The sequence below is a fragment of the Simochromis diagramma genome, unplaced genomic scaffold (genome assembly GCF_900408965.1).
Source record: "Simochromis diagramma unplaced genomic scaffold, fSimDia1.1 OVJJ01000746.1, whole genome shotgun sequence".
Taxonomy (NCBI): Eukaryota; Metazoa; Chordata; class Actinopteri; order Cichliformes; family Cichlidae; genus Simochromis; species Simochromis diagramma.
In genome coordinates, this window is record NW_024386757.1 from 4,215,612 (window position 1) to 4,359,790 (window position 144,179).

General features: G+C 40.8%; 3 protein-coding genes and 1 long non-coding RNA gene across 18 annotated transcripts; all 4 read right to left on the bottom strand.

Annotated features, from left to right (window-relative positions):
- Nucleotides 1-7,121: 7,121 nt before the first annotated feature.
- Nucleotides 7,122-71,812, bottom strand: ptchd4 (patched domain containing 4). The gene is made up of 3 exons (XM_040028417.1): nt 70,683-71,812; nt 48,038-48,533; nt 7,122-11,447 (listed from the first exon to the last, which is right to left on the bottom strand). The coding sequence occupies exons 1-3, from the start codon at nt 71,280-71,282 to the stop codon at nt 9,766-9,768; spliced, it is 2,778 nt and encodes a 925-aa protein (XP_039884351.1). The 5' UTR covers nt 71,283-71,812; the 3' UTR covers nt 7,122-9,765.
- Nucleotides 71,813-77,293: 5,481 nt separating this feature from the next.
- LOC120731423 lies at nt 77,294-82,933 on the bottom strand. The gene is made up of 2 exons (XM_040028419.1): nt 82,741-82,933; nt 77,294-82,594 (listed from the first exon to the last, which is right to left on the bottom strand). Exon 2 carries the CDS (start codon nt 79,755-79,757, stop codon nt 77,601-77,603), a length of 2,157 nt encoding a protein of 718 aa, XP_039884353.1. The 5' UTR covers nt 79,758-82,594; nt 82,741-82,933; the 3' UTR covers nt 77,294-77,600.
- A 25,824-nt stretch (nt 82,934-108,757) lies between these two features.
- Nucleotides 108,758-131,412, bottom strand: LOC120731494. Its single transcript, XR_005695374.1, has 3 exons — nt 131,311-131,412; nt 124,825-124,830; nt 108,758-108,771 (listed from the first exon to the last, which is right to left on the bottom strand). It is a non-coding gene; the product is annotated as an uncharacterized LOC120731494 (long non-coding RNA).
- On the bottom strand, nt 110,173-120,292 carry LOC120731440. 15 transcript variants are annotated; one of them, XM_040028487.1, is made up of 7 exons: nt 117,972-120,292; nt 116,749-116,812; nt 114,010-114,090; nt 112,765-113,792; nt 112,052-112,207; nt 111,163-111,255; nt 110,173-110,676 (listed from the first exon to the last, which is right to left on the bottom strand). In XM_040028487.1, the coding sequence occupies exons 4-7, from the start codon at nt 113,782-113,784 to the stop codon at nt 110,485-110,487; spliced, it is 1,461 nt and encodes a 486-aa protein (XP_039884421.1). In that variant the 5' UTR covers nt 113,785-113,792; nt 114,010-114,090; nt 116,749-116,812; nt 117,972-120,292; the 3' UTR covers nt 110,173-110,484. The 15 variants fall into 14 exon arrangements, 7 of the variants coding, with proteins under 7 accessions (XP_039884421.1, XP_039884406.1, XP_039884437.1 ...); XM_040028472.1 differs by having other exon boundaries at nt 114,010-115,236; XM_040028503.1 differs by lacking the exon at nt 114,010-114,090 and adding an exon at nt 116,635-116,669 and having other exon boundaries at nt 112,765-112,896.
- Nucleotides 131,413-144,179: the final 12,767 nt, after the last annotated feature.

The window sequence follows — 144,179 nt, forward strand, 5'->3', positions numbered from 1 at the left end:
CTTTTTCTGCTGCCGGGAAGGTTTGTGTTATTTCACATCTGAGAGGTAAGCTGCATTTAAGTCACACAAGTCACGGAAAACACGCAAGCTGATAATGTACATAGTTTAATGCTTACTGGGTAACGTGTTCAAAGAACATTTACTTCTATCAGAGACTCAAAACATGGGTGCAAAGGTCACTGAGACTCCTTTCTAAATGTCCTAGGCAAAATTTTAGATTCATTTGGTTCAGCTCAAAACTCTGTATATAGCAGACCTCCAAATTTACCTACCAGCCACTCCAACAACCGGTCTATCAAAACTAAGTCAGCCAGATTTTTGAAAGCAGATATTTCCTTTGTAATTCCCTCTTTCATGCTAAAGAGTAACCAAGCAAAACAAGTTTTTAAACAGAAACACAGTTATTTTATCCAAACACCTTGCCTATAGCACCTGATTCATAATGTGTGCTGCTTTTTTAGAGTGGCCCTATTATGCTTTATCTTTATTTTTCTGTCACATGCGCATTAAAGACATGGTCAGTGTGAGAATACCAGCCTGAACCAAAAACCCAGACTTATCTAAATACTCTAAATCTAAATGCTGTCAAACAGAGATGATTTGTTCACATGGTCATCTGAGACATGAGGACAGAAGCCCTACAGAATCAGAATCAGAATCAGAAAGGGGTTTATTGCCAAATGTTGAGCAGGTTAACAACATTAGGAAATTGCTGCGGTGCTTCAGTGCAAACATAGTGTCATAAAGATATAAAAATAAGAATAAGAACATACATGTGTTTCAAAACTCCAATCAGATTAAGGTAAGTAATTAAGTTATCTTGTACAGAGGATGAACTGAGGACAGATTATAGCATAAAATACATAATTATTTTGAACTGTGAATTGTGCAAATCTATTCTAGCAGAGCTCAAGAGTAAAAACCAAGGCCAAAATTTTCCCCCCAAAACTCTTTGGGATTGCAGTCATCATGGAGGGTTAAAACAGCTTTGACTTCCACTGTTGGTGTGTGTCAGCAGCGCCAAAGACCAGGTTCCATAGGCACTAATGCTCGGGTAACATAACAGGACGTTTCAAGGAGCATTCATTTATGTTTAAAAAAAACCCCACAAAAAACCTCACAGTCTTTTTATACAAGAGAAACACTTTTATCAGTCTGTCAGTTGTTAACAACTTTGCACAGTGATAGTCACAAACTGCAGCCAACCCCAAACACACCAAAACACTAATTCATTTCACAGTGCAGTCACTTATTCCAGCAGACTTTCTGTCTCTGTTGTGTCAGACATATATTCATCTATAGGAGAAAGGAGAGAGTGAAGGGACACACTACACAGCAAACAGTGGTGTTAACAGGATTACTGATAATGTTTTTTCTTTGTATATTTGGAGTGTATAGGGACAACAGCATGTATAAAACCTAATGAATGAATTAATCATTGACGCGACTGGTCAGCAGCATGGCTGAAGATATTATATTAATGATGACACAGATACATACAGAGGAAGACTGGTGGTGGTGTTAAAAGAAGACACACAGGAGGAGAGTGTGAGAAAGTGCAAAAGAGAGAGGGAGAAGAGGAGGTGAGAAAGAGAGGAGGTGGGGTGAAAGTGGAAGCGGGAGAAGGTGTGGAGAGGAGAGGAAGCAGGAATAATCCGTAGGAGAATCACGACAGGATTAAAACTAGGTGTGAGCCAAAAATAACCCCAGCCAAGGCAGCTTGGTGCAACAACGCTGCAATGGAGCACAACACGACAGCAGCCACTCCTACTGCCAGCCTCTGTCAGCTCAGGAAGTAAAATGGGAGGGGATTACAAAATGCTACTGTGATGTTGCCGTATACAGTAAAAACCCCAGTATCAATTGACATAAGGCCTAGATTTTCTCTTCAGCCTGTATATAACAGACATTTAGAAGAAAAACTGTCCCTCTAACTGAAGCCTCACGTCCCAATGCAAAAAAAAAAAGTAATTTAATGAGCCTTAAAAGGGCACTCCAGCAGTTTGATATATCGAGGTCAATAAGTAGTATTCTGCTGCCTTTGACATATCTTTGCAAAGATCCAACCTATTTTTGGTAGAATTTGTGACATAACCACCTGTGAGGTCTAAGTCATCATCAATGACAGCTCTAACTGTCTTACTTAATGTAATACTTAATGACTTAGTATAAATAACTTTTGATGAACTAATTATTACATTCTTTGTCTTCTGACTGCCAAGACTGGCTTAGGGTTACCACTGATGACTAACTTAGACATCACAGTGTTAACAAATTACTATTCAATCTACTGAAAGATGTTAATGAATTGAGGTTTCCTGGGGTCCTATACCCTCAGTGGCTCCAGTGGTGGTTAGGTCCACAGAGCAAAATAAACAAGAAAATTCTGCTACTAGATTCATCAGGCAGCAACACAATGGTGTTTTGCTAATATGAGCATGACAGCACGTGAACAGTGGTAATGGCTGATTGTCTAAAGCTATCTAACCATCTAGTGTGGAGTTTGAGAGATGATAATACACATATGTACTGAAACATTTGTTGATCACCTAAAGTCATTAATATAGTTTTACTGGAAATGATATGAGTCCTATGACTGAAGACCTGGTGGCATGATCCTTTGATGACCGGTGCTAGAGAACCACTCACGTCAGTAGGGTACATCCTTTATGGAACTGGACTGCTTCAACACAACATTAGTAATCTATTCAATAGCTAAGGTATTTCTGTTTGGCCCAAAGTGGTGCTTCAAATCACTGAATGAAAAGATAATTCCTTGCAGCTCTTTGATAGTTTAACTACCCTTGATTTTGTATCAAGGGACCGAGTACAGCCAATAAAGAGAAGAACCATTCAATTATAGAAAAGTTAATCTAAAACACAAAAATTGTGGGAAGTACGAAGGAACAGAGAGCCTGCACAAAACACGGAGAACATGAATAAAAAATCCCAGGTTGGCCAATGGGTTTGAATCCTAAACCTTCTTGCTTCACCACCATGTCACTGAAGTAAAACCCCAATCTAATTCTGAGATAAAATTAATAAATTATTTAGTGTCATGCCATCTGAGAGTGAACATAAAGTTTTTGGTTGCAAGTTCAGAGATTTAAGTCACCTGAGTGCTTTGTCCCAGCATAACTTTTCTCCTTTCGATGAAATGGAACACTATTTATGTGACTATTCTGACGCCTTGTTGTAATACCATTTTCTTCTCAGGAAAGAGTACTTACAAAGATCTGTGTTTGCAAGATAGAATCAGTTTCCTCTGAAGCAAGCAAAATCTGCATTTGTCACCGCAGGCAGGAACTTTTGAAGCTCTGTGAGTAAACTAAGCCGGTAAGTCTCATTACACCAGCAAAGCACTCAAAGGGAACATTTTTCAAAGCACTGCAATCACCCTGGATTCATATAACATTTCCCTTCACCGGAAACCTTCCCATCATTCCTGCTGCTCAAATCTTCTCAAATTCAAATAAGAGCTTACCTCCTGTTTTGCCTGCATCCGTTTTTTTTCTCTACCTCTTCCTCCCTCAAACATTTTCCTCATTCCTGCTTCTGCTCTTTTCCTCCCTTGATTTCTTTCTCTGTTGCTGCAGTCAAATGAAGTTAAATCTTCCAGCTGCTTGGCAAGAGGCATAAATTAGCAAAAGAGAATTAAAGCTCTGCCAACACCTAGCAAGGCAACAAGAAAAACAAGCAACATAAAGCTAGAGCTTGTAACTTCCTGGTCTTTTTTAAGGAATGCACCCAAAATGTAAAGCCATGCAGAGCTGTACACTGATCTAATATCTGGGTGATGTTAGCATTTACATAAAATAGAAAATGTTTAGCAGTGACTCCAGGTGGTGGCAAGGGGATTGTGCCCATTCTTACAGCCTTTTTGGGCACAAACGTGTATTTTTGTCTCTTACTTTGATTGTTATATGTCCAATGTATGAAAGGTCAATAAGAACGAAAAGCACTTTAAAATCTACTTGACAGCATTGTCATCTCATCACAGTGTATCTTTACTACACCTGGTTCTAAAGATGTATGAAATGCAGTCACAATCTAAGAAAAATACTCCACATTAACAATATCAACATCTGCACTTGAATATTGAAAAATATATGTAAGGCAATGACACCCCCTATGTAAAAAGCACAGATTTACATCACTAACAGGCGCTTAACAACACTTAAAAGAGAACACCACCCAGTTTAAGAAAAAACATCATACTCTGATAGCATAAATTGAAAGCCATCACTGATGATAAGGAAACCATGATATTGTTATGTTACCTCACATACTATGCGTATTTCTAAAGCCAAATAACACATTCTTCTTCTTACAAATTAGTCAAGCTAATGTTTCCTGATCAAAGCTTTCTGTATAGCTGAAGTTACCAGTTTAATAACTTGAAAAATTGTTCATAAGATACTTTTTTAGCTTTTAGCTTTTAGTTTTTACATTTATTCTGTTATTGTAACTCACAGAGTTGTGTTTAAGCAGTTAGTTTGTTACTGCAAGTCTTACACAGTAGTTTAATGTAGATCTAGCTGCACACAAAAAAATCTAAAATAGTCTTTGATTTGAAGAAGATCTGATTCTGCTAACATCATGACTGCATAGCCCACATCAATCTAAAGAATATATGCCTTCTTAATCTAAGTGGTGTCATCTTTTAAGACACAGTAGGCTTAGACTTTGGTAAAAACTAACCAGAATCCTCTGCTTACACATTTATATTAACTCTAACAATCAGCCAAATGTATGCATTATTCTACTCAATATTGGTTCTTGTTCTAGACATTTTAAGCAAGTTATACACCCTCAGCTGACAGCACTGTATGGATATGGACAGAGAAACAGTAGCAAAAAATAGCTTTCTGATAGAGAGAGAGAGAGAGAGAGAGAGAGAGAGATACTTCACGAAAAGAAACTTAAGGGGCCCCAATTTACCCAAATAACCTCACTTTCATTTGATTTCCTGCAAAATGTTGAAGTTTAACATAAAATATGAAACTTGTAATTACCAGGTTTGATGAACGGGGCCAACAACACCCTATTCTTGTGACTTAGTTACTTGACGTACAAGATCAATGACTTGCAGTAAAATTAGAATTTTTTTCCTCTGAGGCTGTGGTTGAAACAGATTTGCCATGTAGATTATTCAGCAAGCAAAGTGGTGATTGCATAATTTTATTGCCTTGTATTGTGGAAATATTGTGCTGTCCCTGGTTATAGAAACTGAAAATGTGCTGGTGCATGGTCAAGGGATTCCATGAGACTTACAGTAGACTCATCTACCTGCCTAAATACTGACTCTTAAAATAATCAAAGATTTTTGTCAAATACTTTTTTCTTTTTGAATTGCTTTTGTGCATCATACTCCTCTAACATAAAGTGTTTGAGGTTAATTTGTCATATTGATATTTTCCTGTAATGTCACAGTATCACGTAAATGACAACATGGACAAAAGCACACATATAGCACAAGCTTATAGAAAAGCACTGATGCGAATATTAGAAAATACACAACACTCCTGCATTTTAAATAATATTACAAATGAATTATATATGCACAGGCACATGTGCTCAGATCAAAACGTGAATAAACACATAGTGTGCACTACCTTTTAAGAGCATATCCTGTGTGAGTTTATTAATAAGAGACCAAGACTAGCAAAGTTCTGTATCTTTTCTAATCAAACTCAATGCAAACCAAAATTATAAAAAGTAATCCATATATTGTATCCAAGCACTAATTCATTTATTTCTTCTGTGCCACTGAGCGCCACCAATGTCCAGAAACTATCAACAACTTGAATGAGCCACACAATAACCCTTTGAGGTTCAAGCCATCATCAACTTGTCCTCCAAGCCTGGGAGTTAGGGAACAAGCTAATATTTGAATCAGACAGTTTTTAGTTTGTTGTTGTTCCTTTGATAGCCAAGTTTGAGAGAACAATTTTTTGAAATAACAACAATGGCATTCTGATAGTATAGATTTAGGGTGATCACTGATGATGGCTTAGACTTCAGAATGCTGACCTTCTACATCCACAAAGCTGTTGACAATCTGTTTACAAGTAAGATTATACCTAGGTTCACATCTACCCCTTAAATGGAATATTTCAAGACCCTATCTTGGGCATATAGAGCTCTCATACCAGAATAAGGGAATTTATTTGAACTGTAACATCAACTAAAATGGAACCTAACCCCAAGTGGTCAGCCTGTGACCCATTTATGATTAGGGCTGGGGTTGGCTTTTTTTTTTCCATCTAGCATATATTTAATTTATATATATATTTTAAATTTTGTCTATTCAGCATTTTGCTAAAACAAAACCCAAACCCAGCCCTAAATATTTACAGGTCATTATTTTGCATTTCGTAAATGGGGCTGTATATATGAGAATGTGCCCAGATAGTGTAAGAACATCAGTTCTTACTTGACTGTTGCTTTGGGGTTTTCAAAGGATTTTTTACATTATCAAAATAACGCAGGGCTCCTCTCAGGTTTCCTTCTTCAAAAACGAAACTATTAAGATACAGCATTCAACTGGAAAGACTCTACATGTTGTCATAGAAGATTCATTTCTATTTATGTTTTAGTATCCCTTTTGAGCAGACTTTAGCTGAAACAGATGGCACTAGGTATTAAAGTCATTACAAAAAAGCCAAAAAGCGTTGAATGTGGATATGATGCAAACAACAGCTCGTCAGGCAGTGATGGCAGGTTCCATACAGTAAGAGGACACTAATATTTAGGACCAAAGTTCCAGAAGAGTTAAGCTAGATATTTATATTTTTGCTGCTAAGCTTGACTTGTCATATAGCAAACTATAATAGATGTTCATCACAACATTATTCCCAATATTCTGTAAATTTCTAATCTAGGTTTTCTGTTCAAAGTAATCATTACAAAGCTTGATAGATTGTTCAGAAGACTGACAAAGGGCTGTTTAAGGTTCGATTTCCTTAAATGTGAGTACCAAGTAAAGATTATAATGGAGTCAAGACACATAAACAATAACTGGTGGCCACAGTTTCCCATATAAAAACGTGAATCATCAACATTGACACTGCAGTTTGCAAGAAATACGATCTAGTATACTGGTAACATTCCACTGTTTATTACTGGCCTACTGTGTTCAACATTTTTTCCCCTTTTTTGTTTTTATTTTTGTTTTTTTTGCTTTTTTAAGAAAATTTGTCATTAAAAATCTTTCTATAGTATATTTGTTTTCTTAGAAAATATAGAAAAGAGTAATTTACAGCTATATTACACAAATATCCTCTGGCTTTTGTTTTGAAACAAGTATGACACATTTTGTTCTTTTGCAGCACATGGTGTTACAGAGTATGCATCCAAACAACAAACATAAGTCACTACAGTGTAGCAAAATAATAGAAAAAAGAAAACTACATAGTCTTCATAGAGAGAAATTAAATACATGCATACATACAATACAGTGCCATGCAAACACAGTCCAGTCTGGGAAGTAAATTGTTTAGGATTTGCATTTCTTTCCCATTTCACTTGCATTTCTGTCAACGTTTCATGCCTTCTTGCTATACATACACACCATGGCTTTTACATAAGACTGCAGCTGCTGCAGCAAGTAGCTTGTATAAAACTCATCATTTCTTAGTAGGGCCTGGTTGATGAAAGTGAAACTACACCAATTTTCAAATAGCAGAAACTTTAAATAATCCATTCATGGTAAAGTAATACAGGCTGAAGTCTCCTTTCCACAATTGTCTATCATTCGTTCACTGATTTACACATTAAGTCATTTTAATAGTGTTTTTGAGAACGAGCCATTCATCACACAGATGTATGCACTCATTTTGCGAACATATGCACATATTTCACACTGACATTTGGTCCAAATGAACATTCTTACCTCCCCACCCCCAAGCTGCCCGATTATTTTCCCTGTGTGAGTCACTTTTTTGATGGCAGCACAAAGGGATGAAACAGCAGTGTCCCCTCAATGACAGCCCTGTAAGAAGCAGCTCGTCCCCTAAGAAGGTATTGGCCTTTAATCAGCCACATCTGCTCACATATGGGGTCTCTCTATCACATGCCACCAGCTAAGACCTGCCTGCTAGAGGTCAGAGTGTGATTGGTATCTTTGAGGGCAGCTGACCTTGGGTGTGTTTGTTTTGGGGCTGCAACAGAGATCCTTATCGGGCCTTGGCACACGTAGATAATTCTGTTTACCTTCTGGGGGAGACGGGAGCCATTTTTGCACTTCAAAAAGTGAATTTTGAAAAGGGTATTTGCAGAGGACAACTCAAGTTTTTGATGGAATTTTATTTTGAAGGATTAGATCCAAATGCACTGATACTATATTGACAAGACCAGCTTCAACCATGCAGGTGGCAGTAATGGTCTTCACCCTCACTTTTACAGTGTTGTTGTCACTTCCCATGCTAACTGTTGCCCACTATTTTCTGTAACCTTGATGGAATAACTCATTAACGATTTCTTTAACTTGACCTCTGAATAACTCTTGCTTTCCTGATTTCTGTTTTCCTACTTGTGCAACAACAGCTAGATTCCTTTGTCTTCTTTTCACACTGACACTATACTTTACAGCCTGTGCTATAATTCACATCACAACCTGGGCAACATCAACCAGCAATCCTTTAAATAAGCTCAAATAACTTGTGACTTCATGTAAATGTTCAATCTTGCCAAGACTTTTGTTCTGTACACTGTTTGGCACCACCGCTGTACTGACTCATATTCAGACCTTCCAATTTCAGTAACAGTAAGCTTTTGGGGACAGTCACACACTTTTTTTTGGGAACATTTTCTGGTAGGAAGTTCGACGTTTCAAGCCACGGAAACACTTTTTACTTTTGGTTTTGCTGCTTGGGTTCAAAAGCAGTTTAGGATTTAGTTAAGTCATACTCTAAGAATCAGGCTTACTGCCTTCTCAAAGACTCCTGCACGACTGTCACTTATCACTTCCTCTTCATATGCTGCAGCCCACTGCAGTTCCTTCTGCTGTTGCCTAAGACCTGATACAACCTCTGAATTAAAGCAGAAATATTTGCTTCCCGCTTATATAAACCTTGACAGTTCTAATCACACACTGCAATGTGCAAGATAATTCTTCATAATGGACACAGTGTATGCCATCTGCCCAGTTCAGCTGTTCGGTTATTTATAATGATACAGAAAAGCATGCAGTGTGCTTTCAGCCCACTGTTTCTCTCTTTCCACACAATTTGGCTTTGTTTCTTTTCACCTTTATCAAGGTGTGAGGAGTAATGTGTGTGCACAGTCATTGTTTGCACAGTTTTAATTTGTACACTCTTTATCGCTCTTGCTGCTTTTGCCAACTTGTTTGAATGTCCTTGGCTTAATAGACTGCTATGATCCTCACTCACTTTGAGAAGAGGGCTGCAGGAGACAAACACATAATTACTAATATTTAAATGGAATAACATACTGTGTGTTCAAGATTTACTTACAGATTGAGCAAGCATGTGTTCTGCTAACTAACTTGTTTCTATATACCAAAGAGTTGGAAAAGAGCCTTAGAACCATGACTGTGTTGCAGTTTGTGCAAATGAGATACACTGTCCAGACTGAAGGACTACACGACTGACCAGTAGGGCTGCACTCGATTCTGGCCAGCTTAGCTGCTATTGGCTAGGAGTGATGACCTCTCACTCCTCAGGGGTAATGTCATATTCCCCTGCACCTCAAGAGGTACCTCAGCATCCAGCACTACTATTGACTGCTATCCTTACAAACTGTTCAGACATTTGTCACGTGATCCGGATTCTCCCTGACTTCAATGCACTCGATCTCCTCCCTTTCCCTTTCCCTTTCTCTTTCCCGCTCCCTCTCCCTCTCCCGCTCTTTCCGCTTGGCCCGTTTCTTTTTCTTGTGCCTCTTTTTGGACGGCGGGAAGAAGGTCAGGAAGACAGGCAAAATGACAAAGCAGTGCAGCACAGTGCAGCCCGCGGTGAGGAGGGAGCACTTGAACAGTGTGTAGGTCAGATTGGAAGGCACAAACACCAGGGGCATGATCCCAATCACAAAGCAAGATGTGTTCTGCAGGATGGCAGCCCCGTGCTCCTCCAGTGCCAACTTGATGCACTGCGTCCTAGTGTGCTCGGTGGCCAGCACAAAAGTGTACAGGTGTGGTGCACAGTGATCCATGGCGAAGTTGAGGGTATAAATAAGGCACAGGATTGAGATGCTGTCCATGCCGACATTCCAGAGAGTCATCAAACCCAAGACACCCAGCTCCACGGATGTAACTGTGAGGATGAGCCAAAAGTTTCCCAATGGGTTGATGACCAGGAAGAAAGTGAGGATGAGGATGGTGAGTACGCTGAAGCCTGAGGTCAGAATGGGGGAGATGACAGAGGAGCTATACCGGTCCATGAACACAAACGTTGGATTGAAGGCAATGAATTTGATGCTGTTGATCAGCATCAAGGGCCGAAGCTTTTCCAAAAGCTCCACCACCTCCTCACGTTTCTTCTCAGTGGTTCGCGCTACCAAGTACATCCTTGAAGCAATGATGTCATATTCGTCAGTCTCGCTGTTCTTGGAAAATATGATGTCCTCTGTGAAGTGCTGGTACTCTGGGCTACGCAAGAAGGAACCTTTAAGGATGGTGATGAAGTCGTTCTTAGTTGACGCACTCACATTCACTACCCGCAAGTAGTGGAAAAAGTTGTCCATCCAGGAGATCTTGTTGAAACCGTGACTCAAAGTCTTCAAGTGCTCCTGCACTGTGGAGTTCCAGTACTCAATGGGTTCATAAATATAAAATCCAATCACTGGACTGTAGTTACTAAAGTACTTCTGCTGAGTTAGAGCGTACGAAACACTTGGAGAGTTACTCGCCAACAGGTTCACAATATTTGATCCATCACTAATTTGTAAACATCCCATGAATGAGAAAGAAGCATAAATAAGATAGAGAATGACCACAAATGGTTTGACATAGGTGTTGGTAATCCATTCTGTGTAGTGCTCTCGCAGAAAGTGTTGGATGAAGTGATTCTGGTATGGTACACTGTCATGGTGTGTGGACAGGTCGTGGCCATCACTCATCATGGTTTTAAACCATGTGGGCTGGCGGTCCAGGTACTCCACTGAGGGGATTTTACAGCAGAAAACACTGTGGTAGCGGTTCTGCTCAAGCTGTCCAGCAAACACCAGGCAGGAGCCATAGAAAGAGAAAACATAGAAGTAGTTGACCAGGATGGCCACACACATGCTCTGGCAGAAGATTTTCACTGACTCGATGTTAGTAAAAGGGCTAGCTCCCATGCCAAACGTTATGATGTAGAGTGAACTGGTCATAGTGTAGCACACCATCACGTCGGCAAACGCGTCTGCAACTCGCTCCTTGAAGGGGAGGTTTTCCCTGGTTCTCCTCCAGCCCGCCAAGAGCTCAAACACCCCTTTGGTTCCATGACCTAGAAGCAAGAAAGAGAAATGTGTAAATTCTAATATGTACATGCTACCAAAGCAGGATACGACTACTCTACTTGCATTATATAAAGATTTTATAAGTACCGTTTTTTTTTTTTTTTTTTACCTCTAAGCAATGTGGTTAATGGTGTAATTTGTGTGATTAGACCGAATTGAAAAACAACAAACCCACAATAAAAATTTAATTTGAAGAACTAAAAATATTGCAGAAATAATACATACACAGAAATGATTACATCAGTTTATTTATTTATCTGTGTTTCTGTGAAACCTTGACAGCAAGTAAGATTTGTGACAGATTAAGAGCTTTTGAAAGTATTCATTAATATTTTTCATTCAAGTTCTGTTTGATGTGAACCAAAGAATAATCCAAACAAGGTGACCTTGAAAATTCTCACAATGTACTGGTACTTCTAGCATGGGACTTGTTGAATGTTCACGTATGTGTTTTTTCCCAACAACCACCAATGCAAAATCCAACTTCATAGATAAAAAGATAAACAACAAAAGACAGTTATCGCAATCATTGTTAATTTTTGCACACACAAAAGCTATATATGGAAGCATCTGCTTTGGATGTAATGACTTGACAGAATATTCACAAAGCTTTTATTTAAACATTTTCAGACACTAAACCGGGGGTCTAGGATGGAAGGACTTTAAATCTTTAAATATGCAATGAGGTACTTGGAACCTGGTTATATACACATGCATTGGACAGACGTCTGCAGTTGTCATCATTTTTCTGTATTTCTTCCTTAAAAATGTCAGTGTTTGAAAAAGCCAAATAAGAGCAATTAACAATAATCCCTAAACTCAGTATTAAAATAATGTACAGGCGTCAGCCTTCGAATAGATGAACCTATGGTATCAATTTGAAAACTCTGTGTTGCCCCCTTTTTCGAAAACCTCAAACTCAATATTTTTAGTAGTACTATTGTATCAATTTCAAAATTCTACGTCACCTCATTCTGAAATTACGTAGGATTACATACACAAACTTGGGTGTCCACGCCGCCCTCGTGAAAGAGAGAGAGAGACCATGATTAATAGTACACTCTTATTTTTTTATTAGTGAGCCAAACTGCTGAGAAGTCTCACCATGACATTCCATCTCTCTTCATTTATGAGATAGAGTTTTACACCATCCTCTTTACCACGCATCACTAAACAGCATCCACATATGTCTGCAGCAGGCCCATTCATGTGAGTCAAATCTGTGGGATTTTCACCAGGCAAAAATACAGCCATGAATGCACAACCTTCAAAGGCATGAGAAAAGCCACAGTGCAAAACCTCCCACGCTGGAACACCCGCCCACCCACGCACGCTGTTCATTTATTTGTAAGATGCTGGAGCTGGAATGCTACAAGCAAATGTGTTATGAATTTCTGAACATGAGAATCAACTTAGTGTTTTTCCAGCATGAAAATATCTCAGCATACTGCATTTAGCCTATTCGTACATTTCTGTGCCAACATTGGCATTAAAATGTCCCTCTCACATGTAGCAGGTGGATATAGAAGTAAGAAAAATTGCCACCCTTGACAGCATTATACATTTTCCCTTGTTTGACACACTGGAAAAATAAAAGTTAATTAACTATAAAGGATTAGTCCTATGTAATGAGTTGGCTAGATGGCTCTTCCTGCTTTTAGTATTATTAAGCCGTACAGCAAGTCAATTAGTTAGTGTCAGCTGGTTTAGAGGTGGAGAGAGAGAGAGCAAATTTACTCCCTTTGTTTTTACAGCATTAAACTGAGGGGGTCCACATGCGTTACCCCTCACCAGTTACCAAATAGGATGTTAAGTACTGTGTCATTTTCTAGACATGATTGGAAAAGCTCTGGGATTCATTACGGTGACTGATTGCTGGCAGGTGGAAGTGGATAAAAATAATGAGCCCATCTGGTAAAGCGTCCCTGGTTAGTAGCAGTACTAACATCGAAAGAGAACGTTTCTAACCAAGATATTTTCATGACTGCACAAATTTGCATTTTTGTTTTGAACAATCTTTGCTGGTGGATCATTTTATTTTATCAGAAAAAAAAGCAGAGAACAAAACTGTCATATGAGTAAGAGAGAGAGAAAATATGTAGAATGCACTGTAAGTACCTAACAGTAAATTTACTCTTATTTAAAATCAGGGATCCATATCTTCAGCTTTATTTGACAGATACAGTGAAGAGAGGATAGGAAAGCAGGGGCAGACATGCAGCAAAGGGCCGCGGGTCGGACTACGAACCCAGGCCGGCCACTCTCGGCCATATGGCATGTGGTCGCATGCTCAACGCACTGAGCTGAACTGGTGCCCCAGACCTTCCTTTTAATACTGTGTATATCTAGAATCATCTGTTCAATCTAATGTCAATTCCAATGTACATTAGACAAATATGATTAAACCTTTATTTCCAAATCAGCACAACAAGACAAAATCCATCTACAGTTTACGAGTAAACAACAATAGCATCAACACCAAAAATCTTGGTTTCAGTCCCATATTTTATCTCATGCTAAACCAACATGGTCAAACACCAGCAGCTGTCTGCTTAAAATAACAGTCTAAAAAGCATGTGGTGTTCTGATGTAGTGCACACTGGTAAGACTCTTCAAACAGTTCAGATTTAAGGAGCATTAAGACAGTAAGTTTGGCAGTGTTATGATCAAGGCTGCTTTCTAATAAGAGTATAATTCATTTTATCACTGACAAACACTTGGGAGGCTTCACACCTGTCTCTGTGAAAATGCCTTTGTCTTTGAAAGCTTGTGCCGCTCCAATGTGAGAAGAATCCCAATTAGAAGGTAGAAATGATGTAGCAGAGTGCATGGAAAGATCAAAAACAGTGACATGCTCGCTGAGGTAATGGGTGTTCACAGCCATGTCAAACCAAGTCAGACGCTTCATGTGGCGTGAACAGGGATGTACTGGTTTCACCTGAAAACTGTCCAGTCCATTGAAATCGTACGTCTCCAAGCGTATCAATTCTTCTCATAAATGTTCTGATAACAGTAGCACAGCACAAAACTATGATGTCAAACTCATGACATTTGACTTTGAACATCTGGGTCGAATGCAAGCCTTTTATCTACTCTTTTTCTACACTGACTTTATCTCAGAGGTGATAAAACAGTTGCATTGATGAATACCTCCGAAGACCTGCATTTTAACACAACGGAAATTGATCAGGATTTATTGAGGAACTTGTAAAACTCCTAGCAGCTACTGGCTTAGCAGAGACTTGTAATGGGTTGACGCCTTTGAAAAAAAGTATTTTTCTGACTCACGTTTTCTTCAGCCGTTTACACAGACACCATAATTTCACGTGACAAATTTGCAGCACTTATTTTCTCGATTTTCCTGATTTTACAAGCAAATAAACAGGTGTGACCAATCAGACACCCTTCATTTGGCAACAAGTGCACTCATAGCTCAATACTTTACTGAATATACAATGATATGGAAACAATAAAACAATCCTGTTTGTACCTCAGACACACCACTAAACGCTGCTCAGGGTCAATCCTTTCTCTGCCTCTTCAGATGTGGTCCCAACTCTGCCAACAAGAGCTCAAACTGCCCAACTGACAAAAAAAAGGAGCTGTAGCTGCTTTTAGAGATATTTAAATATCTCTAAAAGCAGCTACAGCTCCTTTTTTCCCGTAGTTTATGTTTTGAGAATATATTTTCGCAAAATACTTCTGATGTGTATATATTTTACACGACAAGTTTTCATTTGAAAAATTCAAAAATGTCATTTTTTCTGCCGTGTGCTCAGTGTGTAAAGGCCTTTAGAGTTAAAGTTGTTTTTTGTTATAGCCACATGCTAGCAAGACTCATTTACAAAGTAAAAGATGCTACATTTCAAATCTGTTTTTTTGCATGCATGTGTCCTGTTGCTTCTTTTGGTTTGTTTCTGAAAGTAAAACTACAATAAAGGGGGAAAACTGTATTTTAATGGTTCTTTAATTGTGAGTCCTCTGTAACTACGACTCGTCACCATGTCAAACCATATTATGCCTCCATTCCCTCAATAAATTCTATCTATTCCAAAATTTTCCCATTTGCTTTCTCAAAAACATCAGTTTAGAGTTTGGACCTAAGTGGTCATCACCACTCATGACTTAGACTTAGACCTCAGAGAGTTAAAAACAAAAACAAAACAAAGCAAAAAAGTCTTGAGGATCAGTGGGGAAAAAAATAATTAATCTAACTGATTTGCATGAAGCAATATTCACACTATCACTACATTACCTTTTGCTTCTCTCTCTTTTTGTTTAGGGTTTGGAGGTATAGCTATAGGATTGGGTTAGTCATTACTCATTCCAATTTCAAGAACAACAAGCCCATGTCTTCGGACTGTGAGAGAAAATCCAAGATGCCATTCAGAAAACTTCCCCAGCCAGCCACTGTTTTCAAACTCCAAACTTTCTTTTTTGTGGTTAGAGATTTTCTATGAGCAGGCAGCGGGGGGAATTTATTCAATGATTGTAGAAGCAAGAGGGAGAATAGCACGTGGCTGGAAGCATGACTGTCGCTCAATGCTAATCATCTTTGAAGGAAACTGACAATTCTCTCACTGTCTCGATGGTGAATTATGCAAAATTGAATGTCCAAATTTTAATGTGTGCATCCCTGCTAATACAAAGGGATGACAAAGGCTGATTGGTGAGAGGTAACACATCAGCAGAGGAACTCTGACGGCCCGGTACCAAACGACTCACGGACCGGTATCGGTCCATGTCCCGGGGGTGGGGGACCGCTGCTCTACACAATAACACTGTGACTCCCATCTTTTTAGAGCTATGACTGCAAGTCTGCAGAAAAGACCACACTCTCATTTGCTGTTTGCTCTCGCCATCTTCACCCACACACAAACACACCTACACACAGACGCACTACAGAACAAGCACGCCAAATAGAAATGGCAAAAAAAGTGACTCTGGCTTTTTTCATCTCCCTCTTTTCTCAGAGTCTGCAGGTGGTTTAACATACATTTGGTAACTACAGTGAGGAACTTCAGTACTTGGTTCTTATGCAGTATCTGAACAGCTAAGTATACTGACTGAAGGTGGAGAATAACAGCTTCTTAGAACCAATTTCAACCAGCAAAGGCAATTAACTTTCAGAGTTCTAAATGATTATAGGTGGTAACTCTAACCCCAACTGTTCCCTATACAACCCTATATTATGAAATAGAGCATAATGGACGTCTTTGGAAAAAAATTTGAATTTTTTTTTAGTCAGTTAGCACAGCGGTCCCCAACCTTTTTTGCGCCACGAACCGGTTTATGCCTGACAATATTTTCACGGACCGGCCTTTAAGGTGTCGCGGATAAATACAACAAAATAAAACTAGTACCGGTACCGAAAAAAAGAAGATTTATTCATAACACATGTGAAAAGACCCAGGAAAACTGAGTTAACGATAAAAACGATAACAAAATAACGCTGAAAACCGATAAAAACCCTGAAAACCATACATTTCACACCTGAGCCTCAACTCTCGCGGCCCGGTACCAAACGACTCACAGACCGGTACCGGTCCGAGGCCCGGGGGTTGGGGACCGCTGAGTTAGCATGATTATTTTCCTGTTCCTAATTGGAATGACTTGGAAAAACAGTGTATCAAAATCTAAATTTAAATATTTGGATTGCCTGGGGTTAGATTAAAGGAAGGGATGGTCACTGATGACAACTTAGACCTTTGGGATAGTGGGGTTACCAAGGAGGTTAATCCTAGATCCCTTTAGTTTATATCTACCTAGATGCAATTTTTTTTTATGGGGAAACAGACAGCAACAAGAAGCACTCATAAAGGCACCCCACTCAGGCAGTTTTAAAGGAATAGTATTGTGTTTTGTATATATTCATTTTGTTTTCTTAGATTTCAAATATGACATGATGTGTGGACGCAAACTATAATCTAATATTTAGAATCCTCCATATACCAATATAATTATCTAAATGGCAGCAGAATTTTAATCATAGTTTTTAAAATAGCACATTTTATGAAAATGTGACCTTATGTGACCTTAAAGAAAAGGTCAGCAGTTTAAAGAAAATGTCCATCCATCTATCTATTCTCTTCCGCTTAACCTTATCAGGGTCGTGGGAGGGCCAGAGCCTATCCCAGCTACCACTGGGCGAAAGGCATGGTACATCCTGGACAGATCACCAGTCCATCGCAGGGCTAACACGGACAACCATTCCACATTTATCATTCCCTATTAGTCTATATGATGTCAATACAAACACTGGTAGTAAGTTTGAAAATTCCTCTATATAGTATTGTCACTTTGACCTTCAGATCAACCTGTTGACCTTGAAGGAGAGGTCAAGAGTGAAATCATATTTTAATTCTTCACACAATACTTTCTATATGATCACAGTACACACCAAACTTGTAAGAATCACAGTTTCTAAGTTATAAGGCTTTATGTTGATTCTATAAAAAATAATTAAGTTGACCTTGAAGATCTTGGTGGATATAAACCAAAATTTAATGAATGATTAAAATACTACAGTCCACACTCCTATAAAGTGTTATCATAATTCATTGTGTTCATAGACAGAAAACATGACATGCATACACGAACGCAAATCCTACAAAAAACATAATTCCCTTGGCCGGCATAACTCAAGGTGGGTGTGTATTTGTCCTCAGTCATTGCACAGATGTACTGGTGTGCAGTACCTGCAATATTTTCTAATGTCTAGTCTGGGTGCTCAATTTAAAAGAGAAGCATGTAATATTGTAGATTTTTGATTCTGAGCACTAGTGTGACATTCAGGTCACTAAAGCATTGCAGTCTTCTTTTGTTTCAATTAAGGCAAATCACGAAAATCAGGTCATAATCTTATTTTTTGTAGAACCAAAAGAGGTCAGGCAAGCTTTTATCTGCTGTAAGCTGGTACTTACACTCATGACCTTCCTGTCTCTAGCACTGGCTGTTTCGTTCTGGTCACAATTACTAATTTGTGATGTGATCATCTTTAATAATTTGTTTTGACAACAGTGATCAACTTTTGCACTGAGACAGCAGCTTCAACACATCTATACACCCTCTGAACACTTGCATGTACTCACCTTTTACCTGTCTGTCTAATGTGGTACAGCCTGTGCTGCCTGCCAACCACTACAGCAGTTAGTCAGGAATCAGAGAGGGATAAAGAGAGGGCAACAGATGAGAAGCTGTAGCTCAGAATAAAAGGATGAAGAGGCGAGTGGTGTTGTATCTCAAGCCTCTCCCAGGCTCCAGGTACAATCCTTAATGGATTGTAAGAGGGCAGTTTGTCACCAGCTGTCCAACAGGCTATTTTCTGCTGAAAAGGGAGGCGTAAGGGTAAAAAATAACAGTCCTATTGTCCCACAGTCTGACCATTGGTCTCCTATAATGAAGGTCTCGGCTGCATTTGCCCTCTCCTCCTCTGGCCCATACCAAAAAGCTACCGAGTAATTACACCAAATTACTGCTCTAAAACTTCTGGGGCACACACACTTCCAAAACATATCCATCACATACTGAGAGAGCATGCCAGCTGCTCCCGCCCACCGTGGATTCTCCCAATCAGGATGACTGTTAAACGTACTGGCTTATCACGCAGGTGGAGATGACAGAGGAGCCAATATCACAAGGAGGAGGTCTCAGACAAGAAAAGTGACCCAAACTCAATAAAAACAGATGAGCGGAATGAAAGTGAGGACGAACACTGGGGAACCCAGGGGCAATCTTCACATCCAAATCAATATCTAGGTGATGACAATACCGATAAACATCACTTTGCTTTTTTTGCAAGCAACAGGTAAATTTCTCCCAAGTTTAACCTCTATAGTACCTGCTTGGCTAATTGCAACTGGTTGCCCATGCTGTGTTTTACTTAGATGTGAGCTCAACCCTGTTCAAATGATAAAAGTGAAAATATTCCTGGAGCGTTCTGCAAATCTTTGATGTGGTCAAAAAAAAAAAAATCCTGTAAATGCTTATTGTTGGGTGGCATCTTAGGGCTTTAAGAACAACAAAACCAAAAACACAAAAACACTCGAAATAGGTACACGCAGTAAACTGTTATGATGTGGGAATGCTGGACTGCATCTGCCGGGGATGCAATAAGGAGACACGAATAACACTTTTGGATTGGCTACTTTCAAACCTCACGCCCCCAAATACACATGTATTTCACCACCCTGAGCCATGTTTTCCTCTAAAAAATAAGCAGTTTCTGTGAAATTGCGAAAGTTTTCCTGAACAATTATTTGGTTTCAAATGCAAGCCAGTCGCATTTGATTCCATCCACTCATTTTTTTTTTCCCACTTATCCAGTTCATGGTCAGTAGGATGCTGTAACCTAGTGTTTCCTAAGCACTGTGCCGCGGCACCCCCAATGATCAGCTGTGCCGTGGAAGATTATCTGGTTCCACCTGATTAGTACTCTAAGCTATCAACGTGAGTAATGAGAAGAACAATTACATTCTTTTCCACTAGAGGGCAGTACAACTACCCGCTCTAATTAAATGGGTTGCCAACTGGCAGTAAAACAGAAGAAGACGAAGAATTTACATAATAGTCATGCTGTGAGACAAGGCAGCACGTAATAGCAATAGATAAATATCTGAAAAGAACAAGCAGTCAGTGTGATTTGCGTCCTGGAGAAAATTCTGACCCAGATAAAGGCCCTAGCATGAGTAGTGGTGAGAAGAAAGGTAAAAAGGTATACTGGGGACAAACCGAACAAACCTATGCCTGGTGCACAGGGGGAAATTATCAATATGCTTTTTGTGACATTTTTGTTTGGTGGTATTTTTCAAATGTGAAAATCGGTGCTCCAAAAGTTTGGCAAACAGTGCTATAACATATCCCAGCACTTATCAAGGTGAGATGCAGGGTACATTGTATGGGGTTTTTCTTATATTTGTACCTATATTTCCAATCCTGTAGTGTATAATTGGGACACAACATTACCATCTTTATTCAACTCTCTCATTTGTGTGACTGTGAATAGTGAGGACGGTTGGGGGTTGAGAGCCACGTTTAAAGATACAAGTCAATAAGCAGGTGTGTTTAAAGGTAGGGGGTAATCCATTTTTAATGCAATATTCAGCAGGAAGTGGAGTCTCGAAAGGACCCCGCGTAACTGTTCTAAATATAGCATCAAAGAGCCGTAAGATTGTTGATCTATTAAAAATGCACAGAGGGAAAAAAGTCTAATTTTTTCACATCAAAGATGAGCGAGTGATAGGATTTGTTTTGTCTTATGTTATTTTAGGAATGGTACTCAAACATGTGTTTCTGACAAATAATCACTTCAGACATTTTCAGAAACATTAAAGCACTTTCTTCAATTTATGAATCCCAAAAGTTCATTTTCACTTCGCCAGATTAACAATTCAGCACAACACCAACAAAAACATACACTCGCTGTGATTACATCACAAACCTTTCTGAAAGAGTCAATGTGAAGCAAAATTCAAAGGATTTCTTCTTGCAAGCAGTGACTACATCACTCAGACTGGTTATAATGATATACAGTCACCTCATTAAATTTTTTAGAATCTAATAACAATCCAACAGCACAGTCGTCTTCTTAGGAAAACATGCTGACATCAGGCAAGTGGTGATCAATCTAGGGTTAGGGCTTTACAGAATTTTTACCTGGTGTAACACTGAAATGACAACGACTTCCAACCCTGGATGAGACTTTTTTTTTTACCCGACTGTATTTATTTTCATGCAAACACAACATAAAAGAAATGGTCAGATGCAGATATTCATGCACATAGATGCAAGGAGCTCACTCACACACAGTGAAGTGCCTATTCTCATTGGCTTCAACAAATACAGGCTGTCAAACACATATACATATAAAATATACATGCACAGATACATTTTGCAGCAGTCAAGCAGCAGGAACACACTGAGAAGGAGAGGGCTTTGAAAATGCAAAAGACCAAATTTGCCATTTCACACCTCAGGGCAGCTCAGGAGGATGTGTTTAAAGCAGTGCCATACTCCTACTATGATTTCAGCACACTGATTGTCCTGAACTGTAGTAACGTAGCTATTTAAACACTTAGTGTATACCCCCCTAATTTCTACATAACAGGAAAACGAGGTGAGAAACTGTGTAAACTTTCTCATTACACAGGACAGTGTCATTCTAAGTTAAGAATGGGCTGGGTATTTTTAAAATACAGCTTCATATTTTTTATTTATTTTATTATTTCTATATTAAGGCCTGTCAATGTTCAAGGATTAAGTCTCTGCCATATTTGTAATGTCATAAACTTGAACAAGTCAATTTACATTGGCTTGGCTTTACCTAATGGCAGAGTCTGACTGATTTTTTGGTCCATCGCAGCAGGGACCAGGGCTGGACTGGGACAAAAAATCAGCCCGGGCATTTTGACTAGAGACCGGCCAACCAGGTATTATAGGAAAAACCATAAAGCCTTTGAATGAAAACAAACGTCGTTGTGACAGTGATGTACACTGTCTTGTTGGTACATATGTATCAATCTAATAAACTTAAACCTACACCATCCTCCCTATTCTGGTATTCTAAACAGTACTTAGCCGAAACCCAAAGACTGCTTGGTTGAGTTAACTTCCTGAACTATCTACAACATATGGTGGAAACCTGAAATTAAGACAGAGAAGACTAGAGGTGAGACATGATCATTACTGAATATTAAAAATAATAAATGACAGCTTTAGTGGTATTTTCATAAACTAAATAAAAAATTTGCTCCACTTTCCCTGTTAATGCCCTAGCAAATGTGTAGCAAAGTTTTGCCAGGGGGCAACACTTTGCTAGACTCACCCCTGCACAGTTACCAGCTGTCAGCTACATAGAAAAGGATCCTGGTGTTATTTGTCTCTCATAAACAGTTCATAGCTTTCCTTCAACTCATTCACGTCACCTAAAAGGTAAACCTGTTTCTCCATCACCTGTTCAGCTCTGATGATTCAGTAGGGACATCTCCTGGTTTCATCTTCATGTTTCCCTCTCACCAGATAACCAAACCGATATCATGACCAGCAGCTTTTACGGCTGTGGCTCCAACAAACATCAGCTGATACTAGAAAGTAATATTAAATAAATTCTAACAACAGCTTATCAAGTTTAAAGGCGCTTCTGCTGTTTAACGCGACCTCCGCTAGTTTCCTCTTTCTGGCGCAAAGCGGGAGATAAACAAGCAAGAGAGACGGGACTTGCGGCAGAAACGGCGATCAGCTGATCATTGATCAGTTTCATGATTGAAGTAGCAGCAGGAGAGGGAGGGGGGAGAATGAGAGAAGAGGCAGCTGGCAGCATAAAGACACAGAATAAATCCAGCTTTTTGTCTTTTTTTTTTATTGTAGCTGAAGTACGGGACAAATCGCGTTTATTTTCAGCTCAATACCAAATGCATAATATTAACTCTGAATACCAGAGGATTCCGTTTTTTACGGGACGGTAGGCAACTCTACTAACTAACCATATGAATAAAATAAAGTTCACCAGTAACATCATAGCACCCGCCCAACTGTATAGAAACTCCGTCATGCTAGCTAGTACACAGTACGAGTTATTGTAACTGACTGTAAAAAGTTGGCCGGGTGAGTGCTGGGTTTTCCATCACTGGGCAGAGTCACCACACCCCTCGTTTGTGGCACCTGTGTGTAATTTGCTGGGAGGCTCTTAAGACCAGCGTTCTCAAACATTCCTCGCCGGAACGTCAGCTAACCCACGTTAGTGAGAGTCATAGCTCGGTAAACCGTGTTTTGCTGTTTTTGTTTCGCTAACCCTGTCTACTTACTTACCTCTGCAGCTTCACAGTGGATTGGATCTTGCTGCCTGTAACCACTCAACTCCCCGTCACTGGCCTGCTACTATTCTCGGCGCTATTCACCTGCCTGCCTCCCTGCCCTACACTTCACAGTGAGTGTACACGAACTGGTTTTAGCCTCTAGTGATGGGATTTCCGGCTCTTTTTAGAGATCCGGCTCTTTCGGTTCGGCTCACTAAAAAGAGCCGGCTCTTTCGGCTCCGAACCGGCTCTTCGGGTTGTTTTGTTGCTATAATTAATTTATATTAACAATAATATAAAATTATGCACAAAAGGAATTACTAACGTAAAAAAAGTGGTTTTATATATAAATATATGCCGTGGCCCCTAGAGACAAAGCACGTACAAACTCCAAAAAGCACGTACAAACTCCAAAACACATTTCTAGCATGAACTGAACTTCCAAAGCAGAGCTACCAGATCACTTAAATTACACAATTGAAAGCATGTGTGTATTGTTTGTGTATTTATACACAGGCACTCATATATATTCAAATTATTTAAAAAAATGTTCATTTACCTGTTATTACCACACACGAAATCTGGTCGTTGGTACTTGCTGGCTTGTGTAGCCACTAGGTAACAAAAGCTCAACACTGCGCCCAGCATCCTGGAGCACTTCTGTTGTCTTTTGTACGTGTTTTGAGTTTTTACGTGCTTCGGAGTTTGTACGTGTTTTTACGTGTTTTGGAGTTTGTAGGTGCTTCAGAGTTCGTACGTGATTTGAAGTTTGTATGTGCTTTGTCTCTAGGGGCCACCGTAAATATACTTTTATTTATTCACTCCACATAAAATGTAATAAATAAATCATATAATACAAAAATCAACTATTCACATTTCAACTTTTAACTATTTAAATTTTCAGCTTTTTCCTTTTACAAATTTAAAGTGAAACAACACAAAACACTGCAAACCACAACACAATTAAATATAAATTAAAATATGAAAACAAAAAGAACATGCACATTCTGTCATATGGACCTGCATGAATAAACTTTCTGAATCCTTTATCATCTGCAACTGAAAATAGTTGTGGATGATTACTATACCTTTCTAATGTGACGTTGTTGCAGTGTTGCCAACTCCTCAGTAAGGAAAATCGCTATTGGTTGTCCTAAAAGTCGCTAAATGACGTCATCGCCTAATTTGCATAATTGGTCATGCTAATCTAATTGTAACCTATGTTGTTGGAGAGAGAAATAACATCGTGGAAGAGACATAAAGTGAGTAAAAAACGTCCTAAATGCATTTAGAGTTTATTTAGAACTACAAATTAAATTTCTTTTAACAATTATTGTTTTTTTTAATGTCACAATTCCAACCCTGCTCCTTTACCCGGGCTTGGACCGGCAAAAGTGACCCGAATTAGGCACTCTGGTGGAGTTACTTTGTGTGTGTGTGTTTATAAGTAGTTGTAAACCTTGTGATCCACAAAACAGCATAAGAGTAAAAGAAGAACTGACTGCGTTACGGCACCCGCTGCTTGTTGAGAGTAAAAGCGATACGCGCTTTCACGTCTTTTTTTAGCGACTTTTTTTCTAAAAAAAAAAAGTCGCTAAGGGGTCTGAAAACTCGCTAAATATAATGACAAAGTCGCTAAGTTGGCAACACTGCGTTGTTGTCCCTGGCTCTCTTTCTCTCCCTCTGGCTCTGTTCCTGTGCTACTGAGTGTAACTACCGCCCCTCCCCCCTCTGCCCAGCGTAAAGCACAAGGCTGCGTGCTGAGTGAAGCAGAAAAAAAGTGCGAGAGAGAGAGAGGCTGAGAGAAAGAAAAAAAAAAAAAAAAACACGTGACGACTTGCGATAAGGAGCCGGCTCGCGTCGTTCACGTCAAAGAGCCGGCTCTAAGAGCCATTTCGTTCGCGAACAACCCATCACTATTAGCCTCACTCGGGACACTAATCCCCTCCTAGCCTCACCGTCAACTCAGACAAGTAAGACTATGTATTTTGTTGCCACCACTTCTTGGACTGCTGTGTGGGGCGCACATTGACTCTACACTCCTTTCATTACAGTGACTCAGAGAAACCCTGTGACCCTGTACCTTGTATGCCTGCTCCGGAAAATCCCAAATAACATGCCCAGCCCGATAAAGAGACTATTTCCTTTTGGCTTTGCTGCTGCACACGCAGTGTGATTCCTGTTTATTTGGTTAAACAATTATTTTGGAGATGGTCTAGCCAAGACTTGTTTACTTTCTCAGCATTCCTGGTAAAAGCTTATCTGCTAGCCCTTGCTAATCACAGTGTGTTTGTAGCTTCTTAGTACCATAATCAGAAAACTTTATGTTAGTAGGTAGCCAATGTTCAGAGGTTTGTTTTCCCTCTCGCACTTCACGATTAACATTTTGGTTTCTTGTGCCATTTTTGAGTGCCAAATAAATTGTTAGTTTGCACTATACCTCCGTGTGGTGTCTGCATTTGAGTCCGCTTACCTGTGTCTGGCCGCCCGGTCGTGACATTAGCACAACGAAAATAAACTCCACCTAAACTTGGTTTATATCTGACCCAGAGACTGCAGGTCATAACTTCTTACCTGAAGCTCATTTCACCTGACATTCGGACCGGCGGCCGCCTTGGGTCTCTCCACCTCCGCCTCCCCTTTCCCCCATCCACCTGCTGGCCTCCACCACTTGCTAATTTTACTGAATCTGTGAAAGCTCCACCATAGCCACTACCAAACAATTGTGTTATTTTTACACGTCTGCCAGCATCTGTCCAATCCACCACCTTTCACGAAAAAAAGACAACGACAACAAAACATCGGCCCATTTAAAACGAAAAATTACCATCGGCCCACCGGGCAAATGCCCGGTATGCCCAATGGCCAGTCCAGCTATGGGAGGGACTGCAATAAAAATTAGTTTTAGTGAAATATACAACTGTCAGTGCCTTTGAAGATTCTCAGTAAGATACTAACATGCAAAATAGGTTAACTTGTTGTGGCAAATTCACTGAGGCCAGGAAAATGGACCAGACATCAATTATAGAAACAATAGTGTTTATATGAGACTTCAAAAAAGGGGTGTACAACACAAAAAAAATGACCGACATCAAAGCAAGATTTATAACGGCTTCCTACAAGATTTTTTTTTTCCCCTACACTGTAAACCCGAATAAGTTGCCAGAACTCAAAAAAATTGAGGCAATCGATTGCCTCAATTTTTTTGAGTTGATCAACTCAAAAGTCAAATTTTTCCAGAACATAAAAGTTTGGATTACATGGTACTTGTATCTTTTGAGAACGGTCAACTCAAATATTTGCAGTTAATATGACTTAAAGTTTCAAGTTTACAAATTCAAAGGAATAAGTTCACAGAACTTATAAAAAATAAGCACACAACCACAACATTTTTATGTTAACAAAACTCAAATGTTTATTAGTTTGTGTTGTCATTATTTTAAGTACACGTTAGTCAAATATGTTGACTACTTGATACTTAAAAACATGTGACCCAAAACTTAAAATTTTTGAGGCAATTGATTGCCTCAATTACACTGAGTATCGGTAACTTAATATGCAAAAGTCATAAACATCTACCATTGAACAGTATCTTGCCTGCTCCCTTTTAGCACATTATGTTGAAATAAAATACATTAAAAAAAAAAATTAAACAAATTAAAAATAATTAACAAAAACATTTATAAATTAAAATAAGTAGACCAAAAATTGTTTAGTCAGGAAAACTGTCAGAGTAATGAAAAATAATGCCAAATAATAATAAATAATATCAAAATGTGCTTTTGGCTCTCTGGCTAATATCTGAATAAGGCAACAGGGCAGCAATTTGAGTGAATTACAATGCTATTTGTTTTACATTAACCAGTATCAAACAGTGAAATTTAGGTCATCTTGCGCAGCCCACAATGTTTTAGAAATAGTATTACGAAAAACATTAAAACATTAGTGTTCCTTTGCATTATGTTAATGAGAACAAAGGCACGTTGTATAGTTTGGACCTATTGGCTGAACACCTGTAGTGTAATGCAATAACGTTTTGAGGCATTATTTAGATAAAAGGAGAGAACTTTGAACTAGCCTTGTCATGGTCCTGGGCCATGTTGGCCCAGTATTCTTAGTTTTCTTGTATGTTTGTATTTTGTTCCCTATTTAGGCCATGTTTCCTGAGTTGCCCTGTTGTGTTGTTCCCTAAGTGTTTTCCCTTCGTGGCTTTTACCCCCTGTGTGCCCCTCTGTGTATCTGTGAGCCCTCGTCTCTCCTTATGTTTTATTCCATGTTTCCCCTGCCCGTTATGTCTAAGTTCTCCCCGTGCTCTCTCTCCCCCCTGTGTGCCCTCTGTGTATTTATGAGCCCTCGTCTCCCTTTGTGGTTGTTCCATGTTTCCCCAGCCCGTTATGTCTGTGTTTTCCCCGTGCTCTCTCTCCTCCTGTCTGAACCTCTGTACTTCCTGTTTGACTCTGCCCGTCTCCCGTCAGTGTTATGTTCACCCCGCCCTGTCTCATTATGGTTATCTGTGTCAGCTGTGTTCCCCGTGTGTTCCCACTTTCCTCGTTAACCCTCTGTGTATTTCTGTCTGCGTCTCCCTCTGTTCGGCGTCGCGTTCTCCCTCTTTGCTGTGTGGATTCCCTGTGTCTCCCTACGAGTGTTAGTTTATTGATTCCCAGTTTAGTTGAGTTCTGTATTTCCTATGTTCTGCCTGTCAGCAATAAAGCTGCTTTTGAGTTCATCCCCGTGTTTGTGAATCTTGCGATTGGGTCCTCCTCCCGCCTGCCACGCAGCGATCCATGACAGAAGAACGCGACCACGACATGGACCCAGCGATTCACAACCCCTCCGCTGACCTCCGGGAGGATCTGATTTACACAGTGGAGTATCACTGTCAGGAGTGGGTGGCGCTGCCCGAGGGTGAGTACCGGGAGACCGTAGCCGTCCGTCTACAGCGGATGGTGTCCAGACTCCCGTGGCTATTCGGCGCGCTCCGCCCCCACATCCAGGACTTCCTCGTCTCTACTGTAGGCGTCCTCCCGGAGCAGTCGCTCCTGTACGAAGAGCCGGAGGATGTTCAGCCCGGCCTGCTGACGGATTCGCGGCCCGGCTCGTCTCCTCCCCCTTCCCGGAGAAAACGGCGTCCCCGCTGTCGCCGTTCCCGAGCAGCGGAGCAGTTTTCACCCCTGGGAGAGAGTGACCGTGTGTCACACTCTCAGCCCGAGCCTTCGGATCCCGGACTCCATAACTCATGCACAATCGTGAGTGGCGCTGTTTTTTTGACACCGGACTTGGATAATTCTGTTCCCTTTTTTTTTGGACTCCAGGGACACTATACAGCGAGGCACCTCCGTGCCCGATCATTCACCGGGTGCTCTCGCTGGTAACTCCTGTGTTTTTGAGCCCTCTGATTCAGGAAACGCTCGCAGCGTTTCCTTTGGTTTAGCGGATATGACGGTGTCACCCGTGGAGGTAACTGAACCTAAGACCGTTATTTCTCACCAGACTCATCTACACACTGCTACTAGCATTGTAGCCCCGCAGAACTGTGTTACTCTGCCCTTGGACTCTAAGGTTTCCCGGTCAGAGTTCAGCCATACACCGGTAGCATCATTAGCTCTAGATATAACGGTGCATGCTGAGGAGCACAAACCATCAGAGACTATGTGTTCTGTAGCTGACGCTACCTCTAGTAACTGCTTCATGTTCCAGCCTGTTTTGTCTTTAGACATTGATATTTCGCAGCCATTTCCTCAATCAACCATTGCTCTCTCAGCTCCTCAAAGAGTTACCGAGAATGAGACCTGGGTAGCTGAGAAAGCCAACTTAACGTCTGCTCCTAGCGTTCTGCCTGAGCCAGGTGACACAGAGGCTATTAGCCATTCCTCTACTATGAACAGTTTAACCTTTAACCCAGCTCTTGTATCTGTGACTCCCAGTGTTGCTCCTTTAGTTTCTCAGGTTGTGGTTTTTTCTGTGCCTCAACTCGAAAGTGTTAACTCGGACGTTACCTGTGCAACCTCACCTTTTCCCATGCCTGCTAAGGTCAAGAACCGCAAGGTTTCATCTGCTATAGACAGACTAGCAAAAGATTTCGGTTTGAGCTCTACCGAGCTGTTTGCACAGGTTCACTTTTCTGTTCCCCGGTTAAGTTGGTTTAACTCTGTGCACCATGCTTTTCAGCCAGGTTTCATGGACTCTGTGTGCACTACGTCTCGGGCTACGTCCGGTACGGCTGCGAGTAGCGTGGTTCCACATCCAGGTCATCCGGACGCTGCTTGTATGAGTTTTCCTGTACCTGTGGCTGCCCCTAGACCCACTCTTTCCAAGACTGCTAATGATGCCCTGGACAACTTAAACACAGCAGCGATGCTAGATCCAGCCCACCATAAGTCTCTGTTTACTGACACTGTATTTGACTCCAACAACTTAGTTCACCCAGTCACTGTTTCTGTTCCTATGTGTCGCTCTCCACCTCCAGTTCCTATAACCAGGGCAGCGCGGGCCCAGCTTTCCCTTGCACCCGTATCAGCTCCTCGGGTGAGGGTGGCTGAGGTCCAGCTGGTCCCTGCTTCTATCCCCAGCCTGGCAGAGGCTCCGTTCATCCCGGCACCCGTACCTACCGCTCGGGTGGGGTTGATGGACATTCAGCCGTCACCTCAACCACAAGCGCACCTACCACTACACCTGGCATCTCTGTCCACAACGCGGTCTGTAGCTCAGTCATTAGCACAGTTTCTTGTTTTGTCACCAGTCCAGACTTTAGCACAGTTAGCAGCTCATTTACCCGCTCAGTCATCCGCTCCGTTGTCACCTCGGTTTCTTCCATTGCTTGTTCAGTTCTTAGCTCAGTTAGTAACTTTGTTTCCTGATCAGTCGGTAGTTCAGCAACTCGTCCAGTCACCGCCATCCTCTGCTAGAAGCTCTTGTGAGCTCACTCAGCCAGTTGAGGACAGCGTCGTGCTGACAAAGCTTGGACAGACTGTTAGCCCTGCACAGCCCCAGCCGTTGCCTTCTAAGCCGACTGCGCGCCCTGTGCAGCCACAGTTAGCGTCCCCTCAGCCAGAAGTCTCTGCACCAGCTGGCTCTGCATCTGTTTCCGCTGGGGGTTCAGGAGGACCCCTCCAGCCGCTCCTCGTCTCCGCTGGGGGTTCAAGAGAACCTCTCCCGCACCTCGTCTCCGCTGGCGGCTCAGGTCAGCCCGGCCAGCACCACCTCGTCTCCGCTGGCGGCTCAGGTCAGCCCGGCCAGCACCTCCTCGTCTCCGCTGGCGGCTCAGGTCAGCCCGGCCAGCACCTCCCCGTCTCCGCTGGAGGGTCCGAGGGGCCCGTTCAGCCTCCTGTCTCCGCTGGAGGGTCCGAGGGGCCCGTTCAGCCTCCTGTCTCCGCTGGAGGGTCCGAGGGGCCCGTTCAGCCTCTGCAGCTCCGCCTGGTCCAGCCTCAGCCTCTGCAGCTCCGCCTGGTCCAGCCTCAGCCTCAGCAGCATCCGAGTCTTCGTCCTCGTCTGGGCCAGCCTCAGCAGCATCCGAGTCTTCGTCCTCGTCTGGTCCAGCCTCCGCCACGCCTGGTCCAACTTCAGCCTGTGCTTCGCCTGGTCGAGCTCCAGCCTCTGCATCTGCACCGCCTGGTCCGGCTCCGTCGCCTGTGGCTGCCACGCCACCGTCTGGTCCTGCCTCGTCTGGTCCTAGGCCCACCGGGACTCGGCCAACACGCCTGAGACTGGATCGCCGCCGCCGCTGCCTTCCGCGCGGTCGGCCCCCTGAACTGCTCCGTCGTCTCCTTCGTCGCTGCCTTCCGCACGGCCGGCCTCCGGACCAGCTCTGTCACCTGTGCCACCCGCCTGGTCGGCCCCCCGACCGTGTGACCCGTGAACTTTTGTGCCGTTGGGCTCTGGGTCGGCCCCCTGAACTTTATTTGAACTATGGTCTTGTGCTCCTGTGTTTTCTGTTGTTCGTTTTTGTTTCCTGTTCTGGTCCCTCCGTCCTGGTCCCCCGCCTCCCGCCCTGGGTGGGTTGTTTTCTGTTTTTGTCTTGGTTCTCGGGTTTTGGCTGTTGGGAGCCAGCCCTTGTGGGGGGGGTACTGTCATGGTCCTGGGCCATGTTGGCCCAGTATTCTTAGTTTTCTTGTATGTTTGTATTTTGTTCCCTATTTAGGCCATGTTTCCTGAGTTGCCCTGTTGTGTTGTTCCCTAAGTGTTTTCCCTTCATGGCTTTTACCCCCTGTGTGCCCCTCTGTGTATCTGTGAGCCCTCGTCTCTCCTTATGTTTTATTCCATGTTTCCCCTGCCCGTTATGTCTAAGTTCTCCCTGTGCTCTCTCTCCCCCCTGTGTGCCCTCTGTGTATTTATGAGCCCTCGTCTCCCTTTGTGGTTGTTCCATGTTTCCCCAGCCCGTTATGTCTGTGTTTTCCCCGTGCTCTCTCTCCTCCTGTCTGAACCTCTGTACTTCCTGTTTGACTCTGCCCGTCTCCCGTCAATGTTATGTTCACCCCGCCCTGTCTCGTTATGGTTATCTGTGTCAGCTGTGTTCCCCGTGTGTTCCCACTTTCCTCGTTAACCCTCTGTGTATTTCTGTCTGTGTCTCCCTCTGTTCGGTGTCGCGTTCTCCCTCTTTGCTGTGTGGATTCCCTGTGTCTCCCTACGAGTGTTAGTTTATTGATTCCCAGTTTAGTTGAGTTCTGTATTTCCTATGTTCTGCCTGTCAGCAATAAAGCTGCTTTTGAGTTCATCCCCGTGTTTGTGAATCTTGCGATTGGGTCCTCCTCCCGCCTGCCACGCAGCGATCCATGACAAGCCTTTTATAATGCTTCACCCTGCATCCTTCTTTCAGATGAGTTCCTACATAACCAAGTCATTCTTGAGGGTCTGTAACCTGGGTGACAGTTTACCACTTTCTAGACCAACTAAAATCTTTTGAGTAAATTCTAAAGTGTTGGTCAGGGCTTTGGGGTAGCTGAGGTGAAGTGCATAGATCAGTCCAAACATTACCAGGAAGGCTTCACCAAATCTGGGGAGACTGAACACGGCATCACTTTCAATGACGACAGAGATTTTCACAGGTTGGTAGTGAACTGGACTTTTCGTGTCATGGTCACTGAGCTCCAACTCATCAGATTCGTCCTGAATTAATGAAAAAGAAATACTAATCACAATCTAACCCAAGAAATACAACAGACGACATATAATTTCTCATTTTACCAACTCCCATTGAGATCCAATACCTCTTTTACAAGGGAGACCTGAGTCTCACTGTAAGAGGTGAAAAACAGAAGATCCATGTTCTGCACAAATAAATCAGCTAATTCACCAGAGAATCAAGTGGTGTGAGATAGACTGAAACTAAGCTAAAGGAAATACACAGGAAAATGTTTTACTAAACATCTTATCACTTTCAACAAAACACCAATTCAGTTCATTCGTAGTGAAGAGACAGAAAAGACCATACATGGAAACCGTATGGGTAGACTAAACAATGGTAAGTCCAAACAGTGCATCAAAATACATGTTTGTACTTTGATGCACCGTTTATATACACAGTAGTATCTGTTAGATACTTAAGGATACTCACAGTGCAGGTTCTGAAAAATCCAGAGACATCCTCACGCAGATAGACAGGAAGGGCGTGGAGAACGGTAGTGCGCTTGGTGTGGATATCATGGATTTCCCATTTCCAGATAAAAACAGAATTGTATATACTGGTGAGTTTACTGAACAACAACAACAACAACAACAGTCAAATCAGAACATATGTCCACAAATAACCTGTTCACATCTTTAATACAGTCAGACAAATAGCAAACACAAAGTGGAGTAATAGCAAAATTCAAAAAGCTCATTTAAATCATTGAACCTGTCCAATGTTCCACTGGTTCAACCTATGAAATGTGTAACAATCTATTATTACCTGTCCATTGTGAATTCTTAGAATTTCAGCCAGGGCATCTGCTGTCTTCCCAGTTTTTGATGACTTCTGTCTGAATAAGGTCATCAGTCGAGGAAGATGGCGGTCAAGTTCAGCGTAGAATGTATTGGGCAGGTTCTGATTTGTAATCCGCTGAAACTCTGCATACAACTACAGCAGAAGGACAATACAGTTCAATTTGAAGAATCTCGCACATCTTTATAAAGCAGCAAAAAGCTGCCACATGAGTAAGAATTACAATTTTCATTTTAAAGAGAGCTGATCCATATTACCTCAGACTCCATTTTTAGAGCAGGCCAGAGGTCCAAGAGCTCCTTCACTCCTTCACAACCCTAACCCTGCACATATAGTTTAAAATATAGCATTTCTAACAAGAAAACGGCTTGAAAGCACTCTCACTGCAGACAGGTATCTCCGCTGTGTAACTGCAGGGACAACGGGCTTGTTTGGACCCAACTATTCTGAGTCATGAGAGGGGGTTTAAAAATTTAGAGCGATTAAAACACTTTGTTTCATACTAGGCGACCGGGCGCCACCTCTAGAACAAGTAGTATCTAACTTTTTAAACAGCCTGCGACCCTCATTACAACAACTTAATGCTAGCTCTGCAAGTGCAAAGTTTCCTTCGGGGAGAGCAGCAAAGCACATAAAAAACACGGACCCGACATTTCTGCTATTCTTTTCGACACGCACCCAAAATACAACTAAATACTCGTATTTTAACAATAAACTAATATCAACATTGAAAACTTACTGTAAGTCCAGTGATGCTAGTTGCTGCCGTTAGGTCCAAATTTCTCCAGCCGTCCGTGTTGCCTCTTTGGTGCTGTTCCCGCCCATATACCTTTACTTCTTCTGTGTTTCGTATTAATGCTCATTAGCGCCGCCTTCCGCTTCGGAGGGTGAATCAGAGATTAACTCGGAATAAAAATTGATTCCTGCAGCTGCTCAACACTTACGGAAAAAATTAAAAATATATATGTAGGATACATTGATAAAACAATGAATATTAAAATAAATACATTTTGTCTTCCACTAATGCATTTAAGACAATTTGATTTTACTTATTTGGTGAAACACTTTGAGATTTTATTGTATTTTAGCATGTGCTACATAAATTAAGTTTATTATTAAATCCTACCTACTTGAAACAACAAAAACAACAGGACTTTACCATTCTTATATGTCCTAACTTAACTGTCTTACGTTGTGCTTAAGTTATGATTTTAAGTGATGCTTACTTAATATAGAAATAGTTCAATTCAATCAAATATTATTAGTTTCATTTACTCAAAAAGAAGAACATGTTACACGAACTTGACATATTTAAGTTAACAGAACTTTTTAAAGACTTTGAGTATACACTATTTAATCTATTTAATTACTTTGAACATTCGGGTTTACAGTGTAGGTAAACATGAGTACCCTCCATCTCTACTGAAAGGGATTTGGGGGAATGCAGTCTTCCAAAGGTAATATGTATTAAATGCTTAAATGCAGGAAATAAAATCCATAATGAACAGCTCTCGATAAATCACTGACAAATCTAAATAAATAACCCCAAAAATGCTGTTATCAAATCAAATCGACAACATAACTTCCGACATAGACAATTAACAGCATTGGCTATATAAATGTAAAATTGTTTATTACACATTTCATCCAAATTTGAATTTGTGCTTTTATTAAAGAATAAAGATTGTTATACCAATAGTGACATAGTGAAGTTGGCTGTTTTTCTCTATTATCTAAAAAAAAAAAAAAAAAAAAAATCAGTTCTTCACATCACAAACCTGAATGAGAATGAGCAGAGGAGAATGATGATGGACAGCAGGGAGAGCACACGGGTGAGACATGGTAGATACACAGATGAGGCAGGGTGGAATACACAGACGGACCAGCAACTACAATGACGGAGGACACGACTTAAATACACACAGAGAAATACGGGAATTACACACAGGTGGTGGACACAGCTGGGAACAATCAGTAAGACGAGACAGAGGTAAAACTGAACACACTCACATGAGACGCAGACCTTCACAATAAAACATCACACGCAGGCTCGACATCGAGAGACAGACAGGAAATAACATATGAAACTAAACCCGCATCTTAAACCCAGATAAACAGAAACATGGAACTCTAATAATAAACATCATAATCATCATCATAAACACAACAAGAGAACAAGAAAACAATCCCCGATGCAAACTAAAACCCAAACATAATAAAACTCAAAATACTGGGTCCAACGGACCCAGAACCGTGACAGTGAAGACCAAGGAGCTCATCGTGGACTACAGGAGGAATGCTGACCCACATCCACCCATCCACATTAAGGGGATGGCTGTGGAGCGTGTGAGCAGCTTCAAGTTCCTGGGAGTCCACATCTCCGAGGATCTCATCTGGACGACCAACTGCTCCAAGCTGGTCAAGAAGGCTCACCAGCGCCTCTTCTTCTTGAGGACTCTGAGGAAGAACCACCTGTCCTCAGACATCCTGGTGAACTTCTATCGCTGCACCATCGAGAGCATCCTGACCAACTGTATAACAGTCTGGTACGGGAACTGCTCTGCCTCGGACCGGAAGGCGTTGCAGAGGGTCGTGAAAACTGCCCAGCGCATCGCCGGAGCACCACTTCCTGCCATAAAGGACATCTACAGGAAGCGGTGTCTGAAAAGGGCTGGGAAAATCATCAAAGACCCCAGTCACCCATCACATGGACTCTTCACCCTCCTGCCCTCTGGGAGGCGCTACAGGAGCCTCCGGACTAAGACCACCAGGTACCGGAACAGCTTCTTCCCCACAGCTGTCAGACTCCTGAACTCTGCCTCCTGACATCTGACCCACGTTAAACTCATGGACTGAACATACACACACCCACAATGGACAACTGTACCCTCAAACACACAATAATAACATGGACTGAACCACCACTCACAACCACTAGCACTTTATATAGCCTCTGTAGAAATTATCCACACCCTCACTTATCTTAACTGCACTACTGTATAGCTCTGTGTAAATAATCATTCTGTACATACGATAATTTTTAACCCTACAACTGTTTACAACTTGCATAGTTCCCATTTCTGTATAGCTGTATATCTCAGATTTCTGTAAAGTTATTTATTTCATATTCTGTATAGTTTTTCATATTTATATCCTGTTCATAGCCTGTACATAGCTTGTACTCACTACAGCCTGTACATACTTATAGTTATAGAATATTCACAACATACTTCATACCGTGTACATTATAACATACCATAATAGACCCATTTCTGTAATATACTTACATATCTATATTATTGCTAATATATATTGTAATATATCTATATCACTAAAGCACTTCTGGATGGATGCAAACTGCATTTCGTTGCCCTGTACCTGTGCATGTGCAATGACAATAAAGTTGAATTCTATTCTATTCTATTCTAATTCTAACACAAAACCTTTTTTCATGAATAGTTTAATCCCCCATAGATATCAACAGTTAACCATATCACACACTATTCGAGCCCTTTAATTCAACTGTTTGGTGTATTTGGTTTATCTTTCACAGCAAACAAGAGGATGTCTTAAAGCCTCCATGAAAATGATGACACCTTATTGCATTTCGTAGACTTTGTCTTTGAGAATACTTAAAATATCATTGTTTAGGTTTAACATTGTTTAGCTAATCATAAAAATAATCAAGATAAATGTATATAATTTACTTAATAGACATATAACTTACATAAATTGTTTGCCTTTGTTTGACCTTGAAGACGGCCTAGTAATTTCAAACACAATTGATTTCCTTCATAGAAACAGAAACATTAATTCTTATGATACATTTGTATATGAACACACTTTTACATTCCCTCCTACAGGTTCTTCAAACAAGGCACATGATAACTTAAGAACCTGAAGCAAATCTGATACAGCTTCTGCCTGCAGTAGAAGCTTCAGATTCCCTTAATCCCTGTCACACTCATAAATAATGAATTATATGGCTGGCCAATTAGTGGTAGGTAATATGTTAAACTTGGAGGAATATGAGGATGACATTAAAGATAGCTCCAGTTGTCATAAACCGCTGTGGGGCAGGCAGGTTAGGACCCAAACACAGGACTCCAAGAGCACAGAGGTAAGCTCATAAACAGCTTTATTGCTGGGCTCTCCCAAAAGCTCAAAACACAAAAACCTAGGTTCAACTCAAACCGGAAACTAACTTGCCTTAAGAAACACAAACTCACAGAGCACACAGCTCTGTGGCTGAGGACCAGCACCAGATGGAAGGAGGCACAAACCACATACACAAGAGGGAATCAGGGGAGAGAGAGGCAACGCATGAGGAACACGGCTGGACATAATCTAACTGATAAGACAGGGGAAGCTAAACTGAACAAGATACACACAGTACAAGAGACTGTCAGAGTAAAGCAGGAAAGCCCACACACTGAGAAACAAACTAAGACACAGGGGCTTGACATTGGAACCAGGAAGAAACAGGCATGAAGCCAGAATGCGGAGAACAGACAGACACACACACAAACAAGACCAGGAACACAACCGGGTGGACTATACATAGCTTTCTATGTACAGAAAGATGGTAATACTCTGAGAAACCAGGGATAACGGACATAAACAGAAGACTGAAGCTCAACCCCAAACCTCAGAAAATAACATATTAAGGAACCAGAAATCATCATCCTACACTAAAATAAAATAAGTCCAGAACCAAAATTCAAAATCATGGGTCACCAACCCCAGACCATGTCACCGATCCAGGTAGGAGTTCACATTCCTCATCACATTTTGCTGCACGCTGGTAAATCAATAGATGAAACATATCTTTTATGCCCAACTCTGAATTCTAACACGTTAGCATGAGCAGTATCCAATCTGTTTGAAGAGCACGCACGTTTATAAAAGGATATTCCACATGCACATATCATTTCCATGTCACAGCTGACATGCTTATGTATCTGTGCCATCTCGTATCTTTCTCCCCTGCTTCCCTGATTTTCTTGACCAGGTGTATTCATGGCAATGGTGAGTAATGAGTGCTAAATACACAAGTGCTGTTTGTGTGTTTCTAGGTCTGCTATTTCCTAAACGACATTACCCTGACAGTGATGTGAAGATCAATACTAATTGACGTCAAAAGGAGCAGCTGCACCATAACATCTCTCTTTAAATCTGCACAAACACGCTGTTACACATATTCAGCTCCCTTTAGCCATTCAGACCCCTGGAAATCTGTTCCAACCGAATTTTAACTTACTTACAACAAATGTCTCTGAAAACATCTCAAGCTGTGACAGCTCAAGTGACAGAATTTACAAAATTCAACATATTGCAGAACTTGTCATTTTATTTAAGAAGAAAAACTGCTTGATATATTGTTTTTTCTTTTTTCATGTGTCTTGTCCATAACCTATTTCACAGTTGGCCTGTTTTGTGTATACAAAGCATTTTTCAAAGAAGCCGAGTAGATATGATGTATTGTATGGAGAGGGAGAAACGCTGCAGTCACGAACTGTATTATTCTTTTTGCTGTCTACTTCAACTTAACACTCACTGCTACCATTGCAGTCAGTTTTAGCTGCAGGAAACATGGAGGCTTCTTACACTGTAAATGCAGTAAGGTGTAAAATTTCACACAGCCAATTAGAGGCACACCAAGAGGCTCGTGGTTCTGAATACTGAGAGATGATGTTATGAGAACGGGAAGCAATCAGTTGAAAACCTAAAGATAAGTATTAAAGATAAATCCAAGGAAAAGACAAGGAATATACACAACTCCAAGTAGAAATTTCTGTTCCCCCAAAGCAAGATCCAATTATGCTAGAAACATATAAAGAAGTATATTATATACACTCCAAATGGCTCGCTCTCCCAGAAACAGTGTATTTTTCCATTAAGTCATATCATCATGGAGGAGTATTAATTGATGTGCAGAAGTGGTTTATAACTCCTTTGTGCAGGCTTTAATAACGACCTTGAAGCTGTCATGCTACCACCATCCCAGAGGTACTCATGGCAATAACATCCACAGATCGATCATCAGTCATCCAGCCCTACTTATAGAAACAGGCAGGAATTCCTAGAAGGCTTTTCACCATCAGCAGAGACGGCCATGGCGCATGACTGGCTGCGAATGTTAAGTGTCACTATCCATCTTGCCCTCACAGGATAAGAAAATATCAGTCCATAAAAGCATCAAGGTCCAGAAAGAGAAAGCTCCAACCACCTTGTAAATCATGCAGCGGCGCTGACAGGAACATCACTGCCTGGATTGATGAGGATTGAGAGCATGGTTAAGAACTTTTCATGAAAAAATTTTAATAACCAGTATTTCACCCACTCAAGTGCTCTGGACGAGCTTGCAAAAGCAGCTCACCAGTTTGGCAACCAGATAACTTTCAGGTAAACGCATTATATCCATTATTGTATACATATTCTGAGAGGAAGCAGATGGACATATTGGCAGATGGAAAGACCACAGGCTAGACATGACATGACAGTTCCCCATAGGTGAAGCCAGAATATACTGATATTCCTTACATGGGACCTTATAGGTCAGAAACTAGAATTTCTTTATTGTCAGTTTAAGATCACAAAATAAGAACCTCAGCAGCAAACTTTAAAATTATAATCTGATGGATTTGTGGACACTTTTTAAAACTTATTTATCAGGTTAAAATAATGTAATTAGCAAGGTAATCCTAATACTATACCCATAAACAAAACTGGAAATAGATACGAGGTAGTGAAGCCATTATTGAACTGCCTTAGATCTGTATTTCTGTGCCCAGTAGGGGAAGACTACTCTGATTGTATAAAAGTCGAGGGAAAACATGACCCTTCAGCTTCTTTGCTCTATGACTTTAGTAAACACTTGTTGGGATTATGAGATCAGTTGCTACTTTAAAGTCAGGATGAAAAGAACACGATGTTAAATTTGTAAATTTTGTACAAATTAGAGGAAAAAAGTAGATAAAACATGGTAGACTTTATAGTATCAGTCTATAGCTTTTGAGCACATGAATTATCCCTCAGTTTCTAAGTCAAAAACTTCAGTCAAGACAGCAACGGTGAAAACAGCCGGCAAGCAGCCAACCTTGTTCTGTTGAAGGTAATAACACCAGCCCATTAGCACTGAAGCTCACCAATCAATACTTTCCATTTAATTCAGGCAACAATATTTAATTGCTGAATTTTAAAGAGTCATCTCAGCTGTTTGGAGTGTAAAATCTGAATCTACACGAGCTTCAGGAAATCTGGACGCTACCAGCACAGCTTTTGTGCTGATGTTAATGCCAGAAGAGGTTTAAAAGTCTATAATTACTGAGTAACACCTTATGATTCCTAAACTGGAACTGTATCATTATGTTATTTTAAATGCTAACACCATTAACCAGTTATGTTGTTTGAGCAGTAGCAGAGGTAGCACCGCTCACCCTACAGACAATTAAAAGCATAAATATTTTTTTTAAAAACTACACGGTTGTAATATTCCTCTTACCTTCTTGGACAGACATGGCTTATGTTGTTGTGCCTACAAAAGAACCACTTGCTTGTGTAACATTCTAAATGTAAGGTCTCCTTTCACTCCCACTACTTTCTATTCCATTCTATGATGCCTCTTACGCTGACTGAACTTACGCAGGAACTGTTAAACAAGTAGATCCCACATAAACACTGTGTCCATGAGAGGAAAAACAAAGATCTCACAGCTGAAGTTAGTACCGACTCCAACCTCACAGTTGGTCTCCATAGTATACAGAGTAAGACCTCATTGCTATCTGGATTTTAGTATTAGAGTTTAGTATTGTGACTGGTCTCGCTGGTTTTGAGATTTCTCGGTTGACCTAAAAGGAACACATTCTTCCAACATACTTCCATTATGACTCATACAAGGCTGATGAATACAGACTGGCATTGTGGAGCTTCATCATGCACCAGAGGAACAAACAATAGCAGCCTGTTGTATTAACTAAATAAAATGCAGGTCTGGATGGTCGATATCCTGAATTTATATAAACCTGTCAGCAAGAGAAAGGAAAAAAGTGCCAGCACTACCTCTGCAACGTCCCAGCATGTATGTTTCATGAGTGCTGTTCTGCTTTCTTTTCTCTCCTCCTGCCTGTTTTTACACTTCTAACAGCCATCACATATCCAGAGAGAGAAGAAAGTGACAAGCTCAACTCAGCAGTAATTGGCCAGCTCGCATATGACACGGCAGATAGGCACAAGGGAGACAGACAAGAGGAGAGGGTGCTCCATATTAAACAAAGGTCCAAAGACATCTGACGGTACCTGCCCTGTGCAAATCTGCTTCCACTACATGATTCAAAGGCCACAGATGACATTAGTTAGACATTTGAGAGAGAATAATGGATTAATTTTACTACAGTGTGAAGGGAGGCTTTGATGAAACAGATAAAGAGAAACCATGACACAGCTTTACACTTAACAAGCCAATACAACTTTAGAGAGGAGCGACGTCTCTTTTGTATTATTTGGATAGGATGGGACTTTTTTGACACTATTTCAAAAATCATTTACTTTGTTCTCTGCTACATTTATATGAAATTCAGCTGTTGTCTTCATAGTCTTGTGTTATAATCATTGGGCCTTTTGTGCTAATTTTATACCATGTTATTTTACCAGTGTTACAGTACTACATTTCCAAAGAAAGTGCTGCCCTTGTTACACGCGTCTTGTACTACAAATTATGTCACCTTAAATTCCTTTAAGTAGTTTTTAGTTGGCCTTAACCATCATTCTCTCAAACCTTAGCATTTTCTAGCCCTGATAAGTTTCCAAATTGCATTACTATGTGTAACTGCTACGTTTCACAATGAAGATTGGTGCCTCATCATGCATAGCATTCTGCCTTTATAGTAGGTCAGAGATCAATTTCCATCCCATCAGACAGATGAAGAGATTTTTGGCTTTTACGCAGGAATGGCTTTCATCTGGCCACTCTACCAGCACAAAGAGAGAGATAGAAGTTTTGGTCATTCGCAGACAATTAGAGAGTTTTCTGGGAGCTCTATTACCACATGGACCACACACTGTTTCTCTGTAGATGCATGTGTAACCACATGTGTAAATCCTGTATGTAAATCATATGTGCTTTCTGGTTCTTCAAAAGTTTTTGACTGCAAAAGGGGATATCTCATTTTGATTTCAGTTGGGCCCTCATATTAAGCCCCTAATGTGCCTAGGGGGCACAGTTAAACACCTCAGACTGGTACCTCCCAGTAGTAGCTTAGAAACTCGACAGCACAATGGTAAGCCCTGATTTTTTCCCAATTATTGTTGTGTTTTAACCAAATGCTGAAGTTTTTTCAGAAACTATAAATGCTTATCTTTCATATGAAGTTTCCCACATGCATTTTGAAAGCTTTTCTGTTTGGGCACAACCAAACCCAAAATTCAATAGAAATGTGTGGATGGATAAGTTAAAATTTAATGATGATCCAGGAAAAAGGTTTTCTTCTTTTGATATCTTTTTGTCTTTTGATTTGTCTTTTTTTGGGGGGGTATACTTTATTGATTCTCCGTGGGGAAATTCCTCTCAGTGTTGCCAACTTAGCGACTTTGTTGCTATATTTAGCAAGTTTTCAGACCCCCTCAGCGACTTTTTTTCTAAAAAGCGACTAAAATTTCTAAAAATTGCTAAAAGAAATTTAATTTGTAGTTCTAAATAAATTCTAACTGCATTTAGGATGTTTTTTACTCACTTTATGTCTCTTCCACGATGTTATTTCTCTCTCCAACAACGTAGGTTACAATTACATTAGCAGGACCAATTATTCAAATTAGGCGATGACGTCATTTGGCGACTTCTAGCGACTTTTAGGACAGCCAATAGCGATTTTCCTTACTGAGGAGTTGGCAACACTGATTCCTCTCTGCATTTAACCTATTCACTCTGTGAAGCAGTGGGCAGCCATTGGGCGCCCCGGGAGCAGTGTGTAGATGGCTGTCCCTCCATGAGCCTGGTTCTGCTGGAGGTTTCTTCCTGTGAAAACAGAGTTTTTCCTTCCCACTGTCGCCAGAGTGCTTATTCACAGGGCTCACTTGATTGTTGGGTTTTTCTCTGTATGTATTATTGTAGGGTCTACCTTACAATATAAGATACTCTTGTTTTGATTTGACGCTGTATAAATAAAATTGAATTAACTGAAATATGTCCACAGGGGGTGCTACACTGGCATGACACATTTGGTATCAGTTTCTATTACAGTTCTCAGTGTCTGTCCTGATGTGGCACTGATATAGTGAAAGGGGTGTGCCTCAGTCAGAACCTCCCAAAAGGAGGGTGGACATCTGCTACCTCTGAGGTCCTGTCACATGAAATTACAGACTTCATCAAGTCCTCTCCATCTCCTTCTTCTGTCTCCACCTCCTGCCTCTTCATCTTCCATTCTCCTCTTCCCCTCTCTCCTCCCTCCTAATATTCAGTCTCTGTCCTACCTTTCTGCAGAGTAAAAGAGGAAAAGGAAAGAGACAAAAGAAGAATGTGATTTATTGGAAAGAAAAAAGGGAGCTTTTTCCTTTCCAATAAATCACAGTCTTTTTTTCCTCTTTGATTTTTTTTAGCTTCTTTCACACCTCTAGCCCTTCATCTCCTCTCCTCTCCTTCTCCTCTGCCTCTAGGTCATAAGGAGGGAGCTGAGCCAGTCTCTTGTTCCTGAGTCTTACTTAAACTTAAGTTATGTCAGCTGGCATGCAGCCAAGCTCTACCAAAGCTCTGGGGATCTGGTGACCTTAGTAATACATAGAGAAGAAAGATATACTGTAGAGTAAATAGACAAGGTATATTTAAAGAACGAAAGGGAGACAGATAAGGAATGAGAGGATATGATGGAGGAAAATGTGGAAAATGTACTTTTAATGTATGTTTGAATGTGACGCATGTTATTAAGCTTGTAATCCTGAAAACTACCTTAAATAAGTTCTCAGTCAGTTCTTATTTTGCCAGCCTTCATTTTAACCTCCACACATCTAGACCACCTCCCACCTAGGGGTGGGCGGTATAAACGGTATACGGTAGAAACTATATAAATTTGGCCAACGGTAGAGATTTTGACTATATCGTTCTACCGGAATAGTGCATGTTGATAGCGCATATCATCAGGCTGCGCCTGTTTTGGTCAAAAGCATTGCAGCGGCTGCAAACAACATCATCTGCAAATTATGCCGGGGCGACAGTAATAGCAAAGAGACAAAGCACTTTTGGAATATGGGGAAATCCAAAAACTGCACTGCCTCCGCTTCCGTACCATTGATTCTTTAATGCTGAATTCTCTTGCAGCTGCTTTATTCCCATGTTGTTGCAGCATATTAACGACTAACCTCATATTGTGGATGGATTATCTCAGTTGTTCTCCTAACTGAAGTTTGGTCCATTTATAGCATCCTGCCATGCAAGTGCATTTGTCCCTAACCACCATAAACCCTCACGTTAACTTTTATCGAGTGGAAAAAAGTTAGCGTTCATCCTTCAGCTTCAATGTGCTAATGTTATGCTAACATAGCTGTTTTTCTAGCGATCACGTAGCACATCATTATATACCAGCTAGTCCAACTTCAGTAACCCTACAAAAGTCACTGCTGTTTAGTTTTCTGTCTTCATTTATGTTTGAAGTGATAGCAGAGCTGTATGGTTTAATTTTTTCAGAAATCTCTCAGTCAGAACATGGCATATCATGTTTAGGTGGAAACTAGCGAGCTAACTTCCTGCTAACTTCTAACAAAGTTGAATTTAATAAATTCTGTTTTCATGGATGCCTGGATGTTAAACTTAATTGTTACACATGGTAAAGCAGCAATGCTGATTATTTTAATAAAGATGAAAGAATTTAGACAGTTTTTAACTCTCAGTGATGCCCCAGTGTTCGTTTGATTTCGGGACCTGAAGAAGACGGAGTTTTGGACCCAGATTACTCTGCAAGGCTTCTGACTACGGCAGCCGTAATGCTCTGGCAATCCATCCTTCACAGTGTTGCCAACTTAGCGACTTTGTCGCTATATTTAGCAAGTTTTCAGACCCCCTCAGCGACTTTTTTTCTAAAAAGCGACTAGCGACAAATCTGGCAACTTTTTCTGGTATTATTGGAGACTTATTTATGACAACTTTTTGACGTGAAAACACGTATCGCTCTTACTCTCAACAAGCAGCGGTGCTGCCGTGGGCACCTCGCCCATGCCAAAGCGCTCCCAGGCGGAGGATAGTCCTCCCCCAGCTGCTATCAGGGCAGGAGACGTTCACACCCATGCGTCCAAACTGCAAATGAATCACGTATAAGCGAAGCCGCTGCTTCCGCACTGACTGTAACGCAGTCAGTTTTTCTTTTACTGTGATTCTGTTTTGTGGATCACAATGTTTAAAACTACTTATAAACACACACACAAAGTAACTCCACCAGAGCGTCTATTTTGGGTCACTTATGCCGGTCCAAGCCCGGGTAAAGGAGCAGGGTTGGAATTGTGACATTAAAAAACAATAATTGCTAAAAGAAATTTAATTTATAGTTCTAAATAAATTCTAAATGCATTTACAATGTTTTTTACTCACTTCTTGTCTCTTCCACTATTTTATTTCTCTCTCCAACAACATAGGTTGCAATTACATTAGCATGACCAATTATGCAAATTAGGCAATGACGTCATTTAGCAACTTCTAGCGACTTTTAGGACAGCCAATAGCGATTTTCCTTACTGAGGAGTTGGCAACACTGATCCTTCATAGCTTACCAAAGTTGTACTAAAACATTTTTTGACAGATTTCTGCGCGCCTTGTACTACATAAAATTGGTTCGAGGTCAGAATTCATACATAAGGATGCTGATGACCCTGATACATGCTTCAAATTATACCGTGATATGGATTTTAGGCCATATTGCCCAGCCCTACTCCTACCTTTACAAACCAATAAGAATCTTTCTTCTTTGCCACATCATCCAAAACTAATAACCAATTTGGCATCAAGAATACCTAAAAATGCACATCTCACTGCAAGCATGTTGCTGATTCAGCAGGTTTTCTACTGGCAAACACTGTTGAGTTATTGTAATCACACTACATTTTTCAATAACACAGCAACCCATTACTGAACTAAATTCATTAATAACATTACAGTTACATTTCTATCATTAATCATGTTACAAAGTTTCTTTAGTTATCTGCACACCAACGCAAAGCTAGCCAAAAATGAGTGATGATAAAGCTAAGTGTATACCCAACAGCCAGCAGCCAGAGTGAACTTCAACAGGTAACAGACTGATTAGAAGTCAGGCCGCAGCCTCCAATTCTACCTGTTCATATTTCTAAAGTAGAGTCAGTGTGGCAATCGCTTTGAAGTCTCTTTGTGCTGGTTTTCATCTTTGCTTGGTGTTGTCGACTTTATGTTCATAGGTAAGTTTGAAAACAAAGATCATATGTGTGTCTTCATAAGGATAGGGATTTGTGTTGGTGTGTGGGACTGTAGCTTAAGGTTTATACTGATAACTGGTTATTAAGAAACAATGTGATTCAGGTCACTTTTTGAAGTAATATTTATGTTAATTTACAATGTTCAGTACCTGCATTTTTAGTTGTCAATGTCAAGGATTAAAATACTGATATTGTATTGTACTGCTTTCCATTTTTCTAATAAAATTGAAAGGATTGAACAGGGGGAAAAAATCTTATGACACTTTATGCAATCGAGACATATTCTGTAATTTTCTAAAAAACAAAAAACAACAAACAAACAAAAAATAAAAAACAAAAACAAGCCTGCTGGAGGGGAAAACTCTCCTCTACAACATGTAACTTACGATACCATGAAATACTGAGTAAATGTTTTTAGCCTTTTTAAAAATATTACATCTTAGATTTACATTGCATTAACATTTTACTGCATTGGCATCCTATACTATAGTTTGTTATTTGAAAGATGTATATGGCCTTAGCTAACAGGAACAGCAAGCTAGTATGTTAGCAAACTGTTTGATTTTTGTAGCTTTTTTTTGTAAAAAAAAATAAAAATAAAAGGAAATACATTTTTGATTTTCAGTTAGAATGTTAGAATGTTTTTTGTCTCATTGCTAAGACTCTGGAACACAATTTTTAAAATAAAGACATAATCCCATAGGATAGAGTCATCACCAAGGATGACTTGGACCTCATGGGCATAACTTATTGGTAGTGAGTCTCAACACACAAAAGCTTTAAGGCGTTAATTAGTCTTGTGCTACCAGATAAGGATGCACCTTCACAGTATTTCAGTGAACTTGCTTTGCCCTCTGGTTTGGATGGGACTTCAGTGTGATCTCTACAGAGAAAAGAGTAAATGTCTTTTTTTTTTTTTTTACTGTACACGGTGGTATGTATACATTTGCAAACAATAACTCATTCACTTAAAAATAAAAACCCACAAAATCACTGCAGTAGAAACTCGTGAATTTTGATGACTTGGGCATTCATGATTCAGACAAAAAAGTTTTAAAAAACACAAAAGGAGTTCCTGCAGTGAATCAAGACTATCAAATGACTGAAATGTGCCATGAGTTAAACATAACTTTGAATTCAAATTTAGATTTTAATTATACTGGACGTGACTTCATGGTAAATTCTGGTTTGGATTTTGATGGAGTTCAACCTGAAATTCTGTTCATAGGATTGCCTTGAGAAAGGTTGTGGTGATAAAGATCAGCCAAACAAACACATATCATGCTTATTACTTTGCAGCAGTGTTGCCCATCACAATTTGCAAACCACAATCAACTCACTATCAGTGTGAACCTAAGATAAGCATTTTTACCCAACAACTGTATACACACACACACACGAACACACATTTTCTGTTATGACCCATATTGCCACTCACCCATTGCAAAGAATGGTATCCCCAGTAGTGTAGAGTTGAACTTCCCATCTGATATGAAGAAGATCCCTGCAGCTGTCACATTGGCAATGCAGATGGTCAGCACACCCAGGAGTCCCAGGAAAGGTTTCCCCCTTAGGCAGTCCCGCATAGAGCTGGAGATGGTGGCGGCCAGGAGCACCAGCACCAGACTGACCAACACCTCACCCTTGGCCAGCAGGCCCGTCTGGTGGAAGTCCCGCCACAGACTGAAGGATGTGAGTGACTGGATGTGGAGCTGGTCTGCTGCATGGGGGACCTCGGCTGTGGATAGTCGACTGGCCAGGGCACAGAACTCATTCTCCCAGCGTTCTGCAATAGCATCCTGCACCACGGGTCCATGATTTCGGAGGTAGTATGTGATTTGGACAGCACGAGCAAACTTGACCTGCTGGTCACGGCTGTTGGGTGAGAAGGACACACCGCCCAGCTGGTGCCCGATGAAGGCCACACGGCCATCCTGCACAGAATTCAGAGGTATTAGATATTAGCTGCAATTAAAGTAGCATACCATGGAAGGCACAGGAGTCCAGTAACTTCAAAGAAAATGTCCTGCTTCTCACTATACCAGCTTTCATTTTTGTTCTATTTGCTTTACTTTTTAATTTGCTTTACTTTTTAATATGAACCCACCTCACAGCTGCGGACAGGACTGATGCTGTTCTGTACTAATTTTTTCATTAATCAGATTGTACAGCACAAACAAGATGTCACAGTGACAAGAGCTTGGAGATAAGTCCAAGAAGAATTGCACAGGAGGAATTCAATAAGCCTGCTGGAACAATAAAAGTGAGTAAGCATTAGTCTATCACACGGAAGTCAGATTATAATAGAAGCCTGTTGGTTGTTGTTACACAACCATTCATTATTAAGTTGAAAGTATTGGCAGAACTACTGATGTATAAGGTGCCAAATGATACAGCAGTGCAGCCCAGCAAAGGCAAGGGATGACCAAATAATGCTACATGCTATAAGGGTCTGATGCAAACAGAAACATGAAAAATATGCATCAATCTCTTGGCTTCACCCAGGTAAAAGGTGACTCGTTGAGAAAAATTTAACTGTTCCAAATGAGAAATAAAAAGATGTGTCACTGGGTAATGGGGTTTCCACAATTACCTTAAACCTGTTCCTGTTATATTAGCCATTACTGCCACAGACTACATCAAAAAAAAGTTATAATGCCACTGGTACATTATAACTTTTTTTCTTTTCAGGAATGGTTCCTGAAGGCATCCTGAGGTAGGTCAAAGTTATCACACCAGTGATGATGTCAAGCAAACTAAAAACGAAATTAAAAGCAATTCTGAGAGAAAAAGGCAATGACAACAAAATTCATTAATAAAACATTAAGATTAATTATTTTAATTATTTAATTATTCACAAGTGGAAAACATTTAACACAGCTATTAATCTTCCCAGAAGAGGGTGTTCTGGCATTTTCACCCCAAGGTAAGATTGTTATGTATTGTGTATTTTGTTGTACAGTTATTTTATTTTTCAACTTTAATTTACACATTTTATCTTATTCTTTCCCAGTTAAATTTACCCTTCATTCTAATTTGTGTTGTACAGTTATTTCATTTTTAACTTTAATTTTTATATTTTATTTTATTCCTTCCTAGTTAAATTTACCCTTTTTAATTTTCGTATTTATTTCCTATCTTATTCATAGCCTTTTCTTTTTTTTTCTTTAGGTCACGAGCAGTGGTCTAAACATTTCACTGCATATCGTACTGTGTATGACTGTGTACGTGACAAATAAAATTTGAATTTGAATTTGAATTTGAATTTATGCAATGATCAAAGAAAAAGCACAAAAATAAATAAAATAAAGGAAATGAATCAAAAGTTACTTTTCAGATGTTAAACTTCACTGTTGACCTCCTAAGACCCAAACTCTTTCATGGCATGCATTTTTAATTTCTCTTTGCTATTTGGGCTGATTGGGACCTGATGAATGTAAAAACAAAGAATTGCGTGATTTTATTTTTTTTACCTGATTTTATTTCTGAGAAAAAACGAGATCCACATAAGAGGACATTCACTTTAAATTTCGACAGAACAGTGGCAGTATAACATCCTCGTAAATGGATATCAGGCCCCCCCATATGGAAAAGATATATATAAATCTTATAAAGTTTGTATCTCTCTTGTGCAAAACTTGTATGAAAAGCATACAAGAGTGAAAACAGATATAAGATCCCTTGAAAAATTATATAAATGAAACTTGTATGTTTTGGATACTTACTAAAACAATATATGAAAGTAATGAGAAAGTGGCCACTTTCATGAGTAAATCATATAAGCCTTATATGATTCACTATATGAAGTAGGCCACATCTTATGCAAGTCTTTTATAAGTTTTTACTATTTCTTTTCCATATGGGCTTGTAGAGCAAAATTGACTATTTTGGTCTAGACAACCCAAAATGTGATAGCCACATATGTGGACGCCAGGTCCTAGGAGATTAAAGAACAGTTAGAAAAAGACTGAACAAGTAGAGTCTGTTTGGAAGGGTCTGAAAGGTCCTTTCTTTAAACAGAGCACGGCAGCACAACTTAGCTAACATGTTTCATCACTTGAGGCAAAAACATACTGCTGCATAGAACCAGGCTGTGAAAGACAAAAAACTAGCAGCCTCACTGGTTACACATGCTACTTACACTCTAGATGACACGAAGAACAAATGCTGGATGGACAATAATAATGCAGTTAAATGGTGGAAAAGCAGAAAATAGAAAAAAAAATTTCAGTTTTATTCTGTCATAATATTGTCGGCTCAGAGTTACTAGATACAGTATTTACTTTAGTTATTATTAAACCAAAGTTTTACACACACTCATGTTATCCATCTACATTTTTTTATTTGAAACTAATATTGCGACTAATATTGCACTACAATGGGACCTTATTTCAATGGAAATTCAAATTCAAATGAGGAAATCTGACCTCAGTGACAGGAGATGTTTGGGAAAGATGGATCGAAAATAGTCTTCATTTAGTTGCACTTATAAAGGCTATAAACTCGAAGAGTCCATAAAATGTTCACAAGTTTTTTTCTCTATATCATCAGAAATATTGTTATTGCAGATTTTCTTGAAATATCTTCCTCCAATTTTGAGACTATACTGCCCACCCTGTTTCTGGATTTTGGTTTAGTTTTTGAAAAACAACACAATAATTACATAGTAAAATATTTCATGTTATTCTTCAGCTGATGTTCTCTTTAAATTGTTTTAGAACCAGATAATTTCTCATTTTACCCTGATACATAAAATAGGGTGGGCTTTCTTTTTTATATGAGGATCCTGCATTGAAAGTATATATGAAATACATAAAAAAAATAGTATAGTTTTTGTTGTTCATCATTTATTTCCCTTGCCTGGTTTAGATTTTTAGGTAATGTGTCCAAATATGTGTATTTATTGTGACTGTATGGTAAAGTAATTAAACTAATAATGCACACATTATATTATAGCTATAAGCTTATGCATCAAAAGTAATTATACAATTATTTAAAGGTGCAGCGCAAATGTTGTATTGGTCTATTTACAGTGGGGCAAAAAAGTATTTAGTCAGCCACCGATTGTGCAAGTTCCCCCACCTAAAATGATGACAGAGGTCAGTAATTTGCACCAGAGGTACACTTCAACTGTGAGAGACAGAATGTGAAAAAAAAATCCATGAATCCACATGGTAGGATTTGTAAAGAATTTATTCGTAAATCAGGGTGGAAAATAAGTATTTGGTCAATAACAAAAATACAACTCAATACTTTGTAACATAACCTTTGTTGGCAATAACAGAGGTCAAACGTTTACTATAGGTCTTTACCAGGTTTGCACACACAGTAGCTGGTATTTTGGCCCATTCCTCCATGCAGATCTTCTCGAGAGCAGTGATGTTTTGGGGCTGTCGCCGAGCAACAGACTTTCAACTCCCGCCACAGATTTTCTATGGGGTTGAGGTCTGGAGACTGGCTAGGCCACTCCAGGACTTTCAAATGCTTCTTACGGAGCCACTCCTTTGTTGCCCGGGCGGTGTGTTTTGGATCATTGTCATGTTGGAAGACCCAGCCTCGTTTCATCTTCAAAGTTCTCACTGATGGAAGGAGGTTTTGGCTCAAAATCTCACAATACATGGCCCCATTCATTCTGTCCTTAACACGGATCAGTCGTCCTGTCCCCTTGGCAGAAAAACAGCCCCATAGCATGATGTTTCCACCCCCATGCTTCACAGTAGGTATGGTGTTCTTGGGATGCAACTCAGTATTCTTCTTCCTCCAAACACGACGAGTTGAGTTTATACCAAAAAGTTCTACTTTGGTTTCATCTGACCACATGACATTCTGCTGTATCATCCATGTGCTCTCTGGCAAACTTCAGACGGGCCTGGACATGCACTGGCTTCAGCAGCGGAACACGTCTGGCACTGCGGGATTTGATTCCCTGCCGTTGTAGTGTGTTACTGATGGTGACCTTTGTTACTTTGGTCCCAGCTCTCTGCAGGTCATTCACCAGGTCCCCCCGTGTGGTTCTGGGATCTTTGCTCACCGTTCTCATGATCATTTTGACCCCACGGGATGAGATCTTGCGTGGAGCCCCAGATCGAGGGAGATTATCAGTGGTCTTGTATGTCTTCCATTTTCTGATGATTGCTCCCACAGTTGATTTTTTCACACCAAGCTGCTTGCCTATTGTAGATTCACTCTTCCCAGTCTGGTGCAGGTCTACAATACTTTTCCTGGTGTCCTTCGAAAGCTCTTTGGTCTTGGCCATGGCGGCGTTTGGAGTCTGACTGTTTGAGGCTGTGGACAGGTGTCTTTTATACAGATGATGAGTTCAAACAGGTGCCATTCATACAGGTAACGAGTGGGGGACAGAAAAGCTTCTTACAGAGGAAGTTACAGGTCTGTGAGAGCCAGAGATTTTCCTTGTTTGAGGTGACCAAATACTTATTCACTGCTCTCATCACTGCTCTCGAGAAGATCTGCATGGAGGAATGGGCCAAAATACCAGCTACTGTGTGTGCAAACCTGGTAAAGACCTATAGTAAACGTTTGACCTCTGTTATTGCCAACAAAGGTTATGTTACAAAGTATTGAGTTGTATTTTTGTTATTGACCAAATACTTATTTTCCACCCTGATTCACGAATAAATTCTTTACAAATCCTACCATGTGGATTCATGGATTTTTTTTTCACATTCTGTCTCTCACAGTTGAAGTGTACCTCTGGTGCAAATTACTGACCTCTGTCATCATTTTAAGTGGGGGAACTTGCACAATCGGTGGCTGACTAAATATTTTTTTGCCCCACTGTAATCACTAAATCAAGACATGCACCAGTGAAACTGTGAAACTCCTGCCTGGTTGCCGCAACCAGAACAGTTTCAGTTTTAATTTGCAGCTTATTGTAGATGTGCTTTATCTTGTCACAAACACAATAATCCAGCACAATCAAATAGTCGCAATGTACTGTTTCACAGCAGGGAGCTTGATAAAAATCTGAGGCTTCTAGATAAATAAATCCCTGCAATTGTTTGCTTCATTTTCAGTAAACAATTTACTTCAGTGTGAGGAGAAAGGAGTTATTCCACTCTGGGATTATGTGAACAGCAGAATAAACTGGTGGTGGACACTGCATTTTTGAAGTCACATGATTGAGCTCATCCATAACTCAAGAGTCAGGTTTTCTGTCAGAATCTGAGACTTTTATTACTGTCTGCTTCAAATCGATCCATTTATAAGAGCGAGATCTGCATGTTATTTTTGAGCTTTATCATTCTTCGAAAACAATCCCAACTCGGTGCTTCAGATTTGTCATTTCGTGACAGTGTACGAACATGTTTATGTAATGTAATCACATTACATTGCTGAGGGAGCTCAAAAAGCTTTTGCTCCAATTTCACTTGTGTAATTTCGCAAAGCTCAAATTACTCTATCACACTCACTTCCTGGTTTCACTAAAGCATTTCAAATGAATCTCAACAGTCACAGCACACTTATGTATAAATATCTGCACTGAGCCAATACATGGTCAGAGTGTGTGCAGTCTTAAACATGCGTGCCTTTGAAGCTTTAAAGAAAGTGAGTAATGAGACATAATCGGGGCAACAATTTCTGTGCCTGCAGAATTGTCAGCTTTGTTCTCTATTCTTCTTTGTGGCAGTCCTTATAAGACAAAATATAGTTGCGTATGAGAGTGAGGCCAGGTGAGCACAGAGAGACAAAAAAGGAACTGTGTGTGATAAATGTGCTGAGTGATGTGTGAAAGAGGGAGGTGACACCTCACTGCTGTCTGAGGTGAGATGGAGGTGGTGATGGTGGAAGAGGTGGAGAAAGAGCTTTCCTGGTTCAACCACTACTAGTATTGGAGTTTTCTTTAAAATACCTAATTTTTCACTATGTTCAGTAAGTCCACATTAGGTTCAAACCAACACATTATTAAATAAGCAAAAGGTTAAAAAAAATGGGTAAGAAGACCTACAGTAACAATCAGGAAGGTTTGAATTTTCAAACATATGCTACAACCATTATGCTAGCCCAGGTTTGTTATTAGCCACCTGTTACATTGGGATAGTTTTACATAAATGATAAATAAAGCCTAAAGGAGTTAATAGAACTAAAGACTTGTATTCTAAAAGACTCAGACAGATGAGATTACTGAAAACCATCTACCTTCAGTTGTTCTGCTTACATCAGCTTATAGCTTATGTCTCTCACAGCTTATGTGTTAGGTGATATAGTAATCACTCACCACTCTCTCGCTTTTCCCTCTTACTGGTGCAGTGAGAGCTACACCTTGTCCTACACCACACACCTATTCTGGTATTAAAAGTAAAGGTGGCTAGTACTCTGTTAGCTCCCCAGCAGCACAGTCTCTAACAACGTTTGTTGTGAAAATCCAGCTTTGCATTATGTTCTGCCAAGGGTATCACCCCCATACCCCACTCACAAATTTTGTGATCGAGCGAATGTTTTAAATATTTGATTGCAGAATAAAATTCTGAATATTTGTTGGCAAACCTAACTGTAGCTGGTTTGGCACTGACCAGGTGGATTTTAAGATAGTAACCTAAACCAAATCCTACACCTAAGACAGGTAGTTGATAGGTTTGTCTAGCACAAACCCCTCGCTGGAACAATTAGAGACAATTCTACTACAATGGCAAAAAGCACTGGACACCAGGCAGAGCTCTTTGTGTGATCTCGTGCACGAGGGAGAGAACTGTGACGAGCGCTGCTCCTGACGCTCGAACCCCAGTCACTCTCAGTTAGCTCCCCCGTAGCACTGCTCTTTATTGTGGTTACATGAATATGCATAGGTTCATTAACATATGGCATCTTACATAGGCATACACGTGAACAAAGAGTACCGTCTGTGTGTATGTGTAGGTATGCGTGTGTCTGTTTATGTGTGTGTCAAGATGTGACCCTGTGAACGACTCCCCAGAGCTGGTGCCAGGAGTCTAGCAGTCCACCTAAACAAAGGGCTCTTATAATTAAACAGATACAGAGTAGGTGTCCTTCTATACCATAAATCAGTAAGAGAAGGTACGACCTCTCTCATGACCTTAGGGTGTGTGTGCATGCCAGAACCCTCTGGAAGGCACACAGAGTCTTTGCAGACTACTAAGGATCAGACAGCCTATCAATATGCAATCGATTATATATACTCATATAAGCATATATGAGTATATATTTCTAAACATACATCACAATCCAACAATATAAACCTAACAGTAGTCATTATTGAAATTAAAGTGATTGGACGTAGGGCTGCTCGATTATGGCAAAAATGATAATCACGATTATTTTCACTGAAATTGAGATCTTGATTATTTGACGATATTTATTTAACAATAACAATGTTATTTTGCGTTATTTTGTTATCGTTTTTATCGTTTACTCGGTTTTCCTTGGTCTTTTCACGTGTGTTATGAATAAATTTTCTTTTTTTCGGTACCGGTACTAGTTTTATTTTGTTGTATTTATCCGCGACACCTTAACGGCCGGTCCATTGTCGGGCATAAACCGGTCCGTGGCGCAAAAAAGGTTGGGGACCGCTGCTCTTAATTGTTGTGACACGTGTTCGAAACGCAGAGAGGTGCGCTCGATTTGCCACACGGAGCAGCGTGAGAGTAAAGCACGAGGGAGGGGCTAATAATCGACTCAGTCATTTTTAATGATCGTTGAAAGCCCAGATCGTAATCGTGATTAAAATTCGATTAATTGAGCAGCCCTAATTGGACGTCCAAAAAGATGTCCAAGTCAAAATTACTGAGGAGTAGAAAGTAAAACCTGACCCACACATGTTTTCACTCATAGTGACCTTCTGAGGTGAAACATACGACTGGATTTAGACTTCTGTGGGAACTCTGAATTCTAACTTACGATGTAACCAGAAAACCTTCTTAACCCTACACCACAACCTTCCACGCCATTCAAGTTGTTGCAGACTGCATCAACCTGACGTGTAGTTCCATAAACAAACCAAACCATATTCCTGGATCCTAAACCTGTGTTTTGGAGGTCCTACGGTATATTTCTTGTCATGGTTTGCTTTTGTCTGTTGAAAAGCTCATCTTGCTAGTTTGGCGTTTCTTTAACTCTTGCTCTTTACTGTGTCTTTGCAATAAGAGTTAAAGAAACTTTTGCCATTTTGGCTAAGAACAGCTAAGATGGCAAAAGTCTTCATTTCTGTACAGAAGTTGACTGCTGAAACACTTTTAACCCCATTCAGCTCAACCCCCACAACCACCAATGGGGTTTCATAAAACCCCATTGGTGCAAATGAACACTTAAAACTCAGGGATGCTACAGTTATTCATAATAAAATTTAACAGTCATATAAATTACAAGAGTTTTCTGGTAGAAAACAGCAAAACAGGAATGTTTGCAGATATGGTAAAAGGCTATCAGGAAAAGCAGACTGCTTATAATTATGTACAAGACTTTTCAGATTGCATCACTATACAATACTGAGCTTAATATTATATCCCCAGCCTGTAATGTGCTAGCTCCTACGTTAATGTCACCCAATGTAATGTGGCTATCACGAAAATGCTAACAGTTAAATGGTAAATGTCTAAGCTGACAGGTTAACATTTATATTTTTTATTACTTAAATGTTGCTCAAACTTAGGTTAGTATAGTTTCTAAAACAAAACTAGAACTAGAGGTTAAGTCAAATTAAATTAAAAACTATCCTTCTACAATATTTTTGAAACTAACTGAAACAATTTTCTCCACTTCTAAAACTAACCAAAATGAAATACAAATGTAGAGGAAGTATCTGTTAGCTATGTAAAAATAAATAAACATTACAACTTCTCTATTAGTGAGTCACTGATAGACTTTTTTGAGTCTGAATGCTTATAAGACTGTGAGTCCACTGTTTCCAAAAAGTTGTGTTTTTATTGTAACACATGCACTAATTTTCATAAATCTTGCCTGTCACTAAAAAAGAAATGAATAAAACTTACACTGAAAAAAACTTGAACTAAATTAAAACTAAACATTTTCAAATGATAAAAAATAATAATCTGAAATAAAAAAAAATCTACTGTGGAAACTAAAGTGACATAAAAACAGAATGTCAAGACAAATTAAAAGCTAATTAGAAAATAAAAAATTATAATAACTGTGGTTTAAATGGGAGCTCTACTGACCTTCATATGATACCGTCATCATAATAATCATTATGAACATTAACTACTTCAGTGAGAGGAGGAGCTGTGTTTCCGTCTGTCCACAGTAGTGCTGTGTTAAGTTGTGTATAAGCTCAAGGAGGCAAAGACAGACCTGTCTGTAATTATATTCTTTGAAAGGAGTGCCTAAATCAATATTATTTATTCATGGCTCAAGAGTTGGGTGTTCGTCTCGTAACCAGAAGGTTGCCAGTTCGAGCCCTGGCTCGGACAGTCTCAGTCGTTGTGTCCTTGGGCAAGACACTTAACCTACTGCCTACTGGTGATGGCCAGAAATAGAATTTTAACATTTTAAATAAGTAGAATGTTTTGTACAGTTTCTAATAAAGCAGTTTATGTTTAACTATGTGGGAAAATCATTTTTTTAAATATCAGAATAAGTACTGAGAGTGTAATTCTACTGACATTATTATAGACAACTTAAGTATCATGAACATTTCTCCTGTTGTTTAAGTGGCTACATTTCTACATTTTTTTCATAATATTCTGTGTGTTTTTATTTAGAGAATTAAAATATAGCAGACAGATTAAAATAGCAACATCTATTTTAAGCTTTTTCTCCTGGGAATAAAACTTGGCAAAAAGTTTTTATCATAGGTTATTTCTGTATACAAGTATGTACAGAAATAACCCTGGTTGTAACATCAAAGAGTAGGATAAGGCATTAGAAGTCAGAAAAATGAATTAGCCCAGACAGCTCGTCACACTGGCAAACAGCAAGGGGGAGGATTCAGGAACACGGAGAGTGCAGAGTGACTGACACAGTGCAGGGAGAGCTGGAGGTCACATAAACCTTCAAGACGGAAATATTGTAGTTCGATATTTTAGTTCGAGAGAGTGATGTGAGTAAGACTGAAAATATATTACATTAAATTCATTATATTATAAGAAATTATAAGAAAACTTGGAAACTTGTATGTAATTTACATATTCTTTTCACCTAAAAACAAGACTGAAGACAAGGCTGGACGATGGTATGGTAAATTTTCAAGATGAGAAAATTTGATAATTGGCCGTCCGACTGCGGTCTGGAGTGTGGGGCCTCCCTGCTGCTGCGGAGTCGGGGCGGTCTGCCTCTCCCCACCGCAGGGAAAAGGGTAACACCACCTGGGTCTGGGTGCAGTTCCCCCCTCCAGGGGCAAGGGTACCTAGACCCGGTTCGTAGAGTACGCTTGGGGAGTGTGACCGTGTGTACAGCGTCTCTTTATGTCTGTCTCCATGTTGGTTGAGTGTGGAGTAAGTGCATATGAGAGCATGAGGGTGGGAATGGATGTTTGTGTCTGTGTGTGCCTGTATGTCTGTGTCTATATGTCAGGTTGGGTATCAGACGCCCCCTCTCTGGGGACATCTCAGGCCCTCCAAGGTTTGGAGGCCTATCTCCACCCACCACCACTTCCCCTGCCAGTGGCGGACTCCCTCAGGTGTCGGTGCGTTGGTGGTTCTTTGTGTCTGGGGGTGGGCGTCCGGGTACACACCGGCTCACTCCTTGGCGGCCGCTTATCGGGGCCTGGAGCCTGGGGCTCGCTCGGGCCACTTCGGAGGTGGGGTGCCCCCGGCCTCTCGGCCTGGGGCTCGGTCACTCAGGCACAGCTGGCTGCCGGCGGAGCTCACGGGCGCGTCACTGCAACTCCCCCTGGCTTCTGCTCCGCGGCTGCTGAGTGAGCCCTCATCTGGGACTCTCCTCAGCTCTTACTGGGACAGTGGCGCGGCTGCCCCTCTGTTGGTCTTCCTTGGTCTCTTGTGTTCTGGGGGCCTCTGGATGTCTGGAGTTTTGATCTCCTCCATACCTGCTTCATGCCCTGGAGGACGGGGCTGTGGCTCCCCACACTCCCTAGCAGATCGTTACATGGAGAAACCTTTGGAATGCAAGCATGCTGATCCACACAGGTATGCACACAGGTGTACACACGGGTATTCACAGACGCGGACTACAGCTTTCTTGGCTGCTGCCTCAAAGCACATTGTGCGCTGTCTATCTTGCGTGCTGCACAATATCGTTTATTATTTAGTATCTACTGATATCTACTGCTAGCTAGTTTATTGTGATGGTGCCGTGTTTTATTTATTTATTATGTTGCTCTTTGTTGTTTGCTTTCTCTTCTGTTTTTTTTCTCCATACAGGTGACCCAGGAGTTTTGTTCTTTTTTTTTTTTTCTTTCTTCCCCCCCTTCTCACCGTCTCTTCTCCCATTTGGTTTTCTTTCTCTCCCTCTCTTTCTTTCATTCTTTCTCCCTGTCCTATCCTCCAGTCATGTCTGTCCCGTTTGTAGCAACTGAAAATAAAATAAATTCATAATTATAATAAAGGTCAATCAAATGGACCAATATGGCAAGGCCATGACGATCCACTTGGTAAAATAAATCCGCTTGGCATCTTTCTTGGCCTTAAGACAACAATTCTGATGGCTAGATCAAGGACAAAAAAAAAGAAAATTTGATAATTGACACTGAATTTGGTTTTGTTTTGTTGTTCCTATCAAAAGTCAAATAGTTGAAGACGCTCTCTAAAGAAAGTATTTTATGATACTGAAGAAAGCTGAAATCTTTCAAATGCTGTGTACTTTCTAGAGTTAGCACAAAGTGAAAAAATTCAGCACAGTTCAGGAGGGCATGAAGTCAAATTCAACCACAATCCCAGCAGATTATCTTATCTCAGTGCCCAGCCCACATAGTAGAGTAAGCCAACATTCTGCAGATCCAATAGGCCATATAGAGCACACTATCTATTTGAGCTGTTTTAACTTGCTCAAAGTTGTTGTGTAGTTGTTGTTCTGCAAACTGCTTTGCAACCCATCTCAGTTCGTAAAATTTCTTCCCTCCAAGATATTCCACACTCAGTGGTTGTAAGTGGTGTTAAGGCAAAGTAGAAATGTTTAGGAGCCACAGTAATTCCACCAAAGTCAAAGCCAAAGTCAAACTAAACTTTAATGTCATACAGAGAGATGAGACGACAAGTCTCCGGTTACATCAGTTTTAAAAAAAAGATAATAAATAGATATAAAAAGAGAGGAAAATAAATATACACTTAAGTCTTAGGGGATCAAGAGAAGTTACAATTAGAATTTACAATTTACAGTTTGGAGTGGTTTAAAGTGACCAGTGTAGCAGCTTATAAAATGGAGTAAAAAAAAAATTGTCCATAGAGCAGCATGTCTTACAGAGGCAGTGGTATGTAAAGTGCAAAAGAGTTGGTTAACAGTTTGTGTGGGTGTGTGTGGTGGGGGGGAGGTCTGGTAGTGAGTTCAGGAGTCTGATGGCTTGTGGGAAAAAGATATTCCGCAGTCTGGAGGATCGGGCCCCAATGCTGCGATAGCGTCTGCTGGATGGAAGGAGAGAAAAGAGTCCATGTGAGGGGTGTGAGGGGTCAAGCATGATGCCAGAGGCCTTATTATTATATCAGCGGTTGTGGTAGATGTCCTTTAGCAAAGGGAGAGATTTCCGATGATCTTGGCAGCTACTTTAACAATTCGTTGTAGTTTGCTGAGATCGCCAACATTGCAGTTGCCGAACCACACGGAGATGCAGCTGGTCAGAACGCTCTCTATGGTGCCCCTGTAGAATGTGGTGAGAATGGGAGGAGAGAGGTTGGCCCGCTTGAGGCGTCTCAGGAAGTGGAGGCGCTGCTGGGCCTTTTTGATGATGGTGGAGGTGTTGGTGGTCCAGGTGAGGTCGTCTGAGATGTGAACTCTCAGGAACTTGATGCTGTTAATGGTCTCTACCATGGAACCGCGCATGCTGAGTGGTGGTGTGTGGGTGGACCGAGTCAACGATCATCTCCTTGGTTTTTCTCCACATTCAGTGACACGTTGTTCTCGCAGCACCTGGATGCCAGCTGTTGAATCTCATCTCTGTACGGTGACTTGTCGTTGCTGCTGATGAGTCCAACCACAGTTGTGTTTTCAGTGAACTTGATGATGTGGTTAGAGCTGTGTAGTGTGGTGCAGTCGTGTGTCAGGAGGGTGAACAAAAGTGGGCTGAGAACACAGCCCTGAGGAGCTCCTGTGCTAAGCCTGATGGTGCTGGTGATGTTGTCGCAGATTCGGACAGACCGAGGCCTCTCTGACAGGAAATCTAGTATCCAGTTTCAAACAGAGGTGCTCAGTCCCAACTTGCTGAGTTTGTCAAACAGTCTTTGGGGTACTGAGGATTTCTTTGGCACCAGGATGATGGTGGTGGACTTGAAGCACGCTGGGACGATCATCTGGCTCAGTGAAGACTTAAAGATGTCTGTGAAGACATCAGCCAGCTGATCAGCGTAGTCTCGCAGCACACGACCTGGGATGTTGTCTGGTCCAGCAGCTTTCCGTGGGTTAACCTTGGTGAAAGTTCTCCTCATGTCATGGTTCTGGGTCCGTTGGACCCAGCAATTGAGTTTATTATGTTTTGGTTTACTTTTGCATCATGGATTATTCTTTATGTTTCTCTGGTACTTTGTGTTTCAGTTATCTTGGTGTTTTGGATTGTTTTCTCATTCTCTTGTTGTGATGATGATGATGTTTATTATTAGAGTTTCATGTTTCTGTTTATCCATGTTTTAGGAATTGTGGTTTCATGTATTATTTTCTGTCCGTGTCTTTTAGTAGTGTTTCATGTTTCCTGTTTTATTGTGGAAGTCGTTGTCTTAGGTTAGTGTGTGCAGCTTTGTTCCCCCCTGTCTCGTTAGCCCTGATCTCTCCCAGCTGTGTCTCCCTCCTGTTGCCCATTCCCTCATTACTACCCTGTGTATATAAGCCCTGTGTTTTCCCATGCTCAGTGTCGCGTCGTACCCTCAGATCCGGCCTGTGTGTTCCAGTTAGTGTTTTCATGTTTTGGTTTCTGTTTTGTTGGTGCCAGCAATAAAGCTGTGGTTTTCAGTTATATTTCCGTCTGAGAGTCCTGCACTTGGATCCACATCTCCACCTGCCCGCACACAGAGCCCTGACACCTCACGTCGGCTGCAGGCAGACAGATGGTCTGGTCAGTGGTGGGGGGCATGGCTTTCTTCACTTGCGTGTTGTTCAGTGCATCAAACCGTGTGTAGAACTTGTTCAGCTCCCCAGGAAGTGTGGTATCTCCATCACAGCACAACGCTCCAACACACCAAACAGTAGGGTGGCAGAGTGCTGAGAGTGGTAGTGTATAAAAGTTGCCAGAGCTCAGTTCAGTTATTAACAGTTCCAAATCTCTTCTGTCATTAACATCAGCACAAAAACTGTGTGCCAGAAGCTTCACAGCATGGGACTTTAATGGCTGAGGATCTCCTTGAGGTGTAATGTGTAGGTGCCCCAGTACTTTTGTCCGTATAAGGTATAAACTTGCAGCTATAGGAATGTACAAAAACATTAAATTACTGTTTTACTGAAGCTGTACCCCACGTTAACACGTTCACATGTTTATATTAAGTGGCACAGCACGATGGCAAGGTAGGAAATGGCACTGAAAAAAAAATGTATGTAATAAAGAATGTAATAAACTACCTCACTCTGAAGTGGCAAATGACAGTGAAATGACTCATTCTAATTTAGTGGCTCTTCAGTACTACCATTTATTTTCTTTTAGCATTACATTGATCATTTACATAAAGCAGTAGCTGTCATTCAGAAAACAGCCTCAAAAGTTCTTTTTTTCCAATTTACTTTTGTGCAACAGCAGATTCTTGTGGTTGTAGGAACTATAACAGGAAAAAGATGAAGGCCAGCAAAGGGAAAAGCATGGGGTAGAGGGATTGAACATCCAAAAATCAGCCTCCAGGGCTAAAAACTGAAGCCAGTGCAGTTCCTAAAGTGTCCTCTTGAGTCTAACTGAAAAAGACAGTCAACCCCCATAGACTGCCAAATTTTAAGTTCATGGGGATTGGAAAACTTTAAAGCAGAAAACAAACAGCCTGATACTAAAATTTGTTAAAGCTTGTTTTTCTCTTCCATTTTTTTTTAGACGTAAAACAACTTGTATTAATCGTATTAAGGCTTGAAGAATTATGGATTATTAGAAACATGGTCACTTTGAATCTGTGGTGGGTTCTGAAAGATCTGGCTGCAGCTGTTTGCTTATATGTCACCCCTGCTAATTGAAGTGAACCTGACTTTTTGACTGCGTGCCTCTTGTTGGTGCCTTTTGAACCATTTTGGATGCAGTTATCTGAAGAATTGCTTCATGTATTATTATTTGTTGTAACAGCCTGTCAACGAAGTCTGTGTTTCAGTTTTTGGTGAATGAAATTCCAACTACTTTATTTGTATATGACAAAACAATAGTTAGCAGGAATCAGTGTCTGCGTGAGGTTTATGGTGACATTTTGCTAATATGACGTGTTGCTTTATGTGATAATTTAGCACTTGCCTATGTCAATCTACAACACAAATTCTAATACAGCAAAGCAATGAGATCAAATTATGATGATCTTCAATGCCAAAATGATGTCTTTTTTAAAGTACCACATCGGCAGGTACATGGTTTTCCACCTTCTAAAAGAGTGCTTTATCATTCTTTTTGGGAAATGACATGAAACTGAATAAAATGGCTCAATGAAGAGAAAACACAAATTCTAAAACCACGCTGGGCTACAACTTGACATCCAAAAGAAGAATACACTGTCTATCTATCTAACTGAATATTAGGAGCCAAACAGTCTGTAACAGCGCGATGGATGGCCTCATCACTGTGCTCAGACACTGATGCTGCTCGAATGGCTCTGCTGTGGCAGCTCTCGGAGGAAGTTACAACCCACCATCCTGGAATCCAGGCATGTGATACTCTGAATTTGTGTTCATGTCAGTCTGAGCCCACTGTACATGTGCTGCAGATAGAGAAAGTGTAAAGTGGCCTGTACATCACAATGAAATTAACTAGTGGTGTATAAAATGGATATTAGACTGACTATTTCTGTGTTCTGTCACAGCCAATAAAGAGTGCAAAAAAGATGTATATGGTTCAAAAACCAAAAACCAAAAACATGTTATGTAGTTACTACAATAGAGTGTATATGAAAGATGGACACAGCTTCCAGGTGGTGCAAAGTCAAAGCCAATGTGAGAGTGACCTAAATCTGAACTCCTTCTAATGCTGGTAGGGGTTTACGGCAGTGTTGGGCAAGTTACTTTGAAAAAGTAATTAATTATAGTTACTAGTTACTTCTTCAAAAAAGTAACTGAGTTAGTAACTGAGTTACAAGATTCTAAAATTAATCAATTACTTGAAAAGTAACTATTGCGTTACTTTTAAAAAAATGTTTAACCCTCTGGGGTCCAGGGTATAATTGGCCAAGTTTCACAACTTTTGATTTTACCTCTGCATTTCACCTTTAAAAACTATTTACTTTGCCTTGTTTGGTATCATCCTTTTCAACACAACCTCACGTGTCTGAATTTACAGTTATGTTTTCATTTTGACATACTGTATTAACACAATTGATCTAGAATCAGACAAAAAACATAAAATCCGAGGAGAAAAAGTGATGTTTTTTACTGTAACAACCACAAACATGTTTATTGAATCATATTTCATAACTTTAAATGCAAATATAAATAGTCATTTTGAAAATCATATGCACAAGTTTTGCAAACAACAATGTTATTTGCAGCCATTTACCTTTTATCCTTTTTTTTATAACCATTTCAAACTATTTACATAACAATCAGGTGTTCTGCATTCAATAAGATGCCACACAAATTATTTGTGTAACTCCAAAAAAATAATTCCTGCCCACTATAAAGGAGAACATCACAAGCCTGATACCTGCAGACAGCAGTCACCTCTTTGTCACACAACACAAAACTATCCACAAAACTACACACTAACTACACAAGACAACACATTAACTACAAACATGCTAAATGTCACAAATCTCTCACATCTCTCTCTTTTTCTGCTGTCTTTCTTTCTTTCTCTCTCTTCCTCTCGCCGTCACTCCTAAAACTTTCCCCTTTTCCTAAACAACCAAATCTCATGTTGCCATATCATTTTTTTTGATTGGTCGACATGGTGCATTTTTCCACCAACACGAAAGGGCTGGGGTCTTTTATTTTTTGGTCATAAGCAGAGAGTGCTTGCTAGTGCTGTCCTTAGAGATTAAACGTGATGAAACTATTAAGGAAAAAACATGCGTATATATTGTTTATCATGACTCTGGTTTTACGTGGCCTATCAACACAATTTAAAAACTGGTATATATCACCTTGTTGCTTTGTCATCTTGAAGTGGTCATGTGATTGGCTTACCACGACTACTTTCTCAATCAAACAGCAGCACTCATGCGATTGCTTTGCCCCCTAGCTCCAGGTGTTGTGCCAAAAAGTGATCGTCTGCCAGAAAGTGATTCCCATCCGCTGGAGCGTGCGCAGCTGCCCAGATTACTTATGTAGACAGCTACTTCCGTGCAACTGATATAAGATGTGGTAAGCTGAACACAGCTTCAACCGTCTGTTTGTTGAAAAATATTAACGCAACCGCACCACATTTTCTTGTTAGTAATGGTAACGGCGTTGTAATGATAGAAAGAGTAATTAGTTAGATTACTTGCCGTTAGTAAAGCCGTTACTTGTAACGCCGTTATTCCCATCACTGGTTAACGGTAGTTGACAAAGACCTGTGGTGGACCTGTGGTTCTATGGGAAACTGATCCTCAACTTCTTTGCTCTCCTACCTCTGTAAATACTCTTCTGGTTAGATTTCAGGCCTAGTCACTTTTTCAAGCCGCGCTGAACACAATAGTAAGTACATTTTGTAAATTATGGATAACATTAGTGTCCAGGAGGACAGTAAAGCAGCATATGCTTTACCTACTGTAAGCAACAAACTTTGGAGCTGACACGAAACACGAAACTCTAGTTCTTCTACTAGCTACTTGGCTGGCTCCAACAGGAAGTCAATCCTCATAGACTCTGGTATATACTCGTAGCACTTCAAGTTAGGTAGTCAAAGCAGTCTATGCCCACTGCGCAAAGCGACTTGGAGTGACATCTTTTATAAATTGTTTTTGGATGTACAATTTTGGTCCACTGAAGGAATTGTTTACGAATGTTATGTTGCCGTCTGTCTGACCTCTGTGTTACAGGCTACCTATAATCCAAATGTGGGATTTTTGTCTGACGGTGTTGACCCTTTTTCTAATGATGTTGACAAATGTCACAAAAGTGTGCTATTCACCATTTATATTAAGTTATTTTTTACTAATATTTCAGTCATATTACTTCTTGTGTATTTTACTGATATTTCTGCTTCACGGATGTGTCAAATATTATCAAATTTGCCTTATCTTGAATCTCATTGTGTATGTATACATTATTAATCCTGTAGGAAAATGCTTAGTCCTCTGCATTTAACCCATTCACTCAGTGATGCAGTGGGCAGCTACCAATCCAGGATAGCCTCTGTTCGTTGGATTTGAATGCCCAACCTTTCGATCATGTGGCATCTACTGAGCTAGCTGTCCCCCGAGAGCTGTTCTTTAAGTGATGATGTATGAATCCTGCTTCCAGGCCCAAACTACTCTGTGTTTATTAAGCCTGTTGTGCTGTTAAAATGTTTTAATGCTTTTTATCTTGTTCTATTACATCTGAACAAGCCCCTAAAAACAGCCAGTGATCACTGTCAGCCTAACCATCGGGAACCCTCACGTTAACTTTTATCAAGTGGAAAAAAGTTAGCATTCATCCTCCAGCTTCACTGTGTTTATGTTATGCTAACACAGCTGTGTCGCTAGCGATCACGTAGCACATCACTATATACCAGCTAGCCCAACTTCAGTAACCTGACAATAGTCACTGCTGTTTAGTTTTCTGTCTCCATTTATGTTGGAAGTGGTAGCAGAGCTGGTATATCATGTTCAGGTGGAAACAAGCAATCTAACTTTAACTTTAAATTTCATATATTCTGTTTTCATGGATGCCTGGATGTTACACCTGGTAGAGCGGCCACACTGATCATTTTATTAAAGATGAAAGAATTTAGACAGTTTGTAACCCTCAGTGATGCCGCAGAGTTCCTTTGACTTTGGGATCTGCAGCGGAGTTTGGACCTGGAAATGGCTAATGACATCAAACTTAATGGCTGGATAGCATTTCTATTGCTTAATGCATAATTGTGTTGTGAATATTCATCCTTAATCTGTTAAAAAGCACAAGGTTCAGAAGAATTATAGTAATTTAAAAAATGGTACATTTCAGGCTAGAATAGCAAAGGGGAACCTGTCAGCAGAGGAACGAAAGAGAAGGAACAGGGATGATCAAAAAAGAAAGAGAGAAAAAATTAACAGCCAGCCTGAGTTGAAGAAAGAGCTTCTCATAAAGGAAAGGCAAAGATGGAGAAATAGAGTGAAAGAGGGAAAAATAAAGAACACCAGTGATCTGAAAGGAAGAGAAAAAAGTCAGAAGAGAAGGTTTTGGAAACAAGCACAGAGAGTCAAAAGGAGAGAACGTCCAGCAAGGTCTAAACACACAACCACAGAGAACTTTAGGAATCAAGGAGTAGTAGGTAGCTACTTGCTGGTGAACTATTAAGATGTAGAACTTGACATGTGCAAAAACAGAATTGTTATGATGTGTCTTGTGATATTACAAAGGTTGTTAAGGTTTAATTGTCATTTTGAAAGAAATAATATCTTGTTTTCTACTAGTGTGTCACCACCGTCAGATTTGTGTCACCACCGTCAGCACCTTGTCAACTCCATAATATGGAGTTTTTGTTTATTTTTCTCTTTTGGAGAACCATATAGTTTCCTCCCTCATGATCTTCCAATAAAAATACATAATTTTCTCAATAAATGTGTAATTTGCATGATGCTTAATATGATTGTTTCTTATACAGATTAAATACAAGCTTCTGAAAATATGTATGACTGTAACTCTAATAATAAAAAGCCAAAACAATCTTACTTTTAAATGTGGTATAATTACTTTGAAAACATATGTGCATAAACAATAGAACAGAGAAGCTGCTAATAGTCAAAATAGCTGAAACAACTTAATTTAAAATATATATTTTTGCATTTCTTTGTGTATGACGGTGTTGACAAAAACCTTGCACTTCTCCAGCAAAAACATAAATTATTAAAAAATGTTACACCTGGGAGATTGTACCAAAACATGGTGAGACAGCCAAAACTTTGTGTAACAATTATATGTAAATATGTTTTTGAAAAATCAAAAAGTATATTTTAGAAAATTAAAACCTGTTTTGTCCCTAATCTCAGGAATCACAGATATGACAGATCGTCTGCCGCGGGAGCGTCATTGCACTGGATTCCAGCCATAACCCGCCGCGTACCATAAGGTCTCCTTTCGCGTTCCTCAGGAACGCCGCGGGACGTGACAAAACGTCGACATGTTACGCCTCGGGAGTGAGAACGCTCTGGTTACAAACAATTAAATTGTTTAATTGAAGCAGATAAACCAGTTAAAAAAAACAGGAATATGTAAAATAACAAAAAAAGGTACTGAATAAATCAATAGACCATAATAGATTGTGTTTGTTTATAAATAATTTGTATTCATGCATATCATGTTGATAACACAATACTGATATTTGTAAATAAAAAAATATAACATTTACTAACAATGTAAATTTCTTGCACCTGCCATAGACATCCCCATGACCTCCAAAAAAATTACCCAGTTGTAAAGTTCAAATGCTGAACGTCTTATTCACGTCCAAGATAGGCCATGGTTGGACGTCCAAACTGTGAACCTAGTTTGGACGCCATAATTGATCATGGACCAACAGAGCCAATATAGATATGACCTGCACATCTATTCGAAGTCCAATATTTAGGGAGAATGCTTCACCAGAGATAGACCTCTCCACCATGTTTGTGCTGTTATAGAGATTTTTATTGGAAATACCTGACAAATACTCAAAGCCAAAGTCTTCAGTTTTAATGAGTGAAATTTCAGAATTAGTCTATTATTTAGTGTTAATTAGCATTTTCTATGTTTTATTGATATGGCTTGCTAACAAAGCTAGCATTAGCTGATTAGCATGGTTGTGGCCACAATACTAATGCTGACTTGTCATTACCAGTTTCAAAACACTAAGATGTCACTAATGTTGACAACCAAAACGCTCAGCTTGAATGTTTACAACAAGTCATTTGCTAACTAATGGATGATGTCAGAGTGATATGTCCATTTTTTATAACCAGTCTATACTTTGAACCCACAATGCACTCCACTGCCTGCCTTGTGGAGTGACAATACTGCAAAGTGTGCTAATCTCTAGCAACAACAAATGGAAATGAATATTCCTTATTGAAAATCATGCAAGAGTGCAGCAGATTTGCAGCTCATATATATGTGAGCCTTCTGAGCTCCAATATACCTTAATGTCTACATGTTGCATCTAGAATTATTTTTTTATGTTGTGGTGGGTGGCCTGTAATAAATACAGCTGCAGATCCAGTACAGATGAAGCTACAGGCAACCAAGATGGGATACCTGTAAGGCCATAGCTACTGTGGCCAATGATTGTGCAGCCAGGAGGGAGACACTGCATCAAAAAAAAAAGTCATATAGTCAGGATATCCCTGTGTGTGTGTGTGTGTGTGTGTGTGTTTGCGTGTGTGTGCGTTTGTGATGTGAGTGAAGGTGGAGGAGCAGATCAGGGCAAGCGGCATGCAGCCAATCAATTCACCTGCACCAAAAAGGGAGGGTGAAAACTGAAAAGCCGGCTGTGTGTGTGTTATGGAGAGGCTTCCCCTTCGCTGGCTGATATATGATGCACTGTGCAGCCCCAAATTACAGTCCGGTATACAAGTGTTTTCTGTTCATTCAGAAATTATAGCAAGCTCCGAGGGCCAGCCTCAGAGCTTCACATGCTGACTGCTTCGGCTGCTGCTCTGATGGAGATGGGTTTGGGGAGCGTGTATGCGCACGTGAAGGGCCTGGCTGAGAGGGAGAAAGAGAGAAAAAAAAAAACCCCTCACCTTTAATGTTGTGTTCGGATAACTAATGGGCACCTTGTGGAAAGTGCTGTTGGAAAGCACAGCCTGCCTGATGTCTTCGAAGATGGTGATGATATCATCCAGTAGGCAGCGCTTGTCCCTATGGCTCAAGACGCAGAGGTGCGCGAACGTGAAATTGAATCCCTTGTAATTGACGCGCAGATCCAGCACCTGCTTGTGGACCTGCAGGACCTGATCGGCCAGCTCCAGGATGTTCCCCCCGGACTTGGCGAGCAGGATCAGCCTGCCATATCTGCCCGGGGTGTGCAAATCCGAGTACAGCTTGTGCTTTGACTGGTCGATTTGAAACAAGCTGTTAGCGAGACTCCGCTCGATCTTGGCGAGGCTGTGAGTCGGGGCGACCAGTACCTCCAGGTCCGTCTCCGGCTTGAATCGGCTCAGCACTGTAGATCCGAAAATGATGGTGAGCACCGCAGGGACGGTGAGGAAGAAAACGGGATGTCTGCTAACGAATAAGCCCAGCCAGTAGAACGAAGCCTTGAGCCCTCTGTGTATCACTTGCCGCAGCATCCTCCACAAAATCCAGCTTGCAGATGCCCCGTCTCCTCCGATGAAGCACATGTGACATCAGACTCCGTTCCCCGGCTTAGTACAATTCGTAAGAGAATTACACCAGGCTACAACACCATGCACACACTCTTACACGCACACACGCTTACACACTCTCACACACACGCACTCGCACACCTGGAAAACAGCACTGCAGCAATTCGCGGCAAGGCGGGCTAACGCGCGCGCGCGCACGCACACACACGCACGCATACTCAGACAGTCACAAAATCATAGTGCGTGAGCCGAACGAGACGAGTCCACGATGTCTGATCTCAAGCCATTCCGCCTGCGTGTGATGGAGAGAATGCTGCGAGTCTCCTGCTCTGCACCGGCTGCAGTAGCAGCGACGAGCCGCGGCAGTGGGATGTGCATGTGTGTGTGAGTATGTGTGTGTATGCCTTCTGTCTGCCTCTACAGCTCTCACACCAGCGGTGGCGCCTGATTTATGTACTTAACTGTAACCATGTGGCGGGGTTGAAGAGGAAGGATGGATGTGGAGGGAGGGAGGAGAGGGGTGACCCGTGGTTATTTTTGGGAACCGCGGAGGCAACATGATAGTTGTAAAATGCTCCTGCAGGTGGCTGAATGACCAGCAGCACTTGGAGAAATGAGTCAGTGTTAGCTTCATGAATGGGGAAAACCCAACTTGTGCAGTGCTTCACGCTGAGTGGTTTGTGCAGGCCAGGCATGGTGGTGTAAATGGATCATTCAGCACAGACCTCCCTGATGTTTTTTTTTTTAAAGCATGTCTTTGTAAGTTGTCCAGTTATTCACATTCATATTGCCAAAATCCTCGACAATTTAAATGGACATTTGAGAAGTGCATAAACATATTTCTTGATATATCTTTGTATTTGGATGGACACTAACATGGACTGCAGTTCTCAGAAATGACCTTGATTCATCCTTTTCTTAGAATTGGTATAGACATGCTAAAGGGAGCAAAGGTCCAACAAGACCAAATGGCAGGTTGTCTTGGTAAATGAATTGGTTCCTGTGTAGGGCTTTTCTACTCCACTGAAGCACTCTTTAAACAACATGCCTCATTCACAAAAGCACTTTTTTCTATGCCTAAGTGCTTTATATTTAACATTCACACACAGTTACAATCTATGGTTTAGTATCTTGCCAAAGGATGCTTTGGCATGCATCCTGGAGCAACAGCCAGGAATTAAACCACCAACCTTCCAACCAGCCAATAACCTGCGCTAGTTCCTGCCATCTCAGATCTTAGGGCGATCTTATTGTAGATGCTGGTGCATCAAGACATCTATGCCAAAGGAAACCATGTATATAATCATGAGACGCAGGTGCCATGGCATTATTTATTTATTTATTTTTTTTGGCACAGTATTAGAACTCGTCACAGCAAATTTCAATGCATGCACCTGCTCTTCAGTGGCGCAATCCCAATCTGCAAACTCACAGAATCTGAGGTTCATTCCTGCCAAATGTATGGGGCCTGTCCTACTCTTCAAGTCTTCAAGTGCATATGGGCACTCATGAGTCAGCATATACTGCAAACCTTTCCTTGGGACTTGTCCAGAGATCTTAGTGACATTAGTTATTTTTCAATATATCCTGCCCCCCACAAAATGTACACAAACCAGAAAAGGATTATATAGTTTACCAGCACCAACTGGCACTTAGACTACAAAAATGGGAAAATTAATATGAAGTGTTTTTTTTTTTTTTAATTCAAACAAACATGAATCTTTGAGTTCTAGTAACAGGAACCTGAGTAGAGTTGTGATCGTGGATGTGATCGTTGCAATTCTCTCCATATAAAACACAGTCACACAAAAGGCTGTTTATTAACAAAAGAATATATATATATTAATAGGAGGCTGTTGATTATGACTCTTAGCATAAGATGTCTACTTCTGTAACAGCAAACCCATAGCATAGAGTTCATGTGCATGGTGGTGTGGTGGTTAGTGCAGTTGCCTTATTTCAAGAAGGTCCTGGGTTTGAATCCACATCTGACTGGGGCTTTTCTGTGTGATGTTCACATGTTCTCCACATATAGTAGCGTAGGCTCCACTTCCCCCTCCCCCACCCAGTATTCCTGAATTGGAGAAGATTAATTAACTGATTGATGGACAGTGTGAAGAATAGAAACACTATGTCTGTGGAGCAGATGACATCTGTGGTAATTTAGAACACCTTTTACTTAAGCTTATGTCCATAGACACACTGGAACAATTCCAAATTGGGTTCTATACCCCCCACTCAATGACAAGGGTGACTTTGTGTGGAGTCTGACTTGCTGGTAAAGGAGTCTCTTAATGTAGATGTACCGTAGTAAGCTTTAAGACACCCATTAATATAGCAGAAAGAGGAACTTCTGATCAGCATATGTAACATGGGCTACAATAGGTGTAAACCTGTTGTGAGAGTACTTTGTAATCCAGTTCTAATCAGGACGTTTGTTTCAGAGAAGGCTGGATAATTTCTGTCCATTTGTGGGAACAGCACTAGCTAGTGGTGTTCTGTCAGGACAAGAAAGGCTTGACAAATCTAAAAATAGATATCAATAAAAGGTACCAAAGCAAATCAATCGCTCCCTCATCTTGGACAGTGTTGTCATAAAACTTCTCGCCTGTTTGCATCGATCCTTTACATTACTGCCATCTTGTAGCCACAGTTGGCTATTGCCGCTGAAAGCTGCACTTGTTTTGTGTTCATAGGAAACTGCAGCTGTCTCAATTCTGGACAATCTGAGTCCAGGAGCATTTTCTGGTGATTGCACTTGTACATTGTGGCTAAACCTCTGGTCTTTCACGGTTAATTGATGGGAGATCAGTCTGCAAGACAAGCTGCTGCTGGCTCAGCTTTCATTGCTCTGAGGTCAGTTACGTTATGCCCTTTGTGTGGAAACACAGCTAGCATTAGCAAGTGAAAGAGCTTTAGCGATTTATCACTGTAACAGAGGAGCTTCATCTTCGTGAACAGCTTGTACAACATGTGTGATGTAGAGAATGGAGTCTGACAAAGTTGTTATTAACTAAGATAATACATTAGCAATAAAATCTGTGACAATAATAGAAAGATGATTGCAGCTCTGACCATTCTATCTAAGCAGGCAAGTTGATCAGGTGCAAAGCTTTTTTCAGATTAGGATCTGTTAAAAAAATTGTCCTAATGTAATATGTTTAACCAACAATTTTTCCAACACTCCGCCTTTATTTTTCATTCATATTTTAATCCCCACTGTAGATATGGACAATTTCCCATGTCATAGACTGGCCAAGCTTTTTAATTCAGGTGATTTTTTAATTATATTATCAATCAAAAACTGTAGAATCAAAAGTGTTAAGGTTTTTGCAGAAGAGTTTACCCCAGGGAATATTACACTGGACAATTTTCTTTTTTTTTTCCTTTTGTTTTGCAACTTGAGTAAATCCTAGCCAAAGTCTACTTTAGTGTCTGCTGTTAGTGCCATGCTTAAAATGTTTTTTCATTGAAGTTATGCCACACCTGGATTCATCTCAATGAGAAACGATGGAACTAAGGCACTTTGAGCACACTAGACAACCCCTGAAACAAAGGTATAGAAATACATTTCTATAGAGTCTATCTAGTATTTCTCCACTTAATTGCTACTCTGCTACTGGCATGCTGATCATCAGTTTGGGATAATTAAACGTTTCCGTTATTCACTGATGGCTGATGGACCATCATGAAACAAAGGGACAAATTTGAAGAATATGGTTGTAATCGTGGAAGCAGAAAATAATGTAATTCAGCAAATCCTGGATCCAAGGGCTCAACTGATAGATTTTAAAACACAGACAAATATCAAACAGACAAAAATGTGTCAAAATTACTACCAAGTGCTTGACTGGCCAGCCAATCTGCCTCTATGACCTGAAGCCCATTGTAGCTCCCGTCAGCCACCACGCGGACAAGTTCTTGTTTACAGATGATTTATTCAATGTTCGGTGACAAGGTCACTCAGCGTCGTCATCATCATCATCATCGTGAGAACTACCCAAACAAAACAATTACAATAAGCAACATGTTTACAATAACTCTTATCACAGTAAATCCAAACAACAAAGGTATAGACACATAAATGCCTTTTTATGGCACTTTCATTGAAACTGAAATTAACAGAGGCACCCTGAACACACCTCATTGCCTGCTGTAGCCAAACGGGAGAAAGTCCGTTCTTCGCGCGAGCCGCTACTCCTCTCAACGGGAAGTCCACAATTGGGTTTAATTTAACTTAACTTATGTGTTCTTTAAAACTTAAGTCCAGTTTAAAGCAGTAGGACGATGCAGCAGAACTCACAGAGCGCCATGCTTCTCTGCTCTAGTGTCACCACAAACTCAGTCCGTGCTGCCCGTTACTTCCGCTACCACCAATTACAAAACAAAGTTCCACAATTAAAGGAAACTTACAAATATAAACACAAGAAAAACATTGGAACACTTCACTGTTAGTTACACTCCCACCAAATCACCTGTGATTTTCCCATAAAACTTAACATGTATGGATATAACAAGAAATCACATTTAACATTAATTGAACTGGTGGATTGGCAAAGTGACTCTTCAGTTAGCCTCCAGTAGAGTTACAGTCTTTTGAATAGGTCTCTCCAGATAGGTTGGTTTTGTGGCGCGCCTTCCTCTAGCATCTAGAGTTGAGTCACTGATCAACAACCTCACACTTCTCACCTTTCCATCCTGTCCCAGATAGACATCTATGATCCTTCCCATCTTCCATTGACTACGTGGAGCAGAATCATCCTTGAGAAGCACAATATCATTGACTTTCGCATTTCGTCTTGCTCTGTTCCATTTTTGTCTGCTCTGAAGATTCAACAGATATTCCCTTTTCCACCGTTCCCAGAAGCTGTTGGCTAAGAACTGTACTCTGCGCCATCGTTTTTGCAGGTACACATCTTCCTTGATAAACTTTCCAGGAGGTGGGGGAATAATGCTTGACTTCATTGTCAGAATGTGGTTAGGTGTCAAGGGTTCTGGACCAGATGGATTGTGCAAATGCTCTGTTGTTAATGGCCTGCTATTCACAATTGCCATAACTTCGTAGAGGAAGGTTCTTAACGAACTGCTGTCGAGCCTTTTAACTGCTTGGTCGAGAACGGATGCCAGAACATTATGCACGGTGCGTATTTGGCGTTCCCAAACCCCACCTTTATGACTTGCAGATGGTGTGTTCATAACAAACTCACATCCAATTTTCTTGAGGTTCTCTCCATCCATCTCTTTCATGGCTTCAGCGAACTCGTGCCTTGCACCAATGAAGTTGCTGCCTTGATCACATCGAATTTGCCTGACACTTCCACGCAATGCAATTGGCATTGATGAATGCATCAGTTGTTAAGTCCTCAAGCATCTCAATATGTATGGCTCTTGAGCACATTGCATGTGAGTAAAAGCCCATAACGCTTAAGCTCCTTTCTTCCATCCTTGACATAGATAGGCCCGAAGCAGTCCATCCCACAATATGTGAAGGGTGGAGTCAACTCCGTGCGTTCTTGTGGGAGGTTCGCCATTCTTTGTCCTTCAGTGTTCCGTCTAAACTTCCTGCATTTTGTGCAGTTGTAAATATGAGAGGAGACTGCCTTACTGCATCCAAAAATCCAAACACCATTGGCTCGCAGCTCGTTAACAGTCATACCTCGACCTTGGTGCTGCACCCTTTCATGATGATGCTTGATGAGCAGTGCTGAAAAATGGCTTCCTTTAGGAAGGATAGCTGGGTGTTTCACATGGGGGTGAAGACTGGACATTGTTAAGCGCCCTCCAACCCTGAGTACACCCTGCTCATCAAGGAATGGGTTTAATTTGTGCAATTTATTTGCCTTGTCAATTGCCTTGCTTTGCCCATTAAGCTTGAGACTCTTCATGGTTTCAGCAAGGTGTGTTGCTTGAACCAGTTTGATGAGAAAAACCTCTGCCTCCTTACGCTCCTCCAAAGTGGTGGGTTCACTAAACCTTGGTTTGTGGCCTTTAGCTGCCCTTGCTCTGCGTTTCAAATGGCTACAGCTTGTACTGCTCTTGCCCAATCTGAAAACTTTTCAAGACGATCTAGCAGTGACCTCTCTTCCCTTGAGTGAATTTTGTGGACATGAGTCTTTCGTAACTCTGGGTCATCTTCTGATATTTCTCCCACTGTGAACACACTACTTGGGAGGTTTAGCTGCCACAGAAAATTTGGACCTCTAAACCAGTTAGATGCCTTGAGCTGTTCTACTGTCTGTCCCCTAGAAGAGTGGTCAGCGGGGTTGTCTTCTGAAGCAACATAGTTCCATTGGTCAGGATGTGTGCTCTGCTTGATACGTTGGACACGGTTTGCTACAAAAACATGAAACCAGTCCAAAAGTATTCCTGCAGGCCTTCCATTTCAAGCTCTCTCTGGAGCATGTCACTTGTGCGCACTGCCACCACTGCTGCAGAGAGCTCAAGTCTTGGTATAGTTGTTACCTTTGAAGGAGCTACCCTTGCTTTCCCCATCACGAGGGAACAGTGCACTTCTCCCGATGCGCTTATTACTCTCAGGTATGAGCACTCTCCATAACCTGAGGCACTGGCATCCGAAAAATGATGCAGCTCGTGTTTCACAACTTTGCCAAAGCTTCCTGGTAGGTAGCATCGTTGTACCTTTATGGTTGCTAAATCTTGCAGTCCTCTCAACCAGGATTCCCACTGGGGCAGCAGATGGTCTGGAAGAGGATCATCCCAACTAACTCTCTCATGACACATTTGCTGGAGGATTTTCTTTCCTAAAAGGATGAAAGGTGCGACAAAGCCAAGCGGATCAAACACCGAGGCCACGGTGGACAATACCCCTCTTCTGCTCATGGGTTTTTCTTTCACCACCACTCTAAACTGGAAATCATCTGATGTGACACACCATTGCACACCAAGGGCTCTCTCCATGTGTGGTTCATGAAGAGCCATATCCAAGTTGTTGGCTCCTCCAGCACACTCTTCCTTTGGGATTAATGACAACACCTGCTTACTGTTGGAAATGAACTTATGCAACCTTAAGTTGCCAGTGTTGTAAAGCTCCCTTGCTTCATTCACTAGCTGGATTCCCTTTGCTTCGGTGGATACACTAGTCAAACCGTCATCAACATAAAAGTTTCTTTCTATGAAGCGGACGGATGCTTCGCTGAAATTCCCCCTTGCCATTGCAGCAAGATGTTTGAGGCCATAATTAGCACAGCCTGGAGACGAAGCAGCTCCAAACAAATGGACTCTCATGCGATAGACTGCTGGCTGTGCTTCTAAATCTCCATTCTCCCACCAGAGAAAGCGGAGGTAATCTTGGTCTTCTGCCCTCACGTGAAATTGGTGGAACATACGTTCTATGTCACACATGATTGCAACCCTTTCCTTGCGAAACCGACACAAGACACCAACAAGGGAATTTGTCAGCTCTGGACCAGTCAATAGATGATCATTTAAAGATGTCCCCTGAAACCGGGCTGAACAGTCAAAAACAATGCGGATTTTCCCAGGCTTTTGCGGGTGATAAACACCATGGTGTGGGATGTACCACACTGGGTGTTTGTGGAGATCAGCTTTGGGGATCTTCTCAGCATCTCCACGCGCTATGGTCTCTTCCATGAAGGTTTTGTAGTCCTGGTAATATCTGCTGTTTCTCCTTAATTTCCTTTCTAGGTGCTTAAGGCGATGGATAGCACACACCATATTGTCTGGCAAGCTTGGCCTTTCTCGTTTAAATGGAAGAGGCATCTCAATATGGCCATCTTCTTTGTGTTTGATTCCTTGTTTCAATTTCGACAAAAACTGGAGGTCATCTTGAGAGAAGTGATTGTCCTCAGCAACTCTCTCATTAAAGTCACATTCAAGCGCTTTAATTATGTCAGATGAGATGACTTCCTTGATCTGTGTTCTGCATACATAGTGAACTTCCTGTTTGGGACTTGATGGAAGCTGAAGTTCCGGTGTCACTTGCCTTGTGATGACTTGATGACTCACTCCAATAGTGTCTCCACAGTCTACGTATGGGCTGCCATGTCCAATAATGCTCCATCCCAAGTCTGTTCTCTGTGCAAATGGTTGATTTTCTTCACCGCACACCACATCTCTAGGAAGAAGTGCCTGAGAACAGTTGTAGCCAATTAGTAGACCAACATCACACCCTTGACGAGGAGCAATCTTATCTGCAATCTGCTCAAGATGGGGCCATGCCATTGCTGTCTCTGGTGTGGGTATGTGGTCTCTGTTCGCCGGAATGAACTTTCTTGTGTAGGTTGTAGGAAGAGTTATTTTCTTCTCCGAGTTGAATCCTCTAACTTGCAACCCAGAAATCCTTTGGCAAGCTACAACTTTGTTTGTAGAGGCCATAGTAGATAACTTTAGCTTGACCTGTTCCCCCTTTGCATTTAGAGAATCTGCTGCCTCCTCAAGAATGAAAGTTGTGTCACTTTGCGTATCAAGGAGAGCATACACAAGTGTTTCTCTGTCAGGCTCTTTCATCATTGAAACCCACACAGGAATGATTGTAGATGTCTGAATGTTTGTGTTGTCATGCTGAACTCTGTTGGATATTGCTTCACTTATTACTATAGCTTCCCTTTCTTCTAGTTGTTCATTGCTTTGTTCTCTGTGTCTAGCTTCCTGCCTTATTCCTTCAGTCTTTCGTGTCTTCTGTTCTTCTCTTCGATCATCGTGTAAGCAAGTTGGATGCCTTTTCTGGCATGTACTGCAAGTGCTTCTGTACTTACAGTCTCTCGAGTGATGTCCAGGCTTTAAGCAACCAAAGCATAGCTTATTATCTTGAACAAACCTGTGTCGTTCCAATATTGGTCGTTCCAAAAATTTTCTACATTTGTACAGACTGTGGCCTGGTCTTTCACAAAACAGGCAACTGCTGGCAGCAATCTTCTCATCAGTGTTTGTTGTTAGAACTTTAGCTGCAGGAGTCTGGTTTCGTTGTGGCTTGGCCCTTTCTCCATCACACTGTTTCAAGGCATGGAGTGAAATCACAACATTACATGCAATCCTGGCCTCCCTTATGAGAAACTGCACAAACTGGCTAAAGCTTGGAAATCTGCCAGTCTCCTCCTCTATCGTCAACACTTTCCTATTCCACCTTGATGTCAACCAATCGGGGAGCTTAGAGAGGATTTTTTGATTCTCATTATAGTCTTTAAGAACCTGTAGACCCTTAATCTGGCTTTCAGCAGCTTCACAGCTCCGTAGAAAGTCCACAAATTCCTGAAGTTCCAGACTGTCCTTGGAGCCAATTCTAGGCCATGCACTAAGTTTATCTCTAAAGGCTTTGACAATAAGAAAAGAGTTTTCAAATCTCTCATCTAAAACTTCCCATGGTGCTTTATAAGCAGCCTCAGTGCCTAACAGGAAATAGTTTTCACCAGCCTTCTTAGCTGGTCCACTAACGTACTTGCACAAATAATAGATTTTCTCAGAGGCTGGTGTGTTTTTTTCTTTTGATCAAAGTTTGAAAGGCAGCTTTCCAGTTCTTATACTTTGGTGGGTCACCACTGAATGTAGTTGGCTTTGGCATAGGAAGATGACTAGCACTAATAGAATCTGCTAATGCCATGGCAAGTGCTGCAATGCTACCGTCATGCTGTGGCTGTATAATAGCTTGTTGTGGTAAGTGTAACTCTGGTGAGTTACATATGTGACTTGTGTGATGAGTTGAGTCTCCTTCCTTTTCCCTTTCAGATTTTCATGCAAGTAGTAACTGCTTAATTTCTTCTCCTGAATCTTCATCTTGCTCTTGCTTTTACACTTGCATGGATGCCTTAGCCACCCTCAACTGTTTGAGTGCTTCCAATCACTCCAGTTCCTTGCACTTCTCTTCCAAAACCTTTCGCCTGGCAGCATTTTCAACCTCAAGTTTTGCTTGCAACTGTGCTTCTTCTTCCTCCATCCTTAAACATCATCTACAGGCCTCAGCTGTTTATTCTGCAATCTGTCTTTTATTTTCAGCTTCCAGCTGCAGAAGCTCTGCTTGCTGACACTGTTGTTCATGTATGATTTTCAATGTTGCTTGAGCTGCAGCGATTTTAGCAGCAGTTTCTTGTCCGCTCACAGATGATGCGCTGGAGGACTTAGAGGTGACTCTTGATGCAACGTGTGACTGTTTGTATTGACTGGAAACCTGTGAGTGCTTACTGACACCATATGATTTCTCAGACATTAAAAAAGATTCATCTACATTAAACTGTGGTTTGACTGGTGCCTTTCCTCTCAAACGTCTTTGTGCAGTCTTAATAACAGTTCTTGTTACCTCCTCGCAGGTATCAATTCTGCGGCGTGCATTGTTATCAGGAATGTCCACCTGACGCCAGTTTTCATATGCTGCGTTTAGTTCGCTGGAAGCAGTATTAATGTTGTTTATTATTGATTGCAGCTCTTCATCTGAACAATTGTCAGAAATTGAATGGTTAGCATCCTTTGCTAGAACCTTCCACTTTTCGTACTTGATCTTAAAACTTTGCTCCAACTCCTTAATCCTTTGGTTTAACATTCCTCTTCCCTTTTCAGTTAAGGTTCTTGACCTCTGGCTTTTACGAGGTGGGTTTTGAATTTTTTGTTGTGCACACTTACTTGTTGATGGATGAACATCTGATGTTACTCGAACTTCTTGTGGACCATCTGTATTTTGCAGGGGAGAACTGGACAGTGGAGGGTTTTGCTGAGGCCTGGTCACAGTCTCTGCCTCAGGATTGTCACTCAGTTTAGAGTGACTTGTGACTGACATGTTAGGCTAAGTAAAGGAATCTGATAACATAAAATAACACTGCCTTATAGCTTGTAACAAACTTGGTTACTTCCTTTAGATAAAACCTTGCATAAAATCCACGACTGCTTTAGTAGCTTATTCTTATAACCCTTAAACACATGTCTGAAATCACTAACAACCCTTAAAGAAACAAATTTTTCAAACTCATGATCAATTGTAAACTTGAACCTTCTTGCTTGCAGCTACAATGAAGCCACTTCAGGACACCCTTATTAACACTTTAAAGCATCCAAACTTGCAAATGGTCTTCAGGTTAATTTTCTGCAGCACACTTGAGAAGATCAATATGTCCTTTCTTTGAATTGTTAGGATGAGCAAACCCGTTCTTGGCTTCTGGCAGGAGCTTGGCGACCCTTGTAGACACGCTAGAGATGACTTATGTTCCTTTCTTTCTCGCCCACTCACAAGGAGCAGATGAGTTCTCACTGTAGCTCCCGTCAGCCACCACGCGGACAAGTTCTTGTTTACAGATGATTTATTCAATGTTCGGCGACAAGATCACTCAGCGTCGTCATCATCATCATCATCATCATCGTGAGAACTACCCAAACAAAACAATTACAATAAGCAACATGTTTACAATAACTCTTATCACAGTAAATCCAAACAACAAAGGTATAGACACATAAATGCCTTTTTATGGCACTTTCATTGAAACTGAAATTAACAGAGGCACCCTGAACACACCTCATTGCCTGCTGTAGCCAAACGGGAGAAAGTCCGTTCTTCGCGCGAGCCGCTACTCCTCTCAACGGGAAGTCCACAATTGGGTTTAATTTAACTTAACTTATGTGTTCTTTAAAACTTAAGTCCAGTTTAAAGCAGTAGGACGATGCAGCAGAACTCACAGAGCGCCATGCTTCTCTGCTCTAGTGTCACCACAAACTCAGTCCGTGCTGCCCGTTACTTCCGCTACCACCAATTACAAAACAAAGTTCCACAATTAAAGGAAACTTACAAATATAAACACAAGAAAAACATTGGAACACTTCACTGTTAGTTACACCCATAGAGAATCTGTGGGGCATTGTCCAGAGGAAGGGCATCTGAGCCAAAAATCAAAAGTGACCTGGGCTTCAATAACATCTTAGCAATATGAGATAAACAACCTATCCTATTGTGACACACTCAGCTCAGATATACAAAATTGGGGCTAGTAATGGTTGCTAGTAGCATAATTTAAATAATAAATTCCAGAATGTAATAACACTAGCAAAGAGTATAAATAATGCTAAAAAATCCCAAAAGATCTATAAATGGACTGGAATTCACACCACTTCTTCTAATTAGGAAAAAATACCACTACTTCTACTAAAATATTAATAACTATAATTATCTTTGTCACGGCGGGGTGCGCCGGTGTGTTTGTTGGAGCGGACCCAAAAGCAGACACTGGAGGCAAGGAGCTGGTTTGAAAACTGAAGGCGAGCCTTTATTTTGGCTGAAAACATGAAACTATGAAACACCAAGCATAACTATGATAAACTATGACGAACCTATGACTGACCATGATAACAAAAGGTAAAACTATGACTGTGACTAGATGACATGAGGGAAATTGGCAGACGTCCTGACAATGAACAGTAAGAGACAAAGGACTTAAATACACACATGAGGTGATCAGGGGAAGTGGAGACACATGAGGAAACAGCTGACTAGGATGAACATAACGATGCACAGGAAATGTAAACTAAAACACAACGACATGAAAACTGGACTTTCAAAATAAACAGGAAAACATGACAAGACACATCTCCAAAAGTTGATTCTGTTCATCTGGACGTAGCGTTTTGTGAGAGAAACGTTTCGTCACTCATCCAAGTGACTTTTTCAGTCTCAGCTGACTGGAGGTTTCCCCAATCCCCAAGTCCACTGGCCTGTAGGTGTAAATAGACTGCAGAGTGGTCTCGTATGACGTTACATCTCTCTTCACTTGCATCCCAGTCACGGAAGCATTGGAGGTAGTCCGTAAGAGATTACAGGATGACACCAACCTCAGCAACAGGACCACTCTCAGCATCGACCAAATGTGTTTGCTTTTGGAACTGTATCTTCATTCCACCTACTTCACATACAAGGGTCAGTTCTACAGGCAGAAACATGGGTGTGCCATGGGCTCTCCAGTTTCACCCATCGTGGCCAATTTGTGCATGGGAGAAGTGGAAAAGAGGGCTTTGCTATCCTACCCTGGAACACCACCAAGCCATTGGTTCAGATATGTGGATGACACCTGGGTGAAAATTAAATCTCAGGACGTACCACAATTCACGGATCACATTAACTCGTTGGATCAACACATCAAATTCACCAGGGAGGATATGAAAAGTGGCAGGTTAGCCTTCTTAGACTGTGAGAATTCCATCAGTAATGGGGGACATCTAAAAGCTGACGTGTACCGTAAACCTACGCATACGGATCAGTATCTAAGGTTTGACTCTCATCATCCGCTGGAGCACAAACTGGGTGTTATTAGGACGCTACAACACAGAGCGAACACCATTCCCACTGACACAGTGGCAAGGGAGGCAGAAGAACAGCACATCAAGAAGGCCCAGAGTAAATGTGGTTTTCCCAGGCCAGGACTTTGCAGTTTATTTACACCTACAGGCCAGTGGAAACTCTTTCAAGGATGAGGATGTACACATCTTGGACAGGGAGGAACGCTGGTTTGAGCACGGAGTCAAGGAGGCCATTTACGTGAAAAGGGAAAGACCATCTCTGAATCGAGGAGGGGGCATAAGGGTACATCTTTCGCCATCTTGCAATGCTGTGATTCTCTCTCTGTGAATGGTACTCATGGCCATTGATGAGTGGTCTTTGATCAGTGGGTTTTGGTCAGTGGTTGTTGATCAATGGTCATGAGAATTTGCATAATTAAGATTAAGGAACTGACCTCCCAACCCATTGTTCCTCAGTGGGCTGGTTAGAGTCATTATGCAAATGTACTGTTTATAAGATTGGGGAAACCTGCAGTCAGCTGAGACTGAAGAAGTCACTTGGATGAGTGACGAAACGTTTCTCCCACAAAACCATGAAGATGAACAGAATCAACTTTTGGAGATTTACTTTCCTGGATGATTGAGAATGCATCAAGAAGATAACAAGACACAGGCATGACAGCATTAACCGGGCATACCGGAAACATGACACATAAGACACAATAAACAACAATGGGAACTTTAACACATGGGAACACCGCTGACACATATGAACCTAATGACAGGGCAGGGGAAGGGAAACTAAATACAATGAACAAAGAACATACTGGACTCAAGGAAAACAGGAAACATGGAGACGTAGACATGACACACAGGGGAACCTGATAAATCATGAACTAAACTGCAAACTAAACATCGCTGAATAACTAGATAACTGAAAAGAAACTGGAATACAAATGAAATAACAAAACAACATGAAACTCAGAAACACTGTCATGACAATCTTACTATAAGGACTGTATGTATGTATATGGCTGCATATATCCTATTTCTTCGTTAATGGGTGGGCCAGTCTGAGTTACCACTAAATGTGGAATTAAAACTTTGAAAAATTATAAAACATTTTATTACTTGGAAAAAAGCATGCAGTGTTTTTTCAGAGTGAGTCTGCCAAATAGGTTTCCTGAGAAATAGATTTAGTACCTTTATTTAATCTCAGGAGCTGTTTGGATGTATTTGCTGATTTAAATGATACACGGCGGTCCCTGCCCGTTAGACCACCACGAATCTCTGCAAACGTTTGAAGAAAAATATCTCCTTAGAATTTTGGGGCATTTCAAAAATACTTTCATAGTAGAAACTATTGCTGAGGACTTGAGAAGAACAACCTAGCCTATTGTGACACACTATCAGCTCATCCATAGTAGCCCTCAGAAAAGACCTTCATCTAATCACAAAAATAGCTGATAGCTGAGTCAGAAAGAAATGGGGCACAAGACATTTTTGTATCATATCATATGTGTTGCCCTTTGAGACAAGGTCTTTTCAAATTTAGCCACTCGGTGTCATCCCATTGGAGATATAGTGCATTATGTTAATGCTGTTGTATGCATCAGTAAAGCAGGAATTCCCTTGTGTACCCACAGCATACATGCTTTATGACTTACTGGCCTAAGTGGGTGGGGAAAATACCATGTACGTATTCTTTTCTCCTTCCAAAGCAGTAAATTCTCCCTTGTGGAAGGGCTTAATTAAAGGCCACACATTGACCACATTCCATTTAGCCTGTGACTGGATGCCAAGCAATTCCCATTTAAAAACAAAGTCTCTGGTTATTTGGGAGAGCATCGGTACTGGTAAATCTTTGTTATGTCTTGCAGAGTGGGTTACAGTGAGTTTTATTAATCTATTGACACACCAGGGATTATATCTCTCTTTTTTCTATTTCCAAGATTGCAAAAAAAAATCTTTTGAAGAGTACCTTCATTTACACATTCGGCATTTGGTTAGGGCTCCTTTACAGTGAATAACTGCATCTATATTGTATTAAAATGATGAGCTTCTGGCACTGCTGAGCTGTTATTGAAGCCCAGGTTGTTTCTGATCTTCCTCTAAAAAAAGTCCTGGTTGATGCTATGCTGACTTGATAAAACACTGTGGGCCAACAAATAATCATCATAGTCATCACCACTGTTGGGACTAACGCGTTATTAAGTAACGCGTTACAGTAACTACGTTATTATTGTGGTAACGAGCATGGTAACTAGTTATTATGCCAAAACCGGGAACGCGTTACTCGTTACTGGGATTTAGATAGGCTCGTTATTCGTTACTTCGTGTGGTGGCTATCGCGGAGCTCCCACAGATTCAATAACATTAGCAAGTGGTGGAGGCCAGCAGGTGGATGAAGGAAAAGGGAGGCAGGAGGAGAGACCCGAAGCGGCCGCTGGTCCGAGAGTGTCAGGTGAACTGAACTTCAGGTAAGAAGTTATGACCTGCAGTCTCTCTGGGTCAGATATAAACCAAGTTTAGGTGGAGTTTATTTTCGTTGTGCTGACTTTTTCGTACTGCATGCTAGCTAGCATGACGGAGTTTCTATACAGCTGGGTGGTGCTATGTTACTGATGTTGAACTTTATTTTGTTCATAAGGTTAATTATTAGAGCTGCCAACCGTCCCGTAAAAAACGGAATCGTCTCGTATTCAGAGAAAATATTACGCGTTTCGTATTGAGGTGAAAAGAAACACAGTTTGTCCCGGACTTCAGCTACAATGAAAAAGACACAAAGCTGGAGTTATTCTGTGTTTACGCTGCACAGCTGTCTCTTCTTCTCTCATCCTCTCACCCTCCCTCTCCTGTTGCTACTTCAATCATGAAACTGATCAATGATCAGCTGATCGGCTTTTCTCTCTTGTTTATTTATTGCCCACTTTGCGCCAGAAAGAGGAAACCAGCCGATGTCGCGGTAAACAACAGCAGCAGCACTTTTAAGCTTGATCAGCTGTTGTTAGAATTTATTTAATATTAATTTCTAGTATCAGCTGATGTTTGCTGGAGCCACAGCTGTAAAGCTGCTGGTCAGGATGTCTGTTTGGTTATGTGGTGAGAGGGAAACATGAAGATGAAACCAGGAGATGTCCTTACTGAATCATCAGAGCTGTGATGGAGAAACAGGTTTACCTTTTAGGTGACATGAATGAGTTGAAGGGAAGTTATGAACTGTTTCTGAGAGACAAATAACACCAGGATCCTTTTCTAAGTACCTGACAGCTGGTAACTGTGCAGGGGCGGGTCTAGCAAAGTGTTGCCAGGGGTCCATGTAGGGCATTAAAAGGGAGAGGGGGGCACAAAGAAATACTTTATTATTCTCATTTAAAATGTCTCACTTTTAAAAAAATAATTATCTGAGTCTTGCAACAAACAATGGATAGATTGATACATATATACCATCAGAACAGTGTACATCTGGTCTCTAGTCAAAATGCCCGGGACGATTTTTTTGCCCTGTATGCAGCTCATCTGCAGTCTGGTGTTACCTACATCTTCCTATTCAGAAGGCAGAATTTCCGAGTTCTGAGTACAATCGAAAGCACCACGACTGCAGTTTTTGTGTTGGATGTAAAAAGCAGGCTAGAATCATAGGCGGTCAACGACGGTCAAGGTGTGGGATTTCTCTCGTGGAAATGTGCACATTATTTTTTCCTTTCTATTGGTAGGTGGCACAGTGCACTTGTGGCAAGTAAGCAAGCTAGAAGACTGGCAATCTGGCTGGGTATCCAGTTACGGAAGCAACACATTAACAAGAGAATTCTGAGTAAAACCAAAGTTACTTTCCCTAGTAACTAGTTACTCTGAAAGTAACGAGTAACTTGAAGTAACTGAGTTACTTTTGATAGGAGTAACTAGTAATGTAACTAAGTTACTAATTTAAAGTAACTTACCCAACACTGGTCATCACAGACTACAGAACCATCACACTGAACTTCAAAGCCTCTCCATTCTTCCTCCAGACAAAAGGAGCCGAGTTACAAAAGAAATGTAAAATTCACTTTCATGTGAAACCAGGACTTTGGACCCCGGTACAACAGTCCAATCCTTTTTCTCCATAGCCTATGTAAGATGCTTCTGTCGTTATCTCTGCTTCCGGAGTGGTTTGATATCAGGAATGTGACAGTTCTACCCCACTTCCTGAAGATGGGTGTAGGTGCACGATCTGATATTGTCGTGTTGGAGTTGTTCCCAGATCATCATACTAAATGTTGTTCCAGGATCAACATTGCAAGTGACCAATCAGAATGTTGTGACGTCATACTTTTGCGACTTCAGGAAAAAAACGCCATAAAACCAAAGACTGTACTTAAGCTGCGAGAAACCGCTTCTGTCCGCCGATCAATGGACACTGACCCTAACCCTAAACCTAACCATAACCCTTTAATAAACGGTAAGCAGAATTGATATTATCCTTGCAACATTGGAATTTCATAAATGCACGAATGGCTTGGCGCGCAAAAGAATAACGTCACAACAATGTGATTGGTCACTTGCGATGTTGAACCTGGAACAACATTTTCATGATGATCTGGTAACAACACCAACACAACGATATCAGATCATCCGTGTGTAGGTAGTCACTCTTAAAGCACTGACACTAGTCACTAAAGCCCTTGTAAAGCTCTCCCAAGTTCTTGAACCAACTTTTCCAAACAAACATCCAAAAATTTCAAAAACAAAGTAAGCAGCAATGATCAAAATGTCAAGTGGATAAAAACCTTTATTAAATTAATCAGGGATTTCCCCTTTACATAAAAACATCATACAAAAGCGCTTTACGTACATGTTAAAAAGGTTCCATATTTTTCATCAGCCATCCAATGCACAAATGAGAGGCAGTAGTAGCTACAGTCATTTATAACCTTGTCTAGCAGTAACTGAGACATAACATGAGGTTCGAGTCCTCCACGCCAGCCACTCCTAAGGAAAGCCCAGCAGCACTGAACAAAACTACTGAGCAGCAGTTTTTTTTGGCTTCAAAGGGGAGCAATGCCAAAAGAACAAAACAATTTCTAATGATCCCTGTTTTCCCTAACAGAAAATAAAAGGCAAAGAATGACAGTTCTTTAAACTAGGCTTCTAACCAACAAACAAAAAAGGCTTCTCACTACTACTGAACTGCTACAAGGTGTTCCATATGTAGAGTGGCCAACTCCTCAGTAAGGAAAATCGCTATTGGCTGTCCTAAAAGTCTCTAGAAGTCGCTAAATGACGTCATCGCCTAATTTGCGTAATTAGTCATGCCTATGTAATTGTAACAGATGCTGTAGGAGAGAGAAATAACATCATGGAAGAGACATAAAGTGAGTAAAAACACCCTAAAAGCATTCAGAATACATTTAGAACTACAAATAAAATTTATTTTAGCAATTATTGCTTTTGTAATGTCACAATTCCAACCCTCCTCCTTTATCCGGACTTGCGACCAGCAAAAGTGACCAGAAATAGGCAGTCTAGTGGAGGGTTTTTTGTGTGTGTGTGTGTGCATAGTTTTATACTTTGTGATCCATAAAAAGTAATAGTAAAAGAGCAGTAAAAGCAGCGGCTTCGCTCATGCGCGATTCATTTGCAGTTTGTATGCGTAGGGGTGAATATCTCCTGCTCTGACATCAGCTGGGGGCGACTGCTGCATGAGGACTACCTGCCGCCTGTGAGTGCTTTGGCACGGGCGAGGTGCCCATGGCAGCACCTGCTGCTTTGTTTAGAGTAAGAGCGATACATGCGTTCATGTCAAAAAGTCATCATTAGTCTCCAACAACACCAGAAAAAGTCGCCAGATTTGTCACTAGTTGCTTTTTAGAAAAAAAGTCGCTAAGGGGGTCTGAAAACTTGCTAAATATAGCAACAAAGTTGCTAAATTGGCAACACTGGTCACAACAGCCAACACATACACAAGAGTTTTTGAAGTGAGGAGAAAGAGCTGCACACACCCACAAACATTCTAAAGGGAGGAGCCAGAAAATATAAAGAAACATGGCATATGGTCGTCATGGATCATAACACTTTGCCTGTAAGTGGGACAGAGAACTGAACAACTCAAGCAGTCTATATCTTCTTTACGATGAGTTGGACTAAGACTCTAACGCTAGGTTTTAAAATACTGTTGATGTCATGGTAGCTACATTAATCTGCTATACTCTCTATAGGTCTGTCCCAAAACCCAGGCCGCATCCTTTGTAGGCCGATTACATCACAGCCAGGTGACGAAGGCTGTCCCAATTCGAAGACTGCTCCAAATGCAGCCGACAAATGTGTCTTTCATCTCCCCGAATTTGTAGGATGGGTCGGGTGTATCCTTCGTGGCCCAACCTATCCCAGAATTCATAGTGCAGCCCAGCCAATTCCAGTTTCCAGCAATGGGGGCAGCTACTTAGTTTAATATTCCTTATATTACTCTTTCTGGGTCACAAGATATTTTCAGGCGAGACTGTAGATGTGTAAATTTCAAATATCTGCTCGGTTTATCAAGAGATCACATATTTGCAAAAGTGTTTCGTAGACGTCTGTTACCCACCAGTTTGAAGCTGACCAGGAGGTCGAGGCTCACTAGAGCCGGCGAGAACACTGGACACCCGGCACATCGTTTCCAGATCCCTGCGGTTTTTCGCTACTCAGGTTAAACATGATGTATAAGTCACTTAGATAACTTAAAAATTTTATTTTTTGGCTTTTGTCAGTGTTTTATTTGTTCCTGAGTAAATCGGTTTGGCTGAGAGTACAGCTGAATAAACATCAAACGGAAAACTGATTAAACAGAAGTCTGAGATGATTGAGAATTTACGCCAGTGTCCTGTTATATTTTAGATAGCAAGGAGCAGACGGCTGAGTTTATTAAACTCAGTGTACATCTGGCTGAGGATCTTACGTGGTCAGGACACATAAACAAGACAGCGAAGAAGGCGCAACAGCACCTCTTCTTTCTCAGGAGACTGAAAAGATTCGGCATGAGCCCCCGCATCCTCAGGACCTTCTATCGCTGTGCCATTGAGAGCATCCTCACTGGATGCATCACCACCTGGTATGGCAACAGCACCGCTTACAACCGCAAAGCTCTCCAGAGAGTAGTGCAGTGTTCTGAACAGATAATTGGAGGTGAGCTTCCCTCCCTCCAGGACATCTACAGGAAGTGGTGCCTGAGGAAAGCGGGGAGGACCATCAAGGACTCCAGTTACCCCAGCCATAAACTGTTCAGACTAGTGGTGTGCGATACTGCATATTTTGGTATCGATCCGATACCAAGTAAATTCGGGCCAGTATCACCGATACCAATACCGATACTTTTCAATAAATAAGGCGGATGCCTAATTGAATTGCTAAATCGCAATTAATTTTCATGACCTTAAGTGTTTCCTTTGGTATTATTAATTAGTTAAAACCCAGGACATAATTAGGAGAAATAATTTATTTATAATTAAATAAAAAATGTTTTATTAATGTGGCAGCTCGTGGTCTGCCATGCCGCTGCAGGTGAGATGCCTCGCCGGCTTAAAACCTGTGCACTGCTTGTGCTGTTGTTGTTTTTGGAGTTGATGTGCACAGCTGGCAGCAGGAGGGCTGCTGCCATTGAATATAGGCTACTGTTACAGCAACCGTGTGGACAGCGCGTGGCTCGGGGTGGCGCGCCAGCGGGATCTGCAAAGCTGGAGACGGAGGTCGAGGTGCGCGGGGGTCCTGCCACACCTGAGGGCGGCGTGCTGTCCACTTCGGCACGCAGGCTGCATGGTCCTGCGTGCCGGCCGTCTGCCCAGCTGCCTGTGAGCCCCAGCTCACTTCCACGCCTGCTGCGCCCCACTGCTGTTTGCCATATGGGTGGCCATCAGGCCAGCTCCGGGGCTTCCGCTGGAGGTGCGGGCGACCGCCAGAGTGGACACTTCCCCGTCGCTGGGCTGGGGCATGGGGCGCCGATGGTCCGGGACGATTCCCTCGCCTGCTCGCGGGGTGAGGTGAAGCGGGCGAGGGGGGTATGTGGCAGGGCATGTTCTGCGATGCTGCTGCAGGTTTGGTGGTTGTTATGCCCCTAGTCTAGGCGTGTAGAGATGCACATAAGGTTGACTGTTGAACTTGCTACAGGCACAAAACTTTTGCTGATACGCCTCCGGGACTAATTCATAAGCCCGCAAAATAGTGGATTTGACAATCTCATAATCCAGACTGTCAGCAATGGAAAAACTCGCACAAACCTCCTGCGCTCTTACTACTAAGTTGCATTGCAACAACAGACTCCAGACATCCTTTGGCCATTTTAAAGTGGTTGCGATGTGCTCAAAAGCAGTGAAATAGGAATCAACCTCTCCCTCCCTAAAAGGAGGTACCAAAACAGCTAGCGTTAAACTGGTCTACGATGGAAGTGTCGGGAGTGTACTTACAGGGACGGGAACAGCATCTTTCGCTCGAGAAGGATCCAGCTCCATAGCTCGTATGCGGAGATGCATGAGCTCGACTTCCTTAGCCTTAGCCTCCAGCTCCACCTCCTTCAAGCGAAGGGCAAGCTTGAGATCTTCCGTCACCAAACCCGCCGCAACCTGGCCAGTCGGGTCAAATTTAGGAGATTGAACGGCAACAGGAGCTTCCACCCCCGACGTCATCCACCCTTTGGAAGGTTTCGGGACGGCTGCAGCAGCTTCCGCCCCCACTGCCGTCTCCAAACTCCCAGACCCACTCGGCGAAGTTTTCTGCCTCCCAAACACTCTCCTGTCCACCAGTTTCTCTATCAAACATTGCTTAATTTCCGCCTTCTTAGAATGCAACGGAACATCCACATTGAATAAATTAGACACTACTAACAAATCTGCTTTTGTGCACCGCTCCAACTTGTCAATTGAGGGCTGTTGCGCAAAATCATCCATGTCAAACGACATCACGAGCAAAGCAAAAAAGAAAAACACAACTCTGCAGACAACTAACCGCATCCGCGCACTCCAGAGCCGCAAAACTCGCGCCTACCGCATAGACGAATGAAACTCTCCGTCTTCCCACACCCTCCACGACGTTTCCCCCCCACCGCAAATGCAAAAAGGAAACGAACCAATCACACGAACGAAAAGGGACGAGCCCCCATTTATGTTACGCCTCGAGTCTAGGCGTGTAGAGACGCACATAAGGTTGGAGGAGAGAGAGACAAATACCCGCCCTGGTTCCCAAGCCAAACATCCAAAACCAGTTGTTGAGTAAAAAAGGTGATTTTATTGAAGGTAATGAGGCATAGCTCCAGGATGAACCCAGGCGAAAATAATAAACAAAACCAACTAAGTCCCACCAGAGAAAACTAACTAAACCCTAAGAAAGACACAGAACAAACAAATGACAGTACTAACCCTCGCTCCCTAACCCGGAAAACAGGAGAAAACTGTTCCAAAGAAAAATGCGGCTTGCCCCTTCCGCTTCAGCTTAAGGGTGCCTAAGCACTAAGTTAATACACCAGGAGCGGCTCTCACAGAGCACGCTCACACACAAATACACAGCAAAAGTATAGGCTGGAAACCAGGGCCAGGACCGCGTCAGCTGTCAAACTGCTCGCTCGCTCGCTCCTCTCTCTCTCTCTCCGGCGGGAGCTGTCAGAGCGGCTTTTTGAACACGGTCACGTGTTCCACGGTCCAATCAGCTGCTCACTACTCTTCATTAGGGGAGGGACCTGCAAAGAGTCCTGTCACTACCCGATCCGTACCGGAAACCCGATCGGTACCCCACATGCGCGAAAGGTGTCTACTTCCGGTCGAAGCATTTTACGATAGTTACAGGTCAGAGTATCTGTTAAGATGTTAAGAATAACAAGTATCTCTTAAAATGTTTCCGATAATGAAACATTTAATATAATGTAGACAAAAACAAAAAAATAAAAAGATAGTGACAGATCGGGACTCCCGATCCTTACTGCGCATGTGCAAAGTCGGACTGTACAAATCGGGTCAACCCGATCCGTACCGCGCATGTGCAGGGGTTTTCATCTTCTTCTGTTCGTTTAATGGCAGTGTACTCCCCAGTGTACGAGGATACCGCCACCTGCTGACTGAGCGAATGAACCCTATTGTAAACTGAATTAGCGTCATTACAAACGTGTGTTAAATTTGATTTAGTGATAATCGAGTGTGTTTATGCTTGTCTGTGTGGAGAGGATTGTTGGAATAGTGATGATGATGTCCGCTATCACTGTCAATTGCCAGTAAACACTTCATCTGGCTGCTGAATCTTCACGTGACATATTAGGGTTAGGGTAGTGACAGGTCCTAAGCACAGTAAAGAGACACAGAACAAAACAGCCCACACAGTGTTCTTATGGCCACAGCCGTAACAGTGGTGGTGATGTGTATGGCTGCCAGCAGGAGAGCTGAAGCCGTTGAATGTACTGTTACAACAACCGTGTGATTATTGTGATGTGATTATAAATGATGCTGCGAAGCATGAAAATGCCATCGGGTCTGCCGTGGTGGCGATCTTTTTTTTTTTTAATCTTAAGTGCACGCAAACCAGTAAACAAATTAAAACAAATACTGTTGATAAACTAATACAAAAATTACAATTAAAATTCTCAACAACAAAAAAACCCCCAAAAAATATAATTAATATGTAAACAACTTAACAACCCCCAAAGTGTCTAAGTCACGTGACGTGTCAGTGCAACGCCGAAACATAAGAGTGGAGGAGAGGGAGCAAAGTGTGCCTGCTCTCAGCTGACACAGGAGCGGTGAAGTCCAGCGACCTGGTTGTTTCATTTTTGCCGAAAGCACAGCGTTGTAAATGAGCAGAACTCAAAGTAAAGAATTGCTATCACCAGGCTAGTATCAATCCGATACCAATGCCGACTTGGGATCGATACTATCGATATTTGGCTCGATCCGCCCACTACTAGTTCAGACTACTTCCATCAGGAAGGGGGTTCTGCAGTATCCGGTCCCGAACCAGCAGACTGAGGCTGTATCCCAATTCAGGGACTGCAGCCTTAAAGGCCGCATTTTAAGGCCGATTACGTCACATCAATTCAATTCAATTTCAATTCAATTTTATTTATATAGCGCCAAATCACAACAAAAGTCGCCTCAAGGTGCTTCATAGATACATAGAAAAACCCAACAATCATATGACCCCCTATGAGCAAACACTTTGGCGACAGTGGGAAGGAAAAACTCCCTTTTAACAGGAAGAAACCTCCGGCAGAACCAGGCTCAGGGAGGGGCGGCCATCTGCTGCGACCGGTTGGGGTGAGAGAAGGAAAACAGGATAAAGACATGCTGTGGAAGAGAGACAGAGGTTAATAACAGATATGATTCAATGCAGAGAGGTCTATTAATACATAGTGAGTGAGAAAGGTGACTGGAAAGAAAAAACTCACTGCATCATGGGAATCCCCCGGCAGCCTACGTCTATTACAGCATAACTAAGGGAGGATTCAGGGTCACCTGGTCCAGCCCTAACTATATGCTTTAGCAAAAAGGAAAGTTTTAAGCCTAATCTTAAAAGTAGAGATAGTGTCTGTCTCCCGAATCCAAACTGGAAGCTGGTTCCACAGAAGAGGGGCCTGAAAACTGAAGATTTTCAGGGCCGAGTACAATAACCTCAGTTTTATCTGAATTAAGAAGCAGAAAGTTAGCAGCCATCCAGGTCTTTATGTCTTTAAGACATTCCTGCAGTTTAACTAATTGGTGTGTGTTATCTGGCTTCATGGACAGATAGAGCTGGGTGTCATCTGCATAGCAGTGAAAATGTATGTTATGTCTTCTAATGATGCTGCCTAAGGGAAGCATGTATAATGTAAACAGAATTGGTCCTAGCACTGAACCCTGTGGGACTCCATAATTAACCTCAGTGTGTGAAGAGGACTCTCCATTTACATGCACAAATTGGAGTCTATTAGATAGATATGATACAAACCACTGCAGTGCAGTACCTGTAATACCTACAGCATGTTCTAATCGCTCTAATAGGATATTATGGTCAACAGTATCGAATGCTGCACTAAGGTCTAGCAGGACAAGCACAGAGATGAGTCCACTGTCAGAGGCCATAAGAAGATCATTTGTAACCTTCACTAAAGCTGTTTCTGTGCTGTGATGAGCTCTGAAACCTGACTGAAACTCTTCAAATAAACCATTCCTCTGCAGATGATCTGTTAGCTGTTTGACAACTACTCTTTCAAGGATTTTTGATATAAAATGAAGGTTGGAGATTGGCCTATAATTAGCTAAGACTGCTGGGTCTAGAGATGGCTTTTTGAGTAAAGGTTTAACTACAGCTAGCTTGAAGGCCTGTGGTACATAGCCGATTATTAGAGATAGGTTGATCATATTTAAGATCGAAGAATTAATTAATGGCAGGACTTCTTTGAGCAGTTTTGTAGGAAATAGGGTCTAAAAGACACGTTGATGGTTTGGAGGAAGTAATTATTGAAGTTAACTCAGAAAGATCAATTGGAGAAAAAGAGTCTAACTTAACATCAATGGTACTAAGAGTAGCTGTAGATAATATTACATCTGTGGGATGATTATTGGTAATTTTTTTCTCTAATGATAAAAATTTTATTTGTGAAGAAGTTCATGAAGTCATTACTAGTTAACGTTAAAGGGATGGTTGGCTCAAAAGAGCTCTGACTTTTTGTCAGCCTGGCTACAGAGCTGAAGAGAAACCTGGGGTTGTTCTTATTTTCTTCAATCAGTGATGAATAGTAAGATGTTCTGGCTTTGCGAAGGGCTTTCTTATAAAGCAGCAAACTATTTCTCCAGGCTAAATGATGATCCTCTAAATTTGTGACATGCCATTTCCTCTCCAGATTACGAGTCATCTGCTTTAGGGTACGTGTTTGAGAATTATACCACGGAGTCAGGTACTTCTGATTAGAGACCTTAGTTTTCACAGGAGCTACAGTATCCAGAGTTGTACGTAGTGAGGAGGTGAAATTATTAACAAGATAATCGACCTCTGTTAGGGTAGCGTTCAGATAGCTGCTCTGCTCTGTGTTGGTACAGGGCATTGAAGATGATAACAGTGGGTGGATTATATTCTTAAACTTAGTTACAGCGCTTTCAGAAAGACATCTACTTTGATAAAGTCTACTCTCCACTGCTGTGTAATCAATTATTGTAAATGTAAATGTTATCAGGAAATGATCAGACAGGAGAGGGTTTTCAGGAAACACTGTTAAATGTTCAGTTTCTATGTCATATGATAAAACATCGACATGACGAAGGCTGTCCCAATGCAAAGGCTGCTCAAAATGCGTCCCTCAAATGCGTCCTTCATTTCCCTGAATTTTAAGGACGTGGCGGTGTAGACTTCGTGGCCCAACATATCCCAGAATGCATAGCGCGGCGGTGGGTGTGGATAATTTTGCCGAAAAAAAACAGCGGATGAGGGGCGCCCGAAGAGTAAACTTTAAGTAAGTACTGAATATTATGTCACTTATTTATGTGCAAATGGTTAATAACGAAGTATTACATTACTGTTGGCCACTTGTCGGCAAAGTTATGTGACATTAGTGACGTTTGTACTAACTTGGTTTTAAAGCCTTTACTTTAAAATATACGCCGTTCAATAGCTGAGCTTAATCTTACAGAGAATGATCAAAGCTCATGTAGAAACAAACAAACAAATGAACAAATGATTTTCTCCTTCTCTGTCAAACAAAGCTGTATGAAACGTTTCTAGCTGTTAGTATCATGGTTGCTAGGCAACCTGGGCAGCGCAACGGAGGCTAGACCGTCCCATTTCACAAGCTTCGTACTCCCGGCCTTAGCGGTCTTTGAGTACGCGGCCCTCGAGGATCGATGAGACTGCGTACTTTAAGGCTGCAGACCCTGAATTGGGATACAGCCTGAGAGACAGCTTTTTCCATCAGGCCATCAGACTGCTGAACACTTCATAGACACCTCACCTTCACTTACCAGAACTTCAACATTATGCACTCCATACTGTATATATATGCCACTTGTTTTGCACATGTCCAACTGCCAACCTCTGTATATTTTATTTTATTGTTTATTCTATTTAATTTTTAAAAAAAAGAAAAAAAGAAATGATGTATGTATGTATATGAAATATGTATATATATATATATATATATATATATATATATATATATATATATTAGGGGTGCAAGGATACACAAAATTCACGGTTCGGTTCAGTTCGGTTCGGTACTTTGGTGTCACGGTTCGATATTTTTTCAATACAAAAAAAATGTTCATGCCTTTTTAATTTGTCATTTATTAAAATTATAAATTTATATTTTAACTCAAAAGTACAGTTTTTAAATTTAACCCTAACCCTTGTGCGTGTTTTTTATTTTGACAGCGAATGCGCACCTGCGGACCACTTATGTGCAGCCCTGGTTATTTAGCTCGTCATATCGCAGCCACAGAAATTATTTTGTCCATGAAACCATAAAGCTGCACTTTCTTTTTGCCTTATAGTCTGATTTGTCATAACTTCTCCGTTTTGTGGTAAGCTTTTCTTTGGCTGTCACTTCTTCACCCTGACCTGTCTTATTTGGCTCAGCAGAACTAAAATATATATCCTGCTGCTTTTACACACGCACTCACATAAGCTCAGCGATTCTCTGCGCGATCAACCTCTCACATGTTTAAGCTTGCTGCGGGAGATTTCACTTGTCATGTTTGCATAGTAAGCTAACGATTGATAAGACGATGTCAGAGGAATTGGTGCACAAATTATCATCACTCACCAATCAGTGCTGTCGCTCGCTATACACAGTTCGCGCGATTGCAAAGTGAAAGCAAAAAACAAGCGCAAATTCAAACGCGATTTCAATATGTCACATATTGACAGTGGCTCACCGATGCCAATGACATAATTACCCAGCTACATTTCCGAAAGAATGCAAAAGCATTGACATATATTTTTCCTTCCTAGGATAGGCCAACGGGCAGGGCAGAGATAGATTTTGGTAGCCCGACTGGAAAAATCGCTAGCCCCAGGACGTCGGGCTAGCGATATTGCGAGCCCTGTATCTGATTGAGGAATCACTCATCTTTGGAAAAGAGAGTTTATTACAGAGAAATGTCTCTTTCCAAAATAAAAGCTATACTATCCGCTTCTTCTGGGCTATATTCTCAGCAGCATATTAAACATATCAGGTCCCCATAAGGAGAATCATGTGCTAACGGCTGTCTAAATGACTCGGGTAAAGTTTGTAGCATGCATGCTTGTTGTTTTTGTCTGCTTCCACTTGTCTTTGCACTAGGATGATGTCGGCGTAATATTCGTTGTGTTCCCACTAGTGCTGTCAGTGTAAATCTCGTTGAAATGACGTTAACGCCACAACACGGCAAATCTCCGTTAACGAGCGGATCGCCCCGTGCATGGGGCTGGACGGCCAACACGTTAACGAGCTAACTGCGCTAACACACTAGCTCCCACCCATGTAATTGAGCATTGCGTGGCACATCCAACATACTGTTTTACTTTAGTCCAAGATGCGCTTACCTTCAGGGTCATAAGTCACATGAAAACCAAAACAGTTCCAAACGCCACATCTGAATGAGGGTGGGGGAGGGTCAATTTGCCATGTTGCAAGGAGAGCTTAACTTCTGTCTCGCTAGCTTGCCCTGCACTCAGTGAATCTGCGTTCGACTACTCCGCCCAGGCTGCACTGTCGAGCGCAGATCCACTGAGCGCTCAACACAGACAGCATCGTCAGAAGGAAAGTTGATAAAATTAATTAAAAATTTTGTATTGTTCGATACATACCGAACCGAAAGCACTGTCTCGAACGGTTCAATACCGATACGAGTATCGTTGCACCCCTAATATATATATATATATATATATATATATATATATATATATATGAAACCAGGAGATGTCCTTACTGACATATATACATCACCAGCATATGTTTTATTTACACAGTGGTGAGATGGCAAAACAGGCAAGAGGGAAGACAAAACTAAAGACCTAAACTGGGAAAGCTAAATGACAAACCTGAGAGGGTACCAGAATGGGGTGAGAGGCAGAGAGACACAGACGAGGGACAGGACACCGTGAAACACAGAGTAACACAGACGAACCAGCAACAGGCAGGAGAACACACAGGGCTTGAATACACACACTGTTATGACCCAGGGTCATTATTTGCGGTATGGTGTTGTTATTGTTTGTATTTGTATTCAGTGATGCTTGTTTCCAGGTGGAGGCCGCCCATTGGTGGAGGAAGGAAAGAGGCCAGCTACAAAAGGGGTTGGATTGGGCCGGCGAGGAGACTTCCTGGTTTCCCGTGAGCTGTGTGTCTGGGAACCATCGTGGTGTGTGACTGCACGGGGCTGCAATATAAATGTTGAAAAAGGGTGTACCTGAGCTTGGTAGCTGTAGGGGTGGGAAGCAGTTTTCTTTCATTCCCCTCTTTTCTCCTGTTTCGGGTAGGGAGACAGGTTAGAGAATTGTATTTTGTTTTGGAATCGGGGGAGGTAAGTTAGCTTTGTTTTTCTTTCTAGTGTGTTTTGTTTGTTGTTTTGGCATCGCCCACCCTGAAGCTCGCTACCTGTTCAGTAAATAAATTAACTAATTCTCGTCAAAGCTGCCGCGGTGTGATTTATTTTGTCGTTACTATGTGTAGGGTTTATCTTTTTGTTGTGTTGCACCCCGGCCTCGGGCCGGTGTGTAACAACACCAGTAATCAGGGGATGAGAGACAGAAGGGCAACACAGCTGGGAGAAATCAGAGCTGACGGGACAGGGGAAACGTAAACTGAGCACACTCACATCAGACAGAGACCTTCACAATAAAACAGGAAACTCAGACACAGGGAACCAAACAAGACACAGAACTAAACAGACAGATTTGCAAACAGACGGGGTGACACCATAGACAGACAGAGACACAGACGCAGACCGAATATAACACATAGAACTCGAACAATAATAATCATCATCATAATAAACTAAAAAGCGCTGGGTCACCGACCCAGGACCATGACACCTAGTGTGATTTCCAGGATCCAGATCTGCACAACCAGTTAGACCGCCAATGTTTTATCTGATTTCTGGTAGGATTCCACCAGCCATCCCGACTGGCAACAGTGAACAGACAAAAAGTGCACTCTAGACCAGGGGTAGGCAACCTTTTTGATGACGAGTGCCATCTAAAATTTCCTCAGAAGTCAATGTGCCATATAATTGCATTAGCAATAAATTTAATTACGCTCTATATTAACAGTTGCTGTGCTGAGCGGAGAGCTCCTGGAGCATTTCAAGTGTCGGAATGTGGAAATTTCATCGCTTGAAAAAATTGACAGCTAGCAACGTCCCGGTTGTTAGCTAAGATATTAAGAAGCAGTACAACTAATGTGTCTATGCGAGCTAATTTGCGATGTGCATCGCTGGCCCGGCCATTTATTTTTTAATGCACCCTCTCAGATTAATTCACTGCGTGTCGTGCCCATGGCTGGACTGGGACAAAAAATTGGACCGGGCATTTTGACTAGAGACCGGCCCACCAGGTATTAAAGGAAAAGCCATAAAGCCTTTGAATGAAGACAAACGCTGTTGTGACAGTGATGTACACTGTCTTGTTGGTATATGTATGATTTCTATATGTTGTACATCAGATAAAAAATTTGCTCCACTTTCCCTGTTAATGCCCTAGCAAATGTGTAGCAAAGTTTTGCCAGGGGGCAACACTTTGCTAGACTCACCCCTGCACAGTTACCAGCTGTCAGCTACCTAAAAAAATGACCCTGGTGTTATTTGTCTCTCAGAAACAGTTGATAACTTCCCTTCAACTCATTTATGTCACCTAAAAGGTAAACCTGTTTCTCCATCACCTGTTCAGCTCTGATGATTCAGTAAGGACATCTCCTGGTTTCATCTTCATGTTTCCCTCAGATATCCAAACCGACATCATGGCCAGCAGCTTTTACAGCTGTGGCTCCAGCAAACATCAGCTGATACTAGAAAGTAATATTAAATAAATTCTAACAACAGCTGATCAAGCTTAAACGCGCTGCTGTTGTTTAGCACGACATCCGCTGGTTTCCACTTTCTGGCGCAAAGTGGGAGATAAACAAACGAGAGACGGGACTTGCGTCAGAAATACCGATCAGCTGATCATTGATCAGTTTCATGATTGAATGAGAGAAGAAGAGGCAGCTGACAGCGTAAAGACACAGAATAAGTCCAGCTTTGTGTCTTTTTTCATTCTAGCTGAAGTATGGGACAAACTGTGCTCCTTTTCACGTCAATACGAAACATGTAATATTTTCTCTGAATACCAGAGGATTCCGTTTTTTAAAGGGTAGTTGGCAACTCTACTAACTAACCTTATGAATAAAATAAAGTTCACTATCAGTAACATCATAGCACCCACCCAGCTGTAGAAACTCTGTCATGCTAGCTAGTACGCAGTACGAGTTATTATAACTGACTGTAAAAAGTCAGCACAACGAAAATAAACTACACCTAAACTCGGTTTATATCTGACCCAGATAGATTGCAGGTCATAACTTCTTACCTGAAGTTCAGTTCACCTGACACTCGGACCGGCAGCCGCCTCTCCTCCTGGTCTCTCCTCCTTGTCTCTCCTCCTCTCCTCCTCCTGCCTCACCTTTCCCTCATCCACCTGGCCTCTTGTGGCAGCTCCGCCATAGCCACCACCAAACAACTGGGTTATTTTTATACATCGGCCAGCATCTGGCCAATCCAAGACCTTTCATTGTTTATACCGTTACAAAAAAATAAAATTCATAAAAACGAAAAATCACTATCGGCCCACTGGGCAAATGCCCAGTATGCCCGATGGCCAGTCCAGCTATGGTCATGCCATCAGTTAACCCTTCGTGTGCCAACTGTGGCTCGCGTCCCCAGGGTTGCCGACCCCTGCTCTAGACTATAAATACACCAAGCGTGAAACTTCACTAGAGTTGTGAGTTGCTGACTGACAGATCATTACAGATCATTCCCTCACCTGATCTGTTCACTGACTTGACCGACCATCGACTCTATAAAACTCTGAGGAACAAACTGAAAGGTAAGGTTGCAACCTAACACAATACCTTCAAAGGGACAATTCAAATGATTAAGGACAATGTGTTTTATTTTCATTCAATTTTGTAAAGGGCTCTGATTGTTATTTTTGTTGTGAAACTGTTACCTCTTTAAAACTAAAGTCACAGTTAACTGAAGTTCCTGGGTGTTATGATTATGCGCACTCATGTCCAGCTCCTCCCTGAACCCAGAGAGAGGTGTGCTTACCCAGGAGTGGGTTAAAACGATGTCATTAAACAATGAAAAAAAATATTTGCAAAATATCTGCATAAATATTTATTTTACCCGGTTAATCTGTGTGGCGGGGCGTGGTCTGCGGTGCTGGTGCAGGGGAGGCGGACGCACCTGAGTAGCATCCGCAATCACGCCTTGTCAGCTTATAGTCTGTGCTCTGTCTGCTGTTGTGTTGGTATGTGTTGGGCTGTGAGCTGGAAAGCTACAGCTGGCTGTATGTGTACAGCAACCGTTTGTGAAAAGTGGTCAATAAAGAGATGCTGAAAAGCATGTTCATGTGAACATCGTTGGGTTTCCCGTGATATGGTTACAATGGGACTTCTGCTCCTGAACCTCTGCACACAACTTCTGCAAATTGGCATTGTACGAAGTCACTTTCATCTTAATCAGGACTGTAAGCTGTAGTCTGTGAGGCATAAGCGGTGTTTGTTTTTAACATAGTTCATGGTGGAGAACAGCTGCTCACATACGTATGTGGATCCGAAGATCGACAATCCACAAATTAGGCATACTGGTAGGCCACTCTCATCAGAAGTAAATGCAAATGAATCTGCCAAGGCATCATTAAATGTTCTATTTTCTTCAGATATTTTTCTTTTCTTACATTTCTCCATACTTGGCCCACTTGGGGTTGAAATTCTCAATAAATGCATTGCGTTTTGGCGAGTATACCGGCTTCTGTGAGTGTGATGCTTTTTTTGAGCGATGAAAAATAATAAAATATAATTTAATTTTAATATTTCAAGATCACAATAATCTTCCAATTTAGAACTACAAGTTTAAAAAAAACTAACACAAAAAAATACACTTTGGCTAAGTACTTATTTACTTTCCCAAGCCACGCGGAGCCGCAGTATTTATACTCTGGAAAGATGAATAGAGCCGCGGATTGCTGACCCCTGACCAAGTCCAATGCATGTTCCATTTACAAAGCATCTCAGTAGACATTGCAACTGACAGAGGGCTCCAATTTTGTCAACCACGTCCAACTTCAAACTGATAGGCATAGATCTAATCAGGAGATAGAAACTACCTTGAGGAATGTGGTTTCTTTTAATGAGGTTCTTGGAGTTAGGAGTTACCATGGCTTGAATAGTGATATAATACATGGCAATGGTGCCAGTGGTCCCACTACTAATTTATTTATTTATTTATTTTGCAAAATCTTCATTAGCTTACCAAGCTTCTCCAGAGGATTCACTTCTGAGCAACCATACATTTCTAGTTCAACCAGAATTACTTTCTAGTCTGTTTTGTTCTTGGAGCCATCAAAATGCTACCCTACCACAGTCATTCATAATATATCGGGAATTTAAATAATTGGTTTTTATTGTGTATTTACTTTCCTCAAAGGGTCTGGTTTTGGAATTAAAAACACACCCGTATGTTGGAAAACTGCTGTCAGAACAAGAAGAAAAAATTAAAAATACCTGGAAATAACAGCCTTTATGATGCTATTTTTGTCTCTGCTCTATCAATAGCATACACTCTAAGAAATAAAACGTTGGATTTAATTGACAAAGTTAAGGCAATCTTTTCCACAAAACCTGGTCAATTAAACATAAATCAATATGGTTGTTATCTGATATTTCAATGGTGATGTATATCAGAAGTGAAATTGTTCTATAAAAGCAACAGCTTTCCTTTCATTGTTACTATTTAACACTATTAATTAGAATTTAAACACTTTGTTCATTTTATTAACTGTATTGCTTTAGGTTCAATTGACAATATTAATTTGAATTTAATGGCACCATTTAGATTGCGTTTTGGACCTAATTAATTTGATTAATTATGATTTAATTAATAGTTTCATCTATATGCTAAATGTTTAGGTATCAACAAAACAAGTCTAGAAAGGTTCCTGAGTTGTCATCTATACATTGTAATTAGGTGTTTGGACCTTTCAGAGGTCTTCAGCAAAGGTTTAACACTTAACTACAGAGTACAGGTGATAACTCAAGAACCTTTTTACACTTGCTCACACGTTACCATTTATAACATTCAAGATCCTTGCACTTCAATAGAAAACTCTTACACCAAAGCTTACATAAAGTGTAAATGCACAAAAAGGGTGCTGCATCAACAACTTTATTTACTGTGAGCCTTGACAAGGCAAAGCTTCTACAGGGAACAACATCGCGTAAGGCAATATTAAATGCTTAAAGTGCATGACCAAAATTTAAACATTGGAAACAACTTTCCGAGTTTCAACAAAGTGACATTGTAAATCACTTAAATCACTGTATAATGCAATTACAGAAAATATTTAAGTGACACAAAAAGGTAAAAACGATTTAGTCCCCAGTTCCAAAAATCTGATTCAGAATTATAAGTTTTCTATTATATAATAAATTTTACAATAAAAAAAAAAAATGCATATAGCAAATCTCAAAATATTCTTAATTAAATGCTAAGACCAAAAATCCAGTACTTAACTTGAATACAGGTGACAACCTTAGAACCTTTTCACATTTGTTTGCACATACACTTTAACATTTATAACACTCAAGATCCTTGACCTGCAATGGAAACCTGGTACACAAGAACTAATATGAAGTGTAAATACAAAATAAATTGTGTTGCTTTAACAACTTGAACAAAAGCCTTCAATGAGGCAAAGCTTAAACAGGGAAACAACACTGCATAATGCAACATTAAATGAAGTGTGTAAAATAAAATGTCAACATCTGAAACAACTTTCCAGTTTCAACTAAGTGACAGTGTAGTGAGGAGTAGGATGTCAAACCTGACAGAATGATTTCAGGATCTACAGTTGTAGGTCTGCAATGGCTACAGTCTGCAGAATTACCACAGCAACTCAAACTAAAGAAAATGTTGTGAAACAAGAAAATACATCCATCTGCGTAATTTTGTCCCCAGTTCAAAAAACTCAGTTTCTGAATTATGTTTTCTTTTCAAATCAAATTCAAATTCAAATTCAAATTTTATTTGTCACGTACACAGTCATACACAGTACGATATGTAGTGAAATGCTTGGACAACTGCTTGTGACCTAAAGAAAACAAAAAAAAGGAAAGGCTATGAATAAGATAGGAAATAAATATGAAAAATTAAAAAGGGTAAATTTAACTAGGAAGGAATAAAATATAAATTAAGGTTAAAAAAGAAATAACTGTACAACACAAATTAGAATGAAGGGTAAATTTAACTGGGAAGAATAAGATAAAATATATAAATTAAAGTTGAAAATAAAATAACTGTACAACAAAATACACAATATAGAACTATATAAGAATGTATGAAGAAATCTAAATATAAATAATATATACACAATAACAGCAGCTGTACAAGTATTAACCGGAAATGAAGAATATAGTGACCAGTGTTGTGCAAAAACAATGTCCAGAAAGTCCAGTGTGTGTGTAAGAACTGTATGTGTGGGTCAGTACTGTGTGGTGGTGTGATTGAGAGACCGTATCGCCTGCGGGAAGAAGCTCCTCCTCAGTCTCTCTGTGTTGGTCTTCAGGGAGCGGAATCGCTTTCCTGACCTCAACAGAGAGAACAGTCCGTTGTTGGGATGGCTGAGGTCCTTCACGATCTTCCTGGCCTTGGTCCAGCACCGCCTGCTGTAGATTGAGTGCAGGTCAGGGAGCTCGGAGCGGATGGTGCGCTCAGCTGACCGCACAACCCTCTGTAGAGCTCGTCTGTCCTGCATGGTGCTGTTCCCGAACCAGGTTAAGATGTTTCCCGCCAGGATGCTCTCTATGGTGCACGAGTAAAAGTTCCTGAGCACCTTGGAGGGCAGTTGGAAGTCTCTCAAGCGTCTGAGGTGGTAGAGACGCTGTCGGGCCTTTTTCACCACGGTGTTGATGTGACAGGACCATGACAGGTCCTGCGTGATGTGAACTCCGAGGTATTTGAAGCTGTCCACTCTCTCCACTGGGCACTCGTTGATGACGGGGGTCTGGTAGTTCCTCTCCTGCTTTGTGCTGAAGTCCACTATCAGCTCCTTTGTCTTACTGACGTTTAGAAGGAGGTTGTTCCTCTGGCACCAGTTCTCCAGATTCCTAATCTCCTTCAGGTAGGCCGTCTCGTTGTTATCAGAGATCAGGCCCACCACGACGGTGTCGTCAGCAAACTTGATGATGGTGGTGGAGCTGGTAGTGGCCACACAGTCATATGTGTACAAAGAGTACAGCAGGGGGCTCAGAACACACCCCTGGGGGGCTCCAGTGCTGAGAGTGGTGGAGGCTGAGACATGTCCGCCCATCCTTACTGCCTGTGGTCTGCCAGTTAGGAAGTTGGAGATCCACTGACACATAGATGAGCTGAGTCCCAGATGCTCCAGCTTGGTGGTGAGTGTGGAGGGAATTATGGTGTTAAATGCAGAGCTGTAGTCTATGAAGAGCATTTTAACATAATTCCCCCTTCTAGTGTCCAAGTGAGTGAGTGATGTGTGGAGGAGATGAGAGATGGCATCGTCTGTGGAACGATTTGGACGGTAAGCGAACTGTAGTGGGTCCAGTGTGTCTGGTAGTGAAGAAATGATGAAGTCTCTGACCAGGCGTTCAAAGCACTTCATCACTACTGAGGTGAGGGCTACAGGGCGATAGTCATTGAGAGAAGCAGGGTGGGGTTTCTTCGGGACAGGAACAATGATGGACTCTTTGAAGCATGTGGGGATCACCGACTGAGATAGAGAGATGTTGAATATCTCAGTGAACACAGGAGCTAGCTGGTATGCGCAGTCTCTTAGGATACGACCTGGGATGCCGTCTGGTCCTGCTGCTTTCCTGGTGTTCACTCTCTTGAAGGCTCTCCTTACTTCATGCTCGGAGATGACGAGCACGTTTCCGGTGCTGGCAGCATCTTCCTGTCTGCAGCCGTTAGCGCCGCTAACACTAGCATTGTTGGAGACCTTCGCTGCAGCCTCGAAGCGAGCATAGAAAGAGTTCAGCTCGTCTGCCAGAGTCACGGCCGCGTTCGTCATACCGGTTGTTGGTGCTTTATAGTCCGTTATTGTCCTTAGTCCCCGCCACAGGCTCCTAGAGTCACTCTGTTGGAGTTGTGACTCTAGTTTCCTCCCGTAGCGCTGCTTCGCCTCTTTCACCGCCCTCCGCACGTTATATGACGCGGCTTTGTACGGGTCCATGTCCCCCGTCATGAGTCCCGTGTTGTAGGCAGCGGTGCGGGATCTCAGAGCGTCGCGGATGGTTTTATCCACCCACGGCTTCTGGTTGGGAAACGTTGTGATAGTCTTTGTCTCCACGGTATCATCTGCTAGTTTCCCGATGAATCCCACAACCGCTTCCGTAAACACGTTGACGTCATCGTCGGAGCTGTTCCTGAACATGCCCCAGTCTGCGTCATCGAGTGCGTCCTGTAACGCGGCCACCGATTGGTCCGTCCAGCGCGCGACCTTCCTCTGAACCGGAACTTCCTGTTTCAGCCTTTGTTTGTATTTTGGCATGAGGAAAATGGCGGCGTGATCAGATTTGCCAAACGGGGGGCGGGATTGTGCCTTGTAGCCGTCCTTGACCGTAGTGTAGCAGTGGTCCAGTGTCCTTTCACCTCTGGTGGGGCAGGTGATGTGTTGATAAAAGTTCGGCGCTGCGCGTTTGAGGTTGGCGCTATTAAAGTCCCCCGTCACAATAAGCGCAGCGTCCCGGTGTTGTGTCTGGTGCTGTGTGAGTGCCTCATGCAGCTCGCATAAGGCGGTGACCGTGTCCGCTTGTGGTGGAATATAAACGGCACTTACAATGACCGATGTAAATTCCCGAGGTAGATAAAAAGGACGACACATGATGGACAGTAGTTCCAGATTTGGTGTGCAGGAGCGTGTGAGAGGAACAACGTTCGCACTGTTGCACCAGTTGTTGTTCACCATTAAACACACGCCGCCTCCCCTTGACTTCCCCGAGTCCCGTGTCCTGTCCATGCGGTGAACCGAGAAGAACTCGGCCGGCTGGATGGCGTGGTCCGGCACCGCTGGGTTCAGCCATGTCTCGGTGAAGCAGAGGAGATTGCAGTCCCGAATGTCTCTCTGGAACTTTACCCTGGCCCTGAGGTCGTCAAGCTTGTTCTCCAGTGACTGGACGTTGGCGAGCAGGATGCTAGGCAGAGGTGTGCGGTGTGCACGAGCTCTCAGCCTGTTCCTGACGCCGGCTCGCTTCCCTCTAGGCCGCCGCCGCTTCTCTTTGTTCTCCCTCGAGATCTCACTCGGCCAGCTCGGGTCCGGAGTTAAAAACTTCGAATTGTGAGTACATTGTATACCAATAGAAACAAGAGTGTCACTGTCATACCTAATGTACCCAATGGTGATGGTTTTGCCGATTTAGAAACGCTGAAAACTAACTTAAAAAACAAAGACAAAGAAAAAGTGGTCGGAGCAGTCGTGACGGCAGCCGACCTCACCGGCGCCATCTTACATCTTATATTCCACAATCAAAAAAAAAAAAAAAAAAAAAAAAAAAAAAGGCATTCAGTAAATCTCTTAAATATTAAAAGCTATGACAAAATATTTACAAACAAGGATCAACATATATACAATTTATAAACTTTTAAACAGTGAAACAGAGCACTTATTTTGGGGGACATTTTGATCTAGAAGAGTCATTGCGTCTCCTTTTGGCAGAGTTTGTTCTTCAGCACTTGTATTTTGTTAGACAGTTTTTTCTCTTCCAGTCCCATGAGCACCTTCTGGAAGAACTCAAATGTGTAGCGAAGTGGCTTTGGGTAACTCAGATTGAGGCAGTAAATTAGCCCAAACAAAAGTGCACACCCGCTCGCCACATCGTGAAGATCCTGCAAGACGGTGCATCTCTCGATAATGATGCCAACATCTTCAAGGGAGTCATCAGGCTGTGCTCCTTCATCTGCAGACTCCTCCTTCCTTTATAAACACCCAAATCCATCCTCTTGAGCTCTTCAGCTTCCATCACGTTGAAAGCCTGAAAAGGACAGAAATATTTTAAATCCGTTGTATTTTGGTCATCGCATCATCTATCTATTCACTCCATTTTAGTTAAAATGGTCCACACTACCCTAATTACACATATCCCTGAATGAGACTGAGGAGAACAGACCAAAGAAAAATGTGGATTTAAGACTATCACCAAATAAAGACCAAGAAGAAGATACATGAAACATGGACAGAGGGCAGAAGGAGTATGCATTAATAATATCATCAATATTCTGCTGACCAGGGTTATTTTCTTTAGTTTCGCATAAAACAATGTAAGTGAATGGAAACAAAATCCTAGTATTTCCCATGCACTTTATTGTTGTAAGCTAATTTAAAGAAAACTGATTGCTGCCAGAACAGGAGAATGCCTGGGCTTGTTTAGAAAATACATTTTTCAACTTACAAAACTCTGGGAATTATGACAGTCAAAATTTTACTGAGGGGTGGAATATCCCTTTAAAAATAAACTTACCATGTACTCTTTGATGAGATTTTCAGGGTTCTCATTCAGGTATATAATCACAGCTTTAAGGATGCATTCACGCTTCACTTCGATTCGGGAACTCTAAACAAAACAACACATGCAGCACAATTACTTTTTTGAAGTTTTTAGAGACCCCCACAGAACTTAAGTCAATTTTTATTGTTGTTTAACCAATTCATAATTGTTTCTAAGTAATTTTAAACATGCTTTTTGCAAGCAAGTAGTATTTTGTGTTAGAGAATGAGAAGCTTACCAATTCACTCCCATAAAGATTATAAGTTATGAGTCCAATTACACTGATTGCGATACATTGGGTCGCAGAAAATGCAGCTTTAGCGTGGTGTACCACCCGAAAGAAGGAAGAAAAGTGTTGTTGCATAGGAGTGCTGTTCAAAGGAATCAAAAACATTTTGATAGAGATTTCCAAAAATGAATGACAAAAACTACACACTGTCACGTTAATATGAGGTATGCGGGCTACCACCACATTTGCAGTATTTATACCAAGTTTGAGTGAAAAAAAAGAATCTATTGTGTCACTGAGTTGTGGCGAAATGTGAAATGTTGTCTGCCTTTGTCTTTTCTCAGTGTAGCTAATTATTCCTTTGGACAATTAATGAGTAACAAAAAAAAGAAAAGAAAAAAGCTACAATGCCAGCAGCGGCACTTATGGCCACTAGGGGCATGAGTTACTTAGTTCTGCTTTGTGTCAGGACCAAGTCCAGAATATAAGCCAAAAGCGAGATGAAAAGTATAACGCAGGAGAGAACAAGCATGAAATGACCCAAGAAAGTTAAAAATACAGTTTAATAACCAGACCTGAGATCAACCTGCAACTAATCTATTAGTTACAGAACATTTTAACAAGACAGAATACCTGTGAAATTGCAGACAACGCTGCTGTGATCCGCCGCGCTGTTTCCCCTCCTTTTTTTCGTAGAATCTTCATCAACTGGTCAGAGTACTGGTCAAGACTGCTCATGAATGTGGACAGCAGTGGAACTGTGGTGATTCGGGTGAACTCCGCATTGATCTACAAAGTTCAAAAATAATTTTTTTAAATAGTTCAGCTCAAAACGGGACTAAATCCAGACCAAACCTGATCTAATCCCAGACAAAAAGTTCTGGTGCTGTCCAGGTTTGATTTAAAGAAAAAAAAAGGGGGGGGGGAATCGATTAATCAGATGGGAATGTGCAAAATCAATTACGATTACAAAAAAGGAAAAAAAAAGATTTTTAAATCGACATAAGTTATTCCAACATCCCACCCAAAACATTTATAGATGGACCGGCAGAATCAGGTGGCTGCAAAAGAGTGCCTCACCCATGCAGTACAAAAAAAAAAAAAAAAAAAAAAAAAAAAAAAAATCACAAAATGCACAAATTTTGCACTTTAGTTGTAAAAGGAAACTGACGTGTATCATGTTAGCAACGTCCTGTTTTCCCAAAATTTTTCATTCTATTGGAGCTGCCCTTCTCACAACACAATTTAGCTGCACTAAGCTCAAAAGACATCAGCTCGGTGACATCAGCTTTGTAGCAGTACTTTTCTGTTCACGGCCAGTTTTTAACCAAGACTCAAACTCATACCTCAGGTACTTTGAAGAGGGCCGGCCATCTGCTCTTGAACTCTGCGATGAATGGCATCTCTTCAATCACCTCTCTTCTTCTGTGTGCAAATGTCTTATCCATCTTTGTTTTGATTATTTGATCGTTGTTTGTTTTCTTCACCTCAATCAGTAGTGCTTGTCGTTCTTCCTCCAGACTTTTCTTCGTTTCTCCTGCAGGGTATTGTGGTAAAAAGTTCACTTCTGCTTTCCGTGGCTTTTTGACATTGTTTCGACGTGGACTCATCTCTCGTTCTCTCTTGTGTTGTAGAGTGTTTATTGCCACCTCTGGGCACCCTATGTTTCTCAGTGTTGTCCGGTAATTGGCCATTTTGTATTTTAGGCTTACTTTCCAGCCTTCACATCCCGTCACAGATCCGGTCTCTTTGAGAAAGGGATATTTTTGAATTAACGCTTTAGCGACATCATCAATATCTCCACTTGATGGATAAACTTTGTATTTTGCAATTTCTGAGGCCAACATATCTAATATGTCAGATTTGAGTTTTGGGCTCGGGTCTAAGAGAATCCCATTGTTTTCATATTCTTGCTGGGCTCTGTGTAACTGAAACTCCACATCAAAACTAAACTTTGGTATTGGAAAGTTTAAGGGCCATTTCCGCAAGCGAAGAGATGAACAGGAAGCACTGGAGTCTGAGGAGGAAAGGATGTCAGTGTCCGGAAAGGATGGTGCATCAAACTGTGGTAATGTCTCTCTGGAGGCAGCTGTGGGTGCTGTGGTGGGCACAGTGGACGGCGCAGAGTTTAAATTAGTGTAAATTACTTTGATTGTACTCTTGTCTTCAATGTCCCCAGTTGTGGTTAGATTCATGTATTCATTGTCAAACTCAACATCTCTATATTGAAGCCTGAAATCTTCAGTCAATCCAAACTGTCTTTGTATTTCCTCTTTTAAAATGTCCACTGAACCAGGGATTCCAGAAGGAAGCATCAACTTGGATGAATTGTCCACTCCAAGTATCACCCTCAAAGTAGCAGCCATTCTTCAAGCTGAAAAACAAGACCAGTGCATAGATTATCCATTGGGATTTTTTTTTAAGAAATACTGTCCAGCAGACAATATTTCTAAATACATACATAGATAATTCCTGGATCATGAAACACTACTCAATACAGTCTAAAGAACATGACATTTTTATTTGTATTGCACTTGTTGCCACAAATGTTTGTTTACCTAACAATGAGTGAAAGCAAATAAAACAATTACCAATGTGAATATGTCTTTTTAAGGTGACCATCCGCAAGTGTCCCACTTCATAGTCGCATAGAGGGTATGGGTCGGCCAGCTCTGTCATGGATACAACAACAACATCTGTTGTTGTTTGTAGGTGAAAAGCTCTATAGTGCTCCATGTACCATGAATTTAGTCTTTTCAGAATAAGGAGGGTCTCTTTTTTAATAATGCACAAATGTTGAATTTCACAGAAATCTGGTAGCCCACCACATGATCCGTGCACAACAATCATCCCCTTTTTGTACTGAATATTGTTTACAAAACCGCCAGTGGCTAAGTTAACAGCAGTCACGTCTGGATGTTTGTTAGAGATACTTTTCACAACATTGTCTTTAAGGACATCCAATGGCACTTCTGTCACGCGAGTAACATCTGTAGAGTTTTCATCATCAGGACAAAGCATTCTATATGCAACCATTAACTGATGTTTACGAGCTAAAGAGCAGGCTATGTTTCTGAAGCTTTTGATGTTCCGAACAGCCTGTTTGAAGAAACTATGCTTGGCCTCAAATCTCATCGTCCATAACGAGACAAGAGGACCAAAACATTTGATCATTTCTGCATAGTGCTCAATAAAGTGGTGTTTAGGCATCAGTTTTTGGTTAGGAAATAGTTGTTGGTAACGCTTTCGGTGCTCTGAGACCTTACATTCCAAATATGCAACAGATTGAAGACTGTGAACAGGAGCTACTACAAGCTCGACAATATCTTTTAAGTCTAAAATAACCAGCCAGGCTGGTTCATCAGCAGGGACATTTGGTCCAATGATAAAAGGAAGCAAGCGAATAAGACACCAGTTTTCGTGTGCGTTACCCCCAAGAGAACGTCTCTTCTTCTTACTTACAGCTTTTGATAACACAGTGGGGCGATTAGTTTTATCTCCTTCCTTGTAAGGAAAAGAACGAATACGATTGTTCAGTTGTTCGAGAGAAAAATACTTTTTTGACACGAGAAGGTCAATACACTGGGCCAACTCGACAGGAACGATTCCTTCAAAGAAATCGTGCACAATGTCGGGAGGGTAACCAGTAACAACATTAAAATACGAGAGGTTATCCGTTAAAACACACGATTTTCTTACACCTAAACAGTTCACACCTTGTTCTTGAGCAGTCTTGATATGAAGCCGATGATTTTCCTTTGTTCTTCGTTCAAATGATCCTGTCTTTACCTCACACGTATTTATATCAGAAAGCTGGGCTGTACAGAAACGACAAAAATAATTAGCTGAAAAATTCTCCACAAATCCTCCAAGCCCATGGGCCCCCAGATTATCAGCAACGACACACTGAACTGTACCCTTGATAACCGAACCAAGGAGGGGCACGAATAAACCTTGCTTCTCAAGTCTGACTAAATCACACAGCAGAGGCTCAAATACTTTTTCATAACCAAAAGATTTAATTAATTCACTTTTACACAACACTGCCAAGTAGATTGAAGAAAGGGCAGAGTTGCAACCAGAAGGCAAGTTGCCCAGAATCCAATAAACCGCACAAAGTTTATGTTTTTTGCGAGATGTTCCTAGTGGGTTGCACACTTCAAAATCATCAATATATAGGCATAATGAAATTCTGAGCTCTTCACTTGAAAAAAAAATATTGTTCTTCTGATTCTCACCGTCCTGAAAACATGTAAGCAGTTGTGAATTTGAATGACTCCGTTTATAGTTTTCAACTAGCTTTCCAACAATATCTTCACGTTGAAGTAACTGCTCCAATAACTTTAGCAGTGGAATATATTGAAAGGTTTTTTTTGTTTTTTCTTCTAGAACATATTCCTCTGGCTCAACAACATTAAACTTTTCATAGTAAAACTTCTTGCGCTTAAATGTTGTTTCAAGTGATCCTCCTTTTGCAATACTTCTAAGTAGTGGATTTCCAGTGTATAATGCAGTGCACAACTCATTCACTAGCGATGCACTAACCTCAATATTATGCTCCTTGAGAACGGCCAAAGTTAAGCTATTTGTTAAGGGTAAAGCAGAAGTAGTGAATAGAAAATGTAGTCCCTCGAGTAAATTGTCAATTGCTGATGTTGGTACATGTGAAAAGACCTCCAACTTTAACAAAATCAAGGCAAGATTTTTAACTACAGCTTCCTCCAAATTTTCACTAACTACACCAGCTTCACAATCCAAGTCAGAGGGCCCTTCATCTGCAGACTCCTCAGAAAGATCATTCTTACTTGTAAATTCAGTTCTTTTCACTATTTCATTTTTGAAATCTCTTAGCGTGCATGAAGAATGTTTTCTACTCTTGTGTGTCTGGAAAGTACCATACACATTAGTTTTGAAAGAACAATTTTGATAAACACAATCTACTGTCTCCAACCTCTTGAGATGTTTATTAATATGGAGGAAGTATTCTCTGCTTGTTGATATGTGGCTTTCAGGACAAGAAGGACAAGTCAAAATAACATGTTCTACAGTGTGAGAGGGCTTAGCAACATGTGCACGACTTAGATGAGTCCTAAGACCACCCCATGTTTTGAAAGTACAAGGACAATGACTGTAAATGCACGGATATGAGCGTCTCAGACCAAGAATGGAGTGTTTAAGTCTCAAGTGTTTTAGAATTTGGTACCTTTTAGATACACTTAAAGAGCAAAGCTTACAACACCACATTCATAACCTAAAAGACCAAATAAGAGAATTCAAAATGTAAAATTGCGTATTAAGGAAAAAGTAAATAATATGAAAGCATTAGGTACCTTCAACATGCACTTTTGGAGCACAGCTCAAATCTCCACAGCTCCAAATTCCACAACCAGCAACCTGAGAGAAAAAGAAAACCAGAAAAAATTAATCGTGTACAGTGAGACACATGCAAAGGGGTAGCACAGAGATGGTCTAAACTTAAGAACACTCCTGTTTCTTTTAAAATGTAATAATACAAGTTTAATTTCTATTACTCATTTCATAAATCTGTTCCTGTGAGCACGTTTACCATTATATACCGGAGCAGCCCAGTCTGTGAACGTGACCCACTTGCCCCCAAAAATAAAATCAAGTATACTGGGTGGTTAGTGCTCCGTTTGTGTCGGTTTGTGCTGGTAAAATCATCGTTTGTATCGCTAGGTGTCAAAGATATTACACTTTTATTTAATAGGTCATTCAGAGTTCACCCCCCCCCAAGCAACACGAAAATGGCCCAAAATAGGTCAAAACATGCCACAAAATGCTCGGGTGCGAGCGAGCGTTTCCTACGACGTCTACATCACCTCGCCCTCACTCGCGCCCGTAAGCATGGGGAGCGTGTTTGACGCCCTTGACGTCACCGCGAAAAAGTAAAACATTAATAACCGGTTAACCGTAGCAGCACAAATGTTAATTTTAACGGCACAAACAAGCACTAACCAAGCAGAGCATTTTGGGGCATGTTTTGGCCTATTTTGGGCCGTTGTCGTTTTGCTGGGAGGGGGCTCTTCAACTCTCAATGACCTATTAAATAAAAGTGCAATATCTTTGACACCGTAGCAAACAAACGGAGCACTAACCACCCAGTATACTTGATTTTATTTTTGGGGGCAAGTGGGGGTCACCTTCAGAGGTCTCTTTGAGACTTGATGCGCGAGGATATGCAAACTACACAGCTGGCGGTTCTCTTCAGTGAAACAGACGAGTATGGACTCGTCAACAATCACTGCACATGTATCCCAATTCTTGTTCGGGCTAACGTTCTCCTAACTTGATAGTGCAATAAAACAAATAAAATAAGTGTGCTATTCGGAGTTCGAATGAAATTTTAAACGCAGATGGGACAATATTCAGATGTGCAGTAACGTCGAATATGCAAATGCATGTTTCCAATGCTAGCAAAATGCTACAACCTACAGAACACATACTGCCCACATATTTACCGGAAAAATATACGCCATATATTATCACAAAGTACTAGTTAAATTATATTCTATTAAAAATAGGAAGAAATTACCTTAACTCCAACGGATGAATCGTGATTAATCCCTCTTTCCAGACACGTGGCCAAAGCACACTGTGGCGTAGGTGAAGAAGGTCAATGCGTATGCGCGAAGATTTTTTTTCATTCTCTGCGCATGCTCAGAAAGGATGTGGAAAGGGCTCTTTGGATTTAATTAAATGTGTTCAATAAATTGGAAATATCAATATTATTTAACATTAAAACGGTATAGAATTAATTAAATCAAATTTAAAAATATTAATTACACCCATAAGATTAACAATTTTAAGTATATTGAACATAAAACTAAGAATTAATTTTTAAAAAGCCCATGTTTCATTTCTTAGAGTGTAGGGAACAATGACTTTTAATGAATGCTCGTTCTCTGTTTCATAACCACACATCTAAAAGTGCTGAATCCATCCAGTGCAGCACTGTATGGTGTGCATACCAGTTATTATTTATTCCTCTCTTGGTTGATGGACATGGATAAAAACTGTGACCAAAATGTTTGGCACTTGCACCACTGCAAAACAAAATTATTATGTATTTGCCTACAAAACTTTTGAAACTTGTGAAATGATTCTGATTGTTCCCCAGTATGTCATAGAAACATAGCTAACTTTACACTGCTGCCAAAACTTCTGACCACAAGTGTATACCACCTGAAGTGCACAGAGATGCCCTTCACCCAGTTTCATCAAGAACAAAGAGGTTTTGTCAGTGAATTTATGTTTCTTATTCACTTCAGATTTTTCTTTAATTTCCAGAGAAAGCATTTATCATCCAGTTGCAGCTAAATTTAGCATCCTCTTGATTCTCGATAAATCTTAATAAGACAAGACTTTTTCATGTGCCTGGTTATGTAACAAAAAAAAATCTACAAGGTTTGCTTAATGGTTCAGTAGTGGATATCACTGACTGATTCTACTTGTACCCACTGTTCCCTGCAGACTAAACTCTAATGAGCTTTCTGCTGTTTGTAGTAAGTACACTTAACCCAAATTTGGTGTCATTAACTGGCCATCATATCCTGATAGACTCAAACAAGGAGCTCCACTCCTCACCAACAAGCAACTTGTTTGAGAACATTTTTCTTATTTCCTTCATCATTCTGAGATTAGAGCAGCCCCTTTCAGGTGTCTCTGATAAGTATGGTCCTGGATGGTCAAGCCTAAGGCCAAAAATATACTGGCTTATGAATCCATGTGCACAGCTGCACACCACAAACGAGTAGTTATTCCTTTTTTACTACTCATTCAATTGTTAGGTATTTCAAAAACAGTAAAATAAAAATTAAAAAAAAAAATACAGTAAAGAACTAATTATGTCTAAAATTTTCAAACATTTATTTTCTGTCCATCTTTGTGTATAGTGAGACTGCTTGCTTTGCATGGGACCTTGGGAAAGCTACTTAGGTTTATAGAATTAAACTGCTCTGTTTCCTTTAAAGTTCTGCTGATTGAAAGAAAAAAAAATGTCCATGTGCATGGTGTTACATTTCAGTTACCCCTGAACAAGATGTCTGGACCAGGTTGCCATCTAATGGGTCAAAGAGTCTCTGCTCCTAAAAGATAATGCCCTAAAAGGATTTGCGAAGGGCTTGTGGTGGGCATGCCTACCCTGCATACCTCTGTTGACGCACCTGACAACTCTTCCTTCAATGATTTGGGAACTTTGTGATTTCCTGGATATTTACTTTGGTTGGCGGGAAAAAAATGCCCAGGGATCTGTTAATTTTGAAGGCAAGAATAACCTTGAAGAACCATTAAAAAAATGTAAGTTTTTTAATCCATAAGCTTTAATGGTTCTTACTGGTGTTTGACAGGATTCCAGTTGCACAAATGTTATATCTGATTACAGGCCCCGATGGCTTCCCATTCATAATATCGTTCCATTCTGTCATTCACAATCATTACAGAATGATTATTTTTACTCATTTTATCACATCCATCCATTTTCTTATGCTTATCCTTTCACAGAGGGGCTTGATCCTATCCCAGGTGGGGTACATCCTGGACAGGTAACCTGTATGTCAGGGCTAACACAGAGAGACAACCATTGACTTTCACATTCACAGCGATGGGCAGTTTAGAATCACCAGTTAACCTAACCCCACTAGCTGCATGTCTTTGACTGTGGGGGGGAGTCCAGGAGAGAACTTACAAACCACACAGTAAGGTCCAGATGGTGACCCAGAATCTTCATGCTTTGTGAGGCAACAGTACCATCCACTGAGTCACAGTGATGCCCCTTTAGAATCAGAATCAGAATCAGAAAGGGTTTTATTGCCAAATGTTGAGCAGGTTTACAACATTAGGAAATTGCTGCGGTGCTTCAGTGCAAACATACTGTCATAAATTACGCTTAAATAGACATGAAAAAATAAAAGTAAGAATAAGAATTAAAAGTGCTACGTAGAAAGATATATGCATGAGATATACATGAGATATATACATGAGAATAAGAATTAAAAGTGCTACGTAGAAAGATATATACATGAGTGCAGGTGGTGATCAGTGCCAAAAGCATATATAGCATATATATTATTTTTAAATACTGCATTTCAAGCAAAATTATCATCAGTGCACTCACGTGTATACATATATTTCTGAACTCTCCCCTTTATCAGTCATGCCAGGACTAGATATTAATTCCATTATTTAGATAGTCTCAGGTGGGTGAGGCCTTGGGGAAACAACACAAACATACTGAACACGGAGAAAAGAAGTCTTACACTAAACATGAAGACAGAAATAAGGAAACTGGTGGTTTACATTAGGTTTCTTGGGGACAGGGAAGATGGTGGTCCTCTTGAAGCATGAGGGAATTACAGACAAAAGCATCTGCCAGTTTGTGAGTGCATGTTTTGAGGGCATGACCTGGGATGTTGTCCAGTCTGGGAGCTTTCTATGCATTTGCGCATCTGTCCTCCTCTGACAGAAACTCTGGCTTGCTGTGCTTCTCAAAGCGTGCATAGAAGCAGTTCAGCTCCTCAGTTACAGAAGCAGTCACCACCCCCATGCTGCAGCTCCTCCTGTTATAGTCTGTTAGTAGTCTGTTATAGTCTTTAGCCTACTCCACATGTGGAGAAATCCAAAACTTCACAACTTTTAGTATGCATGATAAGACTAAAACCAACAGTCCTGCCCTCCATCAGAAAAAGCAAAAAGGGAAACAAAGCAATTATAACAAGTCTGTTTTTTAAATCAGAGGATTATTAACATGCTGAACTGTTGAAAGTGCCTCGTTAGTGTTTTTACTACAAGCAGTTAAACACTCACGCGTCTGTTTATCCAGTGCTTTGTTCTTGTTTTCTGATGTGCCATATGTCTTTTAACTGCATAGCATGTGTTCCTTTCTTCCTTCACTTTTCTTTTATTCTTGTTGTTTTCTTTTAAATAAGAACTGTGGAAAAACAAATGCATGCCATTAATAATTGACACAGGAATCCTAAGAAAATGGGGCAGTCCTTCTACTTTAGGTCGATGCAGAGCATGTTTTGTGAATCTGCAGCTGCAGTGTGTAACAACCCCCTGAAGGACTAGATTTAAAGTTTTGCAGGATGACGTGAAGACTACAGATACTCTTCTTGATTTTTTTCCACCACTCAACCACATGAAACGAGCTTTCACTCCTCAGAGACAGAGCAATGCAGCAAAGCAGTAGAAAAAAAAGCAGGAGGTAGATGATATAAGTCAAACACTGCTGTGTGGGGGATAGGGGAAGCCTGGTGTGGAGTTGGCATGTTCCTGGCCTCTGTTGTTCTAACATCATATCGCCGTACCTGCAGGGAGAACAGAAATCACTGAGCAATGTCTCTGTGCAAGTAGAACTAGCAGGTAGCAGATGCAGGACATGCAGACAGGATCTCCAGCTTTATGCCCGTGTGTCACACTCCGAAGCACCACTTGTCCTCTCTGTCTGTTCTCCCTAGATTATTACGAGCTGAAGGCATGTCACCTGTCTTCCTCACACACACACACCGCCCACATGTAGGTGTGTTCACCCGTTTTACCCCACGTTTAAATCTGTCAGTCCATCCTTTTTAATTAGCTTGCTTTATGGCTCCTAATTTCTGAGCAGAAACTGGGGTGGACAAGTTTGGGACCAATTGCTAAAATATTATCTGTTTTAAGATTATCTGTTGCACTTCCCAGTTTTTCCACTGAATTCTTATCTATAGACTGCCCAGTACAATCACTGCACAAGCACAAAGGTCCATGGATGTCACAGAGGTCAGAGAGTGGATGACAGAGACAAACCACTAGCCAAAAACAACAAAATGGTGGTGCCGTGGACAGCAACGTTGCCTCACAGCAAGGAGGTTCTAGTCCTAGTAAGAGTCTTTTCTGTGGGATGTTTTCATGTTCTGCTTGAGATCCCTTTAGATTTTTTGTGCCTTCCTGTACAGTCCAAAACATGCATGTTACAATGAAAATAAAGTTTTATAGGTTGAAATAAAATGTTAATCATATATATTTCATCTCTGTAATATCCTGGATATTAATAATTGAGCTAATCCATTTGTTATATTTAGTAAACTTTGTAATATATATTGTATTTTTAAATTAGTTGATTCTGTTACTGGAGCAGCTGTAACTACATAATTTCATTAGGGATTAATTAAAGTATTCTGATTCTGATGTTAGACTAACTGTTAATTCTAAAGTGCAGCATGATTGTGCGATTTTGACTTGCAGTTAAAGGTGCTTTGCTTTATGTTATTACCCGTAAATAATAAGGCTGATTTAATATTGGTAACTATAGATGGTATAGTAACATTCATGATATAGCAGTGAGGACAATGTCATACAGTTGTAATAGTTATACATGTTTATATAAGAAATCCCAACAGTCCTACACTGCTCTTGCTACTTTCACTTTCAATCAACTCCTTATTTTATTGTATTAATGTTTTCATGTCACCCTAACCCTAATTCAACCCTAACTCTCTGTTTTGGTAAAACAGTCTTTTTGGAGAAAATGTTGGAGGATGTATATCTATCCACCTCCAGGATGCTCTGTAAACTGCTCTTGAAAATATATTGCTTCTTATTAGACAGCATCGGAGCAGTCTATCTTAACCCCATTAATCATCAGCACTTGTGGAAGTTGATCCACTACCATGCTGACACAGCATATCTGAAAATATCGCACTCCAGGCTGAGAGGGCTTTCTCTGGTTAACCATTCTCCATCTTCTTCCTTTATTTCCATTAACGTTTCATTTTTCTTCACACTTTGATTTAAGTGTGCCCTTCAAACCTTCTTTGTGTTACACCTTTTTAAATAAGGTGAAATCACTTATTCTGAGTTAGTTTTGCCTCATTTACTCTGCTATAATTGTTCACATTGTGTAACCATTTGAAATGTTTTAAAAACTAGAACTTTGCTATAATGAAGATCCTGAAAGGTTTGTATTGTGGTTTAGGGTTTGTTAACGTTATTATTTATCCACCTTAAGCAATCACAAGTCAAAACTCTTCCTTTAATTATTGTATTTATCAAGACATTGGATGATTAATAATTAACATGTATATGGATCTCTTCTGTTGAGAAAACTGGAATCTGTAACCAGTTAACTGCAGCCAACTTCCCAAAGGAAAGTAACTATCTTACAGAGTTTTGTGTATAAGAATGTGCATCTATCTGATTGGTTAAAAGAGGTGGGGAGGAGCCATGGTTTAAACTAATTTCTTTAATGTGACTGAGCTGGAGCTGTTTTGCAAAGAAGAATGGGCAAGGATTTCAGTCTCTAGATGTGCAAAGCTGGTAGAGACATACCCTAAAAGACTGGCAGCTGTAATTGCAGCAAAAGGTGGTTCTACAAAGTATTTACTCAGGGGGCTGAATAATTATGCACACCCCACTTTTCAGTTATTTATTTGTAAAAAATGTTTGGAATCATGTATGATTTTCGTTCCACTTCTCACGTGTACACCACTTTGTACAGGTGTGTGTCTGCACTTGAAGACCGAGCCTACATCTGCTCTGGATTAAATTGTTAAAGTCATCAACAGTGCAAATCCCTTTTTACCTTGTGGGAGAGCAATAACACACAGTTTCCCCAGGTTGTTGTATGTGTATGTGTGATTGTGCACACAAGCATGAAGACACCAATTTAGTAAAAAAAAAAAATACAGCTGCATTGTGTATACACAAAGCAACATATATTTATACACAAAAAAGGAAGCGATAAGCAAGGACAGAGAAACTGGGATGTGATTTGCATTCATAAATTGAAATTGTTTGTCATACACTCTTCCACTCAGTTCCTGTTCTGTGCCTGCCAGAGTCACAGACTGAATTCTCTCATTGATGCATGCATTCAGAGACAAACACAAGACAGTTAAATTATAGCGCCACGGTTTCGAAAGTAACTCAGATTACAGGGCTTGAAAAAAATACATATTACAAACTAGTCAAGTGTCAAAAATCACAAGCAAAACACCAAAACCACAGTAAATGAGGCTTTTACAGAACACCAGAAAAAAAATACTAATAAATATACATGATCGTTTTTATAGACACTCAAGTATAGCTACAGTGTTGTCAGCATGTAGACCTGCTTTGGACTTCACTTTTTCTTCACACCAAATTGTATGAAAAAAGTAACATGTAATAACAAAAGTGACAGAAAGACACGGAGTAATAGGTATCAAATTGCCAGGAAGCAAGAGCGAGTTTTGTTCGCTTCTAGCAAACAATAAGTGGCATTAGTTTTTAGGGGTGGCTGTACTTCAGGAGGTAGATCAGGTCAGTTACTAATCGGAAGGTTGATGGTTTAATTGTCTTAGTGTCATATTATGGGCAATATAATAAAATCACAACACTAAACCAGACTCAATATTAGCTTCACTCTTGACTTCACTCTTTGATTAGGAAGACTAGATTCTATTTTTGGATCAGAAAAACTAGATTGGTATCACTGGAAATAAGCTGATGTATTCAATTCAGTTCTACGTTCTGTATGTTTACTAGAACACACAGAAAAGCTGTCATTTAGAAGTGGTCATTTACTTATTTGAGGTTTGGTTGTTTGATCCCTGGTTATTCCAGTCTGCATGCCAAATATACTGGGCAAACTACTAACCTTAAGTTGCTGCAGATGATAACAGCCAATTATTGAAACTGTACCGCCTTATCCTAGATTTCTTTTTAATAAACATAAAAACACTTTTTAATATTAAGCATATATATAGCATATAGAACACCACTGCACTCTTCATTATTGCTTTTCTCACCACTCAGTCAAAATCAAAACTGGATGGGCTTTAGGACATAAACACTGTCAAAAGTGGTAGAGGAGAAATTCTTGGTGTTAGTGACAAGTCAAACTTAAGAATACTTATCTCATAACCCCTGTTCTCTGAAAACATCAGCTCATGGAATAAATGGTGGTTAGCTGGTTAGATCTCCTGAAGTCCTGAGTGTAACCCTGGAATTACCCTGTGTGATTTGTGTGCTTGAATACTGCTGATGTATTTTTCTTATGTAAGAGCCAGGAAAAGGACCATCTTTAAAGACAACTTTTTACAACCACTTAACTTAGTGGTTCAAATGGTGATTGTGAAACTTGGGAGGAGCCCATGTACTGTTCTCATAAAATGACAGACTAGCAGGTATTAACTCACTGAACCATCTATGTAGTCCTCATGGGAGGCTTAAATGGCTGCCATATAGACCTTAATCATCGAAAGGCCTTCAGTGAACCAATGGAACCTAACATGCCTTTGAAAGATCATTATCATTGGTAGACCTGTATCTCTCACCTCTCTTCCTCTAATTAGTATGGGAGAAAGCAGGTCCTGGCACACCTAAATGTATAGTGAGGGTGCGCTGGGAATGCCTAGCAGAGGCCCCGATCAACGAGGTCTTTAATGCACACCTCCAGCAGAGCTTCAACAGCATTCCAAGGGAGACTGGGGACACTGAGTCCGAATGGACTGTGTTCAGCACCTCCATTGCCAAAGCCATTGCACTCAGCTGCAGCTGCGAGGTACTGCCTGTCGTGGTGGTAACCCACTAACCAAATGGTGGACACCAGAGGTGAAGTTAAGCTGTGGCACTTCGGAGGCAGCTGATAGGAAGGAATACTTCAAGAAGCTCCTTAATCCCACTGGCACGTCTTCCGTGGAGGAGACAGAGTATGGGGATGAGGGAGACGACTCACCTATCTCCGGGGGCGAGGTCACTGTACAGAAGTACAGAACTTCTTATTTAGACATGGCTTTTGTTTTTCTTCATTTATATTTTATTTACTGAATAAGTATTTCCTCTTTATATGATTGATAACCTTTCTAAACTTTTTGATACATTTTTAACATGGTTATATAAATAAACATTTTTCTGTTCATGATGCCACTCAGTGACAAAAGGTTTGTGCAGCTGCTTTTTATGACTCTTTTTAATGTCTGACAGCAGATGTGAAATCAATAACCTTCCCAGACACGTTTGACTTGTATATCAGTAATCATTTCATCAAAGCTTTTCAAATGCTAGATATGGGAATAATGCCTCCCTCCCTTTCTGTCTGTTTTCATGCTTCGTCCTAGTTTCTCTGCTTGACTTTTTGTTTCTGTTTTCCGCCTTTTACAGTTCCATCGGTACATGTGAGGCAGCTTTGATGGCAAAGCTGCACAGCGCACAGATGTTGAAACTGTCAGGAACTTTTCTGTGCAGTGAAGATGAAATTTGACCAAATTGAGAGAAGACTGCTTTGATGAAGAACTGAATGGGGAACCAATCAAGTCTAATTTTACTAATGAGCCTCTTCACCAGCAATGTTAAGTAGGGCATATAACGTCTGGGAATGCATGAAAATGAACCGAGAAATAAAGTGGCAGAAATGATAGGTAAAGCTCTAAAATTAGGCCAGTGACTCTTTTATTATAATTATGATTTTTAAGTATTTTAACTATGTATTGGCAACCTTTCAAGTATTAGCACTTTGTATTAACAATGTGTGAAATGACTTGAATGTAATTCCAAAAATAAACTTTCTTAGGTTATTTTGGGTGTCTCCAACAGCTTGAGATCTATTACAAATCAAAAGGCAATCCCAGTTATGCTCACTTTTGATTCTCTCCTTGTTTCCACCTTCACTATTATCAATGAGCAATACTAGCTGGTTGGTATAGCGAGTATATTCTGCTAACTACAAAGATTAAGAAACTGCTAGCTTCTAGCACAACAACCATGAAGACAAAAAAGGACAACAAAAAGAATACTGATACAAATTCAGATATATTTTCCTTGTAACAACAACAACTAGATTTATTTATCCATGTTAGCTAATGTTAACTCAGTCGTAGGCCAGAGCTTATCCCAGCTGTCATAGGGCCAGAGGTAGGGTACACCCTGAACAGGTCACCAGTATGTCACAGGGCTAACACACAGAGACAGACAACCATTCGCACCTATTGGCAATTTAGATTGATCAATTAATCTATTCCCACTAACTGGATGTCTTTGGGGGAGGAAGGCAGAGTACCCGGGGAGAACCCATGCAATCTACACATAGAAAGACCCCAGCCTCATGGCGGAATTGAACTCGGGACCTTCTTGTTGTGCAGCAATAGTGCTAGCCACCATGCCACCACGCTGCCAAAGTAGCACTATATAAAATTAAATTTAACACAGTGTTACTGGCATTTACATTAGGAATAACAGTTTTGTATACTTTGTCTGGCCAAAATGTAATTTGACATCAGAGGAAAATAGTCAACATTAGCAAGCCTTTTGATATGTGGAACAACTGTTTGGATTTGGGGATCAAATCTCATTTTAAACTAGCATGTCTGCTTACATGTACAAAAGCAAGCTATCAGACATAACAAAATCTTGGGTAGATAAAATTCATCAATACTTCTGTGCCTCGTCAGCTAACATCGTGCACTAACAATATTAATTCTAAGTGACTAGTTGGCTAACTATCTGAATGATATAACCAGCCAGCATGATTTATGATACCCACTTATGCATATTGTAAATTTTAGCGATCAGCAAATCATATAATAGCCATAGATAGAATAAAAGATGGATGTAGCTTGTCTGAAAAGTGAAAGTATATCAAGCCAGACGATGATTTGCTCTTTGAACTGAGTGGGGGTTTTTTTTGGCAAAAGTCAGTACACAGCAAAATCTCCAGTGTTAAATTAACACTGGAGAGTGTCTATATGGGTCCACACCTCTGAGTGTTAAATACAACACTGTTGAGTGTTAAATTAACACTTTTGACAGTGTTATATGTTTAAAAGTAACCTAGTCAGTTTTGAAGATTAACAATGGCTAACACTGAGCAGTGCTGATTTTCTAACACTGGAAAATAACTCAAAATGTTAGAAATATTACTGGAGGCCAAGGTAATGCCATCCAGAGTAAGAATCTGGTTAGATACCATATTTCTAAAATTTTCAGGGCCGAGTACAATAACCTTTAGTTTTATTTTAAACTAAAGGCCATCCAGGTCTTTACATCTTTAAGACATTCCTGCCGTTTAACTAATTGGTGTGTGTTATCTGGCTTCATGGACAGATAGAGCTGGGTGTCATCTGCATAGCAGTGAAAATGTATACTATGTCTTCTAATGATGCTGCCTAAGGGAAGCATGTATAATGTAAACAGAATTGGTCCTAGCACTGAACCCTGTGGAACACCATAATTGACCATAGTGTGTGAAGAGGACTCTCCATTTAGATAAACAAATTGGAATCTATTAGATAGATATGATACAAACCACTGCAGTGCAATACCTGTAATACCTACAGCATGTTCTAATCGCTCTAATAGAACATCATGGTCAACAGTACCGAACGCTGCACTGAGGTCTAGCAGGACAAGCACAGAGATGAGTCCACTGTCAGAGGCCATAAGAAGATCATTTGTAACCTTCACTAATAGAGCTGTTTCTGTGCTGTGATGAACTCTGAAACCTGACTGAAACTCTTCAAATAAGCCATTCCTCTGCTGATGATCTGCTGGCAGTTTGACAACTACTTTCTCAATGATTTCTGAAATGAAAGGAAGGTTGGAGATTGGCCTATAATTAGCTAAGACAGATGGTTGGGCATTGTCTTACAGAAGTTTCAGACCTTGGCCCTTAACGTAAAAACGTGTTCCTTTTTTCACATGGCTCATGTTGATTGTGTGACAACTCAAGCGGAATTTATGATCCCACAAATATGTCAGTCCACGTACACTTTTTGTTTGAACAAAAAGGGAAGAGAGGTTTTCACCCACCTGAGACTTGCTCCCATGCAATCCTTCAAGATCTCGAGATAACTATAACTATAAAAACACAATATATAAACATATGTCAACGTAAATTTTAAATGTACATGTCGCGGGGTCCTCTCCTAAACTTCTCCCGAACAAATGCAGGCGTAGTCAGGAAGCATTCGGTGTGTATAGTTTATTCTGCCGGCCTCCCAGGTGCACAAAATATTATTTACAAAGAAAATAAACAACTGACTTAATTCAAAACAAAACACAAAAATCTATATACAAAACAGAAGTGGCTGAGCCAGTCTGCATGTTACTCTCACTGTAACATCTCACAGAATGCCCAGGTAGGCCTTGAAATATGGGCAGAAATCTGTGCCATCAGAAACTGAATTTGAATAAGTTAAATTCGAATTTGAATAGCTAGGATTGAATCTGAATTGTAACTTGAATACATGCTTTTACAAACTGAATATGAATTAGCCTAATTTGAAATTCAATTTATTGGTTTGAAAATGATCATCACTAAATTGTAGTTGAATTTTATATTTTGAAAATGAATTTTAATAATCGAAATTTTAATCATATACGTAATAATTTAAATATGAATGTTGCAAAAACTTATTTTTACTCAATGATCATCTCTCATATGGACTATTCTTTGATGTCCTGGTCACTTGCTTGTCCAACAACACTTAAAACTATTGAAAACATTTATAAAAGAAGTTTAAAACTACTTGACAAAAAACCGACTTCCCACCACCACTGTCATGTGTTAAAAAAACATAAATTACTGAACTTCAATAACTCAGTGAAACTTAAAAGAGTGTGTTTAATATATAAAGTCTTACACTCCCTTGCTCCACCACCACTAAAGCAGTTCATTAGGCATAAAGAAAGCTCAGACAGGACCACTCGAGCTTCAATCCGAGGAGACTTGTTTATACCCCACAGACGGACAGCATTTGGGCAGAACGTCCTCTCTGTCAAGGGTGGCCATCTGTGGAACAGTCTTCCTCAACCCATTAGAGAATGCTCTACACTCAGTTTGTTTAAGGCAAAGGTTAAAAACTGGTTATGGACAAATCAAGTGATCATGTATGAGTTGTATAGTTTTAATGTTTTATTTGGGAACAGAATGGTGTGTATGTGTAAGTTTGGTGATGGAGTTTTTATTATGAACGAATGATGAATTTTTATGAATTATTATGTCTATTTTTTATGCTTAAGGACAACAGAGGGAAATTAGCCCTTGGCTATAATCTGGTATGTTTACATTCATGTCATTTTTTTTTACATTTATGTTCATTAACATGCACTGTCCTAAATAAATAATTTGCTTTGAAACCGTATTATATCCTTTAAAAAATTAGCTCTCAAATGATTTCAGATTCACTTCTCGCCATTCAGTTTCAGTTCCAAAATTCCATTGGTTGGGACTTACATCCAGTTCCGGTTCAAGCGCAGATTAATAGAACTACGTTTTACTAGCGGACCGAAAGTGTTACTGACGGGAATCTACAGCATCTTGAGCTGAATTAAGACTTCAGAAGTCATTCGTCATGTCGAATGACCAGCGGATAAACTCTCAGGTTGGTAATAAATGTATTACATGTATAAGAACAAGTGTCATGTTAACAAATGATAGCCGTACAGTAACTTTTATGCTTATTGTAGCTGTTAGCTGAAAACACTAATTTAGCATAGTTTGCCCTGGATTCAGCTTTGACAAACAAATATGATCGACTGTTTCTAGTACAATTCCAAAGTTGTCATCTTGTACCCTCTCAGAGCCCTGTATGCTTGCAGAGACCCCTACAGTAGGGAAACATGCAAAACAGTGTCCAAACCTTTGTATTTTAGCTTTATTTATGTCTTACACAGCATCCCAACTCTTTAGCTAACTTAATAACTTTAGCTAAAGTGAATAGTTAGTCTAATTCATTAATATAGCATTACTGGATCACCTCTGTTTGAAGTGATATAATATGATATATAACTATCACTGTGTTTAACTACCATAATAATTCTTAGGGTACTGAGTGCATGCTTAATTAGATTTTCTTTCTTTTTTTTTTTTAACATACTACTCCATTGCTATGTTTGACAGGCTGAAGTTGTCAGGTCACCTCCTAAATCGACCATCTTTTACAGGTGTTTTGTGCCAGAAATGGAGTGTCCACTGAAGACTGAAGATACTGAATCTCTACGCCTTGCCATTGATCCCTCTTGTGCCTTCACCTAGACAAGAGACATTAACTTAACCACTCTCACATGCTCTGTACCTACATCACCTTCCCTGACAGTTGTAGCTTGGCTCATCTGAGGGTGAAATTATAAGAATGTGTTATTTTGCAAAGTGCTCTCTAGGGTTCCTAAATAAAATATGGCATTGAGGTCATTTCTTTTGAATTAATCCCTTCTTCTGAAATATAAGAACCTCTCCTGGTTTTAATGGCACTTTGGATATCCTTACTTTCTGTTCCACTCCCAACCCCAAATAGATGCTGACAAGCTGACACAGTAACATGGAAGAGGGAAAGAAGTTGGAAAGGACTACTACAAATAAAGCTAATGCCTAACAATGAAAAATGTAAAATAAGAACAATAATAATAATAAAGATAAAAAATGAAGTAACAAGTTTTTAGTTTATTCCAAATGATCATCCAAATGTCTGTGACATGTGATGACAAACACCATAATGGAAGGCCTTTGTCATCACATGCTTAAACTCCTCATATATTTTTGCATATGCTGAACAGGCAGTCAGACATGCTGTAACTGTGGGGTAGAAAACTGCATGAACACCATACGGCAGGGGTCTTAGGCTGTGTCCCAATTCAGGGTCTGCACGCTTGAAGTACGTGCACTACGCGTACTATGTACGGTGCGTACTATAAGTACGAGAAGTGCGGAAGTGAGAGGCTTGTGAAATGGGACGGTCTAGCCTTCGTCGCGCTGTTCAGGTTGCCTAGAATCCATGATACTAACTGCTGGAAACGTTACATACACCTTTGTTTGACAGAAATGAAGGAGAAAAAATATTTTGTTGGTCATTCATTTTTGTCATGACATCACTTTGATTAGTTGAGTATCTGAGGCTGAGACCACAGGACTGTAAAACATTGGTCATGAGACTAAGATCATCTCACTGTGGTAATGTAAATATAATATGGACAATATTATAGTATTGTCAGATTATGATATATATATATATATATATATATATATATATATATATATATATATATATATATACAAAAAAAAACACCCAGCACGCCCCTGCGGGCGGTTTATCCTTCAAGCTCGGGTCCTCTACCAGAGGCCTGGGAGCTTGAGGGTCCTGCGCAGTATCTTAGCTGTTCCCAGGACTGCGCTCTTCTGGACAGAGATCTCCGATGTTATTCCCGGGATCTGCTGGAGCCACTCGCCTAGCTTGGGAGTCACCGCACCTAGTGCTCCGATTACCACGGGGACCACCGTTACCTTCATCCTCCACATCCTCTCGAGCTCTTCTCTGAGCCCTTGGTATTTCTCCAGCTTCTCATGTTCCTTCTTCCTGATATTGCTGTCATTCGGAACCGCTACATCGATCACTACGGCCGTCTTCTTCTGTTTGTCTACCACCACTATGTCCGGTTGGTTAGCCACCACCATCTTGTCCGTCTGTATCTGGAAGTCCCACAGGATCTTAGCTCGGTCATTCTCCACCACCCTTGGGGGCATCTCCCATTTTGACCCCGGGACTTCCAGGTTATACTCGGCACAGATGTTCCTGTACACTATGCCGGCCACCTGGTTATGGCGTTCCATGTATGCCTTGCCTGCTAGCATCTTGCACCCTGCTGTTATGTGCTGGATTGTCTCTGGGGCATCTTTACACAGCCTGCACCTGGGGTCTTGCCTGGTGTGATAGACCCCAGCCTCTATGGCTCTTGTACTCAGAGCTTGTTCTTGTGCTGCCATGATTAGTGCCTCTGTGCTGTCTTTCAGTCCAGCTTTGTCCAGCCACTGGTAGGATTTCTGGATATCAGCCATCAGCCATCGATATCCTGATATATATATATATATATATACAGGGAGTGCAGAATTATTAGGCAAGTTGTATTTTTGAGGAATAATTTTATTATTGAACAACAACCATGTTCTCAATGAACCCAAAAAACTCATTAATATCAAAGCTGAATGTTTTTGGAAGTAGTTTTTAGTTTGTTTTTAGTTTTAGCTATTTTAGGGGGATATCTGTGTGTGCAGGTGACTATTACTGTGCATAATTATTAGGCAACTTAACAAAAAACAAATATATACCCATTTCAATTATTTATTTTTACCAGTGAAACCAATATAACATCTCCACATTCACAAATATACATTTCTGACATTCAAAAACAAAACAAAAACAAATCAGCGACCAATATAGCCACCTTTCTTTGCAAGGACACTCAAAAGCCTGCCATCCATGGATTCTGTCAGTGTTTTGATCTGTTCACCATCAACAGTGCGTGCAGCAGCAACCACAGCCTCCCAGACACTGTTCAGAGAGGTGTACTGTTTTCCCTCCTTGTAAATCTCACATTTGATGATGGACCACAGGTTCTCAATGGGGTTCAGATCAGGTGAACAAGGTGGCCATGTCATTAGTTTTTCTTCTTTTATACCCTTTCTTGCCAGCCACGCTGTGGAGTACTTGGACGTGTGTGATGGAGCATTGTCCTGCATGAAAATCATGTTTTTCTTGAAGGATGCAGACTTCTTCCTGTACCACTGCTTGAAGAAGGTGTCTTCCAGAAACTGGCAGTAGGACTGGGAGTTGAGCTTGACTCCATCCTCAACCCGAAAAGGCCCCACAAGCTCATCTTTGATGATACCAGCCCAAACCAGTACTCCACCTCCACCTTGCTGGCGTCTGAGTCGGACTGGAGCTCTCTGCCCTTTACCAATCCAGCCACGGGCCCATCCATCTGGCCCATCAAGACTCACTCTCATTTCATCAGTCCATAAAACCTTAGAAAAATCAGTCTTGAGATATTTCTTGGCCCAGTCTTGACGTTTCAGCTTGAGTGTCTTGTTCAGTGGTGGTCGTCTTTCAGCCTTTCTTACCTTGGCCATGTCTCTGAGTATTGCACACCTTGTGCTTTTGGGCACTCCAGTGATGTTGCAGCTCTGAAATATGGCCAAACTGGTGGCAAGTGGCATCTTGGCAGCTGCACGCTTGACTTTTCTCAGTTCATGGGCAGTTATTTTGCGCCTTGGTTTTTCCACACGCTTCTTGCGACCCTGTTGACTATTTTGAATGAAACGCTTGATTGTTCGATGATCACGCTTCAGAAGCTTTGCAATTTTGAGACTGCTGCATCCCTCTGCAAGATATCTCACTATTTTTGACTTTTCTGAGCCTGTCAAGTCCTTCTTTTGACCCATTTTGCCAAAGGAAAGGACGTTGCCTAATAATTATGCACACCTGATATAGGGTGTTGATGTCATTAGACCACACCCCTTCTCATTACAGAGATGCACATCACCTAATATGCTTAATTGGTAGTAGGCTTTCGAGCCTATACAGCTTGGAGTAAGACAACATGCATGAAGAGGATGATGTGGACAAAATACTCATTTGCCTAATAATTCTGCACTTCCTGTATATATATATATATATATAGATAGATAGATATATATATATATATATAGATAGATAGATAGATAGATAGATAGATAGATAGATAGATAGATATTACAGCAGTGAGCGTGAACTCTGGGTCAAAGATTCAAGTTGCAGTTATTCATATTTCCTATCACCTTACATCTTCACTCAAAAGTGTATATACAGATGTATTATACATAAGAGACAAGTATTGTTCGTTTAATATGTTGGCATTACTAAATTTGGCTCAATGCTTACATACATGTGTAAAAAGCAAATGTACGAGCTGTGAAAACTGTTTCTAATAGAATGAAGAGTAGACTGATATATTAAATATTCCTTTATTGGGTGAGAAAATCAGACCATGTCATAACTGCTTTAAGTCATACAGAATAGATATCAGAGCCTTAAACAGGCTGACTTCTGCTAAATGGGTCAAACTGGGCAGAAGGTATACAAACACATAACATCCTTATAAAGTATGATGTAACACTATAGATCAACTTACCTCAGAATATATAAAGCACATAAACAATTTCAGCAATATGATGCAACAAACACAGCAGGACTACTAATCCAAAATACAAAGCTTCATAGAACTGAAACAAACATTTATTTTTAGGTCCATTCTGCTGCTGATACATACTTTAGGTTTCTGGACATTAAACTTGTTTCTGCCTTTCATAGTGTGTAACTTGAAGGCCCTGAGTACTTTCTCCCACACTGAAAACACTGGAATGATAAAATTATTTATCATTTATTATTTATTTAATAAGAGACTGATTCAGGACAGACAACAGTCCTAGCAGTCCTTCACAAACAGTGAACAGTCTGTCTATTCTCTCCATCTGTCAGCTGCTGCTGGCTCTTCCTCTTCCTCTTCCTCACACACTGCTGAGTTTGTCCTGGTGGATCATCAGGGGTGCAAAGCCTCACAGATGATGTGCAGCAGTGGGTCCCTCAGTCTGTCCTCACTCTGGACACTTGCAGTTGTCACACATGGAAATCAAATGTGTGATAAGCTGCAGGATTCAAACACAAGTGTAACTTATAAATACATGTTCATACTTTTATTCCACAATCAGAGAGAAAGAAAAAGAGACAGAGTGCAGGACAGACAGACAGGTGACAGTCTCAGGTGTACACACTGCTACAAAACAGCACAAGAGAAGGAGGATTTTGTGTTTGTGTCATTACGAGTGCTAAACAAGAAGAGTTCCCAGATGGTACAGTGGACACATGTGTGACTCCTGTGATTAAAGCATCTTTCTTTCAGCTTAACGAGTGAACCGTCAGCTCGTTCAAACACACGTTAAAGTCCGTTTGGCTCGACACCACCGAACAGAGGCAGCAATATAACATAGCTAACATTAACAGTGCAGTGAATCCTGCTTGTGCTGTGATATTCAGGACTGCAAACCGAGCAGCATCACTGACTTTCAGCTTGTTGTGTTTGTGGATATATGACTGACTTTAATTATCCATGAAATCATCACATTCTCTGTAAGGTCAACTATATATATATTTTGAAGTAGAGGCTTTAAAACCAAGTTAACGCTGAAAGTACATACAACTTTGCCGACATGTGGCCAACAGTAATGTTTTAATGTTCTTCATTATTAAACATTCACACATAAATAAGTGACATCCTATTCAGTGCTTACTTTTGACAGTTCACTCTTCGGCCGCTCACTTCTGCGGTATTTTGCAGCAAAATTATCCACACCCACCGCCGCGCTATGAATTGTGGGATATATGGGACCACGAAGCGTGCACCGGACCACGCTTGATATTTGGGGAAATCGACGGCGCATTTGGAGTACGCATTTGAAGTACACTTCGAATTGGGACAGCCGTCGTCGCATGGCGGTGACGTAATTGCACTTAAAATGCGTACTTCAAGCGTGTATACCCTGAATTGGGACACAGCCTCAAACTCCAGTCCTCGAGGGCCGCTGTCCTGCAACTTTTCCATGTGTCCCTGTTGCAACACACCTAGTAGGTCATTAGCAAGACTAAAGAACTTGACTGCATGCTGAGTTGGCAATTCAGCCATTGGATTCATGTTACAGCAGCTCATGAGTGAATGAACATGGTGCAATAAAAGAATTTTTAGAAGTATATGTTTCCAAATACATACATTTACTTAAATTTACTTGAGTGGGGTTAGGGGTTGCCACCTCAGCATGCAGTCAAGTTCTATACTCTTGCTAATGACCTACTAATTGTGTGTTGCACCAGGGACACATGGAAAAGTTGCATGACACCGGCCCTTGAGGACTAGATTTTGAGACCCCTGTCATACGGAATATGACAGGTGTGGTTGAACTGCATGAAGACTCTGAAGTTTCTCTTCTCTTCTGGCAGGACAGGAATGTGGCCTTGTCCTGTGAACCACCGTAAGAATGTACTTAGAGTAGAACTGGACTGTCACCGGCCTCAGGCTCTTCACCTTTTCAAAGACAAAGCAGTCATTTAGATAAAATATTAGATATTGTTTACCTGTAAATGCACAAAGAGAATTTAGAAATGTAATTATTGTCAAGAGTGAACAAGCACTGATAGTGTAATCTACAGCTGTGGCCAAACGTTTAGAGAATGAGAAGTGTTTGTTTATTTACAAAGTTTGCTGTTTCAGTGATAGTTGTATATCATATTATATATCTTCAAACATAGGTGATCCAGTAATGCTGCACTAATGAATTAGACTAACTATTCACTTTAGCTAAAGTCATTAAGTGAGCTAAAGAGTTGGGATGCTGTGTAAGTAGGGTTGCCAACCGTCCCTTAAAAAACGGAATTGTCCTGTATTTAGAAACAAAAGTACACGTCCCGTATTGAGCTAATAAGGGACGCACTTTGTCCCGTAATACAGTGAGAATCAAAAGTAGTCTATAAATGTTTATGGAATTAATGCTTTGTTTGAAAACATAATTCCCAGCCCCTCTCCTGCTTTGTGACCAATGAGCTGACAGCACACTTATGACAATTCGAGTATGACAATTCAGATTACCGCTCATCTCATTGGTCGAGGAAAGGTCGCTTACGGAGAAAATACCGGAAGACAACAGATGACCACAACAACAAGCATGGCCAACAGGGAAACAAACGCCAACACTGCGGTGCAAGTCTCGGACGACAGTACACCTAAAGCTGGGCAGACACTGTGCGATTTTTTTCAGTCACGTTATTCAGCTCCTGCTCAAACTGCACGATTAACTCGCAGGGGTTAGAAGTTGGTAGGTCACGATGCAGGGTCTCACACTATACCGCCCGATACTCTGATGCGACCTGAGTGCTCACACTGTGCCTCCATAAAATGAAGGTTATAACAGAAAATCTGTCGCTCTCTCTCTCTCTCTGTCTTTCACTCACACAGACACACCACCACCATCAACTTTGCTAAATTGCAAATGAAAAACATTGATCAGGCAGCTGTGAATGAACAGCAATGTAAATCCAACTATTTTCACGGTTGTTGTGGTCGTGATAATTTTGTGATGCCACATTGAAAAGGCTCGGATGAGCTTTCCAAAGTTCTACAAGTTGTGCCTCCATCCTTGTGTCCAGATCACACGCTGCACAGCCATGCTGCTCCATCTTTTTCACCGACGTTTACGTGTTTGCGCGTGAGCAGTGTGAGCGGCTCCGGTGACACCCTCACGAGCGATTGATGATCGGGAGCTGGTCGTGAGGTGTTAATTGCTTCTCGTTACCCCACGTATACTACACGATGCACGATGAAGGCCAAAATCGGGCCGATCACCAAATCGGTCGCACGACTCAAAAATCGTCTCAAAATGGGCCAAAAATCGCACAGTGTAAACCCAGCATTAGAGCAGCAATGTTTGTTCCCCTCAGAGAAAGAAAAAAAGGCTGCAAAAGTACAGGGAGGAACGGGAAAAGGAAAACACCTGGCTGGGAAAATGCACGATAACACCTTTAAAGCGCACTGCACTGTGTGCCAGCGCACTTTTTCCATAGGCATGCTTCTAGTGGTGGGCACATGAAGAACATGAGGGGCGTGAAAGCTCGGGGAACCCTTAACCAATTTTTTGTCCACCAGGCCACGGCAGAAGCAGATATGTTATGTAAACACTGGTTTGTTTTTTTTAAACCCTCTGGTTAAGGTTAATATGGGCATGTGCAGTGAATATCAGCGCTATGTGGCCACAAGTGTGATAATATAATTTATTTTGTGTAATAAACAACTGCAAGGATAGATGATTACAACAACTAGATCACTAATACATAAAAGTAATACATAGATTAATAATGATGATGAGTTATGATGCGTAATCATGGGAACAAGTGGGTTTACAAACAGGAGCAGCTGATTAGCATTAGAAAAGCTGAAATAATACCTCAACTGAAGCCAATTGTACTAAATGCACTATATGTGCACTGTTACAAGAATATTTTTCGTTCTATTGTTTTCTATTAATTTATATAATTTTAAGTTAAGCAGGACAGAGTTCTTTTAAAGAAAGATTTACTTATATTCTCAAAAGTTAAGCATGACAGGCTTCTGTTTAAGAAAGAGACCTGTTTTACTGTGTTAATGTTGTCATTTTGAGCTAAAAATAAATGGCTAAATGATCATTTGTTTCCCATATGGTCATATCACAAAGAATATGCATCTGCTTAAATCAAATTCAAGTCAAATGGTTAAAAAATAATTTCACACACAAAAAAAAGAGCTACAAAATTCACCACACTGGGAAGGGTGAACTGGGTTGCCCAGCCCTGGCCACGGGGTGTCCCTTATTTATTTTTCAGGGAGTTGGCAACCCTATGTGTAAGACATAAATAAAGCTAAAATACAAAGGTTTGGACATCATTTTGCATGCTTCCCTACTGTAAGGGTCTCTGCAAGCATAGAGGGCTCTGAGAGGGTACAAAATGACAACTTTGGAATTCTACTAGAAACAGTTGATCATATTTGTTTGTCAAAGCTGAATCCAGGGCAAACTACGCTACATTAGTGTTTTTAGCTAACAGCTACAATAAGCATAAAAGTTACTGTACGGCTATGTCTGTGAAAGTTCTCAGTCATCCAGGTCATCGTAGTCAAAGGAGCTTGCAAAGAAAAGCGTCTGGACTTCTTTAAGTTACTTGAAGACGTTTCACCTCTCATCCGAGAAGCTTCTTCAGTTCTAAGGTCAAATGGTGGAGAGTCCCAGATATATATATACATATATATATATATGGTGGGTAAAAGCAGAGTAAAAGCACTGTATGGTATATACAGTAATAAAAAACAATGACTTTGTCATTTTCTTCACTATCTATAATGTCATTTTTGCAGTGTAGAATCTAATGGTGGTGGTGCGTGTATGCGCTCAGGTCACCTGTCTGCGGCCCGGGACAGTGTAACTCCGTCACAGTACATATAAGTTAGAAAACAAATGTTGTGCAAATAAAACTTTATTGCATGCAACTGATTTTTTATTTCTTTCAGTACACACTTTATAAAATATGAAGAAAAGATTTAATTACGATTTTGATTCCTACATTGCACCCATGCAAATCTTTTATTTACCAGCCTTCTTTATTTGCAGCTGCACAGGCCAGATCAACAAGGCACCCACCTATCATTGCTAAATAGCATCCATACGAAAGAGATGTGTGTCTCACAAGAAGACCTTGTCTTATTGTTGAACCATGTGCAGTGATAAATCGAACTGTCAGCTACACCGCCTTGACAGAAAGTATGATTTATTACTTTATTACAGCCTGCCAAAAGTTACTGACATAACACTGTTTTGACACATTAAACTGAATAATACGTAGAAATGTTGAGGTATCAAATGTAACAACACACTGTTCCATTGCCTTAACGTCAGATTCACTCAATATTTAAAGAACACAGTAAGAATTTGTTGGATTTAGGTAAGATGGATGGTGTCAAGCACAGATAAGAACGGACTAATGTGATCACATTGAGTTTAAATAACAGTGTACCTTCTAACTACCTTGTGATTACTGGGAGCGGGTCGTTGCTTAAAATGAGTAATTGGGAGGAGTAGGGATGTGATAAAATTGCTGTTGTGTGCTGCTAGCTACGCTGTCAATGTGTCACCAGCAATTTGACTGTGCATGACAACCATTCAATTCTCTGGTAATTGATTATGGCAGCGTAGCTTGAAAAATATCTAAAAATGTCTCCTTTTGTGGTTGGTGGCTGTTTAGATATTTCCAACCGGATGCACATTTGAGAACGTGTGATACTGACATAGAGTCTGAATGCCAGGCTGACACAGAGCTAATTTTTGGTTTTTTGTTTATTTTTTATTCTTGCTTTAATATAATTGTCATCTGCATTTAGGATCTGTATTTTTATCTGTACCATGAATCTAGCAGCACACTGGCTTTATACAGTTATCTTTTCTGTGACGTGATTATGATAAAAAAATGATGACTAAAAAGAAGTACTTATTGGTTGCTTTGTATTTGGTAGTGATTAATTTATGTCTCGTTGTATCGATGTTGATCCCTTTTTCCATTCATTTTGAAAACCCAAAATAAAAACAAAACAAAGAAAACTGTAAACACTGAAGCAACTCTTTTTGCTTCTGTTTTTAAACCTGTTCTTCTGGTCTCTAAATTTTTCTGTAGTTTTTGTGTATCTAAAAGAAGTATTGTTTTCTTTGTTATCTTGAGGTTATTGTTGTCTTTGCTGTCATTTTGTTGTTGTTTTGTTCGTTTGTTTGTTTATTGCATAATGCTTTTAAGCTAAGTCAAGGCCACTATATTACCAAAAACATGTTAAATAAATCACATTATAGAGGAGGCATCAGTGATAAAAGATATGACACTGATTAAGCCAGAAAGGTAGACCTGTGATGGAGGTGGGTTGTAAAACAGCTTGCAACAAGTGTAAGCAGGCTAAAACAGCTGAAATCATCTTGCTGCTATATCATATAGCATATATTGTGACAGTAGGTAACAGCGTCAACAAATATAGGATTCCAGCTCACAGTGTAAGAGGACACATCTCGTAGGACATCTCACAAGGGTGTTAAGTCTTGGTGTTAATGCTTGATTTAAGCTTGATTTATACTTGCGCGAAATTTATGTCCTAACTTATGTAGTAACTGGAAACCCGTACACCATTTAAGTCATTGTTGTATGTGTTGACCTGACACGTAGATGCACATCAGGTTACGTAGAAGGTTGCGGCGTGGTGCTAAAATGGTTTTCCGGTTATGGTGTAAGTTACGACGCAGATCTAACGCAGGAGTATAATTCATGTGTTAGCCCAATGATACTGTGTGCTCCATTCTTTCTAATGACCAGCAGAGGGCACCAACTATGACCATGAGCTCTGGGTAGTGACATAAAGAATGACACTGCAGAAACCAGCAGGAATTAGCTTCCCTCAAAGGCTGGCTGGTCTCTCCCTGGTCTCATAGGCTGGTCATTTGGAATGGAGTGCTGACAGATGTTTTTTACGGACACTGCTGTTGAGGAATAAATCAACAGGAATCCCCTATCTTAATGGTGCACTCCACCCAATCAAAGGTAGATTAAGGTCCAGTTGAAAAGCCATCATCACCTACTCGTCCCTACAGCTGTAGGGGAAAGGTGACTTTTTGCTCAGTGACTTTTGCATGAGTCATGAATAGAAGTAAGAGGGAAATGTGAATGAGTGAATAGCCTAAAAGCAGTGACTAAAATAGCAAAAAGCTTCAAGTAAGTCCAGCCTGTGATGCATTGCTCTCAAAGTGGTACTAATACGTAAATGTACCTAAATGTAGGAAATGGAACTATGTGGAACTATGGAAATGAATAATTCATTCAACAACAAAAAACAAGTACTGTGTTCCCCTTTAAGCAATAAAAACAACCTTTTCTGATCCTCATACATCAATAAATCATGTTATTACACTCCCTTTTTGTGACGTGGCTTATATTGCTAGACAGTTTACACCCTACATGCATTAATTACGGACAAATTGTGGATGGACCTTTCAAAAAACAAGCAAAATAACATTGAATTTAAAGAATACATAAACTTGGACACTTGAGTTTGGTTGCTTTTGGTAACCCTTTTTTTTAATAGTTCATTCATTCATTCATTCTCTTCCGCTTATCCTTATCAGGGGGATGGAGCCTATCCTAGCTACAATAGGGTGAGAGCCAGGGTACAAAACCACTAGGTGATGTCACTGTGGCATCCATCTTTTGCATGCGGTCTATGGTTGCTAGTCATAATAAAAAGTTTTGCTGCTCACTTTGAGTTATTTCAACCATCCTAACAAACTCAAAATTTTCTCAGAATTCCTTTTAAAGTTTTTAATATGAAACAGGCCACAGGAAATGCAACCTTATTTCGATGATCATCAAACATCAGTAAAATATGAGGCAAAGAAGAAATAACTGGGATGAGACTATAAACATGTTAAAGCAAAAATTAGGAACAAACAATAAGAGAATATGACCCTGAAATGACACTGGACATGCCTACAGGTAAACTGACCTCCCTGTCAAGTGTTTTGTGGCCAGCCATAGCCTTCACTTGTGTAATGATGGCCTTGGCCACTGTTTTAGATAAGAATTTATTACAATGCATTGCTTAATCCTTAATTACACTGTTTAAACACCAATAAATGTCTTTTAATAGGCGCACTTAAGGGTTATGTCATATATTATTTTTAACGTCATGCTGCTCTGTTATATCTTAATTGCCCCTTGGGGATAAATAAAGTCTCTCTGATTCTGATTTTAAGTGTCACAACATAAAAAATTATGTTGTGACACTTAAAATCAGAATCAGAGAGACTTTATTCCAGTGCATAAATCTGGCTCCAGTTTTTAAAACCCTTCTCCAATAAGGTTTCAAAAACATTCCCAGGTCACATGATCCTCACAAGAACCTCACCACACACATAATGTATAATGTATGTCACTCCCTGAGTATCCATTAAGCCTTGTAGTGCAGTATGTGCACATCACTCCGGCAAATGAAATCACTTTTTATGTCTGCAGAAGAGCATTTATTTTCTGGCGGTGCAGTCACTTAGAGAGTAAATGGGAGAGAAAAACAGTGGAGGAAAGAAAGGGGGGGGCAGGGGGGGGCATTTGATGGAAGTGAAGTCATTTGAGGGCCATTTTACTGAGCTAATATTGGCCTAACTGATATTCACATTAGCCCATAAACAGTCTGTGCTAGCCTAAAACCACTTTATTGGAGGTCTCTGTTAAGGATTTGACTCCTTGACTATTATTTATTTCCATCTTTCCTAAACACACACACACACACAGCTTGCCTTGCTATTGTTGTCGTCAGCGGTGTGTGTCAGATATCTGAGCTTATTGACTCCTACAGGGTTCCCCACTGCTGTCCGGCCCCT

What these genes read in the sequence shown, in the direction of transcription:
- ptchd4 (XM_040028417.1), bottom strand. Translation starts at nt 71,282, where the DNA reads ATGTGCTTCATCGGAGGAGACGGGGCATCTGCAAGCTGGATTTTGTGG. An exon ending in ATCCGAACACAACATTAAAG is followed by an intron (nt 48,534 to 70,682) that starts GTGAGGGGTTTT and finishes AATTCTGTGCAG; the next exon opens with GATGGCCGTGTGGCCTTCAT. An exon ending in GATACCATTCTTTGCAATGG is followed by an intron (nt 11,448 to 48,037) that starts GTGAGTGGCAAT and finishes TCTTGCTTCTAG; the next exon opens with GTCATGGAACCAAAGGGGTG.
- LOC120731423 (XM_040028419.1), bottom strand. Translation starts at nt 79,757, where the DNA reads ATGATGAAAGAGCCTGACAGAGAAACACTTGTGTATGCTCTCCTTGAT.
- LOC120731440 (XM_040028487.1), bottom strand. Translation starts at nt 113,784, where the DNA reads ATGGCTGCTACTTTGAGGGTGATACTTGGAGTGGACAATTCATCCAAG. An exon ending in CCCTCTTCAAAGTACCTGAG is followed by an intron (nt 112,208 to 112,764) that starts GTATGAGTTTGA and finishes TGAACTTTGTAG; the next exon opens with ATCAATGCGGAGTTCACCCG. An exon ending in ATCTCATCAAAGAGTACATG is followed by an intron (nt 110,677 to 111,162) that starts GTAAGTTTATTT and finishes TGTCCTTTTCAG; the next exon opens with GCTTTCAACGTGATGGAAGC.